General features: G+C 41.2%; 3 protein-coding genes across 5 annotated transcripts; 2 read left to right on the top strand and 1 right to left on the bottom strand.

The window, feature by feature from the left end:
* Positions 1-361: 361 nt before the first annotated feature.
* Positions 362-19,031, bottom strand: tctn3 (tectonic family member 3). The gene is made up of 14 exons (XM_008106496.3): positions 18,702-19,031; positions 16,277-16,409; positions 15,244-15,365; positions 13,075-13,205; positions 12,493-12,601; positions 11,505-11,623; positions 11,178-11,213; positions 10,540-10,614; positions 10,320-10,445; positions 9,745-9,837; positions 9,452-9,549; positions 8,856-9,021; positions 7,441-7,566; positions 362-2,248 (listed from the first exon to the last, which is right to left on the bottom strand). Exons 1-14 carry the CDS (start codon positions 18,979-18,981, stop codon positions 2,021-2,023), a joined length of 1,842 nt encoding a protein of 613 aa, XP_008104703.1. The 5' UTR covers positions 18,982-19,031; the 3' UTR covers positions 362-2,020.
* A 30,199-nt stretch (positions 19,032-49,230) lies between these two features.
* entpd1 (ectonucleoside triphosphate diphosphohydrolase 1) lies at positions 49,231-110,711 on the top strand. Of its 2 annotated transcripts, none has more exons than XM_008106497.3 (10): positions 49,231-49,422; positions 89,484-89,608; positions 90,326-90,443; positions 91,188-91,338; positions 93,850-94,009; positions 97,598-97,834; positions 99,202-99,462; positions 102,689-102,796; positions 103,613-103,750; positions 104,870-110,711. In XM_008106497.3, the coding sequence occupies exons 1-10, from the start codon at positions 49,407-49,409 to the stop codon at positions 105,074-105,076; spliced, it is 1,521 nt and encodes a 506-aa protein (XP_008104704.2). In that variant the 5' UTR covers positions 49,231-49,406; the 3' UTR covers positions 105,077-110,711. The 2 variants fall into 2 exon arrangements, with proteins under 2 accessions (XP_008104704.2, XP_062832453.1); XM_062976383.1 differs by lacking the exon at positions 49,231-49,422 and adding an exon at positions 77,720-77,909.
* A 6,150-nt stretch (positions 110,712-116,861) lies between these two features.
* Positions 116,862-140,191, top strand: cpn1 (carboxypeptidase N subunit 1). 2 transcript variants are annotated; one of them, XM_062976382.1, is made up of 9 exons: positions 116,862-117,356; positions 120,492-120,688; positions 122,641-122,796; positions 125,363-125,545; positions 127,201-127,312; positions 128,699-128,838; positions 129,410-129,509; positions 134,781-134,899; positions 136,100-136,274. In XM_062976382.1, exons 1-9 carry the CDS (start codon positions 117,134-117,136, stop codon positions 136,124-136,126), a joined length of 1,257 nt encoding a protein of 418 aa, XP_062832452.1. In that variant the 5' UTR covers positions 116,862-117,133; the 3' UTR covers positions 136,127-136,274. The 2 variants fall into 2 exon arrangements, with proteins under 2 accessions (XP_062832452.1, XP_062832451.1); XM_062976381.1 differs by lacking the exon at positions 136,100-136,274 and adding an exon at positions 139,188-140,191 and having other exon boundaries at positions 116,864-117,356.
* The last annotated feature ends 1,081 nt before the right edge of the window (positions 140,192-141,272 follow it).

Here is a 141,272-nt window from a genome sequence, read left to right as displayed (position 1 = left end):
ATAGCCATAACCTATTTTAAATTAATCTAGTCAAACATAAGTAGCAGTCTTGAACAGCATTGTAATAAAAAGGCTAGATTAAATATTTAAACAAGTTATAATATGTACAGACAGAAAAGCACAATAATTTCCGTAAATACCAATTACTCCAGCCATCCTAAATCAAGTTTTGATTCCAGTATAACACTTTGCAGGAATATTTACTCCTCCTTCCACTTTTCTATATTTTGTTGTTTTGTGTAATTGAAATTGATTTAATTAGCATTGTTGCCACCAGGTCCTCAACACTGTTAACATGAAACATATTTCCGTTTAGGCACAAAAGTTAAGTAAATTAATAAACAACCATGCAGACACTTAATAACTGTACACATATTCATACTTTATTGAGGCACCTTTGGCAGCAATTTTGAATGTCCTTTTGGGAACAGCTTTCATGGGTCTTCCACAAACAAATGCTTTCACAATGAAGATTGCGTCTTCATATGAAATAAGCCCCAAAAGTAAAATTCATGAAGAAAGGGTGGTATAGATATGTTCTGTAGTTCCTTGACACCTCCTCAGGTAGCCTGTTGTCCTCAGAAAACCATTCTGGCAACACTTTTTATCAAAGCCCCAGGTAATATGAGGACAGGAATTAAGTACTGGGCCAAGGCACTATCATATTTCTTTTGATAGCATACACAGACTGGGAAGCTGTAAATTAATAGCCCTAATTGAACTTTGAGGCTATTTTTTTCTGATGTGTCCTCATTTTATAGTTGACAGTGTATGAGGTCACTGTCTTGCTTACTTCAGGATTAAAGGTTATATTGAAACCATAGACTAAAAGCTTAAGAGAACTTTTTAGCATATACAACAGTGGAAGTATTACACAGCCCAACAAAAAAATTGATTTTTTTTTCATTTTTAGGCCTATTTCTGGGGTTATTTGGGGTGTCGATCTGGAAAATTGCATTGAATAGACTGAACTGAATACATTAACATTTCAGGATAATAATTTGTAAAATATATACAATTAAGGACTGTTTTTTACCAAATGCTTTATTATCATTGTATACATAATCCTCAAGATGGTGAGCTAAGTCTAGCCACGTAACAGAGTTTGCACTGAATAGCTTTTGCTGCACTCTCAGACTGCATGGGAAGATCCTTGCAAATAATCTTCATGTCCTAGGTTGACTCCTCTAGGCAAGACTGTATCCTGCCCTGGCTAGCAGTGTAAAAGCAAATTGGTACTATAAAAATGAGTCAAACAGGCATGATTATTGATCAGTTAACAGAGGAATTCTATCAGGTTTAATGATACACTATGAAGATAAGGTAATAATTTTAATCAGAGTTGTGTGATATCAATTTCAAGCTTGCTCCAAGGGAGACAGAAAGGAAAGCAGATTTAAAGTTACACAACTCTTTCCATTTTGTTATATTTCTTCATGAAAAATAAGATATGTGGAGTTCATGGTTAGGTTGTATTTTTCTTGACTGAAGATATAAAACAATCTGTTGATATTTCAAGCTAGAAAGGCATTTGAGGGTTTAAAAGCTATAGCACACCATGGCCGGTAGAATAAAGGCAAATAACTGGTGCTATAGAGAAGTGGGGGGGGGGGGGGGTCTAAGAAAGAACACAGAGAGATCTGTTGGATCCCAGCTCTTATTTTCACTATCCAAAGGGTCAGTATAAAGTATAGAAGCAGTATAGAAAATGACCAATGATATGGTATAACAGTTAAAGCTTACCATCACAGGCTGAATACCATTTTTTTGTGTACTGTGGTATGTGCATGTACCCATCTTATCATAGTCTGTTGGTTCTTCAACTGGCCATGTGTTCAGATTAACATGTAAAGAGGTTCTTAGACTGAACGGCAATCTTATCATTGGACACATAGCACCCACCATTAGCAGAGCAGGCTGTCTCATCAACATTCTTTCATCAAGGCAATGACAGTTTGGATGCTATATTACTTCCCAGCAAATAATACAAGTTTGGCATTTACAGGTCTCTTCCTTTAGTTCATGAGACGTGCAGTCCGTATGACATTAGGGAGGTGAGCAAACTACCAGCAAGATTACCCGAACTGCTCACAGCCCCACTGAATGCTACTTTAAAGGGGAAGAAGAAATCAAATGGAAGCTTCCAAGTAATTCTAGGCTGTCCACGTGCTGGTTCTGGCCATTTGGTAACATCTGTGAAGGTAGCTGCAGTCTTCAAAGATATCATGTTCATAGATAGGTCAAGGGACTGGAAGAAAAATGACAACACACTATTACCTTAAGGGAGAGGGCACAGAATGAAAAAAAAACTGTTTGGTATTCTTCATATCCTCACTTCATTATTTCATCATAATACAATATGGTAGTCAATAAAACATGAGCAGGAGTCCAAAGAATTTGTGTGAGTTTTTAAATAGAATATACCCACCTCTTCCTTCCTCCAAGAGATCAAACTAGCTGAATCCCCATGATGTGAAAGAGCAGTAGCTGCCCTCTCAAGATCTGACAGCAGGTTTTTAGATGGTGTTAATGGGCCCTTCTATGCCACATTCAAAAAAGGGGCTTACACACATACAAGTCATTAACAGGATCCCAACCAGTGTGACAAAATATACATCATTTTGCCTGGCAAAAAATAAGATAAATGTGTGTGGGTAGCACAAAGTGCAGACATTTGCATTCACTATTATGCTTCTGTAAAAACAAGTTTGTTACACTTTAAAATGTTGTAATTATACCTAATTATCGTACAATTCTGTATGTTAAATAGGTTTTGAATGAAGCATTTTATGTGGTTAACAATAAACATAATTTCAGTTTTTCTATTTTTCCAGAGAGAAAAAGCAAATAGACTTATTCTTCTCCAGATTTCAAAATTTCCCAGAACTATTGCTATTTTCATTGTATCATGAATGATATTCCTTTCTCACAATGGGAGACAAGGATTACTTCAACAACAACTAGTAGACCCATTGATTCGCCCCCTGGACATCAGGCGGAATCTTGGTAGACAAGATCCCCCAGGTTTAGGCCATGTCTATGTTACCTCTCAGTCCCGTTCTCAGACATCATTAGTGCCTAGCCCCCTTCCCACGCTAGATGATGATCTGTTAGATGACTCCTTTCCTCCTACACCAGCGGAGATAGGCCCCTCCTTTAAACAACCAAGTATTGCTGGTGATTTTCTATCTCAGGACAGCTGACTATCCCCTTCAATGGGCAACCTCAATCAGTCATCTCCCCAGGGGGGAGAGGGTTTCCACGGGCAGGGTCTCATTGAGGTGGTTTGGGGGAGAAGGAAGAACGGTCACTTTCGACCCAGGGAGAAGCGCAACAGAGTTTTTGCGACCCTGGAGAGGAATAGGTGTGGTAGTCTTAAGGACAGACCTCCCAGCCTTAAGGTCCTGCTTTTGAACGCCAGATCCGTCAACGGTAAAACAGCTGTTATCCAGGATTTGATCCTGGATGAGGGGGCGGATCTGGCATGCATCACCGAGACGTGGTTGGACGAGCAGGGTGGTGTGAATCTCACTCAGCTGTGCCCACCAGGTTTCGGGGTGCATCAGCAGGCCAGGGCTGGGGGGCGGGGAGGAGGAGTCGCGGTGATTGCTCGGCAGTCCATCGCCCTGATCAGATGCGCCGTTCCGCAGTCTTCGAGGTTTGAGTGTGTCTTCCTGAAGGTGGGAGCCCGAGACAGCTTGGGGATTCTGCTGGTGTACCGTCCATCCCGCGACCCAGCAGTCTCTCTGTCCGAGCTAGCAGAAGTGGTCTCCAATTCGGCCCTGGTCTCCCAACAACTCATAGTTTTGGGGGACTTTAATATTCATGCCGAGACCTCTTTGACAGGTGCAGCTCAGGATTTCATGGTTGCCATGACGACCATGGGGCTGACTCAAGTTATATCTGGGCCCACACATCAGGCGGGACACACGCTGGACCTCGTCTTCATTGTGGACGGTGGGACAGTCAGAGTGGAAGAGCAAAATATTCTTCCATTGTCATGGTCTGACCATCATCTGATCTGTTTGAGTTTCGCCGTGTCTTCTAACCTCCGCAGGGGTGGTGGACCCATTAAGATGGTCCGCCCCAGGAGGCTGATGGATCCGGATGGACTCCTGAGGTCTCTTGGGGATCTTCCTGTTCTGGAGACTGGCGATCCTGTCGATGTCCTGGCTGATCGCTATAATAGTGAGCTGACAAGGGCACTTGACACGATCGCTCCCGAACGTCCTCTTTCGCTGCGTAGAGTCATGTCGACTCCTTGGTTCACTGAGGAGCTGGCTGTGATGAAGCGTGCGAGGAGGGGACTAGAGTGCATCTGGAGGAAATCTCGGGATGTGTCTGACCAAGCACGGGCTAAAGCCGCTATTAAGGCTTACTCCGTGGCTCTGCGAGCAGTCAGGAAAGCTTTCACGACTGCCCGCATAGCGTCTGCGGCCAACAGGCCATCGGAGTTGTTCCGAGTTGTTGGGGAGCTCCTGCGGCCTCCTGAGACCCAGGGGCTCCCTGATGACTTGGCAACTAGGTGCAGCGATTTTGCGCGCCACTTTGCAGGCAAAGTTGCTCAGATACGCCATGAGTTGGACTCCAGCTTAATTGTAGTTCCAGCGGAGGTAACCAAGGCACCTGTCTGTCCAATTTTGTGGGATTCTTTCCGGCTTGTTCTTCCGGATGACGTGGAGGGGATCCTTGGGTCTGTGAGGGCGACCACTTGTGCTCTGGATCCTTGTCCCTCTTGGCTGGTTAAGCAGGCCAAAGAGGGGTTGTTGGATTGGTTTGTGGCTATAATAAATGCCTCCCTGGGTCAGGGGTCATTTCCATCTTGTTTTAAGCAAGCGGTGGTAAAACCGTTACTAAAAAAGACCTCGCTAGACCCATCTGTATGTAACAACTACAGACCAATTTCCAACCTCCCGTTTTTGGGCAAGGTTCTGGAGCGGGTGGTGGCCACGCAGCTCCAGGAGTTCCTCGATGACACTGATTTTCTGGACCGCTCGCAGTCTGGCTTCAGGCCTGGGCACAGCACTGAGACGGCTTTGGTCGCCTTGGTGGATGACCTCCGCAGGGAACTGGACAGGGGGAGTGTGACCCTGCTGGTTCTCCTGGACATCTCTGCGGCTTTCGATACCATCGACCATGGTATCCTTCTGGGGAGGCTCTCCGGGATGGGACTCGGTGGCACTGTTTTGCAGTGGCTCCAGTCCTTCCTGGAGGGCCGTTCCCAGATGGTGAAGCTGGGGGACACCTGCTCGGACCCCTGGCCTTTGACCTGTGGGGTCCCGCAAGGGTCTATTTTATCCCCCATGCTTTTTAACATCTACATGAAACCGCTGGGAGAGGTCATCCGGAGTTTTGGAGGGTGTTGCCATCTCTACGCAGATGACACACAAATCCACTACTCGTTCCCACCTGACTCCAAGGAAGCCCCTCGGGTGCTGAACCAGTGCCTGGCCGCTGTGGCGGACTGGATGAGGAGAAACAAGCTGAGGATCAATCCTGACAAGACAGAGGCCCTCCTGGTCAGTCGCTCGTCGGATCGGGGTATTGGGTGGCAACCTGTGCTGGACGGGGTTGCACTCCCCCTGAAATCACAGGTCCGCAGTTTGGGGGTCCTCCTGGATTCAGCGCTGACGCTTGAAGCGCAGGTGTCGGCGGTGGCCGGGAGGGCTTTTGCACAACTCAAACTTGTGCGCCAACTGCGACCATACCTCGTGAAGTCTGATTTGACCACGGTGGTGCATGCATTAGTTACCTCTAGACTGGACTACTGTAATGCGCTCTACGTGGGGCTTCCCTTGAAGACGGCCCGGAAGTTACAGCTGGTCCAACGTTCGGCCGCCAGACTAATAACGGGGGCGAGTTACAGGGAGAGATCTACTCCCCTGTTTAAGGAGCTCCACTGGCTGCCGTTCATCTTCCGGTCCCAATTCAAGGTGCAGACCATCATTTATAAAGCCCTAAACGGTTTGGGACCCGCCTACCTTCGTGACCGTATCTCCTATCATAAACCTGCCCGACCTCTCCGATCATCGGGGGAGGCCCTCCTGTCGCCACTACCTATATCTCAGGCTCGCCTTGTGGGAACAAGGGAGAGGGCCTTCTCTGCGGTGGCCCCTCGCTTGTGGAACTCGCTGCCCATTGAAATCAGGCAAGCCCCCACCCTTTTAGCCTTCAGGAAAGATTTAAAAACATGGCTCTTCCGGTGTGCTTTCGGAGAGTAAATGTTCTATGCTACTCCCCCCCGATATTTATCCTCTAGACTGGTTCACTATCTGATGTCCCGTCCCTCGAGGTTTTATTCTGATCCCTTTCTCACCCAGAGTTTTAATTTTTAATCTAGTTTTTAAATGTAGTATTCATGCGGCCCGCTCGTGTTATATTGCTGTTTTGATCTTATGTTGTACTGTTTATTTTATGTAATGTATTATTTAATTGTATTATGTTATGGTTTATTGTATTGTCTTGGGCATGGCCCCATGTAAGCCGCCCCGAGTCCCCGTTGGGGAGATGGTGGCGGGGTATAAATAAAGTTTTATTATTATTATTATTATTAACAACAAAGGGAAAAGAAAAGTGGTTTCCTTTCTAGTTCTCATCTATTTTACCTTGTGGAAGCAAAGAGAAAGGAAAGGAAGTTGTAGTCTATATAGCTTCCTTCTAACATGTGTGAATCATCAATGTCAAATTCTTCTGTCACCTGTTCTATCTCATGAATGTTGGAATACATCCCTTCTGATGGCACAGTGACAAAAACGGCACTGCACCGCCAGCCTCTTGAAGTGAAGTCCTTTTTGCCAGGACAGCAGATTAATTTATATATCACAGATACAGAGCAGCATCCAAATATATCACTTGCACCATCTTCCCTCAGATTCCCTCTGGTCTAGTTCACACTTCTCCATTAATCTCCCTGCTAATCTTCACAAAAATACTGCTAAAGCATCAGCATTTAGCTAGGATTTGCCATCATCTCTGTCATTTCTCATAAACAAATATTTTAATGTAGCGATTATGCTCAAAGACTAAAACATATTTTAGCATTATCTACAACATAATTCTAAAGGATTTTCACCTCACACACTCTTCTCATATGCATCAAAATAATGGTATAAATAATTCATTAAAAGGAATTTCCCATAATACTTGGGAAACTGTAGTTGCTTTAAATTTTATGCAAAGAAGCCATCATCACCGTAGTTGGAACCTAGCTTGTATGAACCAATAGGAGTCTAACCAAACCAGAACCACCTTGAGCTTCAACAAAGTAGTCTGGGTAGTTTGAACTGGAAGTGGTCTCCTCCTATGACACATGAAAGAGGAAAGGGTATGGACAAAACCTGAATCCAGTTATAATTTACATATGTAAAGTTAAATTCTGGTGCAAAGTGGTTCAATGAAACTGAAAAGGAAATAAACCTAAAATTATTATCTGTAACATACCGTAAGAGGCTTACAGTGATAATAATACCGTGCTCCCAATACTTGAGCTTGTGGATTAGACAGGAGGCCCACCTGAGCCCATATCACTTGTATCTCCAGAGAAACAGGAAGCATACAGTGTCCATTCTAAAAAGAAAAAGGGAAATGAAATAAAAGTAACTCTGAAAGGTAGTATACTCATCCTTCCATTTTTGTGGGGTTAAGGACACACACATCATCATCAAAAATGGAAAATCATGAATATCAGTGGGAGAGCGGGGAGGTATGGTCCTAGAGGTCAGAAAAGGAGTAGGCCTCATGCAATTCGGCCACTTCACTTACCCTCTGCACGACTCCTTTCCATCTCTTTGTGTTACACGTGTGTCAGTTTAACCCGAGTAAAGGAAGGAAGTTATCAGAAGAAACAGACATGTGGAACTGGCAGAGGAAGAGGGGCTGGCTCTGCATGCCACCACAACATTTACCCTACAGATCTTGACCCCTTTCCCTCTTCCTGTGTGCCTATTTCACCCATCACCTCCTTTCCTTTTCCCAAGCAAAATAGACACGCACATAGTATGTAGGAAAAGGAGCTGCAATCTGCAGGATAAACAAAGCAGTGTGCAGGCCCTATTCCTTCTCCTCCTCTTCCTGTGTGATATGTGTGTCTGTTTCACATAGGCAAGGGAAGTATCAAATGAAACACACATGCAGCACATCCAGTTCTCAAAGATGAGGCTGCCCTGTGAACATTCACAGAGCAGGTGAAATGGGCAGTCATCACCACCCACACAACACCCACCTTCCAAATAGCGCCCCCCCAAAAAAAACCCTCCTAAGGATAGGGCTGCCATGTGAATGTTCCATGTTAATTGCACTCAGCCATCAATATCTGCAAATTCACACTCTCAGTTCTGACTGTTTGCTAGCTCATACCGCAACCACTGCTTCCCAAAGTTGGGACTACTGTCTGATTCACGTGGTAGTCCCAACTTCAGGAGGCAGGGGTAGTGATACAAACTAATAAATAATCAAAACCGAGAGTGTGAAACCTGCAAAAGTGTAGGGCTGACTGTGATTTAGCAAAGTAATTAATAGATCAGTAGTAGATAATACCCAGAATAACTGCAACATCTATATCCAAGCAAAGAGCAAAATGTAAGGAACCAATTGGTACTGTATGGGAATGCAGGATATGAAACGTTTACAGTCACAATTCCCCTTTCAATGGCAGGAAGAAACAAAAGGATATTAAGTGTGGTTTTGTAAAGGGGCCATAGATTTTGGCAAAGCAGAGACTGCTCAGAGTGGTATATATGAAATGAAAAAAATCTCATATTGGGCATATGTTGTCTGCTCATCCTTCAGGTGATGTGATGCAGCTTAGAAGGGGAAACTAAATATGGACCTTGCTTCTCCATTTCTCTTTTTATTACCTGCATATTGCATCTTTTGGTGATTATACTGTTCCATTCTCCTAGATGCTCTGGGTTAGCATTTCCTATGATAGCCAAACTTCTTGGACCATGTCCCCCTTGAAAGGCTTCATATAACATCTCCTGCAAATTGCTACAGGTTTCTTCCTCCAGTGTAAAGGGTACACTAGAATTAAGAAAGAACATATTCTTGAAAAGGAATGTTCATTTCCATACAAAAAAGCAGAACAAGACAGCTGTCATATTTAAATGGCTGTGCCAGTTGAAATCAATCAATACAGTGACAAAAAATCTACAGCTTAACTTGTTTTTCCTTGAAAGAATGGTGATCAAAGGAATATGAAGATGCTTTTCTGTCAACTAAAGGTATTCCAACCATTTAGAACAGGAGTTTGAGAGACTAAACTGTAATCTTTATGGAACATTTATAAATAAGTCCTTCAATGAAGGTACAGTCTGTGACAGCACAAGCAAGAACAGACCTTTAACACATTGCAGTTTGCATGTCAAGCATGGAACAAATATCCTTGATTTGATCAATTTCCTTTGAAGTTTGCACAGGAAGTTGCAAGGTAATATATAGGGGAGGAAGTTACCTGAGTTGGCAACCTGTCCTTACATTTTCTCCAAACAGCACATTATACCTCTCAGTTGCTGAACACTGGCCATCAGCTTGATTTTTTAAAATGGTTATCTGAGGAAGGAGACATGTCAAGGAGCCCAACAAGAACATAAAATAACTAGAAAAACTCCTCAGTCCTGATGAATTTTTTTCCATACTGTGCTCCAGGAGAACAACACCAATATTTTTCTAACAAACAATAATCTGGAATGTCGAGCCACACCTAATAATGAATAGACTGGATCAAACACAGTGCTGGAAGGATACATACTGCTCAGTGCCATTATAGAGTGCTATTAGTGGGGCTCCAGTAATATAGCCAGGATTCCCACTTCTCTGTCTGGTGGAAGGGCTTCTATTCTGTAAGTGGACATAAAAAGTTAGAAAATATGGGCTAGCATGGAATTACCAAGAGAAATGTAGGACACCACACTGCCTTAACTACATTGTCGAAGCACCATCACCTTTCTTTCTTCAACTCCATATTCACCAGTGTAACAAGGTTGAGGACTGTTCCAGTCAAATATCAGATCTAGAAAAACTGTCAATTATCTTGAGTCGTTAACTCAACAGTAAATTCTAATAGGTCAACGGATACTGATGGGCTTGAATTGACTTCTGTATTCCAAGTACATAAGGGTAGAAAATTATGAGAGAACCACCCTCACAAGCCTACTGTATGTCAGGGAAGTAGTCACTGCTTCCACGGCATCAATATCATCAAGACTCACACCAACAGAACGTTTACATAGAATAGGATCCAGTTTAATGTAAGATTCCAGGTCCCATACTACTAATTTCGACCCTCCTCCTCAGAATGCGTGCAAACAACAGGCACTGACCCAAAAATGCAGAAAGAAGTGCTGCTGCACTGTAGCTCTTGGATTCCCAGATATATTAGCCACTTTGAACTGAACAGAAACCTCTTGAATCCCAAGGATCCCATTGAACTGCACCTCATAGGACACCTAGAAACATACATAACAGGTCAGCAGAAGACAAAACAATATTAAATAGGACTCAGTTCCCTTTCCCAACTCTAGTAATAAGTGTATGAAATACCTCAGTAACAACATTGTGGCAGATGCCATCAATCAGTGAAGGAGAAGGAGGCTCTGAGAGTGCAGTGATGTTAACCTAGAGATAAAACAATTTTCCAGTTTTAAAGATCAACATATCTTTAACCTACATAGTCTGTTCTATATACAATGTCTGAGTATTTCTCACAATTATTCTGCTTCCAACCTAAGGCCAGAATTCTTATTGCTGTATTTCACTGGCAGTTGTGCTTCTTCCCAGAAACCTGCAGAGGTGTTAAGTAAAGATGACCCCCTCTTCAGGAGTCAAGCATGGGGAGAATATCTTGGTCCCACCCACTTACTGAGGATGGAGCTGCCTTGTGAATATTTACAAGGCAACCTCATGTTTCCTGAGCTGGGTGGATCCCATACCCCCTGACCATCTCTTGAGGATAGGGGTACTGGGTAAATGACTAAGTGGAAAACCCAACTTTGGAAGGCAGGCATGGCAGTATAAGTTTGCAAATATTCAAAACTTAAAATGTAAAATCCATGAATGTGGAAACTGCAGTTTCCCTTCCTGTACTGTTTTGTTTCATGAATTCACAAAGAGTTACTGGTGATTCCAAGGGAGGGTTCCTTTAACTGAAGTAAAAAATACAACCACTAAGATTATTTCACCTGTACAGGTTGAAACACTGTATAGTTGACTGGGACCTGAAAAAGAGAAACCACAGATGCCTTATTATCTGCTTAAGAACTTTTTAAAAAACCTTTGATATTAGTTTTTCAGTTTCATCTTTTATACAATGAATACTTTGTTACTGGGAATATTTGGGAATTGCCAACTTTTCTATTCTCATCCATGTAACACATGGAAATTTTTAACACAGGATATCTAAACAGTTCAGAAATAAAAACTTATTTTTAAATTGGAGAAGTAACAATATGCAATATTACACCAGGATGGTGAAACAGCAGGGTGAATTGCAGGTCAGAGAATAATACCTTTAGCACAGTGAAATTACGGTAATATGAAGCTGCATCCAATACAGGATCAGTAGTGCAGCTTTTCAACAGGTCAGTAAAGATTCGTAAACAGTTTGTACTTTTACTCTCCAGAAAACCTGAGAAACAAATAAGCAACATTAGAAGAAAGACAACAAATTCAAAAGCTTCACAATAGTGTAATGTGGATGCATCCTACACGAGGGTTTCCATCTGTTAAGACTCCAGAATCTTACATCCTGGATCCATCATCAACATTATCTGTCAAACAGAAACTATGCAATCCAAGCTCTGTGCTTCAAAAGTACAGCTTATGCTAAAAATTTGGCCCTGTCATCTGAACACACACTTCAATTGATACAAAGACCAATCCTTACCATTAAGTTTTACAAAACCCTGGCTTCAGCTGAGTTCATACTATAACTATAAACAGGTTGCTATACCAAAGATTATCTTATCTAAACTCATCTTATTTCTGAAATCAAACTACATGTTTTTCACACTTTAAAACCTGCTTTGGGAACTTGGCCTCTTATTGTTCTAGCTTTTTGGCACTCAGCTACTGTCTCTGGCACAGGGTCTCATATCTCTGGCCACCCAGTCCCTCCAAATAATGACAGTCTCCTGGCAGACATGGAAAATTTACTTCTAGAAGACCAAGAGGGCTCAAACACAATCATAATTTTAGCTTTTCCACAATATAAGGCATTCCTGATTTTAAATGTGGCTAGCAAAAGTTGAGTGCAAAATAGTATTTATGGGATATATTATGCTTAGATATAGGCTGTTCCTATATCTCATAGATTTCTTCCATTAGCACCTTACTTGTCCAGGACTGAAAAAAAAGGGGGATTTGTTTATTTTGGCCACTTTGAGGAAAGAAATGAACTCTTTGGCTACTGGAAACAGTGAATGGCACATAGTACACACAAAATTTGTGAATTATTTATAAATGGTGTTAAATCTTTGTTCAGGTCAATATGCTCACCAGCAGAATTCTCATCTAGACAAAGCTGGCTGACTCCTATACCCACAGGTTGTTTGAGCACACTCAACATAGATGATGAAGCAAAGTATGTCTGAATTGGATCCCCCACCTGAAATGAAAAAAGAAGAGTTTAAAAGCAGCAACACACAGAGGACTATAGGCATCAGAAAAAGTGACATTACTGATGCCAAACTTTTTTTCTAATTCATTCTCTCATTCATTCAGTTTACACCCCACTTTCCTTAAATAACCCTAAAGGCAACCTACAATTGTGTACACTACATGAACACAATTGAAGCATGAAATGAATTAAAACATTAAAATGTAAAACACAAAACCATGCCAATATACTATCTGCTTATTCCTTCATCCTACTGTAAGAGAATGGATCTCTGGATAAGCTTGTGCTGTAATGTATGAGGTAGATTTCATCATAATAGTAAAAGAAGAAATTAGAAGGATGAAATTGAAAACAAAAACTGAACTTTACTATCATCCATCCAAAAACCATCAAACAGAAGCCCTTTTACCACTAAACTTCCTCAGAAAAAAACCTTTATGGATAGCTGAGAGTCAATTTACCTGGTAAAAGGAAGCAGGAGATGACTGAACTTGTTCTGGTAATATGAAGGATGACCCTCCATATTCTGCTGAAAGTGCTGGGAAGTTTTCTTTTGTAACCAGTTGTGGTTTCTGTAAGTAGTTCAGTTTTGCTATAAATACAAACGGGAGAGAGAAAAAATAAGCCATCAGTAGCATCGCAATGTTTCTGGCATCTTATTCTTTTTTGGCAAATCCATCCAATATGACCTCCAGTGAGAAATGAAAATGGTTTCATAGCAAACAATAAGTCCCTGCCTTTGTTAAAAGTTCATTCTTTACTATTAATGTAAGATTTTTATTTATTATAAAATCACATTACTGTGAAAAAGTTACTTTGCTATTAATAAGTATGTCTAATAATTAGCATTAGGAAATGTAGTTCTGGACAACACTGGGTACATAAACTAGTAATTAATAATTGGTTGTCTTGACTGGGTCACACTCTTTCACCCTTGAGTCACACACTCTGCTTCACAGAAAGGGGTATACAAACTTCTGTCAATAATATTGGCTGACACCAAGCTATAAAACAACTTCAATTCAATTGCTTTAATAGATATTCCAATCAGCCATTTTTTCTTCCCTATCAAATTTACAGTGTAAGCTTTGGACATATAGTATAGGCTTGATCTTTATATTGAAAATCTACAAGGAGACCTCATGGCTACAACAGCCAGCCTAATTTTTGAATTATGTATACGTTTTGCATCTCTCCTCTATCTCTGTTTTCTAATATGTATTTTAATGATGAACTCTGAAGAACTCATAACTCTGTATACTGCTTTGGTTGGTTCTTATGAGGAAGATGCAATGACTGGTTGAGATTAAAGACAGCTGAACTGTAATTTTTTATAGCTCAGTGTCAGTCAATAGAAAAAATTGTCTGCACCTTTCTCTGAGGAAGAGTGTGTGACTTAAGGCCGAGATAATGTGATTCAGTCAAGACAACCATTTACTGTATTAATAATTAGCTTATATACTCGGTGTTGTCTAGAAATGCATTTTCTAATATTAATCACAGTATTAGAAATATTCATTATTAGCATTATAATACATGATTGCTAAGTGGTAAAAGCATTTTCCAGGTTTTCTTACAGTTTAATGTTTAATTACTTAGCAAAGTATTTTTCACATTAATGTAATTTTATAATAAATCAGAATCTAACATAATATGTGTAATCAATTCATATTAATTAAAACTTATCTTTTTAATAGGTACCTTTTTTGCGTCTCCTTTGGGGGGATAAAGCGGGATATAAATAAATATAATAATAATATGGTTTATGTGCAAAATAAATGGGCTCGGGCTGTGGCGCAGGCTGGAGAGCAGATGCAATGAATCATTGCAATGAATCACTCTGACCAGGAGGCCCGCTCAGAGCCTATGTTTGTTTGTCTTTGTTCTATGTTAAAAGGCATTGAATGTTTGCCTATATGTGTAATGTGATCCGCCCTGAGTCCCCTTCGGGGTGAGAAGGGCGGAATATAAATGCTGTAAATAAATAAATAAATAGTTTAATCATTAAAGATACCTTTACTTGGAAAGTCACGTGCTAAAAACCTATGTGTCCTGAAGGCGTTTCGCCTATTTTACTACTGCCAAATTGTGCAGATTTCATCTATAGGATGTCAAACAGCACCCACTGCTTACCAAATTGAAACTTGACAGCAGCAAATCATTGTAGTCAGGTAGAAGCAAGTAAACTTCTCCCTGATTTCCACAGTCTTGGACTAAGTAACTCTAGATCTGCTAACTCTAGCTCAAATCACTAGCTAGGTATGATGAGAGCTCTATGCTAAAACATCGGAAGAGCCCCAAGTTGCCTACCTCTGCACTAATGAAATTGTGCACTGACTAGAGACAAGACTGTTGGCTCTGCATGACTCAGACCCCCATCATTTTGGTGACAGGACATAATCTGTATTATAACTGAAACTTTCCTCGGTAACTAATATTGTCTACTTCTTCTGGGGGTATTTTAAGAACGTCAAGGCTAATCATAACAAAATAACTGCATAAAGTTTCTATTGTATTTACTACATCTTCATCAATGGCCAAAAATTACATGTGCATTATAAACTTTAAATTTGCTTTTAGAAAAAAAAACTTGACCAAAAAGGAAAACCATAATATTAATTCAAACTTACAATCATTTAATTGTACACAGAAGAGCAATGTACAGCCATCAGGACTAGGGAGGATCTGAGTGTGGTAAGGAGTGCTATTTCGGAAAATAAGAGACTTGTCCAAACATATCTGACTCACAGCCCTAAGCAAAAAACATAAGCATACAAAAAATCAGAGAAGCTCTATTTGAGAAAACTTGCACCAACAATATATTCCACACAATTATTTCCAGTGGGTATGGTGAAACACAAGGCTTACTGAACAGGTTGGACAAATAATGAAATAAATATTCCAAGCCATTGAAGAGCTAGGCTTTTTTCTTCCTGTTTCTACTTTGTAGGAGGCAGGGATACCGAAATCATGTAAATCTGCCTCAAGGCCACTTTAAAGAATTCCATAGACTTGAAGCACACATGTTATTACCTTGAAAATATCAGTCTAAACAAATCTACAGTGTATGGAAAGCAGTCACTGTTTTATTTAGCACATGACTGTGTTCAGTCTAATTGGCAATTATTGAGCCCGCTACCTAGGATCATTTTAACTAAAGATGCCAGGATCTGAATCTGAGATCTTCTACATGGAAAGTCTGTGCAAGGAAGCAATTAACAGTAAGCAAGCAAGAAAGTAAGCAAGACAAAACTCTCGTCTGTCAACATACTGATGGGACTGCATATGTGAAGTGAAACTCTCAAAGAAATGGAACCTTTCCATGCATCTGTAAATATAATAGGTCTCCAAAATAGGCAGACATATTTGGGCTGTCTTTTTGTTGACCTTTAGAAGCCTTCAGGACAGAGCAGAAACAATCCCTTCATTGCTTTGGCCAGACTCCTTAATATAGGTTTTTATATTTTCCAAACACGGAAATTTTATACAATGGTTAGCATTTCAGCTCCTTTCCTAAAATACATCAGACACTTGGAATTGAAGCACACACAGATTCCCAAAGGGGAAAAGAATCTTGTTAGATAGCTTGTCAATTCTTATTGCCATAACATCCTTTCCTTACACACTGAATAGAGGTGATAGTCTCTATTAGGTTCATCTTACCTGGTGCTACCTGGAAGGCAGAAGGAGAAGGGGCAGTTGGAACTCCCCAGGGTGCATTGCAAGCCACAGTTTGAATCACAGCAGCAGTTAAGGTCACAGAAGCCTGGATGAAGGTCACAGGGGCAGAGTGAGTCTAGATGGAAAGAAGCAGAAAAGCAAAAAGATGAGGCAGTCAGGGTTCATCTAATGCCCCTTCCATACAGCTGAATAAAATGCCACATTATCTGCTCTGAACTGGAATCCATGGCAGTGTGGACTCAGATAACCCAGTCCAAAGCAGATATTGTGGCATTTTATGTCTTGATATTCTGGGTTATATGGCTGTGTGGAACGGTCCCAAGCCTCCTACCATTCAAGGGCATGAAGTGAGAAAGGAGCTCCACTACCTATTAATGATTGATGGGAAAGTTGCTGTTTTGGACTACATTACAATCACCAGAATCATCTTGAAAGTTACTTTTTTGGATGTCAACTCAAAACCATTATACGAACTATCATCCCAAATATTTTCAAGCTCTAGGCATATTATTTAGTGTACTGCTAATAAAACAGTAGGTTCCGACTCCAAATGGGGCCCCTTAGCTCAATGTTGGGGTCATAGAAAAACTGGCAGCAGTAAAGGGTTTTTGAATGCCACCCATTTACACAATTTATATCTGTAGGAATACCAAGGTGCTTGTTTATGAAACTATTGTCCTCTTAACCCTGTTATACGCCTGTGAAATGTGGACTGTCTACAGATGTCATACTCAGCTCCTGGAACGATTCCACCAGCGTTGCCTCTGAAAAATCCTGCAAATCTCTTCAGAAGACAGGCAGACAAATGTCAGCATGCTGTAAGAAGCAAAGGCCACCAGCACTGAAGCGATGCTCCTACATCAACTCCGCTGGACTGGCCACATTGTCCGAATGCCCGATCACTATCTCCCAGAGCCCCCAGATGGCGTAGTGGACTAAGTGACTTGAAGGTTGGGTTGCTGACCTGAAAGCTGCCAGGTTCGAATCCCACCTGGGGAGAGTGTGGATGAGCTCCCTCTATCAGCTCTAGCTCCATGCAGGGACATGAGAGAAGCCTCCCACAAGAATGGTAAAAACAGCAAAACATCCGGGCGTCCCCTGGGCAACGTCCTTGCAGACGGCCAATTCTCTCACTCCAGAAGCAACTCCGGTTGCTCCTGACACGAAAAAAAAAATATCTCCCAAAGCAGTTACTGTACTCCCAACTCAAAAACAGAATGTTGGTGGACAGAAAAGGAGATTTAAAGGTGGGCGTAAAGCTAACCTTAAAAACTGTCACCTAGACACCGAGAACTGGGAAGCCCTGGCCCTTGAGCGCTCTAGCTGGAGGTCAACTGTGACCAGCAGTGCTGTGGAATTTGAAGAGGCATGAATGGAGGGTGAAAGGACCAATATGTTTTATTGATTAGCCCATCGGCCATATCAAAACATTTAACAAACACATTTAATACACACACACAGAGCATACAATCCACACTACAAAATTAAAATAAACAAGCTGTTAACAAGATCAAGATCCTGATCCAGATCAAATATCTGCATCACCTCTACAATTTACCCCAATCAACTCCAAATATGCAGTTCTTGATTGAGTTGCTTTAAATAGGATGAAAGGAGAAATGTGCCAAGAGGAAGGTGCGTCAAGCCAACTCTGATCAGGACCGCCTTCCACTTGGAAACCAATGTCCTCACGGTGGAAGAACATGTGAGTCAAGAACAGGGCTCTACAGTCACCTACGTATCCACTGCCAGGACACTACCTTTGGATGGCCATCATACTCAGACAGCAAGGGATCGCCTAAGCAAGTTAGCAACAACATACAGTGTTTACAGTGGACTCCACAGAAGACACATTGGCTGTACTCCACAAAGAGGAAAATCAGCCTGTTTAAGCAAGCTTTGCAAATGCTGGTTTGTTATCAGTAAATGTTTGGTTTTTACACCTATTTTGCAGATCTATAATTGGGGTCACATTAAACAAATCTCAGGAAAAGGGGTTCCTGAGTTGAAAAGTTCAAGAAGCCCTGATGTAGAGTTTAGTTTGACACTTTTGACCCAATGCCATAGAATCCTAGGATCTGTAGATTTAAAGTGTCTCTCGCCTTCTCTTCCAAAGAGTGCTAGTGCCTCACCAAACTACAACTCCCAGGATTCCATAGCATTGAAATATGGCTGTTAAAGTAGTGTCAAACTGCATTAAATGCAACCTGCGTTAAAATTCATTCTCAGTTGAAAAGGTGGCACATCAATTATGCCAGGTATGGGCAAACTTGAGCCCTCCAGGTGTTTTGGGCTTCAACTCCCACAATTCCCAACAGCCTCAGGCCCGTTCCTTTTCCACTTCAGCCGCTTAAGCGGCCTGGAGGGCCAAAGTTGCCCATGCCTGGATTATCCCATACTCTCTCACCGCCTGGAGACTCAGGGCTTTCTTCTTCCCTCTGGACTCCGGGCGTCTCGCTGGGGCGCGCCGCTTCTGTGGGGGGCTCCTCGGCCTTCAGGGTACTGTTCTCCGCCCCCAAAGTACTGTTAATGTCCTCCGCCTTCAGAGTGCTGCTACTTTCTTCTGGCTTCGAAGTACTGCTTACTTCCTCGGCGTTCAGAGTAACGTTTTCCTCCTCCGTCTGGGCCTTCGACAAACCTGACACTGAGAGGAAGAGGAGGAGAAGCAACTGCAGCGTGAGTTCCATAGCTGCCGCATCGCTCCGTTGCTAGGAGACTCTGCCCAGTCGCACGCTCATGACGTAACGCGCAAAGGAAAAGTGTTGGCTTAAGCGCCCCCCCCCCGCAAGGCCCATAGAGCTAGGAAAGGGTTAGAGCTATCTAACAGACACTTAGCATACACTTTCGGCTATAAATTTCTCACCCCCCCCCCCCCCTCAGCTGGGCGATGAGAAAGACCTATAGAAAATGAAGGGGAACAGAAGTAAAAACTGTAAAACACAATCAAGGGGAAATAGAAGGGGATTTGAAATGCAATCTGTCCTCATGCAAGAATAGAGGCCCCATCTACACTACACTGATCACTTAATGAAGTTAGAAATAGCTTCAAATGGCTGTCAGATAACAAACTCTTATGAAAGCATGGAAAAGAAAAGCCTTAATATACACCAGTGCTTTGTAGTTTTGTGTTATCTCCATTTGAGCCTCAAAGTGGTTCTAGGATTTCCTGTGTAATCATCCACACTGCAAAACCACTTTCTTCAATGCTAGTTTGAAATTTAAAGCTTGAATTCATGATGTTGTTTGAGCTTATTCCGTGTGTCATCTAAACACTCTTATCGAGTTGCCTTCTATCCATATTAAGTAGTCAATGCAGCCGTGCCCTTAGACCAGTGGTTCTCAACCTGTGGGTCCCCAAATGTTTTGGTCTGCAACACTCAGAAATCCCAGCCAGTTTACCAGCTGTTAGGATTTCTGGGAGTTGAAGGCCAAAACATCAGGGGACCCACAGGTTGAGAACCACTGCCTTAGAAATTAGCAAAGGGGGGGGGGGTGCAAAAGTGTGGCTTGGTGAGAGTCAGTGGTTGATGTATTGAGTTTGAAAGGGTGGAAAGAAAATTCCAGCCAAGTGCCTCATGCGTCAGTTTCTTTTCAGGAAGAAAAGAGTTGAAATAGCAGGGAATCCCTCTTGGCAGAGGCAGCACAGGGGGAGGATTCAGTCCAATGTGTACTGATTTAAAAACAGAGTGAGGCTGAAAGTGAGGGAATTGGCAGACAAAACGTTGATCTGGGACATCGTTTGTATTCTGGAGCCATTCTCAGATGTGGGGCAGAAAATCACTTCACCCATCTTTTTTCTGGATCTGTGCCTGCAAAAGACGATTCCCTCTAGGTTTCTGCGCATTCTCAAGATAGTTGTTTTACAATTACTGGGTTTTATTCCATCCCAATGATTTTTGCTGTAAACCGCAGTGGATTCATGAGACATTTTAAAAATGCAACTGGAATGTTCAAAGCTATTTTCTGTTATACGTTAGAATTATACCTTAACCCTGTAGAAGGTTGCATCTATAGTATAAAATTAATGCAGTTTAACATCCCTATGTGCATTAATATGTTCTAAAACCTGGAAAAATCAGTTGAAAACTGCTGAAAATGAAACAAGAAGTGTGTCAAGCATGTTGAAAGATAACAAGGACGGAGGCGTCACCATTTGGAGACCACATGAGTTTACTTCTCCATTCTTAAAAATGTGGGACCAATATATCTTTAGAAATTCAAAAGAAGACGTTAAAATAATACTTTTCTGCAAGAGTGGCATAATAGTTTCATGTTGTGAAACAGTCAAAATTTATCAGAAGGATTCAACAGTTAATTTTTAGATTGCAGCATAAGGCTGTTTATTTTACTTAGACTCCAGCCTTATGATTAAAAAGAATACTTGTTTGGAGTTCAATGGGATTGTTCCTATTATAGGTTTATTTATTTATCGTATCAGAAGCAAACTGAGGGTACAGTTGTAATGTATTTAAGAACACAAACAAAGTTAAAAACTAGTCATTATACTAAATGTCCTTTGACCAGTAGCTGGCCACTTTCTGGGCTCCTTTTTTGGCTTGATGACACATAACAAAATAACCCTTATTGTGATCTAATTAAAATGGGATGCTGCCTTGAATGAACAATTGGCCCTATTATATATTCCTCAAAAGATACCAATACATGGCTAGTTGTTTAATTTGGCAAAGCTGGTATGTTTTGTGTGCCTCTGTCAACACCAGTAGGGGTCACCAAAACTCCAAGCCGTAACTCCAATCCAGTGGTTGCTCCATTCTATTCATGTGAAACTGGTGGGAGGGTTTAAAAAAATATTCCAGCAACAGGAACTGTTGGGCAAAAATACTTTGGTTTCATTGATCTCTTTAAAAGAGGAAACATACTTTTCTGTGTAAATGCAGAACTGAATGTAAAATAATATAAACCAAGCATTCGTTTGTGTCGTTTCTGTATGTTTTTCCCTTTTAAAGCCACATGTTGATATAAAGTTGATCCTGAAAGAGTGTTGCTCATATGAGTGATAGCTGGTGAACCACAGCGGCCGATAACTATAAACCGTAGAAACCATAGCTGGAATGTCACCTCTCATGAACTAACTGGGTGGCCTTAGATTATCTCAGCCGCCGAAGTGCATCTATTGTAGATCTACAATGCAAGAAATAGCACTATCTTACCATATACCTGTAAAAGTGCAATATAATATATTTTATTTAGGGTTTTTTTTACATTTATTTCTGTTTTCTATGGAGCATAAATGGCTTTTCTCCTTTTAATTATTCTCACAACAATCCTTTCAAGAAATATATTCAGGAATAGCCACATTGCCTACCTTTGAAGTAGGTCAGGCTGGGAGACTGTGACAAATTTCAGGTCACTAAGGGCCCTTCCACACAGCGATATACTTACTTACTTAGCCAATTCCTCATTGTCCGAGTATAATGGCCTTCCAAGTTCTTGGAAGACGCCTGTGTGTAATTTTTTTTTAATGAGTGGAGATTGGTCCACAGCCGATCAACACACAATCTTCACACAGTGAGGATACTAAATCAGTGACATGGTTAACACAACAGTGGCTTCTCAATCTGTTTCAGCCTTCTTCCGCCTTCACAGCCATTGTAATATGTACCATGTTATTTTCTGCCTGATCCGCCATTGAGATCTTCGGATTGTGCTTGGTCTGGAACCTCCCCTGTGGCCCCCCAGGAGTGGATGACTCCAGTGGTTACGCTTGTAGATTCACTGGAAAACCAAGCCCCCTCACCATGACAATATTACAGCCGAGAATATCAAGACAGATAATCCACAATATCTGCTTTGAACTGGGTTATCTGAGTCCACACTGCCATATAATCCAGTTCAGTTTGGATTTTATACAGCTGTGTGGATGTGCCATAGTGAGTTTCATAACACAGGGTTTTAAAAATATGAATAGACTACACTCACTTTTTTCAAAGATTATTAAGATAATTATGGGATATGCTTTGAATCCTCCAAAGTGAAGGATTATGTTGCTGTTGAAGTTATTAATTGTGACCTTGGTTGATGTGATGAAGGTAGAATAGGTGCCAAGAGCTGTTACCCAACTTTTTTTTTTTTTGCTTTTCATGCACACACAGTATCATTAACCCTCCAGAGCAGAAGTGGGAAGTTGTGTGGACTGTGGAGCTCATGGGGTCCAGTCAGTGGAAGGGGGGAGGGGTTCCTTAGAACACCCACTTATTCACCCAGGTCTCCAGCAGTTGTTTGTCCTCCTCCCATTTTCAACCAAAAAGCCTTACCAGGCTTAAAATGGTTAAGAGTATATGCAGCAGTTATGTTGACGACCGCGTTTCTAGGGGATCGGGCCCCTTAAGGAGAGAGCCGATCCGGTCCTGAGAGAACGGACCTTGGCGGAGCCAATAGGAGAATATGAGCCGCAATACAACCTGGAGCCGAAATGAAGAAGGTCCACCAAAGATGAAGGAAAATCCGCCAAGGAGTCTTTATTGAGCGATTCAGCTGAAAAGGACACTAGTAGCGATCATTCAGTCTACTAGCGTATCATATATTCAAAATAAAGCCATATTTATACAATGCTTCGGTCTGACAGCCCCTTGAATTTCCCGCCCCGCTCCCCCGCCCATCTGATCGCGGATAGGCTAGAAGGTTGAACGAGGCGGGTTTTCGTTTCCCGCCTTGCTCTGCTGGCCCAATAGGGAGCTGCTTTTTGTCCCCACTCGGGCCAATCAGAGAGGAGAAGGCGGGAGTTTATTGAAACAATGGAGTGACTAAGCAGGAAGGATCAGATTAATTTCTGCCCGGCCGGATTCTAAAGGGATTAATGACAGCCATCAGGGGTTCCTGTCATGTACACTGATTTCAGATATGCCTTGGGGTGTCAAGGGGGGAAGTAAGGATGGGTGGCAATGGGCTCAGCAGGGCGCCTTCCTGAGACGTCCTGGTTTTCCCTTTGGAGGAGATATGACAATGTTTGCCTTGAGGGCGAATCACCTTTTATTCGGCGACTCAAGCCCTATATTGTCCATGCAATCTGATTCTGATTAGGTTATGCGGCAGCGGATTAACCTTTTGTTTTGGGGAAGGTATACCTGGGTCATAGGAGCTGGGGTTCATGTTGGGGTCAAAATATTTCCCATTTGATTTCATGATTTGACAATTATATGAAATAAAATGAAAAATAAAATAAAGTTGGAGCATAAACCCAGCTGGGAAAAACACATATTTTCCGGGGATCCCAAAGAGTACAAATACATATAGGCAGATAGATAGATTTCAAGGAAGTAAGGGAGAATCCATAGAGGTGGGTTACATTGCATAGAGGGGAATCATGGATGATATAAACAATTGAAAACATTTGATAAGAACGAGGTTCACAACATCTGGGGAACCCAATATGGAAAGTCATAGAAGTGGAGTTCTAGCAGCATGATTTCGCAATTCATGAAGTTAACCCAACGATTAGAAATTCATACAACAGTGAGTCATGAGGGTGTCCAGGTACATAGAATATGAAAGTTCACAGATACATGAGGAAAAGAGTTCATCTGTGGTGGAAGGAGTTCATGGGGATGGCATGGGGAAGAGGCACATGTGGGTTGCAGTCTTTGGAAATATAGGATTTCATAAGTTCAGGGATAGGTCTGGGGAAGAGTGTTCTTCTCCTTCATAAAATTACGAAGGTATGAATGAAACGTGGAGGGCACCCGTCCAGGCAGCTGTAGAGAGGGTGAGGGTCCTTGGAGAACTATGTCTCCCAGCGGGAGAGCGATCCCCCCATCCCCAGTTCACAGGAAAGGGGCCAGGGATCTCTAAAATCATCCCGCGGGTCGCGGGGAGAGGAAAGTCCGGGATAAGGCAGCAGTCTGGCTTGAAAGGAGCAGTCGGTCCCGTTTGACAGTCAGCTGTTGAGGTGCCGAGAACTGGACCGATTTCGGTTCCGCTGGTGGTCCTTGAGTCAGGGGCCTTAGAAAGGGTTAGGACTAAAAGATGAGTGTGCTAGGGGTAATTTTGATAAAGATATGAGCCAATTTGTACCGTCCGCCGTATTAATCTATGGCGGAGAAGCCTCCGCCAGGGTTTTAAAGATCAGATGGGTTAGTGAGAGGGAGAGAGAGAGAGAAATTGCATGCAAAGGAAGGAGTCAGAGAATGACACAAAATAACCAGATAGAGAGTGTTACTGTTAAAATAAATGCTACTTTTATTGGGGGATTTGTTACATAGTTCAGGGAAGGGGAAAGTGAAAAAGAAAAAAGATCTTTTAATAATAGTCTGCTGCGGTCCCGCTCCGTTCCTTTTGGTGAGTGATCTGCGGAACTCTCCGCTGCGAGTTCAAATTAATTTAAAAGCCAGGGTTTCGGTCATCAGTTAGAGATCTTGATTTAAGGAGTAAATAACAACAACAACAACAACAACAACAACAACAACAACAAAACATTGCATGGAAAGTTCCTTGACAAAATTGAAGGAAAAGCTGATAAGGAGAAGACCTGGCTCTGGCTCACGAATGGGACCCTGAAGAAGGAGACAGAAGGCGTGATCCTTGCAGCCCAGGAGCAAGCCATCAGGACAAATGCAGTTAAGGCCAAGATCGAAAAATCAGCTGATGACCCAAAATGCAGACTGTGCAAGGAAACCGACGGAACCATTGATCATATCCTCAGCTGCTGTAAGAAAATCACACAGATAGACTACAAACAGAGGCACAACTATGTGGCCCAAATGATTCATTGGAACTTATGCCTCAAGTACCACCTCCTAGCAACAAAGATCTGGTGGGATCACAAACCTGCAAAAGTATTGGAAAATGAGCACGCAAAGATACTGTGGGACTTCCGAATCCAGACTGACAAAGTTCTGGATCACAACATACCAGACATCACAAATGTGGAAAAGAAAAAGGTTTGGATCATTGATGTCGCCATCCCAGGTGACAGTTGCATTGACGAAAAACAACAGGAAAAACTCAGCCGCTATCAGGACGTCAAGATTGAACTTCAAAGACTCTGGCAGAAACCAGTACAGGTGGTCCCGGTGGTGATTGGCACATTGGGTGCAGTGCCAAAAGATCTCAGCCGGCATTTAGAAACAATAGGCATTGACAAAATTATAATCTGCCAACTGCAAAAAGCCACCCTACTGGGATCTGCTCGCATCATCTGAAAATACATCACACAGTCCTAGACACTTGGGAAGTGTTCGATTTGTGATTTTGTGATACGAAATCCAGCATATCTATTCTGTTTGCTGTGTCATACAATAATAATAATAATAATAATAATAATAATAATAATAATAATAATAATAATAAGTGTTGATGAATTTCCAACAAAAATGCTGCTTTGGGGGCTTATCTTCCCCAAATAGCAACAAAAGAAACCCTACCACAGAATGACCCAAAATGTGAGCACAAGGGATGCAGTTTTACTTCTAATCAGCTGAAATGGGTGCCATCTGAGCTTTGGGGGAGGCAGAAACCAAGTGGTGCAGCCCCACAGGTGTTGTGGCCTGTCCATTCTTGAAGTGGCTGAGGTTACCCTAGCAAGGTGCTGTTTTGAATTGCTTATAACTTGGGCTTCAGTTTTAATAGTATGGATAAATCATTGTTAACATTGCAAAGATCAGCCAGTATTCAACTGTTAATAGGAAAAGTATTGGGGAACATTTTGCCTGAAGAGTTTGACTATTTTTGAGATGTTGTGCTGGTCTGTTTAAGAGGAGATACAGCTAAAAACATGTTTAAAAGAAAACCCACAAGAAAGAAAAGATTATTTTGGGTGCCAGATTATACAACGGAGAAGTACAGAATCTTCAAGGTGTGTAGGATAAACACAGTCTTGATCACATAGCAGACATCAAGAAAGAAATTAGATTAAATGGGACAGACTAAACAAACTTGCAGCCGGCAGTCCATAATGAGAAAGTATGTGTATCTTGTAAAGCTTTGTGTTTTGCAACCACACCAATGTTCCTGGAGCGACAAAGCCACAGATATTACACAAGTTCAGAATCCCTGGCTCTGAGGTTGTGGGATTCCTAAAAACCTTTCTGTATCTCTCTTTTGTTTCCAAAACTAATGACTACTGCTTACCATTCTTTGGACTTAGTACTTTGATGTTTTCTCATGCTTTCTAGTGTGTGAATGCCACCTTGACTCAACAAACCCATCTCTACAAATCTAAGAAACATTTCTTTATCGCATTCTCTCAGCATCAGTAGAAGGCAAAGAATAAATATTTCCAAGAAAACCCCAGTGATAGGTTCACTTTGGGGCAGTGGTTCTCAACCTGTGGATCTTCAGATGTTCTGGCCTTCAACTCCCAGAAATCCTAACAGCTGATAAATTGGCTGGGATTTCTGAGAGTTGTAGGCCAAAACACCTGGGGACCCACAGGCTGAGAATCACTGCTTTAGGGTCTCCATGAATTGGAAGCAACTTAAAGATACACTGCAATAAATCTCAAACCATATCTCTTATCATCCTCATTGCTCTTCTCTAAACCTGCTCTAATTATATATATACTTCTTACAATGAGGTGCCAAGAACTGAAATTAGTGTATTTTTCCCCTTTTCTTCTTTGAAGTGTATTTTGGGATTGTAAACCTGGAAAAAGAAATGCTCTTTAAAATGGGTTTGTTACTGTTCCATTACCCAGGACGACTCCAAAAGGGAGCCAAGGCAGAGAAGGATAGTCCATTTTATGGGGAGGGGGGAGCTGAAGGAGGAAAACCATATTCCCCATTTTCTCTGATTATCCCCCCCCCCCCATGTCATAAATTATAGTTGTTTCGGTAATATTCGTGGGGGGAATAAGAGAAAATCAGGAGGAAACAGTTTAATTCCTTCAATTCCCTTCCTCCCTAAAATGGATTATATTTTTCTGTCTAGCACTCCCTTGTGGCCTCCACCCGGATAATGGAACAGTGCCTTTGTTTTATCCTGAAAACTGGTGTTCTCATCGAGAGTTGGCCTTCCACAATTGTAAATTTCACTTTTGCATATTTTATTATTCACAGATTTAATTAATATGTCCTCTCTAGGAATCTCTAGGTCCTCCGGCACAACTCTGTGGTCTACTTCCAGCCGAGAGTCCTTACTCTGGTGGAGATTCACCTATTGACTTAGAGATTCCCATAGATCAGTGTTTCTCAACCTGGGGGTCACGAGGGGGAGGGGTTTCATGGGGGTTGCCAAAGACTATCAGGAAACACATATTTATGATGGTCTTAGGAAACCAAATCCCTCCAGTATTTCTGTTGGTCATGGGGGTTCTGTGTGGGAAGTTTGGCCCAATTCTATCAGTGGGGTTCAAGGAGCTCTTTGATTGAACATGAACTATAAATCCCAGCAACTACAACTCCCAAATGTCAAGGTCTGTTTTCCACAAACTCCACCGGTGTTCAAATTTGGGCATATTGAGTATTCGTGCCAAATTTTGTCCAGATCCATCATTATTTGGAATCCATAGTGCTCTCTAGTGAACTACAACTCCAAAACTCAAGGTCAATGCCCACCAAACCCTTCCAGAATTTTCTGTTGGTCGTGGGTGTTCTGTGTGCCAAGTTTGGTTCAATTCCATCACTGGTGGAGTTCAGAATGCTCTTTGATTGTAGGTTAACTATAAATCCCAGCAACTTTAACTCCCAAATGACAAAATCAACCTCCAACCCCACCAATATTCAGATTTGGGCATATTGGGTATTTGCGCCAAATTTGATCCAGTGAATGAAAATACATCCTGCATATCAGATGTGACGGCGCGAGTGGCGCCATCTATACGTCAAACTATAAGTTTCAAGATTTGAATTGTTGTATCATGTCTGATTTTTCCCTTACCCTGTAAATGTAGTTGGATTGGTTATTTATATCTGTCAATCAATGTTGTTTGTACCTGTTATATTGCTTACTCAGCTAAACTGTTTGGCTCCACCTCTTCCTGGAGTAGGACTGTGTTTCCTCCTTTTCATTCCATCAGCAAGTTCTCTATCGGATGGACGTGAAAGAGAGGCTTGGCTCAAAAAGCCCTTCAAAAGTTACCTCTCAGCACCAATTCTGAGGTTCTTACCCTTGGGACTCACACTTCATGTTCAGGGCCAACCTGAACAACGTTGAGGAGTCTCAAGCGCCTTCACATCAGTCCTTTGGCAACAGAGGAAGACTCTGTCTTCAGATATAGGTCATTGGACTAAAGCTGAGTTTGCTCCGGCATTCACAGCCAGAGAAAGAGGAATCTAGAAGGCTCCATGGACTTAAACAATCAAAGACTGTAATGTATATTTTCTTTTACCCCCTTTGTGAACAATAAACCCAGTTTTTGAGTTAACTACAGTGTTTTGGTCCTTGGGAGTTCCAGTTTCCCTAAAGGAGGGCAAGAAGCAATCCCCTGGGGAAAGATGTCACGTCCATGCCTCTTTCACTAAGAGTACAGCCCCAGGTGCGACGGCACATCAGATATTTATATTGCAATTCATAACAGTAACAAAATTACAGTTATGAAGTTAACAATGAAAATAATTTTATGGTTGGGGTCACCACAACATGAGGAACTGTATTAAGGGGTCTCAGTATTAGGAAGGTTGAGAACCACTGCTATAAAGAACATTTATCAAGGCATTTGAGCTCTTCCAGCATGAATCTAAGATCAACTTCTGTGCTGGAGGACCTAGAGATTCCTAGAGAGGTGTTTTCTCATGTAAACAATAGTGTTTTTTCCCTTCCTTTATGGAGTTTCGTGCACCTAACCCCAGCAAATGTGGAGGATGATGTAACATGATTTTTGTTCCTGGATTATAAATGTCATTTCCTAATTTGTTCTATCATAAAAACATGGCAAAAGTTTATTAGATTGCAAAAATTTTGTTTTTGCGGTCTGCTCAAAGGGTTAAAAATGGCAGCCACAAAAACTAATTTTCTGGAGTATAACAACTACTTTCAAAGAAAGTACCACACAAACAGGAAATAACACTTTCAAACCAGGAACAGAATTTCTTTCAAGTTTTGTTACATAATTTAATTGGTTCTGCATTGTGGAGGTTTTAAACCACTTGCCAGCTAGACCTTAAAGCAGATTTAAGCAAGTCAGATCTGACAGTACTCCTATTTAAACATATAAATGTCAAACATAAGCCAAACTTTCAGACAATGTGGCATTTCATATAAAATAGTAAGTCAGTTTCCTAAGGTAACAGAAAAAATGGCATTATAATTGCTAGAAACATCTTGATGTAACATCAGCAGCAACACTGATGCCGAAGATTTGCAAGGATAGGAAATTTCCCACTGCTAGATGTTTCTCTCACTACTGACCTTGCTCTTTAAGGCTTCAGGGAACTGAAGTCCAAAACATCTGGAAAACTTAGGTTCCCCACCTTTGGATCCCCATGATACTGTCAGGAAAGAAAACAAAAAACAAAACATTTCAGATTGGACTGCAATAGTATGTGTTAATTACGTCAATTATGTTGGGTGTCCTTGCCTAGCACCTTTTTTTCCTTCTAGTCTGATATGCTACAGATCAGTTTATTGTTGCCTTTCCAGTATTTGTAAACACTTGGATCATATTATTTTGTTGTCTTAGGAACTAGTGAATCACATCAGTTCGATCATAAGGGTTACATTATGGTCAAGAAACAGATGCTTTGAAGCCTTTCCATTCATCCTCAGCATAATATACCTTTCAATTGTTTGATTGGGACAGTCCAGAGTAACCCTCTGTCATTCCATTTTTTCAACTATGTTAATAATGTCCCAGCTTTTCTCTACTCCTACCACTTACCATACATTGTTCTTGGCTTACTTCTTTTGCAATAATTCCAAAGTGCAAAAGTATTTAATTCAGCTGTGGGGAGAGGAGCGGGTTCAATCTTTCCCTTCCCTGTGATCTCAGGCAAAATAAAATTGCTGCAACCCATTGGCTGGTGTGTTTTTCCTCATGAGTAACTTTTGCCTTTTTGGTCACACTGAGGCCTCTTCCATACAGTTGAATCAAATATCACATTATCTGCTTTGAACTGGAATATATGGCAGCGTGGACTCAGATAACCCCGTTCAAAGTTGATATTGTGGGTTTTTCTGCCTTGATATTACACAGGCCCTTCCACACAGCCATATAATTCAGAATCTCAAAGCAGATAATCCACAATATATGCTTTGAACTGGATTATCTGAGTCCACACTGCCATATAATCCAGTTCAATGTGCCTTTTTTTTTTTTTACAGATGTGTGGAAAGGGCCTGATTTTGCTTGGTTCCAATTGCCCCACTTCTCACCTCTGAAATGTTGGAGAGCAAAGCATAGCCAAAGTTGACAAATTATGGGTGCTGCCATTCAAAAACATCTGGAGGGTCACATTTGCTCACCCTGCATGTACAGGAAAACATTAAAATTTGGCAGTACAAAAATCTATATTTTAAATTAAAAAAGAGAACAAGAAAGCATAACTTTGTAATTTGGTTTATTAGGCTGAAATCTTTGACAGTTCTAGATCAGTGTTTTTCTTACATCCCATGGACAGCTAGTAGAAATTAAATATATTTCAGATATTTTCTCCTCTACGCCCCCTGTTCTCTCTCTTTTTACTTTTATTGCATACTTTTTAACATATATAAGCAATGAGAGCATGGTATGTACTGTTTGGCTTTTGGTGTTTGTGAAGGACAACAACATGCTTAAATAAGCAGATTTTAAAAAGCAGGAATTGGGGGTGTGGATGTAAAGCACTGACATCCAGCTTCCAGAATAGGCCCTTTTTGAATTTTCTGGATGATGTATTTGTAATCAGGAAGATATTCTTCATTATGTGTTGTTGTATTCTGTCTAGCAAAAGATAAGACACAAATATTTGTAGCATCCTCGTGTAAATACTGACCATTAGTCAAAGATTGGGAGGAATGCTGGAAAGTTTTGCCTAGTATGCTTCCATAATAGCAGATAATACATGGGAAAGGGCACGAGAATAAATTGCCTGTTCTCACTGAAAAATCAACATCACAACAATGTATCTGTGTCACATCTAAGCAGTCTCTTTAACACAAAGGTAAGGGACCTCCTGAGGTCTGGTCTGGGCTTCCCTAGATGGCTGTGCTCCTTTCCCTATGATGCTACTGGTTCATGGTCTCCTAGCGATTGTTTGGGTTTTCCCCGTTGCAAAGGCTTGAAATGCCTAAGGCTTAATGGCTGTAGGAGTTTTGGACTAAAATTCTCTTGGCATATTTGATCCTACTCTTTTGTTTTTGAATCTAGGTGTCTAATTCTAGATGAAGGGAAGTCACAGAATCACTCTATTTACCTTGATCAGACCTCACTTGGATTGCTGTGTCCACTTCTGGGCACTACAATCCAAGAAGGACTGGCAAGCTGAAAGAGGCTCTTTGCCAAAGAGGTTCTTTGCCTTTGCCATAGAGGCAAATCAGAATCACTTCTTATACATCTAGCTGCTATGAGTGGATTGGAAACACCTCACTTCTTATACTTTTTGGAGATTACTGAACTGTATCAGTGACCCATCCCTGCTGGACCTGAATCAAAAGTCACCTATGTCTAAGGATAACAGTCATCCAACCAGCCCCCTCAGATTCAGCAGAGTTCAAAAATAGTACTATTCTCTTGTTTCCCCTTTGTATTGGTAGCCCTAATCTTAATTAAATTTCATAATTTAAAACCAGGAATGTACTTACATACTTTTGACATATGAAGTTTTTCCCCTTAATAATAATAATAAACAACTTTATTTATACCCCGCCACCATCTCCCCAACGGGGACTCGGGGCGGCTTACATGGGGCCATGCCCAGAACGATACAATATAACAGAATATAAATAGAACAACAAATCATAACACATTAAACAATACAATAAATGATAATATACACTACATTAAGCAAAAATCAAAAGAACAATAAAACAAGGGCGGGCCACATGAACACTAAGATTAAAACTCGGGTGAGAAAGGAAATAAGAGTAACAACCACGGAGACCTTATGCCAAACTGGTTTCCTTCTCCATATATTTTGACCATGTAGAGATAAGTTTTAAAAAACAGGCCAGAAAGTTTCAGGTTTTGTCCCTGTTCTTACCGATTTGGTGGTGGTGGTTGGGGGGGGGGGGGGAGCAGAAATAATTAAACATTTTGATTATTCTGAAATATTTTCTGCCAGTTTCTGGTACTATTGCAAACTTTTTATATTCTAGGTTCTCAGATTCGTTTATTTAAACCCAGTTTGGATGTTAGCTTCCTCCTTCCCTGCCAGCTATTGTGACACCAGGACTCACCCTTCGCTCAGCTCTAAGCACACCCTCAATCTACAATCAAATTATTGTTGTTGCTTTGTTACTTTAAGTTGTATCCGAACTTTGGCAGGCCTAAACTAGGGTAAATATTCCTTATCCCAACTCTTTTAACTACATGAGAAATAATAATCCCCTTCATTTCAACCGAGTAGGAACAGCCCCTTTAAGGAACAGCCCCTTTAATTTTCAAGAACAGGTACTGAAGAGCATATATTGCATCCACAACCATAGAAAGAGACAAGACTCCACCTGATCATTCATGGTCTACGGTATATTTTATTCTTCAAAAAGCCTTGATGTATGTAAAAAGCCCAATGATTTTGACCTATACATGAATGGTCTTCTTCAGGGGCTAGTCTAGGAACAAGTATAAATGTGAACAATAAATTAAGATTCAAAACTTAGGACCTTATCACTCTCAAAGCGGGAAATTGATTGTATCTATATTGGCATGGGGGATATGAATTTATAAACACTATGGACACTACTCCCAGTCAAAAGTACACTAAAATATTCAGTTTTGGGTTGTTTTCTGTGAAACAGCTATCACTTAACAGGGAAGATTAGAAATTGGCTTCAAAGCATTTACTAGAAAGATAATTCTCTGAACTGTAAGAACATTTATCATTTTAATGATTGTTTTCACTGGCTTAAGAAAGAAAGAAGTACAGGGGAAGCCTAGTTTCCCACAGACTGCAAGGACAGAATAATGCCCTTATGTTTCACCTTATATCTTGGGTTCTATGTCAGTCAGTAATTTATCTTTATAAGATACCTCATAGCATATGCTTTATGGTTCATTCTCCCCATGGCACCCATAATTGTAAATAAAAAAATAAAAAATAATTTTTAAGATAATAAAAAATGCAATCAAATCAGCTTTGACTTATTGCAATCGTATGAGTGAGAGACCTCCAGATATTGTCATCAAAGGCCTTATTCAAGTCCTGCACCCATGCCTATGGAGCCCCTGATGGTGCAATGGGTTAAACTCCTGTGCCAGCAGGACTGCTGACCGAAAGGTCAGCAGTTCAAATCCAGGAAGCAGGGTGAGCTCCTGTCTGTCAGCTTTAGCTCCCCATGTGGGGACATGAGAAAAGTCTACCATAGGATGGTAAAACATCAAACATCTGGGCGTCCCCTGGGCAACGTCCTTGCAGACGGCCAATTCTCTCACACCAGAAGTGACTTGCAGTTTCTCAAGTCACCCCTGACATAAAAAACCCCCAATGCCTATAAACAGATAATGTTCATTAATTCATTTTCACAGAATGTGGGCTTGTGCCAGTAGTGGATCATAAGAAACTACAATATAAGAGAACTGAAGATGAGGAGCTTGAAGCTCAGGTGTATGGCATTGTAAGCATTTCCTCCATCTTGCAGTAAAACCGAGAGTCTGTTTAATTTTATTATCATCAGTTTATTTTTTATTTCTTGTTTATGAGGGGACATGATAGCCATGTTTAAATGTCTGAAAGGGTGTTAGTTGTGGAGGTGACAAGTTTGTTTCTGCTGGTCTGTTGAACAGGACACTGAGCAGTGGACTCAAATTGCAGAAAAAGTGATTCCACCTAAATATTAGGAAGAAATTTTTGTTTGGCAGTGGAATACGCTTCTGTCTTGGAGCATGGTAGAGTCTCCTTCTCTGGAGGGTTTTAAATGTAAGTGGATTGTCATCTGTCAGGAGTGCTTTGTGCATTCCTGCAAGACAGAGGTTTGGACTGGATGGCCCTTGAGGTCTCTTCCAACTATGATTATATATGTGCCTCATCATACCACTAATGTGCACTGTTTTCCCACACATACACGCCAACTGTAATGTCATGATGGCATAGTTAACAATTCATTTGCAAAACTCCTCTCTCTCCAATGTCCATCTGCCCAACATTGACATTAGTAAGATGACTTGTGGTCACCTTGTTGAAAGGGACTACAGCCATCATGGCAATGCATGTCCATTCAGACCATATTAGATTATGGACTACATGGACATACATGGACTCTAACTAACTGAACAGTGTATGCACAAAACTACTACATATATTAGATCACTTCAAAAAGCAGACACAGATGTGCAGGGACATCTGCCAGAGGGTGGCACCATATCTGTGTGCACTGGCTATAATTGGGCTCTTATTTCCAGAAAATTAATCAATCAAGTACCTAATGATTCAGGAAGCAGTACTCGTCCAAGAACCACCACCTTGAGAAGCTTTGTACTATAAAATGTGAAATAAATGTGTACTACATTCCAACTGTGCAACAAACCGCAAATCTTAAGAGATTCACTCATTGTACTCTGTCATGCCCACATCCTGGTACTTGATCAGGAAGAATAATCTGTATAGGCACGGGTACAGGACCCCCATGAAAGTGAAAAACTGTAAATAAAGAAATAGTTATTTTTCTACTTGAGAGAACATCTCTCAGAATTTTTATGCATTCTTTGTGATCAATTTTTGCTGGAACCTGATTATAGAATTGCATTGGAGGACCTAGAGATTCCCAGAAAGGTGTTATCTCTGGAAATCTCTACATCCTCCCACATGATTGGTGGAAATTAACCGAGTCCCTTCGGGGAGATGGGGTGGGGTATAAAAATAAAGTTATTATTATTATTATTATTATTATTATTATTATTATTATTATTATTATAACCACAGAGTCACTCTTGAAACCTTAGAGCTGTGGTTCTCAACCTGGGGTCCACAGATGTTTTTGGCCTACAACTCCCCAAAATCCCAGCCAATCTACCAGCTATTAGGATTTCTGGTAGTTGAAGGCCAAAAACATCTGGAGACCCAGGTTGAGAACCACTGCCTTAGAGATTCCTAAAGAGAAGATTTAAATCAATTATGTTGTCAGAACCCTGGCAGCAGAGCACCAGTAACCTTACACAGAGGCCAGTCTCTATCTAATATCTTTATTAAAGAAATATATAAAATCAATAAAAACAAGTGAAGAATATAGTTCAGAAGCAGACCTTTCAAATGAGGTCAAATATAGTCCAAAAATGTATAGTCCAATAAATGATATTAGAGTTCAAAGTTTTAATCCACTTGACCGAAACACACACTTTGCCAAGCAATAGTGTGGGGAAATAACAGAGTCTTTAAAGTCCAATGAAGCTTGACAACAAGGCTGGAAATAAACTTGATTCTTGGCTAGATCCGTGACTGGAGACAAGGCAAACATGAAGCATGAAACAGAGTCCGTGGTAAAACCGTGAGACAGGGCAAGGCTTGAAGCTTGATCCGGGAAGCAAGGAACTGGGATTACGAAGTCCACACACGATCTCTCTCCTCAAGCTGATCAATTGACACCGCAAAGAATCCCTCGCGCCAAACACCTATATTGGGTCTCGTTTTCCCGCCAACAGAACTCTTTCCCTAGAGAACGAGAAGCGAAACCCAACTCTGTCCAGATGCATGACTCCTTAGAATTTCCCAAGGGAAGCAGACCTAATCAGCCATTTGTTTGACAGCGATTCTTAGACTTCTCCGATTAGCTTCCCTGACTCCCCTTTCTCTAGAATAAATTTCCTTCCTGGGAAACGGAGGGGAGTTCTGCCTAAGGCCTGTTTGGCTGAATTCTTGTGGGCAAACATCAACATCCTGCAGGTGAAGAGACTCCAGTTCTTGTTGAACTGGCGAAAACCCCATGTTTTCATCTTCATCTGCCACAATAGTACTAGGAACAGGACTACAAGGCCCATGAGTCATCACATCTGTGAATACTCACATCTGTAAAAGTCAAAACCACAGATGTGGAGGGATTACAGCATTCTGCTTGGCAATGGGATGCTCCATCTGCTGGTGATGAGACACCACTGCTCCAAGTTTGCAAAGCATTATGATATCACACAGGGAGAAAAAGAAGGATAGATGTGACAAAATAAGACTAATCTAGCAATGCCTGGAGGGAAGGATATTAGAGGCAAAGATGAAGTATTTGGGCCACATAATGAGAAGACAGGAAAGCTTGGAAAAGATAATGATGCTGGGGAAAATGGAAGGAAAAAGGAAGAGAGGCCGACCAAGGGCAAGATGGATGGATGGTATCCTTGAAATGACTGGCTTGACCTTGAAGGAACTGGGGGCGGTGACGGCTGACAGGGAACTCTGGCGTGGGCTGGTCCATGAGGTCACAAAGAGTTAGAAATGACTGAGTGAATGGAGAAAAAGAGCAATGCTTACATTTTCCTAGACAACACCTCTTGGAAAGACAGGTGGACAAATGTCAGTGTGCTGAAAGAAGCAAAGACCACTAGCATTGAAGCAATGCTCCCACGCCATCAACTCCACTGGACTGGCTATGTTTTCCGAATGCCCAATCACCGTCTCCTAAAGCAGTTACTATACTCTCAACTCAAGATCTGAAAATGGAATGTTGGTGGACAGGAAAAGAGATTTAAGGGTGGACTTAAAGCTAACCTCAAAAACTGTGGCATAGACACAGAGAACTGGGAAGCCCTGGCCCTTGAGCGCTCTAACTGGAGGTCAGCTGTGACCAGCAGTGCTGTGGAATTCGAAGAGGCACAAATAGAGGGAGAAAGGGAGAAATGTGCCAAGAGAAAGGCATATCAAGACAATCCTGACCGGGACCACCTTTCACCTGGAAACCAATGTCTTCACTGTGGAAGAACATGCAGGTCAAGAATAGGGCTCTACAGTCACCTGTCACATTACACTTGGAAGGTCATTATACTTGACAACGAGGATCACCTAAGTAAGTGTTCCTAGACACTCCCAGTGTGAAAAAAACGGCATCAGTTAGACAATGTGAGATCAAACTATAGTGATTTATTGTTCATGGGAAGGTTACTTCACAGAATATAAGTAAGGGCAACTTAATACAAATGTATACAGCAGAAATGTATACAGCAGAAATGCGGAAGCATTTCAAAATTGTTCCTCGGGAAGAATTTCAGTTAGAGAATAAGACACAGTCCTCCCAGACCTGGAGCAATAGATTTAGTCACTAGAGTAGTCAGGAATTCAGAGGACACCCTGTAGTACCAAAGCCTCATGGCACAAGTGAAGAAATTTGTGAGTTTCTAGGGCTGTGCTGGCTCCCATTCACATGCAGTTTTGTAGGTTTACAGATAGTGACATTGTTAATTAGACAAAGTAAACTGACAAAGACCACTCAGTTGTTATGGGGTTGTGTAATTTACAGTAGCACTCCACAAATTGTCCCTGAACACCGATGCCTGTCTCTAAGCCATTGCCTATTGATCCCAATAGTTTCTAGGAAATGAAAAACAATTGGAATCTATGGGGAACAAATGTGGTGTTTATTCTTGGGAAAAACTTTGCTGATTCCCCACATCAAGTAGCCAGGGATGCACTGATTTATAGCATATATAATTATTTTTATAATGTATGACCCAAGTGTCCTAGCTCAATTTCCACTTTCTAATAATTGGTTACTTCTCTGAGATTCTGTTGGACATGTTTTTCATATTTGGAGCATGCAGGGATTTTGTTGAATGCGTACTTCTTTAGATGCCAAAGGCCCCTAATGCTAATGTTATGATATGTTGTTTTTATATTTTGCTATATTGTATTGTCCTGGGCATGGCCCCATGTAAGCCGCCCCGAGTCCCCGTTGGGGAGATGGAGGTAGGGAATAAATAAAGTTTTATTATTATTATATTATTATAATGCTAATTATACTGATAGAGCCTTGTTGTCACCTTGTCATCACCAATCTCCTGTGTTTTGTGGCTGGGAACAGGAAATGTACCATTTGACAGCTCTTATAGTCCTCTCTAAATTATTGTACCCCAGAGTGATTGATCTGGCATACATTTATTTTTATTTTTATTTTTATTTCCAGGTTTAATGCTTTGTCCAGACACAATTACATTTGTACCAACCAAACAGACCCAATCCACCCCCATTTCCTCTTTTTATTTTTATATTTTTAAACATTCTCAGTAGATTGTCTGAAATGTCCAACTGCTTTTCTATATTAATCTTTGAGAAAGGAAACTTTGAGAAAATGAATGGCTATACATTTTTCAAATGCTGACATTAACTGTTAGAATGCTGATCTTAGACAAATCTTTTCAAAGATGCAACCTTAGCAGCATGCTTGCAAAGCCAGTCTTGGAATTGCCTGTAGTTTAGTGCTACAAAGATGCCTTCCTTTCATGGTCAGAAAACAAACTCCTCTGCCTCTGAAATCATCCCATGGGGAAAGGATCCAGTTGTAAAAACAGAAGTACTTTTAACCAGCTCAGGGTGGTTAGATAACTCAGGAAGGCAGGCACAGATGATAAAAAATTGCCAGAAAATAACAACAAATATTGCAACTTTTTGACACATTTGTCCTGTCTGGAGAAGCCAATAACAATAAATTCACACTGTTTATGTATTACTTTTGTAACATTTTGTTGTCCTAATTAGAAGTATTATCCATTTATGATGTTTGGAATGAGGTCACTGAAAACATATAGGTGTGTTTAATTAAACAAAATAAGGATTGGATTGGTATCAATGGAGACAGAGCATTAAACATTTCCAAAGATGTTCCAAAGACCTCTATTCACTCATCAGATCTCTAAGGGAGGCAAGTTGCTCCTTAAAGATGTTTCCACAGCAAAAGTTTTGTTTTGTGTCTCTCCCTTGCTGCAACACACCTAAATCAGGAGCCCCCAGTGGAGTAGTGGATTAATGCCTCGTGACTTGAAGGTTGGGTTGCTGACCTGAAAGCTGCCAGGTTCAAATCCCACCTGGGGAGAGCGCGGATGAGCTCCCTCTATCAGCTCCAGCTCCATGCGGGGACACGAGAGAAGCCTCCCACAAGGATGGTAAAAACATCAAAACATCCGGGCGTCCCCTGGGCAACGTCCTTGCAGACGGCCAATTCTCTCACTCCAGAAGCAACTCCGGTTGCTCCTGACACGAAAAAAACCAAAACAAACCCTAAATCCATCCATGTAATTCTATGTAACTTGAATAACATCATATTCCAGCCTGGGGAAAGGGGAGGGAGAGGGAGATGGGGAAGGATATATCCTTTTTCTCAAGATGGCTTTCCCTTTCCAAAACAGCCTCTGGCCATTTCCTTGTTATTCAAAGAAAAATAGTCACACAATTTATTGTTGTGGCTGCCTATTGTTTACTTTTTTTGTGTCAGGAGTGACTTGAGAAAGCGCTAGTCGCTTCTGGTGTGAGAGAATTGGCCTTCTGCAAGGATATTGCCCAGGGGATGCCCAGATGTTTTGATGTTTTTACCATACTTATGGGAGGCTTCTTCCATGTCCCCGCATGGAGCTGGAGCTGATAGCGGGAGCTCATCCACGCTCTCCCCAGGTTGGATTCAAACTGGCAACCTTCAGGTCAGCAACTCAACCTTCAAGTCAGCAGTCCTGCCTGGCACAAGGGTTTAACCCACTGCACAACCAGTTAATTGTATTGTTTACTTAACAATACAATGTGCCTAGCCAGAGATATACCAAACAGTGCCTGCTAGGGTTGGGGTATACCTCCCATGTCTTAAGGATCAAAGAGAACTAGGACATGGGAAGGCCATCCACTCCAGTTCCCAACCTTATGACATAGTGGTTGTTGACTGCAATAGATCTATGAGTTAATTCCTATTTAGAGGATCCTGGAGACTGCTAAGAATGTTTCCCCAAAGGAAGTGGCCAGAAATCTCCTTCAGGTTTTGAAAATATTAAACAGTTGGGGGTAGGGGCAGTTCAGTTTTTTTAAAAGGCAAATTGCTGCTCTTGGAAGTTTCCAAGAGAGACATTTCACTCCCACATCATTTATTTGTATATTTGCTTTATACTCAGTATCCAAGGTGGCGTTTTGCCAGAAAAAGAGGAGTCTAAAGCTTCTGGAGTAGTTGTGACCACAAAAACAGCCTTAAGGGTCATATATAGGCCAAATTTTGGGCCATATGTTGTGACAGAATAACATAATAAGAGCCAAGAAGCACTGCTTAGATGGGAAGAATTCTAAAGAAAGCAGAGAATGGCATACTCTCCAGCATTTCACAGATGAAAACATGTACCCAGCAATATCAGAGAGTGGTCAAGGTGGAAACATTTTTAATGAGAAACAACACACAAGTCAGAGGATGTTGCAGGAATTTGCATTTCTCTGAACCTATTGGGAAAGAAAAGATTCTTCCCTTATTCTCTTCTCAGCTGGGTTGAGTGCAAACTACTTCTCCGTTTGAACTCAGTTTATAGCAGCCAAGGTAAGTTAAGGACAAACGAGGAAAGTGCAGAGAGGAGAGAGAAATTGTGATGTTTTAATAGCAACCATGGGCCCTTCCACACACTCTATATCCCAGAATATCAAGGCAGAAAGTCCTACAATATCTGCTTCAAATTGGGTTATCTGAGGCCCCTTCCACACAGCTATATAAAATCCCATGTTATCTACTTTGAGCTGGGTTGTATAGCAGTGTGGGCTCAGATAACCCAGTTCAAAACAGATTTTGTGGATTTTCTACCTTGATATTCTGGGTTATATGGCTGTGTGGAAAGGCCCTGGGTCCACACTGCAATATATTCCAGTCCAAAGCAGAAATTGTGGGATTTTATTCACCTGTTTGGAAGGGCCCTGAGAAAGTGGAACTTTACAGATGGGTCAGGACTGTCGCTGTCCAACTAGAGTTTCATCTACACTGTAAAATTAACACAGTTTGACATCACTTGAATGTTGTGGAATTGTTGTAGTAGTTTGGTGAGGCACCAGTGCTCTTTGGCAGAGAAGACTGAAGTTCTTGTATAACCACAACTCCCATGATTCCACAACATTCGGCCATAGCAGTTAAAGTGGTGTTAAACTGCATTAATTCTACAGTGTACTTGCAACCTAGGACAGTTGGAACACACCAAATGATGTTCTGTGTTTTTATTTTATATATACCTTAAGCAGATTTGGGAATCTCTCAAGGCATTGCTTTTAGCAAGACATGGTAACTTCCTTTGTAAGTTTAAACAATCCTTCTGTGGTCAGATAGAAGGAGAGCGACACAACAGCACAATCAGTGAAAAACCAGAGAGGAACTAAACCAAACATGAGCTGGTATTGCCACACACGTTTAGTGAATCATTATTATTTTTTTTTGCAAAGGAGTACACTTGAAGGGGGGAGGGTTGTTGCCATGGGAAGATCTAGTTACGTGGGTTTGTGGTAAGGAGAATATGCTATTTGACTTAGTAGACACTTTTTTTGGTAGGATTTGATTTGAGAAACTACAGGTTATGGAACAACTTTATGGAGGAATTGCTTGTACTGTACTTTCCAGGAAATGCTTGATGGTCTGATAGTTTGATTAAAAATAAAAGCTTCAATTTCCCTGTGGGGGAGATGGAATTCCAGTAAAAATGATATCCTTTAAGAAAAGTCACCACAAAGGGGAATGAGTTCATGGAAGTTAGGGGCAGTTAGAATAAAGGTCTTGAAGTTAAGTACACATTGTTTAAAATATAATGTGAAAATCTTTCCAAACAGTTAAGCAATTTAGTTTGAGGATTCTAGATTGACAAGAATCAAGCCATGTGAAAATACAAATATAAAAAAGTAAGAACAAAGTTTTGACCGGACACAATTTTGGCCAGATTTTGACAATTCATAATTAATAGTCCATTCTAACTTCTTGGGAAGTGACCTGTAAATGAATTGGACCATAACATTTTGATTTATCTCATGTCACCATGTCCTCCATAGACATACTATGCTTCAGCTATTTAATCCATAGGGAGAGACAGGTAAGAAGTTATCATCAACAGCAGAAGCATCTTTTCATGTGTCAGCAATTTCCTTCTTCTGGGTGCAGGAGGACATTTTAAGATACATGTGTTTCCATGAGGAAGTTTCCACAGGTTAGAAAAATATGTTTTAACTACACTTCCTCATTTTTGTCTTCTAGCCATGATATTTAAGGAACTGTACACAATGTTGCTTCCTCGTGATTGCGCAGCAGTGGAGGAATGAGAACTGGCATAGTATGCTACTCTGAATAGTTTCAGTTATGCCAAAAGCTCCCAGACAATAGACAACATATCTTACCGAGAAGGAAAATGAATGTTGTATTTTCTTGTAAATATTGGGAACACAAGGCAGCTGCCTTTGTAGGTTTGATGGAAAAGCACAGGATTTTACAAGGGGGATAAGAACGTGAGACGTACCTCAAAGGCCTGAGGTGCTGCTCCCAACAGTTACCCTAATCCACTCAGGGTGCAACTACTCTGTTGAATTAATGCAGTTTGGACCCACTTTCACTGCACTGGCTCAATGCTTTGGAATTGTGGGAGTTGTGGTTTTACAAGGTCTTTAGCCTTCTCTGCCAAAGAGTGCTGGTGCCTCACCAAACTGCAACTTCCAGAAATCCATAGCATTGAGCCATAACAGTTAATGTGGTGTCAAATTGCATTAATTATATAGTGTAAATGCACCCCTAGTTACAGCCACTGAAACCTTCCTTCCTCCTTATAGCAGTTATTTTTTTGCAGTCAACAAGAAAGGAGAAAGCAGTATCTGAGGATTGTCCAGAGAGAGAGAAGGCTCTCTGTTTCTCAGTGATAGCTGTGGCTTTCACATCAGTGAAGTGACGACTGTTCAAGAGTTTAATTCAAACTGGTGCTTCTATTTTTGTGTAGTTGGAAGGAGTGTGTGTATGTGTGTGCAATATTTCAGTACCTTGGATATCTCATTTAAATGACAAACTAAAACCAAGAGCCAAATCTGTGCTCCACTGATATGAAAACAACCAGCCATCAGTGTTGTCACTGTGTGTGTGAACATGTGTCGACATATGTTTTTGCATGCAACCCTTTACCCCATGGGTCAATATCACACATGGGCCCTCTCAAGTAAAAAAAAAAAAAGATTTTGCATCCCAGGCTAGTACTATTGACCTTAGATGAATTGTTAAATGTATTGCTCTGGTAGGATTCATAATCACTCCTTGCAAATGAATGAGGATTTTGTGATGTGAAGGAGCATCTATACAACACTTTGAACAGAAGTGATAAAAATAAATTACTTCAAAGAAGAGGTGACCATACTTAAGAGAGCTTCTCAGGGTGACTGGCAATTCGTTGTTATTGACTGCCTTCAAGTTGACTTCAATTGATGGCAACCCCATGAATGAGAAGCTTCCAACTCACTGTATCCTCAACAGGTCTTGCAGATCAAGAGCTGAGACCTCCCCTGTATCCGCAGAATTCTTCTCCAGCACCACATTTCAAATGAACTGATTCTCTTCCTATCCATTTTTTTCACTGTCCACTGTCCAACAACCATATACAGCAGTGGTTACCAACCTTTTTTTTTGACCAGGGACCACTTTGACCAGGGACCACTCTCCAACATTCGTACCAAAAGGGTTACAAATCAGTTTTTGGTCAACTTTAGATTCGGTTTGGTTATGTGGGGTGCTGATTCAGAAAATTACATTCGATATGCCATATCAGCTCTAGTTTCTGATACAGAACATATGCCATCCAGCAGTCACCATCTACTTGCCCACAGAAAATAATATTGAATAAGCCTCAGCACTATAAGAAGGTTTCGTGAAACCAGTCACTCTTGTTGCAACGGTATAGTAACACTGAGGCCGCGGACCATATTTTAGTTTTTGTGGACCACTGGTGGTCCACAGACCACAGGTTGGGAACCACTGATATACAGAAATGAGGAAAATAATGGTATGGATCATCCTATGATGAATTAATCTATATTTTTTAAAGAACCATGGTTGTGTGGGGAGGATTATCTTGAAGCTTTACGACAACAAGGTAAGAGTACATTATGGCTAGAAAACTCTTGGTTAATCCCAACTAAAGTAGAAATCTTTAGTCAATTGTTGAATATCTGAGTCAACACATGAGTAAATCCAGTTAACTCAATGACTATATTCTTACTGGAATGAACAATAGGATTTAAGCTCGCACCTCAAGTGTATCCTTGGGAAGCATTATACTGTCAAGCAACAATGAATTTCTGAAAGGGGATAAGAAAATTTTCCTGCCAGGAATGAAAAGAGGAAGAAACTATTCCCATTACATCTCTATTTCACTTTCATTTAGATAATGTTAGGACATTTGCGATTATTGCTGCTTTGTTGTTTTAGATTTTCATTTCTTAGCCAACCTTGGATGAAAATATTTTTAATAATATTTTTAATAATAATGTGTGCAGCTACACCCTCCCATGCAATTTTGTGGCAATAAGCATTGTAAATCAGGAAGGAGGCTCTGCATTTCTATCAGTTAAAAAACATACTATTCAATTGGAAAATTACATTTCTTGAAAACACCGTGAAAAGTTGTCTGGATTGTGCAGCACAAAATAATGTATTTGTGAGCAGACTAATTACAGGTTTTCTTTGTGGCGTGTGCTGTCAATATACACAAAATTGTAACCATGGAAAAAGGCCCTAATTAGCCTTCTCAAAATAAAAGCACACACACACAAGTTGGAAAAATAAGCAATTGATTGTGTTAAGTGTGGAGAAAGGAGTGTAGTTAATACTTTTTGTTTATAACACCTTTATAGTTTAATGTCACCCATTCGGTCTGAAGCAACAAAACAAGTTGAGCTGACCCTGTGTCATTCTCATTTGCCATCTTTCCTCTTCTTCCAGGATGGTCACAAGATCAGAGTTGTGATATGACCTAATTTGCAGGTAATTAAATTTTCACACTCTGTAGGTGGAAATGTTTTCCTTTTTTCCTTGTTCTGAACCTAAAATTGTGTGTAAAGTAAGACAGATAATATAATCATCAACCTTTATCAGCCTCCTCTTCCTCTTTATTCTCTTTTGTCAGAAAACTTCTATACCCAACAGAACTGTTTGTATTCTGGGAGTGGGCTTACCAAGCAGACAATTTTAAGAAGAAAAGGAGGACCTGAGACTGAAGCAAAAATAGTGACATTTATCTGTAGAGCAGAATTAGCCTATTTTTAGAAGTGGACAATAAGAAAACAATCAAATGTCAAACCACAGTTCAGACTCACCGTGCTTTGTTTGCCTTTGCATATCGAGTGTGAAACTGCAGTTCTCTGCAAATCTGATATCTCAGTTTAGATCTTGTGATCATTCTGGAAGGGAAGTACAAGAAAGGTGGGTGCCTTAGGCTCCCTCATAACATTCAAAGAGTAGTTTGGAAACATGTCAGGGTCCAGACAACATCTATTGTTAGTTTCGATTAGAGCAAACCATTAATTAATTGAAATTCCTTATGTGTTGATTCAGCATTCAACATAAAATATCAAATGTCCTCAGTAAGTAGCTTGGTAAGTAGCTCTTTCTTAGCAAGTGTTTAAAGCTACAGGCAATGCAGTTGCTGTTCCCTGCTTTTGGTTTAAAATTATTTAGCTGCTTGTGCTTCCTTTATTTTTATCAGTTGTAAATGTATTTATTTATACAATGCTTTTGACACAAAATAAATAACCATTCAACAATTGATTGAATGGGTCTACTCTAGTTGGGACTAATCAACAGGATGCCAACCAATGGGCTGCAGCACTAATCTTATTTCAAAGATGGAGTGCATAGGTGGCATATCTTGCCTTGTTTCAGTTTGACACCACTTTAACTGCTGTGACTCAATGCTATGAAATCCTCGGTAGTTTGTTGGGGTTCCAGCACTCTTTGAGGGGAGATGCTGTAAAACTACAACTTTCAGGATTCCATAGCAGTGACTATGGATTAACCTATCTAAATTATCTGACTGACTTTTTTTACACTTGTCACTCTACTGCTCCTGCTTTCATCTTGTAATTTAATCCCATTTTACCAAACGTATTATTTCATCAAGTTTTATGGTGTTTTAATTTATTTTAGTTACGGTAACTATTACAGGAGCTTTAGGATAGTGGTTAGTGTCTATTTGTCATGTATGTTTGCTTTTGTTTTTTTTATTGTTGACATGGTCAGTGGACTAATCAATAAACAGATCTATCACAGCAATGAAAAAGTTATGCCACACTGCATTAATTCTGCACCCTCAGACAGCCTATGCAATGAAGGGGCAAAGATTAACTTTAAAAGGATAAAAGCCGATTGGTATATTCAATAACCAGGTTCGATTAATCTAGGCTTCTTTACACAGCTTGTTTGGAACCTGGTTGTAGAACAGGCTCCCAAGCCTTTCACTATTAATTTGTTAATGTACATATTTGCTAACCTGTATTCTATGTGCATGTTGATTTGCCAGTTTGACTGTACCTCTTTGGTGGGGGAAGGGTTACATGTGATTTACTGAGCATGTTCAGACTCAGGACTCCATTTTGTATTCAGTTTGCTTCACACTTCAGTGGAAGTGGATGTGTGTGATTATGGACTTCAATGTGTTAAGTCTGTTCTACACCTCAGTGGAGGTGGATGCATGTTGCTGTTTTGGACTTCAATGCAGAAGTATGACTCATGGACTTCAGTGAGTACAACTGTACTTAAAGACTATGGAGTATTGATTAAGAATGGTACCCTGTGTACTCAACACAGAGAGAACTACATCCTATCTATAACTGAACCTTAATAAGAAATGTGCCTGTATGGTGAATTAATACAAGATGTTTATGAGTAAACAAGATACGTTAATTTTCAAAGAATATTTTTTTAAATCTCTGAGTGCATATTTTAAACTAGTGGTTCTCAACCTGTGGGTCCCCAGATGTTTTGGCCTTCAACTCCCAGAAATCCTAACAGCTGGTATAGTGACTTGGATTTCTGGGAGTTGTAGGCCAAAACACCTGGGGACCCACAGGTTGAGAACCACCGTTTTAAACTAAGAGGTTTCAAGGGAGTGTATATCTTTTGGGCAATTACAACTACAACTGCAATTTCAACTTCAAAGAAACAATATCCCCTGATAACCAAATGTATTTTTGTCCTTGGCAGTTCAAAGTCATGGTTCTTCAGTTTAACAGCTGAGTTACCTGTGTGCCATGACATGAATGCTTATGAATATCACTTGTTCAAAGAGTCAACAAGGTCATGCTTTCCTTGACTAGTGGTTTTCAAAATGTTTATTCCTTTTCAATAAGGTTATGATTGCTATTTCTAAAGGAATATGTGCCCAGAGACTGGGTGCAGTTATTTCCAATAGGTTAATGGCCAAGTAGCAAGAACAGACCATGGAACAACAGATTGGTTCAGGCTTGGAAAAGGAGTACGGCAGGGCTGTATCCTCTCACCCTACCAATTCAACTTGTATGCAGAATATATCATGTGACGTGTGGGGCTTGATGAATCCAAGGCTGGAGTTTAAATTGCTGGAAGAAACATTAGCAACTTTAGATATGCAGATGATACCTCTTTGATGGCTGAAAGTGAGGAGGAGCCGAGGAGCCTTATCACCAAGATGAAAGAAGAAAGTGCAAAAGCTCGGCTGTAGTTAAACATCAAGAAAACCAAGATCATGGCAACCACACCTATTGATAACTGGCAAATAGCGGGAGAAAATGTGGAGGCAGTGACAGACTTTGTATTTCTAGGCACAAAAATTACTGCAGATGCAGACTGCAGCCAGGAAATCAGAAGGAGAAGAGCAATGACCAACCTCGATAAAATAGTGAAGAGTAGAGACACCACACTGGCAACGAAGGTCTGTGTAGTTAAAGCAATGGTATTCCTCATAGTAATCTATGGATGCAAGAGCTGGACCATAAGGAAGGCTGAGCAAAGGAAGATAGACGCTTTTGAACTGTGGTGTTGGAGGAAAATTCTGAGAGTGCCTTGGACCGCAAGAAGATCCAACCAGTCCATACTCCAGGAAATAATGCCCAACTGCTCACTGGAGGGAAGGATATTAGAGGAAAAGAGGGAGTATTTTGGCCACATAATGAGATGGCAGGAAAGCTTGGAGAGACAATGATGCTGGGAAAACAGAAGGAAAAAGGAAGAGGGGCCGACCAAGAGCAAGATGTTGAATGTTTTTATGTTGAATGTTTTTATATTGTGGAATGATATTTTAAACTGTAAGTCGCTCGGAGCGCTCTGGTGAAGAGCAACTAATTAAGAAATAAAGTGAAGTGAAGTGAAGATGGATGGATGGTATCCTTGAAGTGACTGGCTTGACCTTGAAGGACCTGGGGATGGTGACGGCCTACAGGGAGGTCTGGCGTGGTCTGGTCCATGAGGTCATTAAGAGTCCGAAGCGACTGAACGAATAAACAACAACAAATGGGATTTCCAATACAGGCATGAGCAAACTTCGGCCCTCAAGGTGTTTTGGACTTTAGCTCCCGCAACTCCTGCCCATGACTCAGAATCCCATTCTGCTAAGTGTATTCTTGTCATCCGTTTGCAGCAGGCCATAGTTTATTCACAGCTGTGTTTCCTTGCTTCGCTAGGTTATATGCAAGCCTGACTCTTATGTTGACGGTGCAGGAGATCGGATACATTCATAACGGGACACACGCGGAAAGAAACAAGTTCTTAAAACATTGGAGATGGGACAGAAAGAGCGACAAGCCTAGAAGCCGGGGAGGATGGGGAAAGAAAGCGAGAAGGGGAGCGTGTGCGTCTTCGGAGAGAGCAACACCGGGCTGATCCAAGGGAGGGGTGGGCGACTTCATCTCTTTGGGAGGCCCCTCGGGGTAGGGGACACTGGCCGAGGAGGCTGCCGGCCGGAGATAACGTCCTCCCCAGGCTGCGAGAGAGAGAGAGAGAGAGAGAGAAAGAGAACTTGGAGGTTCCTTCTGAGTCATGCAGAGTTGAAGTAACCCCTCCCACAGCCCTGGACTGTTAAATAGCCCTGCTGCCTGCATGTGCCCCTCTCAGAGCCAGCAGGAGCTGAGCAAAAGGAGGCCGAGGGAAGGAGAAAGAGGGGGAGCTGGAGAGGGCACTGATGGACCAGCCAAAGGGTAAGAGGAGAGGGGCAAGGATCAAGGCGCTCTGAATGGGAAGCAGCCGAAACCAGGCATCTCCCCCTCCTTTCATTCCCAGGGCACCTTCCAACCCAGACCAAGAAGTGGAGGCGAGGAGTGGGGGGTGAGGGGGACTTGGAGGAGTTTGCTGGCTGTGATGTCAGCCTCCACACAGACAAAAGTTGGACGAGTTCATGAATATTCATCTCAAGTGTGGAAGCATTCAGCCTTGCCATTCAGGAGCGGGCTCATTCAGAGCCCCTTCTGCCGCCATCCAAATGCATCAGCACCCGCTTGCAGGAATGGACACGGTTATGTGTGTGTGTGTGTTGCTTCTGAGATGTTGAATTCGCTGTTAAGGAGATTTATTTTGGACTCAGGGACATGCAGATTTTCTGCATTCCTTCCTTTCTTTCTGTGAAACTGGCATGAGTTTCTGCTCCAAGTTTAGATTGTGCTGAAAGAGAGCAATAGAAATGTGCGCATATGTGAGAGGCTGTCCTGCCTCTGAAGGTCAGAGACCGATAAAAAGGGATTGCGGACATTGGTGTTTGGGACAGGTAAAAGTGACTTTATGGAAAAATATGCAGTACATATTTTTAAAAGATCTGAGTGTGTTGGAGTGGAGAGGATTTTAGATGTGTGCTTGAACATGGCTAATGTATTGGGGAGGAGATGACAACTTTCCTTCTGTAGTGTTTTCACTCAACAAGTTCTGTTTTGTGATTTTTAGCATGGTTGCTTTGTAGATTTGCAATGTCTTCAGCAATCCATACTGCGTTAATAACAATTGCATGTGACAGAGGCCCCCCACGTACACTGCTGTATAACGGCACTGAATTGCATCATATGAGTCTACAATGACCATATGGCAGAAGATGGGGCCACAAATTTGTGAGAGAGGCTCAAAGGTGAACATCATGTGAACAGTTTTTTGCAGCTTTTGATTCTTAGTGATCTAGCATCCAAAAAAAGAGCAGAAATATTAAGAATGGATACTGACAGGTGTATTGAAAAATACTTTGCTCAGTGGTATTGCTTGGTATGTAGATGGGTTCAGGGTCAGTCTTGGCCTTTGAAGTTACACAGGTTGGGTCATGGGCGAAGAAGGGAAAATCCTCTGTCCGAGACTGCTGTCACTACTTAGATAGATGGACAAATACTATGTCCTACTGGTAGTAAGGTAAAGGTAAAGGTTTTCCCCTGACATTAAGTCTAGTCGTCTCCGACACTGGGGGTTGGTGGTCATCTCCATTCCTCAGCTGAACAGCCAGTATTGTCTGTAGACACCTCCAAAGTCATGTGGCCAGCATTACTGCATGGAGCACTGTTACCTTCCTGCCAAAGCAGTACCTATTGATCTACTCACACTTGCATGCTTTCGAACTGCTAGGTTGGCAGATGCTGGGGCTAACAATGGGAGGTCACCCCTGCTCCTCGGACTTGAACTTACTGGTAGTAGTGATCCCATATTCACATACACAGGGTAATCCCAGCAGAGTATTTGAAGTGCATGGGGCATGAGAGTTTTCTGTGACTTAGATTTTTTTCCTATAAGGTGGACTTTTTCTTTCTTGGAGGTTTTTAAATTGAGGCTGGGTCTGTTGCATGGATGTTTAGGATCAAGTGCTTCTCTGGCATGGGGGGACCAACCTTTTTTCCTCAATGCATGAGATACTAAATTTGAGCCCATTGGGTACAAACAGTTTCGTGTAAACTAGTTAGGGACCAACAAGCAATGGTTCAGGAACCAGCATTTGTCCAGAAACCACCTCTTTGAGAAGCACTGTTTTAGGTGTGAATTCCTGAAAGATGTGGAGGTTTGACTAGATAGCTTTTGGAGTCTTTTATAAAAAAAACACTACAGTTCTATGACTTAAGAAGAACAAGAATGGGGAGAAAACTGTGGCAGCACCTTTAAGTCTAACTGATATTTATTTTTGAATTAGTTTGAATAGATATAAATCCACTTCTTCAGAAGCAAAACTGAGCTGTATTAGCATCTCAGATATAAAACATTATTTATACAGTGGAATAGGATGTAATGCAATTTGTCCTATTGCCACAACTATAAATATGCTTTATACCTGAGATCTGAATACTAAGAAATCTTGCCTCCAAAGAAAAGAATTTATATCCATGAAAACTCAAGCAAAAACAAAAACCCAATTATTCTTAAAGGTGCCTCCATTCTTCTCTTTCTCCTTGTTCATTGAAAGTTTTGTGTGTGTCTAAGATTCCTTCCTAAGATATAGCAGTGTCAAGGTTACTATCTTCAGCAAGTAACTGAAGTTGGGCTTTCACAAATTTTTCTGTTACCTTTCTCACATCTGATTGGCCACCCAGGAAATTGTGTCATTGAACTTGCCTGCCGCAGACACAGACAAAGCAGTAGCTCCTTTATTTTGTTGGGGGAAGCCTCTTTTTTTGTGGTAATCTAGTTTCCGGGCTTTGTGCAGGAAATGCAAAAGGAGAAGTTTTTCTGCAGACAGATAGGGTTACCCTTTTAAACCATTGTTAGTCACAAGTTTTGAATACAAGAGAAAATAAATTATGTTTGCCAGTGCTAAGTATCTTCTCTTGCTCCTCACAGAAATTACCTTGGAAAACAACAGAAGAGAGGGGACTCTCCTTTTCATAATACCTTACTCAATAGGATTTCCTTTTAATGGCAAACCAGAGCAGAAGTGTTAAGAAGGTTGGAAGAGACCACAAGGGCCATCCAGTCCAACCCATCCTGCCATGCAGGAACACACTGCTGACAGATGGCCATCCTGCCTTTGCTTTAAAAAACTTAGAAAAGGAGACTCCAGACAGCAAGTTCCACCATCGAACAGCTCTTACCATCAGGATTTTTTTCTTAATATTTAGGTGTCCGAATCTCTAGAGCAGGATGGGAGCAGTATGCCTGGTCTATTTGTTACTTGGTAACTAGAGATTAACTGAGCCCCTGATGGTGCAGCGGATTAAACTGCTGAGCTGTTGAACTTGCTGTCTGAAAGGTTGGCGGTTCGAATCCGAGAAGCGGGGTGAGCTCCCACTGTTAGCCCCAGCTTCTGCCAACCTAGCAGTCCAAAAACATGCAAATATGGGTAGATCAATAGGTACTGCTCTAGCGAGAAGGTAATAGCACTCCATGCAGTCATGCTGGCCACATGACCTTGCAGGCATTTATGGATAATACTGGCTCTTTGGTTTAGAAATGGAGATGAGCACCACATCCCAGAGTCTGACATGACTGGACTTAATGTCAGTGGGAAACCTTTATCTAGAGATTAACTACTATGTGGACAATGCAGGGCTGTGAGATGAGTATCAAAAACTGCTGACAATTGTGTCTTTTTCGCACTACCCAATTATAGTAAGTACATATTATGATTTCATCTTAGCTGCCATCATTCCATCCTCTGGAAGCCTTAGAATTCACAGCTGGAGACCTCTAACACCTTCCGAACTACACATCTCTGGCTTCCTTGGGATGTTGCCATTGCAGTTAAAATGGAATTGTGGTGCTATAATTGTGTAGTGTGAAAAAAGTCTTTGGTTGATGCAATTGCACTAACAGCATACCATCAATTTCATTAAAATCCTAGTGAGGTTTCTTCCAGTTCTGACTTATTCTCCTGTATCTCATTAACTTAAGAATTCTGTACTACATTAGGCACTTCAGTCAAACTGGATCTAAGCACCCAGTTTTGCTTTCCTCCTGACACTGAAATCTAGATTTGTTCATTTCTTTACATTTCTATTCAACCTCTCCACTAAAAATGGCACTTTGGATAATCCTACAAATATTAAATGCACAATAATGATGAAACCATTAACATCAGGAAAGTAACCAGTAGACATCAAAACAGTTTTAAAGGGCATTTTGAGGAAATATGTCATTATACCCTTCCAAAAGGTAGTAAAAGGAAGATCTGATTGTCAATGTTTGCAGAGTGCATTTCACAATTAGGGATTTCGTACAGTACTGCAGGCAGTGTGGTGTAATGGTTTGAGTGTTATTGGACTATGATTTGGAAAACAGAACTCAGTTCCTGACTTGACCAAGAAAACCCACTGAAAATCCACATTTTCTGCTTCAAACTGAAATATATGGCAGTGTGGACTCAGATAACCCAATTCAAAGCAGATATTGTGGGATTTTCTGCCTTGATATTCTGGGTTATATAGCTGTATGGAAGGGCCCTGGGTGACCTTGGACAAGTCACAAATTCTTAACCTCAGAAAACCCCATGTTAGGTTCACTTCAGGTCACCATAAATTGGCAGTAACTTGAAAGCAAACAACAAACAACAAAATACGAGTATTCTCTTGTCTGGATCTCTTCTCCGTATTGGTGATTGGGAATAATAGTGTCCAAATGATAGGTTGTGATATCAAATAAACTGCAGATCTTCTAGCTACAACATCTGACATTTTTGTTTCTTTCCCCATCTCGCCCTATTTGTTCCATGAGCCCAAATTCTTTAGAATGCAAGGCTTTAGCAACATTTGGGGTAGCCTTAAATAAAAGAATTTCCCAACTGTTTCTTTTGTCAACATGGTTATCTTGAATATTTTGTTTTGTGTATGTAACATTGTCTTTGAGACATCTCCCATTTGGTTTATGCAAGCTATTCACTGGAGATAATATTTACTCTAAACATAAGTGCTACTCTGTGATGGATTTAAGTACTCCTGGCATCTCCCCATATGGGCTGCTGAGAGAATAGCAATGTTTCTAGAGAGAATAAAATTTACCATAATACAAAACATGACAGACCTATGATAGGCTCATGTCTGGCAAAACAGCTCCCTAATTACTAGTTTCTTACCGGATTTGTATTCAGTTATCATGTTTACTGTATTATCTGTTCTGCAGGTTAGGCATCCCACAAAATGTTTAGAAGGCTCCATCATGTCCTCAACTAGAACTGAGACAGATTTGAGTTTGCCAGCGACTCAGAATGTTAAGATAATTCAGTATTATGTATTTATATGAGATAGTTCAGTCTTGTTCTGTTTGGAATAAATGGTAGAAAAATCTCCAAATCCTGTTTCAGAATGAGATATTTATCATTATCAAAATGATAGTGTGTCAGGTATCTCATACTGAAGCTGCTTTTGGAAAGGGAAGGAAAAGAAGGCTTGGGAAAAATGTAAGTGATGGGGTTTATAAAAATTTCTTTACTGTTTTCTTTTATTGTGTTAGAAGTGACTTGAGAATATACTGCAAGTCCTTCTGGTGTGAGAGAATTGGTTGTCTACAGAGATGTTGCCCAGATATGTTACTATCCTGCTGGGAGGCTTCTCTCATGTCCCCACAAGCTAGAGCTGACAGACGGGAGCTCACCCTGTTTCGCAGATTCAAACTGCCAACCTTCAGGTCAGCAACCCAAACTTCAGGTCAGCAATTCAGCTGGCACAAGAGTTTAACCCATTGCACCACTATGGCTCCTTTAACATTTTTTAGACTTATAAATCCACTGAATATAAGAAGTGGAAAGAATCTTATATCCTAAAAATTCTTCAACACAAGGCAAAGTATTGTTTTTCATATTATTGTCTGGTTCTGCAATTACCGTAGAATTCAGCTGGAGATTTATAGACTCCATTTGCCTTTTATGAGGAAAAAACCCTGAACGATTTTTCATGATTCTTAACAAGTTTTCATAACAACAGTAACATGTAATGGAAACCTTGGCCAGGAATCCTATAGGGCCGATGCTGTTCTGTGACATTCTGAAGCATGATATGGTTAAAATCAGCTAGCATTTGAGACACAGCCCTTTTAGGCTATTTCACATTCAGTATCAGACCAACTGAAAGGAACATTTCAGTGCAAAGTGACTCGGGAACCCTGTCTAGTTGGAAGCCTGAAATGAAAATGTCTAGATGCAGTGCACAAAACTGGAAAGATCTTTCCAGTACACTTAGTTCTTGAGACCAACTTCTCATTAGGAAAGAGAAGATTGCTTGTGTTGATAGAGCTTGAGAAAATAACTTCTTTAGATTAAAATTATCAGAATTCCCCAGCAGCTGCTATTTTCCCTAGCTCTGTCATCTACATATATATTTTGTATGAATAAGAAATCAGAAGAAAAATAGTTGTTCAAAAAAGGAAATATATTTTAATAGAAATTTAAGGTAAAGGTAAAAGTTTTCTCCTGACATTAAGTCTAGTCGTGTCCAACTCTGAGGGTTGGTGCTCATCTCAATTTCTAAGCTGAAGAGCCAGCATTGTCTGTAGACATCTCCAAGGTCATGTGGCCGGCATGACTGCATGGAGTGCCGTTACCTTCCCACCAGAGTGGTACCTATTGATCTACTCACATTTGCATGTTTTCAAACTGCTAGGTTGGCAGAAGCTGGGGCTAACAACGGGAGCTCACCCCACTCCCCAGATTCAAACTGCTGATCTTTTGGTCAGCAGGTTCAGCAGCTCAGCGCTTTAACACGCTGCACCATTGGGGGCCCCTAATAGAGATTTAGCTATTCATAAAACAGAAACTCTGGATTAACTATTAATCAAGGATACTAATAATATAGTTTGGGAAAATAAATGAATGAAAAGGTGACAACATAGGGAGTTAAAATAACATGTATAACATGTAACATGTACAGTTGCTGGAATGTGGTTTTGAAGATAATCCTATGCAATGGTTATCTAAGTATCTGTTATCTAGTTTGGATATATCTAACAGAGAGATGAATCTTTGTAATTCAATTAAATAGAAGGCCAATTGTGATAAGATAGATTTCCCCACCAACTTTCTACCACCTTGTAGTACTTCCTGTTCTAATTCATAAGAGCAATTTAATTCAGTCTTTCTGCAGTAATTCTTTTTCATTTTTGTTCTCAAAGATCAATAACAACAGCAAAGCTTCTGAATGGTGGACACTTTTATGTGATATTTGACTCAACGCATTTAAGACATTTCTCCAAAATCTTTTCACTTCAGGACAATAAATCCACATGTTGCAGTAAAATGCTAATTTCTTTATATCATGGCCAGCATTTTGGGAAGAATAGTTATTTATTTTGTTTAGTTTTTCTGTGCAAAAGTGTCATTTATCAATTAATTTTAAGGTGTTATGTCTGTATTGTTCTAATGCGGATCTAATAAGGTCAGGAATGCTAAATTCTCTTCCATAGCATTTCAGTGAATGATTTTGATAGCTGATTCCTATGCTGCCTTAAATCAGTTTGCATCTCTGTGTAAAAAGTGCATTAGAATCGTACATAGGTTAAATACTAGTTTCTTGGGACATCTACTGATATGACAGTGACTAGTGAGTATGGCTGGAAGCAAGTAATTATGTCCTTTGGCAGGCAACTGACAGTGATTTTTCAATGCTGCATTTCCCTGCAATTTCTAGAAGGACAACTGCTTTCAAATATAGGCCATTATTTGTATGCAGTTTATAAAATGTTCCAGGTGTGCATACATAAGGTCACAGCAAACCAACTTGAGAAGATATGAAAAATGCCATTTACTCCAGAATGCTATGTATTCCAAATCAGCTGTTGCACAATAATAAAACAAAACATGAGTGTTTGATTTTGCAGTCTCAACGACTTGAAGTTATTTTAAAATAAGAGAGATGCTTTCAACACAAAGGTCACTAAAGAAAACAACCCAGTATACTAGCAGATTAGGAAGAAAGCTCTGACTGAAAGTGAGGCATGCATCTTTTGATTTCTGTCTGAAAGTTGCACAGCAAATTCAGAACTTCAGGGCAGCCAATTGTTAGGCGATTAGTTTGCCGATCTTGTTCTTGTTATAATTTTACTGCCAGGTATCCTGGCAATATAATGTTCTTTCCCTCATGCACCAAATAAAAAGCCTGTGTTTGATTACTGTGCACTAGATCATGGGTTACAGTCCTTAGTATCCTTTAGTCAGTGGCACCCTCCAATTAGATGGATTGGGATGCCATTTATTCTTCTCCTCGGGCATTGAAAAATCCTGGGTTTAGCCTTTTTTGCATCATTATACGATAGTTCTACTTAGCAAGAGACAGGGTGTTATACCTTCAGTATTTACTGACTCCTTCATAGCAATATTCACCTTGGTTGCACTCAGAGTTTTCCTGTGTATTTTTAGCTACCATTGTTTGGTTTCTAATTGGTCCTCGCCTGTGGAATTATTACTAGCCTTTGTTCACTCACCTTTTTCCAGAGATGCCATTGTTGTCAAGACATTATAACCCAATGTTTTCTTTATTCTCTTCCAGTGCTCCCCATCCAACCTGAAGTTGAATTTATATTTGCCTGCATATATTTTGTATAATGCAGAGAGCGGTACTGATTCCAGAAAATGCTGGATTTGATAACAGTAATTTCTACCCCTCTTAAAAAGATAATGTATAAATCATTTAGAATTTCTATCTGTCTGTGTTATTTCTTACATAGGATTATTTTCTGAATTAAGACAATCACATTTTCAAAATATGTTACAGCATTTTAAGATTTAAATATGTATTACTTAGGTAAAGGTATTCCCCTGGCATTAAGTCTAGTTGTGTCCGACTCTGGGAGTTGGTGCTCATCTCCATTTTTAAGCCGAAGAGCTAGCGTTGTCCATTAACATGGAGCACCTTTACTCTCTCGCCAGAACGGTACCTATTGATCTACCCACATTTGCATGTTTTCAAACTGCTAGTTGGCAGAAGCTGGAGCTAATAGTGGGGGCTCACCCTGCTCCCTGGATTAGAACCGCTGACCTTTCAGTCAACAAGTTCAGCAGCTTAACAGTTTAAACCGCTGTGTCACCGGGAACTCCTGCTTACTTCTACCTAATGCCACTAATGCAGAAGAGAAGGCTGAGAGGAGACATGATAGCCATGTATAAATATGTGAGAGGAAGTTATAGGGAGGAGGGAGCAAGATTGTTTTCTACTGCCCTGGAGACTAGGATGCGGAACAATGGCTTCAAACTACAGGAAAGGAGATTCCACCTGAACAACAGGAAGAGCTTCCCCTGACATTAAGTCCAGTCATGTCTGACTCTGGGTGTTGGTGCGCATCTCCCTTCCTAAGCCAAAGAGCCAGCATTGTCCATAGACACCTCCAAGGTCATATGGTCGGCATGACTGCATGGAGCACCGTTACCTTCCTGCCGAAGCGGTACCTATTGATCTACTCACATTTGCATGTTTTCAAACTGCTAGGTTAGCAGAAGCTGGAGCTAACAGAGGGAGCTCACCTCACTCCCCGGATTCAAACAGGATTCAAACTGCTGACCTTTTGGTCAGCAAGTTCAGCGGCTCAGGGGTTTAACCTGCTATGCCATCAGGGGCTGTCTTTCTATAATTTGTAGCAATTCAAGAAATGACCTGCAACTCTTAAATGCTAGCAGCATACCACTGATAAAAATTTCCTTACAGAGCATTTTACACATATTAGTTAACAGATAGACAACAGCTGGTGTTGCCATGTCACTTCAGGTCAACTTTGACTCATAGTGACCCTATCCTAGGGTTTTGTTTTGTTTTGGGGGGGGGGGTTGCAAGAATTGTTTGGAGGAGGTTTGCCATTATCTTCCCCTAAGACCAGTGGTTCTCAACTTGTGGGTCGCCAGGTGTTTTGGGAGTTGAAGGACAAAACATATGGGGACCCCAAGTTGAGAACCACTGCCCTAAGACTGAGAGAGTGTGAGTTATCCAATATCACCTATAGGGTCTCCATGGCTCAATGGAGATTCAAAACCCAGTCTCTTGGAATTTTTGTCCAACACTATTATGTGCCTTCAACTTGACTTTGGTTGATTCCAACCCTAATAATAATAATAATAACAATAATAATAATAATAATAATAATAATAATAATAATAATAATAATTTTATTTGTTACCCGCCTCTCCTCATGGCTCAAGGCGAAGTACAACACAGTTAAAATACATTACTATAAAATACTTTAAGGCTGAGAAGATTCCTATAGTAATAGTCCAACACTGACCATTACTTTCCAGTGCTACTACATTAATATCGGCTACCATATTACAAAGTAAACATGTTTTTCATTCAAAGGAAATTAAACCTGGCAGTGCTATCCTCAGGATGTCTCACTATCTGGAAGTACTTGGAGCATATAACTGTTACACAATCTTAACTAAGTACCAATAAAATGTCTGTCATGTATTTAACCCCAATTTGGAAGGGAAAGTTTAGATTGCTCAGTCACACCACTTTTTCCAGTGCTTTAAAAATGTCTCATTTTCTCTCTGTGTGTCCAACTTTCCCCCTTTCTCTTCAGCTTGTTTACTCTGCAATTTGAGCTTAAAGGGGAAAAGTTGTTTGTACTCTATTCAGTAGTGTGAGAAAGGAGAGGAAGGTGCAAAATCTTGCTCTTCTCTGTAGTGTTTTGGTCTTCAACTCCCAAAAATCCCAGCCATCTTACCAGCTGTTAAGAATTGTGGGAGCTGAAGTCCAAAACACCTGGAGGTCAAAATGTTGGGAACCACTGCAGGAAAAAACAAACTACTGCAGACTCTTCTAGCTTGCGTGTGTTTTTCTCATTAATAACTTTTGCCATTTTGACCGCACTCAGATGTTGCTTAGCCAGATATTGGCCCAGTTTCCATATGTGAAATGTTGTTGTTTATTCATTCTGTCGCTTCCGACTCTTCGTAACCTCATGGAGCAGCCCACATCAGAGCCCCCTGTCAGCTGCCACCCCCAGCTCCTCCAAGGTCAAATCAGTCACGTCAAGGATAACATCCATCCATCTTGCCCTTGGTCGGCCCCTCTTCCTTTTTCCTTCTGTTTTTCCCAGCATCATTATCTTCTCCAATGTATCCTGTCTTCCCATTATGTGGCCAAAGTACTTCATCTTTGCCTGTAATATCCTTAAGAGTATAAAAGGATAATATAGCCTAGAAAAGAAAACCCAGAAGGAAAATGTTTTGCCACAGCATATCTGTTCTTTTCACAGAAATTCACTGAGGAATTTGTACCAGAACAAACTCAGTGTTGGTAGCACCAAACTGGAAGAGAGGAAGAAAGGCTTTTGGCAAGGAGGCACATATTAGCAAAGCAGTTTAGGTACTGGTCCACGGGTACATCCAAGAAAATCCAAAGGATATTTGTTTTTTATAAGTTGCAGCTGGGGAAATAGGGTCACATCTGTGCCACATACACAATGCTATCCATATCTTATATCCACTAGGGATTTTGGATGAATGTGTGTGTTTCTCTGTCTATGGATAATGGTTGTATTTATTCTAGTGGACTGGAATCCAGGTTCAAGTCTTCACAGAGCCATGAAAATCAATAGACGAAATTATGCCAGTTATTGTCTTTCAGACTGACCAAACTGAAGTGTTGTGAAGATATAGGTGTGGAGGAAGAGAACCACCTGTGCTGCCTAGAACCTATTTGAGTAAAGGCAAAATGCAAGCTGATCTGGAAATATAATTTTATACTTTCCCTATATTAAAGCCTTCAAATCACCTTCAAATCACCTGCCAGCCTCACTGAAGCAATTATCAGAAGCAGGCCTCTTGCAGGAAATAGTTTTGAGTGTTCAGGAGTTGCACCTGTCAATATTAGCATGTGGTGTACCTAACACAATGAGCCATATGCTATAATAATAATGTTTGGCAGAAATCAAACAAGTCCATGATATTGCAAACAGAGTCTATTTCAGACACCATAGACAAATAAAATCTAGTCTCCTGCGGGTAAATAATGCTGCTCATGAGATTGATCTTTCTCTGAATCTTTTGTTCTTGTCTTAACGGGAGCTTCTGAACAACATCATGATTGGCCAGGAGGTTAATGCAGGCAATCTGCAAGTTACAAACACGATAAGTTCTGTAGGTTTGTTCTTAAACTGAATTTGTATTTAAGTGGGAACAGGTACATTTTTAAAGTGTAACTCCAGCTATACAAACACACACACGCTTTGGATAATGTTAAAGTGGTGTCAAACTGCATTCATTCTACAGTGTAGATGCATCCTCAGAGTATATGGAAGCTAATAGTCTCAATTCCCATAAAACTACTTGCCCTCTTCAGACCCATTCCAGCAAAAGAACCAGGAAAGTCCTGCCCACTGGGTCTTTTTTTGTGTGAGAAACAAGCAGACATTGTGTAGATGTGAGGGAGAGAGGGCAATGATAGTTTTGAAAACACCGGCAGAACTTGATATAATGCTGCAGAAGTGACCAGTGAGGCCTGGACAATGCAGAACAAAGTGAAACAAAGACATTCTTTAGAAGAGTATCTTGCAGATTTTCTCAAGGCATAAAGGAGAAGCTGGGCCATGCTCAATTGCCTCAACTTTTTCTCCCTGTGTGCATAGTTTGAAATGTCTTCACGCAATACTGCGCCACAAATGAAGGCTTATTTACATTTGGGAACGTTGAGTGTGCAGAGTTCCCAAAGGTTTGTACAATCTTATGTGCATAGGATCCTTCTCTGTGTGACATCAAGGACAAGCTAGTCTGCAAAGCCCTGCTTCCTCTTCATACATTTGGGACTTGGAGGTGTATCTACATTGTAGAATCATTTGCATTTTGGCTCTACTTTGACAGCCCTGACTCACCATAGGAGTTACAGTTTTCTTTGCCAAATAGTGCTGTTGCCTTACCAAACGACAGCATCAAGGATTCCACAGCATTGAGTCATGGGATTTAAATTGGTGTGAAACAGCTTTAATTCTACAATATAGATCCTTCCTTGGAAACAGGACTTCATGATTTCTGCTGATCAGGGTTGTAGCCAAGGGGGGAGGGGGAGGGGTTCAACCCTCCCCCCAAATTTTTCAGAATAAAAAACCCCTGGTTTACTCATGAATTTTGACTGATTAACCAAATTCCCATGAGTGTCCACTGAAGTTTATCGATGGAGCCTGATTTATAAATTATTTTGTATTATGGAACTACTCTTCATGATTTGCTAAAAAAAAAAAGTTTCAACCCCCCCGCCCCCCCCCCCCCCAAATTTATTTTCTGGCTACAGACATGCTACTGATATCCACAGAATTAATATTTTGTGATCCATAAGCAGAACTTTAAAATATGCCTTTTTGGACCTCAGATATATCCCAACCAACATGAATCAATAATTCCACAGTCTGAATCTCTCCCTAAAGCATTTTTCCAAGCTTAACTCACAATTTTATGTAAAATCAGAATTTGTTTTAATGACAGGAAAAAAAACATGTTTTAATTTTGAAGTTCTAGGAACTAACTTGCACATTTATTACCACTGGTATTGACAGTTCATTTGAAGCGGATCCCGTCAGCAACTGGCTCCTTTTGAAAGAAGTATTATTGCTGTTGTTTTTGTTTCCTCCAAAACATCAGTCGTACTGACTCTGCCAAGTGGAAATGAATCAAACCCAACGGGTTAATGGTTTCATCTTCTGTCTGTGCGTAAGATGAAGCAGTTATTGTTAAAGGATGACATCCTTTAAGGGGACAATTGGAGGCGGATACGTGAAAGAAAGTGAATGAACTCAGATCACCCGTGTAGTGCAGACATGGTGATCACTTCCAGTCTTTTGTACTCCCATCCCAACAGCTGTAGCAGATTATGGCAAATCCCGTTTCCTCACCAGGCATGAACACAGTTACATAAGGCGGTTGCATAGGCAGCATCGCAATTGCCTTCATGTTCCTGTTAAGTTAAAGATGCTTGGTCAGACAAATGCGTGTTGCTGTTTTTGGCAACAGCAAATCTCAGCATTTATAAAGAACAATAAGTACATCCAAAGAAAGAGCTAGTGGAAAAACGTTGCTGCTTTTCATGCACAAAGTTTGGCTTTTTTTGTTGGTTTTTGCTTTTTGTTTAAAAGCACACTGTCTCTTGACCAAATATTGGTTTGTTAGATGGCCTTTGAGCATTTTCTGGGGCCCAAAGAAAGGTGAATTCTCTAGAGAGAGATGCCCTGTGTTATCGTATTTATAACAGTGGGAGCCTGCCAATCGCTGGAGCTTACTTTAGAAAAGTAAACAGAATTATAGCTCCATGGTAATAGCTGCAGGAGTTCCCTTTTTAAAAGTCCCTTTAATTTCTCATGCTACAAATGCTCTGTATTGGAGAAGTTAATTTAAAAAGGGCTAATACATCACCTCAAGCCACTGAGGGATATTGGTTTAAGTGCTGGACCAGGACTAGCATTCTGGTAGAGCAGGGTTCAAATCCCTGCTTGGCCATGGAAAATCACTGGCTAACTTTAGGCAAGTCACATTCTCACAGCCTCAGAGGAAGACAAAGGCAAACCCTCTTTGAACAAATCTCGCCAAGAAAAAAACCCATTATAAGTTTGCCTGAGAATGCAGTTCAACACCACTTTAATTGCTGTGGTTCAATGTTATGGAAAGGGGCTGCGGTGGCAGAGTGGGTTAAACCCTTGTGCTGGCTGAATTGCTGAACTGAAGGTTGCTGGTTCGAATCCACCTGAACATTAGGAAAAACCTGAACATTAAGAAGAACTTCCTCACTGTGAGAGCTGTTCGGCAATGGAACTCTCTGCCTTGGAGTGTGTTGGAGGCTTCTTCTTTGGAGGCTTTTAAGCAGAAGCTGGATGGACATCTGTTGGGGTGCTTTGAGTGTGATTGAATTTATTGAATTTTGTTATTGGCATTGAATTGTGCCAGTTTTTGTAAGCTGCCTTGAGTCCCCCTGGATGAGAAAGGTGGGGTAGAAATGCTGTAAATAAATAAATAAAATAAATAAATTTTCCTGCTTCTTGGCAGGGAATTAGACTGGGTGGCCCATGAGGTCTCTTACAACTCTATGATTCTATGAATCCGCGAGACGGGGTGAACTCCTGTCTGTCAGCCCTAGCTTCCTATGTGAGGAAATGAGAGAAGCCTCCCAGCAGGATGGTAACACATTGTCTCCTGGGCAATATCTTTGTAGACAGCCGATTCTCTCACACCAGAAGCGACTTGCGGTTACTCAATTTGCTTCTGACACGATAAAGAATGTTATGGAACTATGAAAGTTGTAGTTTTCCAAAGTCTTTAGACTTATCTGCCAAAGAGTGCTGGCACCTCCCTCAACTCCAACTCCCTGTATTCTATAGCATTAAGCCATGGCAATTAAATTGGTGTCGACCTGCATTCATTCTACAGTGTAGAGATACACCCTTAGAGTCACTATAAGTCAGAAACAACTTGAAGACACAAGCAACAAGCAACACTTCACCTCTGATCTTGTCACCTCTGTATTCTAAAAGGAAAACTAGGGTGAGTGCCTCAGTTCAGGCTGCTTTGGTTCCAAGGCAGTAAAAGGCAAGGCTGTAAGTAGGAGGAAAGTGACCATCTTTGGAGAACATGATGATGCCTGCTGCACTGCCAGTGCTGCCATTTCTTTCAGAGATTGCAACACATCAGGGACATTGAGCACTGTCCCTAAGACAGGGTCATTCTAGTTTCAGAGCAGAGCTCAGGACTGTTACTTTTAACCTGTTATAACTTCCAGAATGCCCTATTTGTGGTCTAATAAGTAATTTTCCGACACTCTGAAAGGGTATATCCAAAACTGAGAGTGGTGAGTGATGAATACTCAACTGCTAGAACTGTTAAAAATGCTCTAATCACACACACTTTTAAACCTAGCCTTACTGGATATGAAAACGCTGAGCTAGATGGCCATTATTCTTGTGCTGAAATAGTTTTTGACTCTGGAAACCGGAGGAAGACATGAGCTCCCTTGTGTTCCCTTTTCTCAGATTTTTGGAAGGCTTCCCACATGAATCAGATTTAATCCTTGTAGTGCTGGAATCTTACCTTATCAGTCCAGTGTAATCAAAGCTGCAAAGTGAATACTTTTTTTAAAGGCCCCAAAAAAGGGAATTGTACATCCTTGATCTCATTCCATTGTAACCAGATCAGGGTTTTATTGGGTCGTAAGTCTTCTGGAAATGCCCTGCTCCTGCTCCTGTGGAATTGTTTGTTTGAATGTCAGGCTTACTCAAAGAATAAGCAACAACATAAAAATAATGGTGGTATAAATGTTTGTGGTTTACGCATAGACATATTGACAGATGACAGAACAGTGAGAGAAAAAATGCTAATATAACCAGAGAGCAAGTGACAGATGTCTGAATTGGCTGGTGTATGGCTTTCTAAGGAAAAGGGGGTGATTGAGATGAATTCATGGAACAAATGTGGCTATAGCCAGAAAAAATTAAGAAATGTTGTTCTCAGAAAAATTATAGAATCATAGAATCATAGAGTTGGATGAGACCTCCTGGGCCATCCAGTCCAACCCCCTCCCAAGAAGCAGAAAAAATACATTCAAAGCACCCCCGACAGATGGCCATCTAGCCTCTGCTTAAAAGCCTCCAAAAAAGGAGCCTCCACCACACTCCGGGGCAGAGAGTTCCACTGCTGAACAGCTCTCACAGTTAGGAAGTTCTTCCTAATGTTCAGGTGGAATCTCCTTTCCTGTAGTTTGAAGCTGTTGTTCCGTGTTCTAGTCTCCAAGGCAGCAGAAAAGAAGCTTGCTCCCTCCTCCCTATGACTTCCCCTCACCTATTTATGCATGACTCTCATCATGTCTCCTCTCAGTCTTCCCTTCTTCAGGCTAAACATGCCCAGCTCTTTAAGCCTCTCCTCATAGGGCTTGTTCTCCAGACCCTTGATCATTTTAGTTGCCCTCCTCTGGACACATTCCAGTTTGTCAACATCTCCCTTCAACTGCGGTGCCCAGAATTGGACACAGTATTCCAGGTGTGGTCTGACCAAGACAGAAAAGGGGGGTAGTATGACTTCCCTGGATCTAGATCAGGGGTCCCCAAAGTACGGCCCGCGGGCCACATCCGGCCCATCGGAGCCATTTATCCGGCCCCCGCGGTGGTGGCTCCTTCCTCCTCCGCCAAGAAAGGTGCATGTAGTGTGGAGAAGGAGGAAAAGGCACATGCCTTTCTTATCTCCATCGCCCCACAGGCACTTTTCCCACTGCCACTGCTGAGGAAGGGCCGCACGGGGCGAGGAAAAGGTGTGCGGCTTTCCTCCCTCACCCCAGGGGCAGCTTTCCCACCATCGAGGAAGGGCTGCACGGGGGGAGGAAAAGGCATTCCTCCCCCGCTGCGTGGGGCGCTTTCCCGCTGCCGCTGCTGAGGGAGGCAGCGGGAAAGGTGAGCGCAGGGTGAGGGAGGAAAGGTGCATGGCTTTTCCTCGCCCTGCACTCACCTTTCCCGCTGCTGCCGCCGAGGAAGAGCTGCACGAGGCGAGGAAAAGGCATGTGACTTTCCTCCCTCACCTCGCAGGCAGCTTTCCCGCTGCTGCCGTCGAGGAAGGCAGTGGGAAAGGTGCGCGTGAGGTGAGAGAAGTGAGAAAGGTGCACGCCATTTCCTCGTCACGCACGCAACTTTCCCGCTGTCGAGGAAGGGCCTCACGGGGCGAGGAAAAGGCGTGGGCCTTTCCTCCTTTCCTCCTCGCTACCGCTGAGGAAGGCCTGCACAGAACGAGAGAGGAGGGAAAGATGCGTGCCTTTCCTGCCTCCTCGCTCACCTCGCACACTCCTTTTCCTCCTCCTCCCTCACCTGGTATGCGCCTTCCTGCAATGGAGGAGGCGAAACAACAATAGAGGCATGCCCAGGGCCGGCCGGAGATATTTTTTAATGGGAAGCGGGGGTGCTGAAAAGCGCCCCCGCCACCGGCCCAGCCTCCCGCGCCCTGGCCCCGCCCAGCGTGCCCTTGCCCCGCCTCCCACGCTGCGTGGGAGGCGGGGCAAGGGCGATTAGTGAGGGGGGCGGGGCCAGAGTTGGCCCCGCCCCCCGCCCAGCGTGCCCTGGCCCCGCCTCCCACGCAGCGTGGGAGGCGGGGCCAGGGCACGCTGGGCGGGGGGGGCGGCGCCAGAGCTGGCCCCGCCTCCCACGCTACTCCCGCTCGCCCGTCTGGCCTTTTCTAGCAGGCCAGAAAGCAGCGGAGGTCCCTGTAGGCCGCGATTGCGGCCTGGAGGGACCTCTGCTGCTTTCTGGCCAGCTAGAAAAGGCCAGACGGGCCAGGGCGCACTGGGCGGGAGGCGGGGCACCGTCAGGGCGGTGCCCCGCCTCCCGCCCAGCCTGACGGCGCCCCCCCGGGCCTGCGCCCGAGGCGGCGGCGTCAGGTGCCTCAATAGTGGGGCCGGCCCTGGGCATGCCTGTGGTAAAAGGTAGAGGGCTCCCGTTTTATCTTGCCACACAGACTCCCTCCTTTGCAGCCCTGTCGTGGATTCATTTTTCTTGAAGGCTAGCAATTTCTTCCAACCCTGATTTTTAGTGTATTATTATTGTTGTTGTTGTTGTTGTTGGTCAGGGGTGCTTTATGTTTTGGTTCACAAAGGGAGAAAGGGGTTGGACTCTATGGCCCAAGGGGTCTCTTCCAACCATGTTTATTATGGTGTTGTTGTTGTTGTTGTTGTTGTTGTTGTTGTTATTGGGTGGCTATCTGTCAGGGGTGCTTTGATTATGATGTGATGCACAAAAGCAAAAGGGGGAGGGAGTAGTTGTCCCAAGGGGTCTCTTCCAACCCTCTTTATTATTTTGATGATAATGATGATGATGATGATTATTATTATTATTAACATTGAGACTGTATTTGTTCCTTTTTTGTTTTTGTTTTTACTTCAAAATAAGATATGTGCAGTACGCATAGGAATTTGTTCATAGCTTTTTTTTAAAAAAACTATAATCCGGCCCTCCAATGGTCTGAGGGACCGTGAACTGGCCCCCTGTTAAAAAAGTTTGGGGACCCCTGATCTAGATGCTATACTCCTATTTATGTAGGCCAAAATCCCATTGGCATTTTTTGCCGCCGCTTACTTACTTACTTACTTAGGCGATCCCTCGTCGTTCGAGGACGATGGTCTTCCAACCTTGGTATCTTGGGCGTGTGTTCTTAGGTGACTGAAGAGACCGATTCTTGACCCGCATATTCTCCCGCAGTGAGGACATCGGTTTCCAAGTGGAAGGCGGTCCCGGTCGGGGTTAGCTTGACGCTCCTTCCTCTTGGCACGTTTCTCCCTTAAGCCCTCCGTTCGTGCCTCTTCAAACTCCGCAGCACTGCTGGTCACAGCTGACCTCCAATTAGAGCGCTCAAGGGCCAGGGCTTCCCAGTTCTCAGTGTCTATGCCACAGTTTTTAAGGTTGGCTTTGAGTCCATCTTTAAATCTCTTTTCCTGCCCTCCAACATTCCGTTTCCCATTCTTGAGTTCAGAGTAGAGGAGCTGCTTTGGGAGACGGTGATCGGGCATTCGGACAACGTGGCCAGTCCAACGGAGTTGATGGCGTAAGAGCATCGCTTCAATGCTGGTGGTCTTTGCTTCCTCAAGCACGCTGACATTTGTCCGCCTGTCTTCCCAAGAGATTTGCAGGATTTTCCTGAGACAACGCTGATGGAAACGCTCCAGGAGTTTGGTGTGACGTCTGTACACAGTCCACGTTTCGCAGGCATAGAGCAGGGTTGGGAGGACAATGGCTTTGTAAACAAGCACCTTGGTCTCTCTACGGATGTCCCGGTCATCAAACACTCTCTGCTTCATACGGAAAAATGCTGCACTCGCAGAGCTCAGGCGGTGTTGTATTTCAGTGTCGATGTTGACTTTTGTGGAGAGGTGGCTACCAAGGTAGCGGAAATGGTCAACATTTTCTAATGTTGCACCGTTAAGCTGTATTCCTGGCTTTGCAGAGGGATTAGCTGGTGCCTGTTGGAAGAGCACTTTGGTTTTCTCGATGTTCAGTGAGAGGCCGAGCTTCTCGTATGCTTCTGCGAAGGTGTTTAGAGTGGCTTGTAGGTCTTCTTCTGAACGCGCACAGACTACGTTGTCATCAGCATATTGGAGTTCTATAACAGATGTTGTGGTGACCTTGGTTTTGGCTCTCAGTCTGCTGAGGTTAAATAGCTTGCCATCTGTCCGATAGATGATTTCCACTCCGGTGGGAAGCTTCCCATCAACAAGGTGAAGTATCATAGCGATGAAGATGGAAAATAAGGTGGGGGCAATAACACATCCCTGCTTGACACCTGATTCAACCTTAAATGGGTCACTTTGGGAGCCGTTGCTGTCCAAGACTGTTGCCGCCGCATTGCATTGTTGGCTCATGTTTAAGTTGTTGTCCACAAGGACTCCAAGATCTTTTTCACATGTACTGCTATTGAGCCAGGCGTCCCCCATTCTGTATCTTTGCATTTCATTTTTTCTGCCTAAGCAGAGTATCTTGCATTTGTCTCCATTGAACTTCATTTTATTTATTAGCCCATTTCTCTTATCTGTTAAGATTGTGTTGGATTTTGCTCATGTCTTCTGGAGTATTAGCTATTACTTCCCATTTGGTGTCATCTGCAAACTTGATGATCATGCCTTCTAGCCCTTCATAAGTCATTAATAAAGATGTTGAACAGAACTGGGCCCAGGAGGGAACCCTGCCGCACTCCACTCGTCACTTCTTTCCAGGATGAAGAGGAAGCACCCCTAAGCATCCTTTGGCTTCGTTCGCTTAACCAATTACAGATCCACCTAACCTTAGTTTGCCTAGCCCACATTTGACTTGTTTGCTTGCCAGAAGGTCATGGGGGATCTTGTTGAAGGCCTTACTGAAATCCAGATATGATACATCAGCAGCGTTCCCTGCATCTACCCAGCAGGAAATGGTCTTAAGAGAATAAAGCCATCCTCTTGATCCCCATGACTTGTCGTGAACAATGACTTATCCATAAATGCCCTTTAGGGCATGGATAGGCAACTATGGAGAAATCCAGGGAATAGGTTTTGCGTTTGTGACTTCTCCTGCCCCGTAGGCCCTATAAACACATTAGTAATGCACTAAAAGTGATATCATATGACTTCTGGCTGCAAATTTCAGCTGAAAGAGGCCTACTGGAGGGTGACCTCAGAGACAAGCAAGTAAAGGTGCTTTTCTTGCATTTGTGGTCCTTTGGTAATAATAAATTGCCAAAAAAATCACCTTTGGAAAACAAATTTGATTGAGATAGGTCCAGGTAAAAGTGGAATTTAGGGTTGGGTCTAATTGGTACATTCTCCACCCCCACCCCACCCCCCATCTATCATAGGTGGCTTGATAATTCAACTTTGGAGACCTATACATATCTTTGGACCATGCTGTCTGAGTAATTCTGGAAAGTATAGTTTAGAAAAGCAATGTTCGCAAACTGGATTTACAGTATCCTGGATTTCCCCTCATTTCAGGTGCTGACACAAGAGGCATAGCAATTATTATAATTATTGGATTCTTCCTATGCTAATTACCAAATATAAATCTGTGTGTGATACTCATCCCAAGTAATTTGTTCTTGCCATATGCTGCTTTCCCCACCGTCTCAAGCAATAACTTCGACTGCATTTTCCAATGAGCGGCTGACAGTTTGTTGATTGTTTTATTTCTTATTTTCCTCGTAAAACAGCTCTTCTAGCTATTTTAGAGGTTCACATATGTTATCGACGTCATAAAAACTGTGTTAAAAATTGGAAAGTCAGAATAAAAATAAAAGTCAGATGAAGGGAAGAGAGACACAGTAGCACTTTCCATTTCCACCATTCAGATCGTCCTGTCTTGCCATTCTGGACAGTTTCTCATTCATATTTTTGGATATCAGCTGCAGTTCATTAAACTGGCCTGTGGAACCAAGTAGCATGCTCTGGATAAGTGCTGATCAGAGCTTGGGACATTAGCTTCTGAAAGGACCGTGTCGTTGAATTTGCTACAATACAAACTGCTCTAAGTAAATTCAGCGTTGCTAATTTTGTGTTATCCATATGGGAAGAGTCATCTCTGAGATTTTCTATCTCATTTGTCAAAACAATCTGATTGGTTTCTGAATTTAAGTACCTTGATCTGGGTGAGTGGTTGGGTACTATCATTTGTGGCTCCATTTTAGGCAGAAAAGAGCCTTCAGTTGGCTGCTTACATGGCATTCATCCCAATGCTAAAATTGTAGCTGCCTTTAATCATTAAGACTAAATATTGATATTTCAAAGATAAAATTAAAGATATTATCATTATAACCATGTGAATCACTGTAATATTGCTCTTATAATTGAATATGCTTTATTTCAGCCAATGTTTGTTTTCTGAGCACCAAGATAGTGTAGTAGTTTAAGTATTGAACCAGGATTCAATACTTTGAATTCTTGTTTAGTCATGGAACCCACTAAGTGGTTGTTTACACAGCAAAATGATCACAGAGTATTTAGAGCTGCCCCAGATTTCTCCCTTCATAATACATCGCATTGACTTATTATTAATGGTCACAGATTTTCCCTGTCCAAATTCACATTTGGACTGCTTTCCCCCCTCCTTCTCCTTGGGGTCACTATCTGCTTCCCAGCTGAGTCCAACCATGAATGAAACCAACTGTGAAGATATATAATATCTACACACTTTTAAACAGGCAATACTTGCTTTTTACCAATTTGTCCAGTTCCTGATGCCAACTCAATATGAACACACAAGAAAAGCAACACTTTTCCCTGGAAGCTTTCAAAGACACTCATTAAAGTCTAAAAAATCCAGATTCCCACCCAAAACAGTCGTACATCAAATTTTCCCACAGCACAGAACCAAAGTGGGCACAGATTTATTTGGACCTTAGAAATATCACACTCTCTCAGCCTCAGAGGAAGGCAATGGCAAACCCTCCTTTGAACAAATCTTGTAAGAAAAAAAAATAGGTTCGCTTTCAAATGTCACTGTGAGATAGAAAGGGCTGGAAGGCGCACAACAGCAATAAATGTTGTTAAATCCCTTTTAAATGGCTTTGTATGTTTGCTCCCTTCTGGTGTTTGATGCTGCTTGTTATACAGATTGACACTTTCATGGTTATGTTTGTTATAAATTGTTAATCATTGAAATCCCCTATAAATAAAATCCAGAGTTTAATAATAATTAAAATAAATGAGGGTATGTTAATGAGCCTTTGTATTATATCTTCATCATCAGTAGCCAGTGGAACTGTCTTGTGGATTTTGGATTATGTGTACTGTAAACCCATTTTGTGTAAAGTTACATGAATTTGTTTTCGTATGGCTAAGAGGAAGGTTTGCAGTAGTATCTTTAAAATTATTGAAGTCCCAACAGTTATGCTCAGACAATATTTAAAAACGCTTCACATGTTGTTTGGAAAGCCTAAATGTATTCACTACTCCACGACGATTTATCAGCCTTTGTTCCAATACGATATCCATGGAATTTAGCCTGAAGCTGTTTTGTGGCTGATCTCATTGGGAAATAATCACTTAAGCCCCTTTCACACAGCTGTATAAAATCCACATTGAACTGGGTTATATGGCAGCGTGGATTCAGATAACCCAGTTCAAAGCAGATTGAGGATTATCTGCCTTGATATTCTGGGTTATATGTCTGTGTGGAAAGTCCCTTAGTTTATATTTCTCAACCTTATATTTGTAAAAAAAAAATACATTTTGAACTAGAACTTTCAGAATTCTTCAGCTGGCATGGTCTGGGAGTTGTAGTTCATTTTTTCCAAGCCTTTCACTCCCATTAGAAGCAGTTTGAAGCAATTTGGAGTGCATTCTCTGACCATTGGCTGTACTGCATCTTGTGGATATAGTTATGCTCTTGATTGCAGATATTGAAAGTTCTTTTGAACAGAATTAATAACCTATGAAGGAGATCAAAACAGGAAATTGGAGGCAGATGTTTTGTTTCATACAGAACCAGCTAGGCTTTTGACAGACACAGCTTGGCAGGAATCATGTGTGGGAATTCTGTGGGAAGCACACTGACTTCTTTTTTGCTGGAAAAGGTGTTGAGGACACTTAGGTCTTGTCCTCATGCTCAAAGGAGTGAAGTGACAGGATACCTAAAGAAATCCTATTCTTTTAGTTCTTAGCACACATGTCAATTTTCTGAGCCATTATTGTACTTGGAAAGATTACACTTTGAATTCGAGTTCCCAGTATCCATCGCTGGCACGATCAGCTTCAGTTAGAGAATCTCAGAGTTTTAGTAAAGGAAGTCAGAAGAGATTCAGCCCATACTGATCTAGCACATGGAAGAATGCCTCTTAGATGTTGAAAATACACATTCAAACATGGGAAAGGAACTTTATTAAGATCAGAGTTAAGGAGAACTCATACAAGTTGCAGTGAAAAGAAGCAACACAAATGTTCTCTAAATAATCATCTTTGGAATAAATTTACAGAATATAAGCATTTAGCATTATCAAGGTGTAAGCATGTCTCTAGTTGTTTAATGATAGATAACATCACAGGAAAACAACTCCACTTGGATTGTGTAGTAAAAGGAGTGGAAAGTAGCATGGACTCCTTCAATCACATTTGGGTCAGGTGATCTTGCCAGCTCCATGAATAGTGATCAAGAAGCATCAAGACTAGAGCTTAGAAAAGTTGTTTTTTTAGACTTTAAGTCCCAGTATTGTAAAGGTATTTTTAGAGTTATAGTAAAAAAAAAAAAAAGTATTCGAAGCTCTGTTCCAAAGAAAGCTTTTATCTTGCTAAAGTTGATTTAATCATGTGATGATGGTGATGGTGATGATGATGATAAATACAAACTTTATTCGTATTCTACCCTATCTTCCCGAAGAAACTCAGGGTAGATCCAATAATTAAAGGCATACATTCAATGTCTGCTCATAACAAGCTATAAACCCATAGATTATAAAAGTTGACAAATCAACATATATGAGCAAATTGTAACTTAACAACTAAAATTTAATTAGGAAATGCAACCTATTATATCAAACATGAAACAAACAAAATATCAAACAGAAGCATCAGTTTATCAGAACTAGCAGAGTTCTTTAGGGGTAAAGATTGGTCATTGCTCAAGATGTCTACTGAGCTAATGGGGGATATGGATACAAGATATTAATCAGAGGTATAATGGCAGTACTACCATCTATTCCTCCTCCTCATAAGCCAGTGAGCAAAAGTATGTTTTCAGCTGTTTCTTAAAGGCAGGGAGAGAGTGGGCCATCTTTAGTTCCTTAGGAAGAGAATTCCAGAGGTAGGAGGAGACCATGGAGAAGGCCCTTTCTCTTGTTCAAACCAGCCGCACTTGAGATGGGGGTGGGACTGAGAGCAGGGCCTCCTCTGATGACCACAGTGTTCAAGTTGGTCTGTAGCGGGAGATGCAGTTCATCAAATAGCCTGGACCCGAGCTGTTTAGGGCTTTAAAGGTAATGACCAGCACTTTGTATTTAGCCCGGAAGCAGTCTGGCATCCAGTGGAGCTGCAACAACATGGGAATGGTTCTCTCCCCGAGCGGTGCTCCAGTTAGTATCTGTTAGTATCTGTTGATCTCTGGACCAGTCGAAGCTTCCAAACTATCTTCAAAGGCAGCCCCTTGTAGAGAGTGTTGCAGTAGTCCAAATGGGATGTGACTAAGATGTGGATTACCATGGCCAGATCTGGTGTCTCAAAGAATCGGTGCAACTGGCGCACAAGTTTTAATTGTCAAAGGCACTCCTGGCCACCATCAACACCTGAGGCTCCAGGGTCAGCGATAAGTCCTGGAGCACCCTGGACTCATAGCATCTTTTGCTCATAGCCATTTTCATCTGTCTTTTTTATTAACAGAAAAAACTGGTAAAGCAAAAAAGATGTCTTTTTGGTGGCTCCCCCAGGCTCTAAAATCCCGTTCCCAGGAAGGCCAGAATGCTCCTCTTATTGTTGTCCTTCCAGTTTTAACCCAACAGTCTGTTAGAACTGAAATTTTAAAAATAAAGTTTACTTTAATAGTTTAATTTAATTTTATTGTCAGTTTTTGTATATTTTTAATCATGCTGTATTTTTTTAAACTTGTAAATTGCCTTGAGTCCATATTTCGGAAAAAAGATGGGCACAAATAGTTAACAAGAACAACAGAAACATGGAATAGCTGCATAATGTCCTATTTATAGCTCTAGGAAGCCTTCCGGAAGCATTCCTGTTATCAACACATTTTTGTTTAAAGCAGTACAATTCAAAGGTGTCAATTGATGGAGAGTTTACCATTCTTCCTGGTAGACAGAGCTTGTGTATTCTGGAGAATGCTTAGGAAGAGATCAGTCATGGGGAAAGAGAATAGTTTATTTGTTGGCAGATATAAAGATTCACAAAGAGACAGCCCCCCCTTGGGTTTATATGCCATTCCTTACACCACTTGGGGGTGGGGAGGGTCCTTTGAAGAAACATATATCATTAGGTAGGAATTCTAAGGGTTATTTGTCCTGAATTTTCAGTACTAACAAATATTCTCATGACAGTGTACAGTCTGTTTAAAATATAAAACAATTTAGTGTTATACTAGAGCTGGAAAATGTTGTGGGCTCCTAGCTTCAGGCATTCTTGAATTGAGTGGATGCATTTCAATCTGGCTTCAGCTTTGCTATGGGACAGAGGCAATTTTGGTTACTGATTGAAGTGGAACTGGAGCTGGGACTGGAAAGAGGTATGTGTTCTGCTGGACCTTTCAGTGGCTTTTGATGCTATTGACCAGGGGTCCCCAAACTTTTTATGCAGAGGGCCATTCCACAATCCTTCAAACTGTTGAGGGGCCAAATTATCATTTGAAAAAAAAAATACAAACAAATTTTGATGTACACAACACATGTCTTATTTGTAGTGCAAAAACAACAACAAGAACAATGAAATAACAATGAAAGAGCAATACAATATTTAAAAATAAAAACAATTTTAACCAACATACATTTATCAGGATTTCAATGGGAAGTGAGGGCCTGCTTATGGCCAATGAGATAGTCAAGTTAATTAGGATTGTTGTTGTTGTTGTTGTTGTGTGCCTTCAAGTCATTTCAGACTTTGGGCGAGCCTAAGTCTAAAATTTATTTATTTATTTACTATATTTATTTATGACATTTGTATCACACCCTTCTCGCCCCAAAGGGGACTCAGAGTGGCTTACAAATTATATGTACATACAATGTTATATTACAGTAGAGTCTCACTTATCCAACACTCGCTTATCCAACGTTCTGGATTATCCAATGCATTTTTGTAGTCAATGTTTTCAATATAACGTTATATTTTGGTGCTAATTTTGTAAATACAGTAATTACAACATAACATTACTGCGTATTGAACTACTTTTTCTGTTAAATTTGTTGTATAACATGATGTTTTGGTGCTTAATTTGTAAAATCATAACCTATTTTGATGTTTAATAGGCTTTTTCTTAATCTCTCCTTATTATCCAACATATTCGCTTATCCAACGTTCTGCCGGCCCGTTTATGTTGGATAAGTGAGACTCTACTGTATTAGTATAGCACACTATTAGCATTATATATTACTATATTGGACTGTACCACTATACTGTAATATTATTAGTAATATTATTAGTAATATATAATTAATACTATTGAATGGTATTATTATTATTATTAGTGTTGTATTACATTATAATATTATTATCAATATTATATGTATATACGATATATTATATTATAAAACTGAGGGCGGAGGCCAGGTAAATGACCTTGGAGGGCCGCATCCGGGCCCCGGGCCTTAGTTTGGGGACCCCTGCTATTGACCATGGTATCCTTCTGAGTAACCTCTCAGGAATAGGAATTGGGGGTCATTGTTCAACAATGGTTCCTGTCCTTCTTGAAGGGTTGAACTCAGAAGATGATGGTGAGGGGGTTCCTGCTTGACCCATGGTTTCTTCTGTTTTCTTCTCCACACTATTCAATAGGAAACTACTGGGAGACGTTATCTAGAGTTGTGAAGTTAGATGTCACCAGAATGCTGATAACACCAAATTCTATCCCTCCTTTCCATTACTTCCAAGAAAAGTGTCCCAGTACTAACCCAATGTCTGCTATCAATAATTGGCTGAATGAAGGTAAACAAAATGAAATTCAATTCAGATAGTCATAAGATAGATCAGGAAAAAGGATTCAGTCTGATCAAAAATAATGCCCCCACAATACCTGTGGTGTTCTGGCCTCCTTTTCAAAGTGCCATGATCACACCTGCTGGGATCATGGACAAAAAGTGAGATTCTATCTAGGACAGTGGTTCTCAATCTGTGGGTCCCCAGATGTTTTGGTCTTCAACTCCCAGAAATCCTAACAGCTGGCAAATTGACTGGGATTTCAGGCAAACACCTGGGGACCCACAAGTTGAGAACCACTGATCTAGGAGCTCATTAACAAAGAAGGGGAAATCTTCCGACTTTGTTTGGCAGCTTTTTCTCAAGATCTGCTTCCCTCCCCACTTTCTTACACTGCTTCCATCTGGAGCTTTGCTGTGATGTGCATGACTGTGATGTGGGGCTAACTGTGATGTGGAGCTAACTGCATTGCTGTGATGTAGGGCTAATTGTGACTTTTGTTGGAGCAAAGGTCACAATTAGGGATGTATCAGGATATAAGTGCAGTGGAAAGTGGGGACCATGGAATCATACTACCGTACAGTTGGAAAGGGGCCCATAGGCCAACCCCCCTACCACTCAATGCAGAAACTCCAGCAACAACATGCCCATCAGATAACCATCCTGCTTCAATTTGAAGACTGTGCAGAGAAAGAGGAACAAAGTCATGAATTGTTTTGAAGGTAATTACTAGAAATTCATGCTGAATCCAGGATTCTGCAGGAAGTCAGTGCGGGAATTTAAGGAGAGGCATAACATGATTAAAATCATAGAATCATAGAGTTGAAAGAGACCTCGTGGGCCATCCAGTCCAACCCCCTGCCAAGAAGCAGGAAAATCTCATTCAAAGCACCCCTGACAGATGGTCCCTAAAGAAGGACTCTCCACTACACTCCGGGGCAGAGAGTTCCATTGCCAAACAGCTCTCACAATTAGGAAGTTAGAGCAACAGGAAAGGCTAAACTTTCTGATAGCAAAGTATAAAGCCATTACTTGTACCACTTTGGGGGGGGGGTGTATCTTGGTGGGAATCTTAAAGCCATTTGTCTTAATTTCCAGTCCAGAGTTAAAATACAGAATAATTTAATATTATAGTAGAACTGGAGCATGTGGTGGCCTTTGAAGGTTCTTGGATGAAATGGATTGTCCAGATCCATTTTAATCTTGCTTTTGGCCTTGCTGTGGGACTTTGGGCACATTTACACTGTTGAATTAATGCAGTTTGACATCACTTTAACTGCCATGGCTCAGTGCTATGCAATTATGGGAGTGGTTGACAAGGCACCAGCAGTCTTTGTCAGAAAAGGCTAAAGACCTTGTAATACTGCATGAATTTCACAATGTAGATGCACCCTGAGACACTTTTAGTTATTACGATGGTTGACCTACACAGGGGGAATACGTCCCTGTTGGTTCTGCTAGACTAGTGGTTCTCAACCTGTGTGTCCCCAGGTGTTTTGGCCAGTTTACCAGCTGTTAGGATTTCTGGGAGTTGAATTGGGAGTCTGATTTGGCCACGGTGGCCACGGTGGTCCATGCCTTAGTTACATCCAGACTGGATTACTGCAATGCTCTCTACGTGGGGCTGCCCCTGAAGACGGCCCGGAAACTCCAACTGGTTCAAAGATCAGCAGCCAGATTTCTAACGGGAGCCGGCTATAGGGAGCACACAATGCCCCTATTAAAGCAGCTCCACTGGCTGCCGATAAACTGCCGGGCCCAATTCAAGGTGCAGGTTTTGACCTATAAAGCCCTACACGGCTTGGGCCCTACCTATCTCCGTGATCGCATCTCCTCCTATGAGCCAGTGCGGACCTTGAGATCTTCCGGGGAGGCTCTTCTCGCGCTCCTACCACCGTCTCAAGTGCGGCTGGTGGGGACGAGGGAACGAGCCTTCTCGGCAGTGGCCCCCCGGCTCTGGAATGCATTGCCAAAAGAGATCAGGCAATCCCCTACATTATCCAATTTCTGTAAGGAACTGAAGACTTGGTGGTGTCGGCAGGTTTTTGAGTAATTATATTGGACTACCGCCGACTTCTGAGCCTGAATATATTGCATTAGATTTCCCTTTATGGTTCCCGTCCCCTTGATCTGGTCATGTAAGTGTGATTTATTGTTATAATTGTATTATTTTACTTTGTTTAATAATGTGTATTATGTTGTTATGTAATGTTTGTGTTGCTTTTATGACTGTAAACCGCCCTGAGTCCCATCCGGGAGATAGGGCGGTATATAAATAAAGTTTTATTATTATTATTATTATTATCTGGGGACCCCAGGTTGAGAACCACTATGCTAGATTTTTCAGTGGCTTTCGATACCATTAACGATGGTATCCTTCTGAGTCACCACTCTACGATGGATTTGGGGACACAGTGGCTCCAGTCTGTCTTAGAGGTACAAATAGAGGGGAAGAAGAAAAGACTTGTGGTCTTTTCGCCTTCCTTTAAGTGCCATCATTGCACCTGCTACTTGTGAACAACAAATGAGGCTTTGTCAAAGAATTCATTAGCAAAGAAGGGAAAATATTCCCACTTCACTTGGCAACCTTTTTTCAAGATCTGTTTTTATCCCCACTCTTCAAGCTGTGATGTGGGGCTTTATTGCACAGATGTATGAAGACTTTCATCTATCCTACAATAAGCCCTTGTCCTTGTCGGATGTGTGTTTTCCTGCTTCTTGTTTAAAAATATTTCAGGACTTCTTGTTCATCATCTTTGGGAATGGAAATACAAGCAATACGAAGGACGAGGCAGGATATTCATGAGGAGCCATACATGCTAATCTTAGCAAACTCCATTATGGAGAATGGCTCCTAGGAGACCACATCTAGGCTTTCAAAAATAAAGGACACGAGAAAGAAGGGCAGGCTGAGATACTGCCTTTAGTATGCCTTGGGGAGCCAATATTTTGAAAGCCTGTTAGAAATGATAGATTTGTATTGGGCTTAGGTTTGGCCTTCACAAGTCTATACATTAGAACAGGCATGGGCAAACTTCGGCCCTCCAGGTGTTTTGGACTTCAGCTCCCACAATTCCTAACAGACGGTAGGCTGTTAGGAATTGTGGGAGTTGAAGTCCAAAACACCTGGAGGGCTGAAGTTTGTCCATTCCTGCACTAGAATAACCTCTGTGAGTAACATCAACTCTAATTTTATACATTTATCAACAGAGGAAGGGAGGGAAATTTATCAACAGAGGAAGGGAGGTAAATGGAGGCAAGGTTATCAGGGAAACAGTGTATATTTGTTTCTCTTCCACTTGTTTGGGTTTTCAGCAAACAACTATTCTGTTAATGTGGGATTTGTGTATTGGTAGTGTTTAAATGAAATCTGTGTCTTGTCTGTATTGCATATTGATTGCATCATCCAGAGTGTACTATAGTCTGGAAAGAGTTAATTACTAAGAAGCTGTAATGACCTTGATGTGTGGCTGGAACTGGGGAGTGTCCAGACACAAGTGTGTGTGCATTACTGATTGCATCAGTTCTGTTCAGTTCTGAGTTGAGTGCTGTCTGCTTAGAGTAAGAGACAAGTCCTGTGTTCGTCTGCAAGTCTGTTTGTCTTGATTATTACTGCTTACAGTAAAACTTGTATATAGTTTTACCGTCGTCTCTGATGTCTCTTCGTTCTGCGTTCCACTGATTCCATCCAATTACTGCTGCGCTGCAATTACTCTGACATATTCCTCATTCAAATGCATTGTCCAAACGTACTAGATTTAATGTGGTAAGCAAAAGGCAGAGCTTGGGAAAAGACATGCAAAATCTAATTAGTTACAGATTCAATCCCATTGAAAAGAATATAATTACTGCCATATTTGCCATTTTAAAAAGTAAACATTTTCTATTTCATTATTCATATATATATTTTTGATCTAACTGGAAAAAAAATGGATGAATCAGCTGGGATTTATTAACAGGATGAATCAGAAGCTATATACTGTATTTCATCGATGCTAAGACACTCTTTTTCCACATATAAACATCTCAAAAGATGAGGTGCATCTTAGAATCATGCATACTACAGTAGAGTAGTATGCACTTATCCAACATTCACTTATCCAATGTTCTGGATTATCCAACACATTTTTGTAGTCAATGTTTTCAATACATCGTGATATTTTGATGCTAAATTCGTAAATACAGTAATTACTACATAGCATTACTGCATATTGAACTACCTTTTCTGTCAAATTTGTTGTCTAACATGATGTTTTGGTGCTTAATTTGTAAAATCATAATCTAACTTGATGTTTAGTAGGCTTTTCCTTAATCCCTCCTTATTATCCAACATATTCGCTTATTCTGCCGGCCCGTTTATCTTGGATAAGTGAGACTCTACTGTATATATATTAAGCTTTATTTGTTGATGGTATGGAAGTTAGTGTGCCTCTTAGATTCAATGGCATCTTAGAAATAAGGTATACAGTATACCTAGTACGTCAACTTTAGTTGGGACTAAACAACAGAATTCAGACTATTGTTACACGCACACTCATACATTTTTGGTTTTCCCTGACATTAAGTCTAGTTGTGTCCGACTCTAGGCATATGGGTACTTCTTTATCTACACACACATTACAACCACATAAAAAATCACAACAACACTCTCAAAACAAGGAATTTCAAGACAAAAAGCTATCATGACCACCTAACACCTCCCAAAAAAAAACATTCCCCCAGGCAGGAAACACCCAGGCTTTCAACCAACAACCTCTTCAAATATTAATCAGTATACCTAATTACACCATTCATACTTCCTGCACCAACACTATTAATTCCTATTCAACCTGGCCAACCAACAATACCACAAGCCACCCAGGCTTCCAACCAGCAAGGCTCTTCACTACTATTCAACCAGACCAACCAACAATTCCCCTACATAAAAAACCCACATACAAAACAACTACCCTTTAAAACAGCAAAGCTATTCACTCTAATTCCAATTCCCACAGCAACGCGTGGCAGGCCACAGCTAGTGTGTGTGTGTGTGTGTGTGTACATATATATATATATATATATATATATATATATATATATATATATATATATATCTCAGACTGATGTGTGGTACAAAATCACGTAAGTAATGATGTCACATTCCGTAACTATAAAGGTAACCAATATACAGTTATAGTTGCATCATAAAACAGGAGTAGTTCCTTGTTGAGCTAGAATATTATGGTAACTTAGCATGCCTCTATACTGTCGAATGAATGCAGTTTGTCATGGCTCAATGCTGTGGAATTATGGGAGCTTTCCTTTGGTGTGGTATCACGCCCTTTGGCAGAAAAGGGTAAAGACCTTCTAAAACTACAACTTCCATGATACCACATATTGAGCCATGACAGTAAAATGAGGGCAAGCCACATTTATTCTACAGTGTAGATGCACCCTTAGTGAACCCCAAATACTAGAGTACAGGCAGGAGGAGCATTTAGAAAAGATAGGAGGACTGCAAATGATTTGTGGCAGTGTCTGGCCTTACAATAACTTTCTATCAATGAGTCAAGATGATTACAGAATGAGACAATCACCTGGAAGCACTCTTCATGACAAGTTGAGCTATAGTAAGGCACAAGGAATTAGCAAGTTGTGCCAAAGGGTTCCTGGAAAAGGAAGTTTGTGAAAAGGGGGTTTTGCAAAACAGAAAGATGACATTGCATTGGTTTTTAAGGAGGCAATGCCAAAGAAATCTTGGGAAAGTTGTTTTATGGGTAATAACTTGCAAAATACTGACTGTAAGATTCTGGGAGCTAGGTTTCAAAACATGAAGATTACAAACTCTGCATTTGGGGCAATAAGGATGAAATTTTCAGAGCCCACAGGACCATCGGACAGCTAGGGTTGGGAAGCTGAGGAAGCAAAAGTCATAGGCAGGACTGTATCATGTTATAAGTATAAAAGGAAAAGGATGACCATAAAATCATACTATTGTAGAGTTGGAGAGGGATCCATAGGCCAATCCCCTACCACTTAGTGAAGAAACTCCAGCTACAATATCCCCATCAGGTAGCTGTCCACCCGCAGTTTGCAAACTGTTCAGGGAACGGGGACCAAAGCCATGAAAGGTTTTGAAAGTAACTGCTAGGAGCCAGCATGGTATAGTGGTGTGAGTATTAGACTATGACTCTGGAGACAAGAGTTTGAATTGTTGCTTGTCCATGAACCCCATTCAGTGACTTTGGGCAAGCCACACTTTGTCAGGTGCAGAGGAGGGCAACACCAAGCTACTTCTGAACTAATCTTATTAAGAAAACACAATGATAGGTCAATCTTAGGGTCATCACAGGCTTGAAATGACTTGGATGTACACAACAACAACAACCTATGCCTTCATGTTGCCTGTTGACTTACTGTCTCCCATGACATTTGCCCATTTCTGCAAGTATTGGGGTTTTTTTTTTAAAGCGCTGAACAGACTTTACCCTGCTTTGGCAAGGTTTGGTATCTCTAGAGCTTGCTGGAGTATTGAGTATCTAGGAAGCTAGTGTGGAAATTCAAGGAAGAGTGCTACATGATAAGATCAACAAGAGAGATTAAACTTTCTGAAAGCAGTGTTGGATAGAGGTGAAGAGATCAAGCTGAGACAATGGAAGGCCAGATAGGAGAAAATTGTATCATCTAAGTAAGAGTTGATCATGAACCTTGCAGATTAAGGCTTGTGGGATCCACTCTGTGAGGTTAATTAAGGAAGATCTATCAACTGGGAATGGATAACAAAACACTTTAATTAAAGAATACTGAGCTCCGGAATTTGTTTTGAACTAAACAGAGCTTTAGGAGCCCCGGTGGCGAAGTGTGTTAAAGCACTGAGCTGCTGAACTTGCAGACCGAAAGGTCCCAGGTTCAAACCCCGGGAGTGGCGTGAGTGGCTGCTGTTAGCTCCAGCTTCTGCCAACCTAGCAGGTCGAAAACATGCCAATGTGAGTAGATCAATAGGTACCACTCCGGCGGGAAGGTAACAGCACTCCATGCAGTCATGCCGGCCACATGACCTTGGAGGTGTCTACAGACGACGCCGGCTCTTCAGCTTAGAAATGGAGATGAGCACCAACCCACAGAGTCAGATATGAGTGGACTTAACGTCAGGGGAAACCTTTACCCTTTACTTAAACAGAGCTTTACCATTCTTCCACACACAAATGCACTCCTGGTTATCACAAACCCTTTTCATCTCTGTAGCATACTTCAATATGAATCAGCATAGGAGTCATTGTGTCACTGGAGTGCTTGAAACAACTGAGCATCAAAAATCCTAGTCAGTCTATGCCATTGCAAAACACCCGAAGATCTATCAGATGATCCATATCTAACTTCTGCTCACCTCTTTTATAGACAGAAAAGCATTCCACACTGGTTGGCTTCAGACTGAATTTGGTAATCAAGTGCAACGAGGAACCAAAGATAAAAACAAGGATTGCCTGTTTAATAGGAGAAGGGAGATATTGTCAATAGATAAGGAAAACATGAGAGAAGGGCTTGGAAGAGAAGATAAAAAAGTTGCTCTTGGAGATATAGGGTTTGGGATAATGATGAAGAATCCTGGAAGAGGCTGGAGACAGTTGAAGAGTCTTAGGGACCATCAACACTGACCATTTAATGCTGTTTCAAACTGGTATTGAAGATAGTGATTTTGATGTCCAAATTATTACATAGGAAATCCTGGAACTAGTTTGAGGCCTGGATGATAATTACACAAACCAGTGAGCACTGATGTGCATAAAAGTCTTTCATGAGTTTTTGTGGGTGTTTGTTGTTTTGCTGCCACAGTTTGAAGCTAGCTAGCTTCAAACTGTAGTAAATGGATCAGTGTAGAAGGAGCCCGAGACTGTACAGTTGGATGTCATTTCTATATAATTAATATTATAAAGAGCCAACATGATGGTTTGAGGGTTGGACTGTGACTGGAGACCAATCCACCCCAATTCAAACAAATATGGACAATTTAGGGTCACCATAAGTCAGAAATGACTTGAAGGCATAGTAAAGATAAAGATTTTCCCCTGACATTAAGTCTAGCCATGTCCGACTCTGAGCCATGTCTGACTCCATGCTCATCTCCATTTCTAAGCTGAAGAGCCGGCATTGTCCATAGATGTCTCCTAGGTCATGTGACTGGCATGACTGCATGGAACGGCGTTACCTTCTCGTAGGAGTGGTACCTATTGATCTACTCACGTTAGCATGTTTTCGAACTGCTAGGCTGGCAGAAGTTGAGTATAAAGCAGAGTAATAATAATAATAATAATAATAATAATAATAATAATAATAATAATTTCCCCAGTTTTTTACATAAAGATTTTTTTCTTAGACACCCCTAACCCCAAGAGTGACTATTAGTCATGCAGAAGTAATTACTCGAATTTTTCTTTGAAAAATCAATTCATATCGCTATTGTTTGCTTGTGTGTGTATGTGTGGAGTACAGCTGAAAGATTTTCTGCAGAGGTCACTGTGAACACTGAATTTTGTTGCTAACAGATGTATGTAAATGTCTAGGTAGCATCCAGGAACCTTTTACTATAGCCAATTTTTTCATGACCCCAACATTAAGCTAAGGGGACCCCATATGGGGTCGGGACCCACAGTTTAAGAAGCAGTGCCTTTGAGGATGTAGTGCAGCTGGGAGCTGATCTTTGCATTGTTGAAACAGGCACCGAGTTTAGTGGGATTGTCTCCAGATGGAAGGAATGTGCTTGGTGTTGATGTGGGTGAATGGGGGAATTGTCAGGCCGAGCTGGCTAGGTCGCTGGGAATTCCTGTCTGTAACCTCCCTGACGACATTTTGCCAGAAATAAACCACCCGGCTCACTGCCAAAACAAATAGAAAAGCTGGGATTCCGCAGTCTGCGCACAGAGCCTCTTTGTGCTCACTTCCGGGGTGTGTGGGAAAGGGGGGTGCAAGGACTCAGCTCCTGGAGGGGCAGCTCCTTCACCGCAGGAACATTTGCAGTCTCAGGGCATGAAACAGCTGGATTGTCACACACACTATACTCCAAGGGAGGCAAATGCATTTATTTGCGATTCCAGTCTTATTAGGCCTCTCAGGTCTTTGCCAATGTTCTAAAACTGTTGCTCAAGATGTCCTATCAAGAGAAGAAGATGAGTTTACATCTTTGGCTTATTTATTCCTCTTATACAGGGTGTTTGAAAAATAACTTCCTATTTACCATTTAAATTAAATGGTGAATAGGGAGTTCTTTTTCAAACACCCTCTACTCTGGATCGTTTCATGTTCCCCACCTGACTTAAGGAAGAGTATTTAAGGTCAGTGTGTAATCAGAGCAAATTGGCACATGAACCCCAAGGTGTGGGTTTTTTTGTAACACCCGCAGAGGAAAAAACAACACAAAAATCATTGTGGGGACCTTGAGCCAAAAAATGTCCAAGCTCTGCAAATAAGCTCTGTGGGGAGTGCACCCACTTGGCAGCATGGCTCAGATGTGATGAAGTGGGTATCAGAATCATGAAAATGCATTCAAATGTCACATGATGATCGTAACACGGTTTATGGTTTTTCTGCCGTACATTTATTCTTATTCAGGTAGTTCTTTCCAAATTTGGGCTGTCATCCTGTTAGTAGCATGCACAATGCAGCATATGTCTATGTTTGGTCATTGCAGAGGTTGGTATTCTTTGCTCCACATCAGACTCTGCAAAGACTCCCCAAAGCCAGGCATGGAGTGATTAAATACAGCTGAGACCTCCAGGGGATTTGGCAGATTAACCCTCCATGTTTCCTGGAGCTAGGGGTGAATAAAAAAACATTGAGGTATACCATAGGGATGCACTGGAGAGCCTAAAGATTCCTAGGAATAACATTTGCAAATAATCAAACCTGCAAACGTGAGGGGCCGACTGTAATCTCTTTGTGGGGACATGACAACATGCTTCTGCGATTTCCCCCTGGTTTCATCCAGACATGAGTAATGCTGTGGAAACAGCTTCAGCCATGGGCAGGGGGCTTCAGTGATAGGTTCCTGGAGCTGATATGTAATGTAGTTCTTCATACAGAACTATGCAGTCCTGAACCATGCAGGATTGTAACTTTAAAGTACAAACCTAAGCTCTGTTGATAATGTTAAGAGCCATGATGGTGATAATTTGCATTCGTGATCTACCTTGTAATGGTTATGCTTAGGTCTTGAAATCTATTTTTAAAAGTATTAGAAGAAGAATATTATTTTAGAAGGTATTCATTTGGCTGAGCTGGTTGGGGAACTCTAGGACTTCTGGTTCAAAAAGTAACTCTAAGCTGCACTTAACTAATTGTAAGAAATAGTTAAGCCTTGAGTGGCAACACACCATTAGTGTCAACCAATAGCTAGAAATAAATTAGACAGTGACACACACCCCCATCCAAAAATCCCATCATGGATCTAGTCTGCTCAGTAGTGAATGGATTCAGTTTGAGCCAGCTGGACACAGCAGGAGAGGGGCTGTTGATGTGAAGCTACAATGCTCTTCCTCCTCCTAGGCTTCATGCCCATTTGCCTCCTACTTTGTTGAGCAGCCATGGAGGGGGTGGCTCTCTGCCATTCCGGGATTTCCCTTTGCTCAAGAGTCCTGATTTCATTCAGTTGTCCCATTTCGGGGCCTTTCTAGGCACACTGTTAATTGCCATTTTCTGCCAGTAATGTTCTGTTTCCAGAACAAAAATAGATTCCAGTTCTCTTCCCAGATGATGATGGCGATGATGGCAATGGAGGGAAAGGCTATAAAGCAGGCATGGGCAAACTTCAGCCCTCCAGGGATTTTGGACTTCAACTCCCACAATTCCTAACAGCTGGTAGGCTGTTAGGAGTTGTGGGAGTTGAAGTTCATAACCCCTGGAGGGCCGAAGTTTGCCCATGCCTGGTATAAAGACATTGCCCATTCCTTTTAGAATCCTTAGGATTAAATGCTACAGAAATTGTTCTATTTTTTAGATGGCGACGCCCAGAATCTCCTAGACATCATGAGAGTTACCATTCAGAAGTTTTATTTTATAAGCTCTGATTTGGTGCTACAAATTCCTTTAGCCAGTAGCTTCACATGTTGTGCAGGATGACACTACAGTGTTTGATTTAAACAAAAACAAAGATATTTGGAGTGAAACCCATCTGGAAGTCGGGCCATATGTCCTGCAAGTCCTTTTCCCCATTCTTCATGTTCTAGACCCATTAAGATTATTTTATAGCTATTCAGGGTGGCAGAAAGAAGCACTTAGATTACATCCAAAGGCTCTCTCTTCATCTTTTATTGCTTAACACTGGCTAATGCTGAACGAGAGAACAACAGTCTTTACATCAGAGATGTTGGCATGGGAGAGAAGCAAGAAAAGGAAACAATTCTTTACATTTTTAGAACAGAGCACAAAGGATGCTGCTAATGTGTGCTGGTTGTTTCTATTGACGTCTACACTATGAAAATAATAAAGCAGGCAACATAGCTAGAGTTAACCTACTATGAATTTCTTTAACTAAAACACACCACAGCTTTATAGCCCTGTTATTGTTGAACGCTTTTCGACCCTTCAAAGTCCTTTTGGCAGAACTACGCAATTCATCTCCAAATGCTGGCAACAGTATAATCAGGCTGAAGCTGGGGTCAGAACTGGTTTGTTGTGAAACTTAAGAATTCCATCTGTATCAGTCCAGGAATAGCCCCTCCAAATAGACCAAAAATAAATGCAGAGAGAGAGAGAGAGAGAGAGAGAGAGAGAGAGAGAGAGAGAGAGAGAGAGAGAGAGAGAGGGGAGTTGGTTGGACAGCTGCGCTGAGATTTAACATCTGAACAAAAGCAGAGTGATGAGTAGCAACTGATCCCTGGCAGTTTTGTTGGGCCAGGCTTTAGCATCAAAGGGATATTGCTTTACTGAAGCCTTGCATCTTTTCTGTGGAATAGCCCCTTGAGATTGTTTTTTTCTGTGAAAGGAGCAACTTGGGAAACTGCAAGTCGCTTCTGGTGTGAGAGAATTGGCCATCTGCAAGGACGTTGCCCAGGGGACGCCTAGCTGTTTGATGTTTTTGCCATCTTTGTGGGAGGCTTCTCTTATGTCCCTGCATGGGGAACTAGAGCTGACAGTCAGCAGTCCTGCCAGCACAAGGGTTTAACCCTTAAGATTCTATGCTAGAAAATCAAGTCTTGATAGTCAAATTTATGGAATAATCAGGGAAAGCAACTCTAAGCATGGACTCACAGGTTTTGTATTTTTCATTTGCTATGCTATTTGGGTTTTGTTCTAATACCATCTCGTCTTTGCTGTACTTGCAGGTAGCAAGCTGTGGAAGGGTTCCCGCCCCAAATACGTCATCATAGGATTTCTCTTGGTGGGAGCTGTGATTGGTTTAATTGCCGTGGCTGTTTCACAGTACCATCCTTCGACAAGGAACCATAAAGTAGGTTATAGAGGGATCTCCTGCTGGAATTGAGTGGTTGCACCCTGAAATCATCCTTCTCTTTGTCTGCAGTGTTCATGCACAAGCGAAGCCTAGAAAGGTCTTAATGTTGATGCTGTTCGTTCCCTCACTGCCTTCAAAAGCAACTTAGCTATTTCCAATGGAGGCAGAGGTTCAAAAACGCTAAAATTCAAACACTCTCATATCAAAGCTACTTCTCTAATAAGCCTTGAATTGGAAGGTATTGCATTCGGAAAGGGTCAAATGAGCCTTCTCTCTATGTTAACAGGAGGGTGTGTTTCAAAAACCAATCATTGTTTCTCAATGTAGATGTGAGGTTTTATGTCCTATGCATATGAATCCAAGTTTGGAATAAAAAATATATATAAATGGATAGGAAATCCTAGCATTTAAAAGTTCCCAGTTTGGAGTGGGAGCCATATTTGCTAGGCTGATTAAGGATTATGACTCCAACCTTAACAACTTAGTAGTTAAATATAAAAGGATACCATTAATATCTTCCAAGATTCAACATTGGTTGCATGAAGTGAAAAATAGTCTGGTTTTAAAAGGGGGAAACCCAGCCAAGCTGGATCGTGCTGAAGCTCCATGAATTAATTAATGAATATTTCCCTAAATAGAAGTACCTCTCCCATCTCATAAGCCTGAATAAGGATGAATTTTTAGAGTGAAACAGCGAATTTGTTTCTTTTGCAGTATGGGATTGTGCTGGATGCTGGTTCTTCTCATACCAATATGTACATATACAAATGGCCAGCAGAGAAAGAAAATGACACCGGAGTGGTTCAGCAGATAGATGTGTGTGAAGTAGAAGGTAAGAAAATGCGTCTTTTTGAAGCTGATTCTGGTGTGAGAAAGATGATGTGATAGTACAACTGAGGGGAAAAACAAACACAAGAGTTATTCCCTATCTACAGTGAAAGCAATGGTCTCACATCTCAGTAGTGACCCCCCACAATACTTCATTAGTGTTGTAAAAATAATAAATAACAAATAAGTTCAAATTAGTTCAAATATTGTCATTGGTCTATATATATTTTCTTATTGATTGTACGCTGTAGCATTCTGTTTGGTTCTGAATACAGTATATGCCTGTTCTTTCGTTATCCATAGTAACTCTGAACATTACCTTCATTTGTTTTATTATTCTAGTTTTAAAATATTCTTTGTGGTTTTGTTACACTATATAGGATAACTACTCAAAGTGGTGGTCCCTGAACTGGTACCAGTCCCTGAGCTAGTTCATGGCAAGTTTCCAGGAAAGAAATCTAATGGGCAGAAATACAGATACCAGTCCCTGGATCATTAGAAAAAAAATCTGTTCCCTCACAAGTAGTCTGAAATGCACTGCCCTATAGAACCCAAGAAGCCCAATTTTCAATTAAAAACAAAATAATGGATTTTGAACTTCATGACTGATGGAAAACCTTCATAATTAATCAGATCTGAGATGAATTATGGCTGATTAAATACTGATTAAGAATTTGGATATTTATAATGCTTAACATATTGAGCTCTGGGCTGAAACCGGTCATCACAGTTAAGTTTTTCTCCCCAGGTCCAGGAATTTCGGGATATGCCAGTGATGTGGGAAATGCTGGTCCTTCCCTAAAGCACTGCATGGATAAGGCAAAGGAGGTAGTGCCAGAGAGAAAGTATCGTGACACACCTGTTTACCTGGGCGCAACAGCTGGCATGCGGTTGCTGAGGTACCAAAGTAGAGTACAATCTGTGCTTTCTTTGAAAAACCATGCTCACAGGGGTTGAGGTCATAGGTGGAGGTTTGGAAAGGATGTTTGGAGGCTGACAGTGATGGTAATTCTGTGTCTCTTGTGATACCTCACAACCTCTGAGGATGCCTGCCATAAATGTGGGCGAAATGTCAGGAGAGAATTATTCTAGCCATGAAAGCCTTCAACAACACAATTCTGTGTCTGTGACCAGTATAGAAATGGAAAGGATGTTTACAAATATTCAAAAAATTGTCAAAAATGATGTTTCTTAAATGTCAGTAAACCCTGATGAAGAGAATCCTGAAATGACATGGATTGTGGCAGTTTCAAAATTTATTCTGCAAAACATTCAAAGGAATGTTTCAAAGGAAACTACATTGTCTATGTAGGAAAGTGCATTTCTGCACAAAAAGAATAATGTTTTCTGTCAAAATAATGTACCATGGGTGCATTCAGTGTTGAAGCACTGATCTGCTGAACTTGCGGACTGAAAGGTGCCAGGTTCAAATCTCAGGAGCAGAATGAGCACCCACTGTTAGCCCTAGCTCCTGCCAACCTAGCAGTTTGAAAACATGCAAATGTGAGTAGATCAATAGGTACCACTCCGGCGGAAAGGTAATGGCGCTCCATGCAGTCATGTCGGCCACATGACCTTGGAGGTGTCTATGGACAACGCTGGCTCTTCGGCTTAGAAATGGAGATGAGCACCAACCTCCAGAGTCTGGACGACTGGACTTAATGTCAGAGGAAACCTTTACCTTTACCTTCAACTATAGATGGGAGTCTGGACAGGAACAGCCATCTTTTCCTGGCATAGTGATATGGAACCATTTTCCCATAAGTTCTTCCAAAGTTTTTGGCTTTGAAGACTAGGGAAGGGTGGACTGAAGGAAACTGATAGTAACTTGGTAAGGGTCATTGATTTTGGATTGTCTAACAGTAATGTAAAAGGTTTTCTCTCTCCCACAATTCCAGGCATAAGTATGTGCTCAGAGGCCACCTGTTTCTTCATTCTTCGTACATATTCACCTGCCTGGGTATTTGTTTTGCATTTGATTTTGGTTGGTGGGTCTCAACATTTTAGTAAAATACCAAGGGGATCTGCTCCACAACCACCCCTTTGCAGTAGTTTACAAACCAAGCAGAGTAGCAGGAAACACATTTCTTCATTTCCCCCATCTCCTGTTCATGCCCTGTTCAGGCTGTCCTGCATGGAGATGTTGACATATATTGAGATGGGGAGCTTTAAGCCTACAGATGTTTTGGACTTCAGCTCCAGAAACCAACTTCCAAAAGCCCCTGCTAATTTTGTGTGTGTGTGTCAGGAGTGACTTGAGAAACTGGTGTTAGAGAATTGGCTGTCTGCAAGGACATTACCCAGCGGATGTCCTGATGTTTGATGTTTTACCATCCTTGTGGGAGGCTTCTCTCATGTCCCCGCATGGGGAGCTGGAGCTGACAGAGGGAGCTCCCCTGCACTCCCCGGATTTGAACTGCTGACCTGTTGGTCAGCAGTCCTGCCAGCACAAGAGTTTAACCCATTGTACCACTGGGGGCTCCTTGCCCCTGCTAATGATAAGAACCTATGGAAACCGTAGTACAAAATACTTGGAAGGCTAAAGATCTAACCACATGCCTTTGTTCATTGAGGACCCCTTAGTAGTCACCATTCTCTTAAGCAGCTGTTATGCTGACTGTCTCCTTTCATTCTTTGCCAGTATGGTAAAACTCAACAAGCCCCTGAAAGTGAAACTTTGGTTGAAGATTCCTCATATACTGTATATCACATGCCCCTGGCCAGGAAAAATATATGTATGATGCCATAAAGGATGCTTCTATTGTCACATTTCTGTGATATTATTATGAAAGATGCGTGCATAAAAGCACCCTCACAAAGAGTTGTATGAGCATGTCATTCCCTGTGGCACACTCAAGAGGCCCAGGTAGCAGTATGAACTGCACTTTGCAAGGTTTTTGTAGACCTTCCTCATCGATCTGTGAGGTCATCACATGATTGATTTATCCACTCTTGACAGATCATATATCAGTGGTTCTCAACTTGTGGGTCCCCAGATGTTTCGGCCTTCAACTCCCAGAAATCCTAACAGCTGGTAAACTGGCTGGGATTTCTGGGAATTATAGGCCAAAACACCTGGGGATCCACAGGTTGAGAACCACTGTCATATATCATTTTCTGTCCAATTTCCAATTTAGAAAAGCAAAAGAGAAAAATTTCCTGGCAGGAAGAGCTGTTGAACAGTGCAGTATGCTGCCTCTGTATGTTTTAAAGCAGAGGATGGATGACCATCTGTTGGAATGCTTTCATTGTGTGTTCCTGCATGGCAGGGGATTGGACTGGATGGGCCTTGTAGTCTCTTCTAAATCTATGATATTGTGATTTTATGAAAAAAGGAAATGATAGTCTGAAGTAGCCCTTAAATAGTTGGGCATTCTATGTAATTTCCCATCCATCTTTTCAACATGCAGGATGGAGAATGCAAGTACTGCTAAAAGTGTCCTCTCTGGGGTAGAGGCAACATTACGCTCATACCCCTTCAACTTCCGGGGGGCCAGGATCTTAAGTGGCGAGGAAGAAGGTGCCTATGGCTGGATCACCCTAAATTACCTGCTGGGAAATTTGAGAGAGGTAATGTGCCATTTTGGGGGAAAAAAATGCTGTGCTTGGAAACCTAGCAGTGCCATGGTTTTTGTGCTCTTTGTTGTTAAAAATGTAGAACTTGGGAAAGTTTTTGGACTGGCTGACTATGCATGTTGGGGGATTTTGGGAACTATCACTCAAAAATAACTTTCTGAGCTCTGTGCAAATGTAATATATGCTAACATGTTCTGAAAAGATTGCCATGTTAGTGTGCTGCATAAAAAAACAAGTCTTGTAACATTTCAAAGGTTCACAGAGGCTCTGTGGAACCGCAGTTATGAAACATTGCCCTGGTTGTTAATGGATAATCAACTAATCCAATGAAGATGTGTGCAGTATTGTAGAATACAGTACAATAGGCACTAAATATGCTTTGAATATTGTTATATTCTTGCCACTGGAGACCCCGGTGGCACAACGAGTTAGACCACTGAGCTGCTGAACTTGCTGACCAAAAAGTTGGCAGTTCAAATCCAGAGAGCAGGGTGAGCTCCCGCTGTTAGCCCCAGCTTCTGCCAACCTAGCAATTCGAAAACATTCAAACGTGAGCAGATCAATAGGTACTGCTCTGGCAGGAAGGTAACAGCGCTCCATGAAGCCATGCCGGCCACATGACCTATGTGTCTATGGACAACGCTGGCTCTTCTGCTTAGAAATGGAGATGAGCACCAACTCCCAGAGTCGGACACAACTAGACTTGATGTCAGGGGAAAACCTTTACTTTTTTATTCTTTGAATACTCAGTGAATACAGCTTACATCAACACTATCACTATCACAAGTAAAAGTGAACACCACTTACACCTAGATGGAAATTAGCTCCCTTGCTAAGTCAGTTATATCTACTATCTTGTTATCTATTCTGTGGACTATTGCAGACTATTTATTCTGTGTATGGAGAATGCAATCTATATTATTGTGGAATACCCACATATCTTTCTTTTTTCCTGTCATGCCAATTGTTGGGGTATCACGCGTGTCCCATGCTGGGTGAAAGGTAGAGTATAAATAACAGTTGGCACCTGTATTGCAGTTACAGATTTGTAACCTTGTGTTATGGATCTGAAGCTGCTCCATATTCCATAATACAGTAGAGTCTCACTTATCCAACACTCACTTATCCAACGTTCTGGATTATCCAATGCATTTTTGTAGTCAATGTTTTCAATACATCGTGATATTTTGGTGCTAAATTCATAAATACAGTAATTACTACATAGCATTACTGCATATTGAGCTACTTTTTCTGACACATTTGTTGTATAACATGATATTTTGGTGCTTAATTTGTAAAATCATAACCTAATTTGATGTTTAATAGGCTTTTCCTTAATCTCTCCTTATTATCCAACATATTCACTTATCCAATGTTCTGTCGGCCCGTTTACGTTGGATAAGCGAGACTCTACTGTATTATGTATTCACAGCCATGGCACTATTGGTGCAAATATAAATTCTCTTCCAAACCTACCCCGACATTCAGCAGTTGCATCAAGTGCTGAAGATCTGTTCAGCTGGTGATCAGAGTACAGCAGAAAATGCTATCAGTCATCTCCTGCCACCAAGTCTGTGACAATCAGAAGAGCAGGCATCTATCGCTCAGTGTGACTGCTGGATGTTAAGATAGGTTTGAGGGGCCAGGCTGGGAGATGTTACTTAGTTACTCATTTATAACTATTTACCCAAAACAGGATCTTGGCAAACATAAATAAAAAAAAACCACTGCAACTATTTAAAGTACTAATTGCGGTGACTGGCAAATAAAATGTCCTTGCCAACTAGCTTTTGTCTTTAGACAAAGATACACTAAAACATTCCCTCTGATATCCAACTTTATAGAAAATGGTGCAGTAGAGAAACAGTCAGCCCGACACACTCGGTTAAAATCTTTCAGCAGGTCTTGGCTTTTGCGATGTGCCTTTAAAAGCTACACTGTTCCTGACATCATGAACTTTTCTCATGGTCAATGTCATTATCAGAATGGCAGCCCTTTCAGACTGTTTACCTTGCTCCTTTTTCCCCTAAGCTTGTAAAAGAAAAAGCCAGCAGCGGCAGCTGGTCATGATGGAAAGCAACATCACATTGCAAGGGACAAAAGTAGGATTTGAATCTAAGAGTGCTTGCAGAGGAGGCTTTTATTGTGTAGCCGACCTGCGTTGTTCTCTGAAATTTATGAGTTTGTGTGGTCCAAATGACATTTTCCACTTGTAACTCTTATTGTGGGGTTTCCTTTGTCTCTTTGCTTAGTATAAAATATTGGGGAGAAGGGGAAAGGATGGGAGCTAGAGATGGAACGGCTGCATATTGTCTTTTCAATTGATAGTGCTCAGAACTGCCCATTTGAATTACCTCCAGTCTCTGACTTCTTATCAACCATTAGATTGTCAGTCCAATACCACATCCCACAATGATCCCTCCTCCATCCTCAGCCTGATAAGACATGTATGCAAATAGCAGTGTTTGGGGAAGTTACCTTTTCAGAATGCAATGCCCAGAAATTCCTTAAAGCATGCTGAAATGTGTGGTGCACAAACTTTTTTTTTCAGGCTTTGACCAATGTAGTGTCATTCTGGCTCAGAAGAAATGTATATCACTAAACAAGAGTCAGTGTAGAACATCATGCAAAGTGCAGCTATTTTTTCAATACATTCTTTCTAAAGATAATCCCTGGCAAGTCATGGTTCACATTGTATTGCCTTTTATTTTTCTCTACTCTGTTGCCCATTTCTAAAGTTCTCATGAATACTGTCACTTCAGATTTAAATGGTCCTCATTTTCCCTCAACATAGTACTCCTTCCTATCTCATACCTTCAGGCCTGTAGCGAGGGGGGGGGGTAGGGATTCACACACCCCCCCCCCCAAATTTTCAAAACCCCTTCCGAATTTTTTTTCTGGCTACGGCCCTGCATACCTTGCCTGTACTGACATCTCTCTAACCCTCTGATTTCTCTGGCTTCATTTCCCCATAGCAAGTCTCCACTGTGGCTCTAAAAACTGAGTCTTCTGTTGTTTTACAAAAGCAAGTGAAAGGTTCCAGAAACTAGCTAATGAGACAAACAAAGAGACAAATGAATTACAAAGGCAATGAGTGGGGAAACCATAAATGTTTGTCTCAAATTAAATCAAAGTCAAACATATACAAACTGTGTGGGAAAATCACAATTAGAGGCTGTCATCTAGTTGGGAAGTTATGCTGTCACAAACTGACCTACAATTGTGTAGAGTTAAATTGTACCATTGTGTAAAGGTCATGTTCTCGGAGGAAGAGTGGAGATGGAGTTACCCCACTGGGCCATTGTGCATTATGTAGCTCAAGGATAGTCAAAAAGGTGATTTATGATAGAAATATTAGTCTTGCATTGCCATTTCACAACCTTGCTAGACACACACACACACACAATATATACTGCTTGAGAAATCTGAGGAAATAGAGGCTCAAGTCTATGTAACACGATTTCACACACTTGCATCAGTGTTAGAAATGTTACAAGTGTGATGTGGTTCTTCATACCTGACTGTTCCATCCAATGCTCTGGCCTTGATGTTTTTTTCCTGTCTCATGTGTTCTATTTGCAGGCTATCTGGCCTAGTTTTCTGCCCCGTCTCTTTGCCAGGCCTGGGACAATAGGGGCTCTGGATCTTGGGGGAGCTTCAACACAGATCACCTTTGAGCCAAACCAGGACACCAGTGGGTCATCCGAGTATATGTTGAATTTCCATCTGTATGGAAAGACCTACAGTGTGTATACACACAGTTACCTCTGTTATGGAAAGGACCAGGCACTCCGACTCAAGATACTCAATAATGTCAAGGTAAGTTTGAGATGCCAGCACATGTCTTAAGGCATGGGAGAGATGAGGTTTGGGATTTAACCCAATTGACTCTGGCACTGAATCCAAACACATATAATAAAGGTAGTCTTCTGTTTTCTACCACATGCTATATGAGCAAATATCAGAACTTACTGTGAACTTCATGGCTCTATTTCAATGACACTTCCACATGTAGAAAAAAAAGAATTCCTTGTTACATGAAATGGGTAGAAGGGTTACTGAAATTTTTCTGGTTACTCCTAGACTGGGAGTTCAGGCTTTCATCTCAGTCTAATGACATTTTGGATGTCCATTTCCAATATTTTACAATTTTAGTACATATATATTTGTCTTCCAAGGGGCTCAGACATGATATACATGATTCTCTCTTTCCACTTCCTATCCACACAATTTTATCTTCATGACATCTATCTATGGAAGGTTATGCTGATAGAGTGATATTCCATGGCTGAGGAGGATTTGAAGTTGGTTTTCCAAGCAGCCCCTAGACCTCTTTTTCTGGTTCAGAAAGCCCACAAACATACAAGTCAACCAAAGTCCCCCATCCTCTCACATCATTCAACAATTTTTGCCCCAAAACCACACAGAATCTCTCCAAAGTGTGAAAACATGCAGAGGAGGAAAAGGACTGCAGAACAAAACAAAAGTATTTTGGCTTTCTATGAAAGGAAAATTGGCTTCCAGTACCCACAGGACTGCCCATTCGTACCCTGGACAAAAGCACTCTAACTTTTAAACAAGGTGACATGCAAGGTTTCTTTAAGGTTTTCTTTAAAAAATATTTTTCATCACTGAATAACATGTATTCTTAGGGGGAAAAAAGATAGCAGTGATGCTGCAGATTAAACTACTGAGCAGCTGAACTTGCTGACTGAAAGGTCGCAGTTCAAATCCATGGAGCGGGGTGAGCTCCCACTGTTAGCCCCAGCTTCTGCCAACCTAACAGTTAGAAAACATGCAAATGTGAGTAGATCGATAGGTATCGCTTTGGCTGGAAGGTAACAGCGCTCCGTGTAGTCATGCCGGCCATGTGACCTTGGAAGCATCTACGGACAATGTTGGCTCTTCGGCTTTGAAATGGAGATGAGCACCAACTCCCAGAGTCGGACACAACTAGACTTAATGTCAGGAGACAACCTTTACCTTTTTAGAACTAAAGTAGTTAATGATTGACCAAATAGTTTGGGTTCTGTTTAACATGTTATCACATGTTAATAATTCAGTACAGACATACATATATTCATATGTACTGCATTAATCCAGCCTACATCCAAGTCTTGCCACATCTTGTTCCTCACCTGGCTGTTGTTAATGGCTTTCCCCCATCATTATTATTGACCATGCAGGGCTCATCTACTGCCAGAATCCAAGATCCGTGTTTCCTAAAAGGCTATGAGAGGACTATGAATATGATCGACCTGAGCAAAAACCCTTGCACAGCAAGAAGTTTCCACCCTAAATCCTTCTCCATTCTCCACATTGAGGGTACTGGGGATTATGAACAGTGCCTGGCTGGCATTGAGGACATCTTCAATAGTTCTGGCTGCCCTTCTTCCAGCTGCTCATTCAATGCCTCTTTCATGCCTCCATTGTCTGGCCAATTTGGGGTAAGTTTCTATATGTCCTTTTTTGTCTTGTAAAATCTCATAGTTTGACACTGAAGGAAGGAGCTCTTATGCCGTTTCCATTTGTTACACATGCTAACGGCCTGTCTTAATTTCCATGCTGGCAGTCTTTAAGCAGAGCTGGCATTTTGTATCATATACTCGATGAAAGACAAGAAGATCTCACTGGTAAGTCTAAGCCTCTTTGGCTGCATGTTCATTCTGAGTAAATTTTGCAAAATAAAATTCTCAAATTCCAAGTCAAGTCCAGTGTGAAGCAAGGCACCCATGGTTACAAAGGTTCTATCTGAATGACTATGTCATCCTCATTCAAAGGTTACTTGGCCCTTTAGTTAAGCTTTGTGGCACAGAACAATAGAAAACTAGAAAATAACCCTGGCATAGATTTTCAAAGATACCAAAATAGGTCTTCAGAGCTGAGTTTCATAGGCAATAACTAGAAATTCCAGCTGAATATAATAGATTAAGGTTAGGGTAGGGGGACCTCTGGTGGACTAAGAGACACATTGGACTCCTAGGAAACCACTAAAAGCCGCATCCCACCATGCACGTGAACTTGCTTGCATGCACAAATGAATTACATGCAAAACAGGTACACTTTGTTGCCGATCATCCTTGGGACAGGTGCCAGGCTTTATATTTGCTCTTATCTCAATGATATTGATTAGAATAAATAATTAGGAACTTGAGGTTAAAGCATTATTCAAACCAACAACTGATTGATAGGTTCAGGAGGTTTTAATATGATCCTCACTGCATCATCACAGTTTTGCTTGATGCTGCTGTTGCTCAGTACCCAGAGAGGTTCTACAAGGGTACTGAGCAGAACGAGAGACAAGGGAGATTTTCTTAATATACATGGTGAGGGCAATGGTAGCAAGTCCACAGTACCCCAAAGCACTCTACACAGGGCCGTAGCCAGAAAAAAAATTCGGGAGGGGTTTTGAAAATTTCGGGGGGGGGGGGGTTGAACCCCTAGTACATACCCCTCCCCGCTACAAACCTGTCAATATTTGCTTGAGATAGTGCCTGGAGGGACTCTTAATGTTTTGCATCTCATAGACTTAGCATGGGGATTTGGTTAACCAGTTAAAATTCATGAGTAAACGAGATTTTTTTTATAACTTGAAAAATTTCGGGGGGGGGGGGTGTTGAACCCCTAACCCCCCCCCCCTCGCTACAGGCCTGACTCTACAGCATCTCATGCATGCTGCCCCATCCCTGCACTAAGCTTGGGCTTTTGGGAAGCAGGAAGCAGCCAGGCTTTGAAGCTACAAGGCCAAACAATGCTAATCAAGATAGCCAGTTGCAACATTCACACTTGCCTCCATCAGACAAAAGGTCTTTCTCCCACCCTGGACATCATTCCACATATATATAAACCTCACTTGCCTAGTATCCAACAGATCTCTCAATCTCTGAGGATGCCTGCTGTAGATGTGGGCAGAATGTCAGAAGAGAATGCTTCTGAAACATGGCCATACAACCTGGAAAACTCACAGCAACCCATATAAAAACATAGATTTTGAGGAGATAGGACAATATTGGGTTGCTGTGAGTTTTCTCAGCTCTGTGGTCATGTTCCAGAAGCATTCTTTCCTGACGTTTCACCTGCATCTTTGGCAGGCATCCTCAGAAGTTGTGAGGTCTCACAACCTCTGAGGATGCCTGCTATAGATGCAGGCAAAATGTCAGGAAAGAATGCTTCTGGAACATGGCCATACAGCCCAGAAAACTTACAGCAACCCAGTGATTCCGGCCATGAAAGCCTTCGACAACACATAGGACAATATTGTTTTGAGGGTGTTTAGTAGGACCTTATACTTGGGATATCAGTTGCACACTTTTGGGTAGTAGCACAAAGCTCAAGGCTAGTTGTCACAAAGCAGTAGAGGTATGTGTAGAGTGAATTTAATAATACTGTGTTTGGGGTGCTCACCAGGAACCTCAATTAGATATGTCAGTTTACACTTATGAACAGTAATGGAAAACCTATGGTTTGCAAGGAAAAATTACAGCTATGATACAGCTTTTGAGATTATATTAAACTTGTGGATTCATAGTTAAAACTACTAAAATTCAAACATTATTTCAGGCTGGTTGAAAGTCTTTCAGGCATTTCACACAGTTGTATTATTTCACCTTACCACATATTTAACATTCAGATGGGTAAAATTGATATTTTATAACATCCATTTGTGAAGCCTGTGTCATTATATGTCTAGATTGTGTAGCAAGATATCAAGCAAGGGAGGCTTATGTGGATTTGAGCCAGAGCCTCTGAGAGACCTGCAATTAGTATTGTTAGAAGAAAAGGAGAGGAGAGCTATACTAATCCAATATTGTTATTTTACCTGAGATACCAAACGCCAATTAAGAGCTCTGTTGATGGAGGAAGCTACATCTGGCCTGGAGGCCTGGTTATATTCATGGAAAGCTCCTAGGTTGTTGATGGTATTTCTGCTGATGGTGGATCTTAAAATAAAGAGTTCTGCAAAAGATGATTAGAGCTTTGGTACAACATTCTTTCATCCCCAGTGGGCTCTTAAGCTACTCCAGCCTGGAACTAACCCAGCCAATTCTTTTCCTAATGGGTTTAAGGAGGCAATTTGGGGAAGAGGGGGACTCTGCTCATCCACCAGCTGCCCAGGTGAACCTGTAAGAGATGAAGCATCACAACATTCTTAATCCCCCTTTCCTGCCCTTACATCTTTTCAAATGGTTTCACCTATCATTTTCTTATAAGCCATCTGGCTGTCTGCTTAAAGATAAGTGGTATACCAAAAATTAAGAACATGAACATTGTTATAATTGTTTTGAGAAAGCGATTAGTTCTGTGTTCATAAAAAACAATGCAGTAAAAAAAATAAGTTGAGCACTTAGAAACAGAATTTAGGTGTCTAAAGAAAAGGACCAAATTACTACCGGTAAGTAAATGTGAACATAATACATACAAGAATTCTAGTGTGAATGATTTTAATTATCTCGCTTTCTGTAATGCTAGACATTTGAAACCTACAGGAGAAAAGTCATTGGAGGACTATTTGGATAGGCTGTGTCCTCATCCTGCTTCAACTAAAGCTGTGAGCCAGGTACTGGCAATACTCTCTCCCTGTCTGAGAAGAGAGTATTGGATTACTGAGGACTGATGCAGAGAGTGTCCTGGACTCTCTTTTATTTGTATTTTCTTTTTATTCATGCTCTTTAGGCATTTTCTGCTTTCTACTATGTAATGAGCTTTCTGAACGTAACAGAACAACCTATGGATGAAGTGATAAAGGCACTGAAGGCCTTCTGCTCCAAATCCTGGGCCAAGGTATGACATTTCTTCAGAAGAGCATCCTGACCCTTATTTTGTAGTCTTTGGAGTGTGTGACTTCCATCTGGTCCTAGTGTTGCATCATTGGGAGTAGATTTAGTACCACTGCCTCCAACTCAAAGTCTATTATGCATATATAATGTCTTCCTGACTTGTGAAAGACATCTTCCTAGGGTCGTAGTTCCCAACTTGTGGTCTGTAGACCACAGTGATCCCCAAGAACTAAAATATGGTTCATGGCCTCACCGTTAATACACGGTTGCAATGAGAGCAACTGGTCTCATGAAACCCACTTATAGTGCTGAGGCAATGGGGATGTCAAGAGGGGAGAGGCTGACTACCCACGAAAGGCATGACAAGCCTCCTGACTGCTACTGCTTCACCTCCTCCTTCCCCCTGCACAGAGCCATTCCATGTGGCAAGCCTTCAGAAAATTGCATTGGATAGACCACATCAGCTCTAGTTTATTAAATATGGTTTTCTGTGGGCAAGCAGATGTCGACTACTGGATGGCATATGTTGTGTATCAGAAACTAGAGCTGATGTGGTCTATCCAATGAAATTTTCTGAATCAGACCCCATTCAACCAAATTGAATCTAAAGTTGACCAAAAACAGATTCATAACCCTTTTGGTACTAATGTTGGAGAGTGGTCCCTGGTCAAAAAAAGGTTGGGAACCACTGTCATAGGGGAAGCACAAGGATGGATTATTTTCACTCCTAAACTTAATATTAAATACAAGGATGGAATGCTGCTCTCCTGGTGAAGAAAGATTCATGTAGAGAAATAAACATTCCTTGTCCTCTTTCTAGGTAAAGGCTGACTATCCTAAGATAAAAGAGAAGTACTTGAGTGAGTACTGCTTTGCAGGAACGTATGTAATCTCACTGCTTGGCAAGAGATATAACTTCACTAAGGAGAAATGGTCGGACATTCGTTTTTTGGGAAAGGTATGTTTACATGGGACTGGGGAATGGTTCTGGCATTTGGCAGAACATTTCTGTCCTGCCTTTCTAATGTGTACACAACACTTAGATTGATTCACAATCATATAAAAGTCATAATAAAATAAAATCATACATTCAGTTACAAATACAATTAAAATACCAAGGCAAAAGAGACTAACCCAGTGTTTGCATGAAATGATCAGCAAGAAAAAGTCTCAATGAATAGACAAACATTCAGTCTTGCTCTTCAACACACTATTCAGGCAGGACTGAGAAAGCATTATCTTTGTTCACTAATAACTATGTCTCCTCCATTTAGAGAAGGGCATTTCCTTCTGCTTCTGACATGCCAGGAAGTTATATGGAAGGAGACAGAATGACAGGTACTCTGAGCAAAAGTCATACAGAGCTCTAAAAGTCATGATCAAAAACTTAACACAGTTTTCTCACTTCCTGTGTTTTGACGTTGCAGAATTGATTAGTCACAAATTTGATTAAAATGTTCTATATAGGAATTTTTAGGTCCTTCAGTGTGACTCTATGCCCAACTTTCTGTAGAAGCGTGTCAGAACCCTGCTACTAGAGCCTGTATGTGGCTCTGAGTTTCAGGGTCACTGACATTGATAAGACACCTGCGTCTCAGGACTCGGAGAAGAAACGGCTGCTGGACTTGGCGGGGAATTTGCGCGGGGTTTTACTGAGCGGGAAGAGACTTTTCAAATGAGGGGGAGGGTATATAAAGGATGGTTGGCCGGAGTCTCCCATTCTTGGCTTTTCTGATGTTTATGTTTCCTGCAGTAAAGTTTCTGGTGATATCACGGAGAGTCTCGTGTGTTCATTCAGGAGCGGCTGTGGTGAGCTGACAGAAGCGCACCATAGTGTCATTCTGGAGAATCTAAAGATTCCTAGAGAAAACACCTCTCTTGGAATCTCTAGGTTCTCACTTGTTCTTCATAGAGAAATCATCTATCAGGTAAAATAAGAAATAGAATTGTTAAAATTTGCATTTCCCCCCACTTCCATGGAGGCTTCTGTGCCTCGAGAGAATGTGGAGGACTGACTATATCTCATATCTTTCCTGTAGTGATTAACTGGTCTCCCTTCCTTTCCCATTTATTTCAGGTTCGTGACAGTGATGCTGGATGGACTCTGGGCTACATGCTTAACCTGACAAACATGATCAATGCAGAGCAGTCCTTTCTACGTCCACTTTCCTACATTTGCCATATTTGTCTCATGGTCGTCTTCTCCGTTATGGTAGTGCTTCTGGTCGTCGTAGGGTACGTGATTTATCGCAAACCGAAGTGCTTGAAAAAGGAAGCAATTTAGAGTGGTAAAGTCCACAGCAAAATTTCTGTGAGCTTCAGGACTTAGTGTTCTTCTTCTGAAGCAAATGACTTTGTATGAAGACTTCCTTGGCCACCTCCACTGGCACTCATAGATGCCAAAAACAGCATTCTGCCATCTTTCTGCCATCTTCCTTATTTTGGATAGGGGATTGATGATGGAGACCTTGTGTGCTGTATTAAAACACCAACTTCTCTCAGGTCCGTCCCTTCGTGTATTGCCTTGGTCCCAAAATGCAACACAGGGGGCACCCTGTTGGGAACAACTGACTGAACAATGGAAAGACTGTGCCTGGCAGGTCCAGGTGGTCTCAGGGTTGTATATCTTTTGCACCTCTGGAAAGGTCAATAGCTATTCAGAAATGCTGCCTGTGGATCTCCCCCATTCATGGTGATCTATCTCAGTCACCATCCAGTCATAATTGATTTACATGGACATCTGCTGTGTGAAGACTTATGGAGACTTTTTATCAAAAAACTGTCTATGTGACCAAACATTAGCTGGGAGAAGGGGAAGGAACCTTAAATGTTCCCTTTCACAAGACTTTTGTGGAGAGAATATCCAACTGACACTTGCCTGGAACCACTGAACTGATCCACTGAAGGACCAACGAACTTCCAGGCAATGAACTATCCGCTTTCTATAGGTTGTGTAGACTCCAGAATCTTGAGGTGAGATGTTGCAGCCGCCTAATGTTTCCATGAGCAACATGATCAGTCAAAAATGGTGGGGTGGCTCTAGGGGTGGGGAGGTGGGATACACTCCTTGCAACTTCATTTACATACTTTCAGTGGAGGAGCTATACACAACAAGGGGCCTTTCTCCCATATTCCTAGAAAAAAATCTTGTGTATCACTAAACATTTCACAGAGGTTAATTGATTTGCACTTTGATGTTCAGGGAAATAAGGGACTCAAGCAGTGAAGGACTTTCCATTCTTCTTATGATAAACATGTCAGGGTTTTTCTCCCCACTGAATTGTAATGATCGACCAAATGGAGCCAAATAATTTGATTAGTGTCTCCATAGGGCACATATACCATATATTTAAGGAACAATAGGTGGTACCTCTTCATCCTTTGAATTTGCTTCCCTTATCAAGACTGAGTCTTTGCTTCCCTTATCAAAACTTCAGTCTTTTCACGCAGAAATATCATTCCAGTTTTCCCTTCAGTTTTTTTTAATTTAGCACCTTTTGAAGGGCATTTGGTTATTTTACCAATTAATTGTTGATCTACCAGGTCAACATGATCTTTATTTTGACCATTCCTGATGGGGCGCTGATTGGCAAACATAACAATCTTTCACATTCCAGTAACAATGTTGACCCCAAAGATTTAACCAAGTAAGAGAATTTTATGTGGAGTGGAAGAGTTGCCTGTTAACTCCCATATACATTCTTAGGCTATCAACTATCCGTGTCACATTTAAAAGGGGCACACTTTATTTTCAGATTGTTCTTCCACTTTTGGTGTGATTCCTGTGCATGAGATTTGGGGTGAGAGTGGAATAGGGGTCAGACAACACACAATGGGAATAGTATTGATGGGGGAGACTTCTGTTCTGTTTGCATTTTGATAAAACTATGTTCATCATACCTGTTAAATCTTGTCTTTCTATATTCACAGTTCTCAAAATTTTGTAGTGTAGTTCTCCCACCAAAAAAATGCACCTTAGAAGGAAGTACATTCATGAAAAATGCACACATCAAAATCATGTTAACACGGGATGCAAGAATTAATATATTAGGGGAAAGTCACAAAATCCATGTTAATTTTTATGTGAATCTCTTAAAAAAGCATGATGAGCACACAGAATGTCTTTCCAGGAGGATTCTGAATGTTGTAATCTTAAATGTAACTTCTCTGAAGTTCCCCACTCAAGTTTTCCAGAAACTGGTTTTTGCAGGTATACTGTCTTTGATAGTGCAGATAACACACTGTATAACCATCATGACAAGAATCTGTTGATAGCCTTGTCCTCCCAGAATTTGGCAAGCTGGATTCCCAGCGTCCTCTCTCTTTCTGTTTTCCATACTGCTTCTCTTATCAAAGCAGAACTCTATTGTCTTTTCTAGGATAAGTAGTTCATCCAGGCATAGATAGTACTTTTACAAGTAAGTTGGGTTTTCAACTGCCGAGACGTTTTGATTACATCTAAAATGAACAATGGATTCAAGATACAACAAATGCTACAGATTTCCCAAGCAAAACGCAATTATATGCAAAATGAAAACCTTGTGAAAGTCATTGCGTTTGACAATGGTATATTGCAGCATTTCACCTAAGGTTTTTGGTTTTGAGTACATCTACAGTTTCAAGGAGATAAGGCATAGGCCATTGTCAAGTACAGTAGAGTCGCACTTATCCAACATAAATTGGCCGGCAGAACGTTGGATAAGCGAAAATATTGGATAATAAGGAGGAATAAAGGAAAAGCCTATTAAACATCAAATTACATTATGATTTTACAAATTAAGCACCAAAACATCATGTTTTACAACAAATCGACAGAAAAAGCAGTTCAATACATGGTAATATTATGTAGTAATTACTGTATTTACAAATTTAGCCCCAAAATATCGCAATGTATTGAAAACATTGACTATCCAAAAACTGACTACAAATAAAGATAGCATTGCATAAAATCAACTTACAGTAACAACATTGTCGTAAGTTACATCCATAAAAAGTTCAATCTTTGCTGCCTAGAGAAACAGCTGTGGATCTGGGTGGAGGCCGACTGCGTTGGATAATCCAGAACATTGGATAAGCGAGACTCTACTGTATTCCGTTTACCAATTGATTTTCCTGTATGCAACTGTTTTTTCACAAGGCATCCATATATGCAGGTTTTTTCACATATGGTTCTATTGTTTTGACCATTATTCAGTGGTCATATCCAGATCATGACCGCATAGCTAGACCTCTACAAGTGTAACCATTTCATATGGACCTAAATCTTATTGTCAGTCCTGACTAGAACAGAACCATTGATTCATTGGATTGAATGAGTCAGCTGTAGTCGGGCCTAACTATACACTTGTGCATCCTTGAATGGTGCATAACGATTAATCAGTGCCTTCAGTATATCCCATTAATTCATGGGATTTCAGACACAGACATTGTACATTCTCCATTGCACAATGAGACTAGAAGTAGGTACATAATTGGTTGCACAAAGTCAATATTCAGAAGGGTTGTGTAGCTGAACCATTGTGTAACTCACACTATTTAAGGAAGGTGCAGAAGTTCAGCTATATTTTTTTCATAGCAAGCTCATGCTTTTACTTTAATTTCCTGTTACAACACTGTAATCACTTGTTTTGCACTAATACCTTGTGCCCTTAATGACAGACAAAGAGCAAGCCTGCATGTTTGTTATTCACTCATAACCTGCCAAGGATGGGCAATCCCATGACTCAGAAGTGACATTGACCCAAGTTTTGTTGGAGGAAGAACTTCAATTTTTCCTTTCCTGTTGTTTCCTAGCTTGTTTAATTTGCTGCCTTGAATTTAAATAGCACAGAATTTGCAAGAAAGCCTTCAGTGAGAACATAACCAGACTAATAGTTTGACACCACCCTACTTAGAAAACCAGCATTGTTTAGTGGATTGAGTATTGGATTAGGACTCTGAGAGACCACGTTTTGAATCCTGCTCAGTCCTGGAAACCTATTGAGTGACCTCAATCAAATGACACTCTCTCAGCCAGAAAATCCTTTGAGTTGCTATGAATCAGAGTTGACTTTGTGGAACATAACAAACAACCACTACTACTCTAATGCTATAGAACCATCCCTAGGAATCCTGGGATTTGTAGTTTAGTGAGGTACTTCCATCCTATATTAAGGTAAGAGATTCAGGAGCTGATAACTGGTGCGTGTTTAATAAACCAGCACTTCCTTGAATTTACTTTACACTTTGCTGTTTTTGACCATTCAAAAACTCCTTTGGTATAAGGCGTGGTGACACCTGAGTTACAAAGTCCAGCATATTATCATACTACAGTGCAGGTATGGGCAAACTTGGGTCCTCCAAGTGTTTTGGACTTCAGCTCACACCATTCCTAACAGCCTCAGGCCCCTTCCTTTTCCCCCTCAGCTACCCCAAGTGTTTTGAAGTCCAAAACACTTGGAGGACCCAAGTTTGCCCATACCTGCTATAGTGTGTGCATGGGATGGGGGAATTAGTATGTTCCCTTTCTCTTTCACAGGTGTTTACAACCATCCATCACCATCTCGCTTTATAGTGCATCATACTACTATACCTGCAAGTATTTCTTTTCCTCTTTCTGAAGGAAAGAGATGGGTTTTTTTTCTTCACATTGGTAGTACTGTTGTAAACTTTTGGCAGTGCAGATTGACAGTCATAATAATTTGGAGGCAGCAGGGGCTACAAAAATGTAGTGTGCATAAAGCCTACAACACCACATGCTACCCACTTCTGATCTGCAACTACCTGCTGACCTTATTTCTGGGTCTATATCCTTTCATCTTCTATCAGCCAATTTGTTCTGTCCACAAATGACAGAGTATTCTGTTCAACTGGTGTTAGGTTGAAGCCCATTAACATGTTGATGTGCAAGAATTCTGACAGTGAAAAATTGTGACAGAAGAGACAAGTGGATGTTAAAGCTTTTGACGGTGTCCCCACGTTATTGCTGGGAAGTGTAAAATAAACAAGTTGAGCATTCCCGGCTATAGACCTGGGCAGAGGGAGATACAGTTCATATAGGGGTTTTTGAAATCATGAACCCAGTTTCAAAGCAGTATATTTGACAACTGAGTCCATCTTTTTATGTACTCCTGGCTTACTATCTTTTAAGGGAAATTTATGCCCTTCCTTGACTTTTCAGTCCAAAAAAATAAAACAATTCACTCATGCACACCTCGGTATTTGTGTAATATATTAAAGATATTATGAATTATGCCAATTGTGTTTGTTCATTATTTCCTAAAGAAGAGAGTGGGAAGTGTAGTAGAGCAAGAGGAAAAAAGTCTGATCCTCAGAAAAGGGAAAGGATGCCCTCAAGGTAGGATTTCGGCACTCTCCCACCTACCATAAGAAACCAAAGTCTGATGGCACCAAGCTCATTTGCTAGAGTTCTTTCTCCATTTCCTTAAGACAAAGAACCTGAAGTGACAAATTATTACTACCCAATAAAAAATAGGAAAGGAAAGCCTAGTCTGTATGGGCAGGAGACTTTAGCAGTGCGGAGGTGATAGAATGCATAGTTTCATTTCAAACTGTGGTATTTATCTTTATAGCACAATCTTCTGTATCAGTAGGAAAATGAGTACAGCATAGACTAGAATAGGCATTTATCACAGTAGGTTGATTAATTTTTTTTAATGCCCCCAACTCCAGTCTTTGATTTGTTACTGCAGATAACCCGCTTTATTCGCAGGTTTTAGGATTTTAAAATAATTTTTACAATTCTTACCATTTATTAGTTGGGATTTATGTGTGTTGTTGTTTTTATACTTATGACACTGTTTATATGCTTATGTACTGTTGTTTATATGTGGCATATGAAGTGCTTCTGTGAGCCACCCCAAGTCTCTTCAGGGAGATGATGGCGGAGTATAAATAAAGATGATGATGATGATGATGATGATGATGATGATGATTGATTGATTATTATTATTATTATTATTATTATTATTATATACAGTTCTTGATTCTACAAACCTAGCTCCTATTACATGAGACCTTTTACTTATCACTTAAGCAGGCGAGAAGCTTGGGGAACTGTAGAGATTCTTACACATAGAAAATAAATACAAATACTGCATTTGCTCTTTTATTCCTGAGGTTGTTCAGCTTTTCTCTTGCTCCCCCTCATTTATAATAGTTTACCTTGATCATGACCGTTGAGAGGAATCATTGCATCCAAAGCAAGTCAGCCACTTTTCAATTGTTGCTTGCTTTCTTATTTCAATATGGGAACTGTCCCTAATGAACGAGGCTGTGAGGACCAGCCTACTTCTTTATAAAGGAGATACCAAATGGTACTTTGCCAAGGGCTCCCTCAACTCTGAAGCCACCTTTGATGGATAATACGTTAAAGGAGTCTTGAATTGTTTTCTGTAAAGGGCAAGGCAGTGTATTAATGCCAAGGAATCAGTCAAATTGGCCCATCTGTCTTGCCTTCTGCCCTGCTAGAATATCTTGTAGATGAGGAAAGTGGGTTCTGGTGCTCCACAATACTATCATGATAGTCAAACTGAGAGATAGTCTACAGCATCATTTCCCAACCTGGGGGCCAGGAACCGGGGGGGGGGGGTCGCGAGGGGGATGTCAGAGGGGTTGCCAAAGACCAGTATTTTCTGTTGGTCATGGGGGTTCTGTGTAGGAAGTTTGTTCCAGTTCTATCATTGGTGGGATTCAAGGGGTCTTTGTAGGTGAACTATAAATCCCAGCAACTACAACTCCAAAATGCCAAGGTCTATTTTCCCCAAACTCCACCAGTGTTCAAATTTGGGCATATTGAGTATTTCTGCCAAGTTTGGTCCAGATCCATCATTGTTTGAGTCCACAGTGCTCTCTGGATGTAGGTGAACTACAACTCCCAAACTCAAGGTCAATGCCCACCAAACCCTTGCAGTATTTTCTGTTGGTCATGGGAGTTCTGTGTGCCAAGTTTGGTTCAGTTCCATCATTGGTGGAGTTCCAAATGCTCTTTGATTGTAGGTGAACTATAAATCCCAGCAACTACAACTCCCATATGACAAAATCAATCTGCTCCCCAACCCCACCAGTATTCAAATTTGGGCATAACGGGTATTTCTGCCAAATGTGGTCCAGTGAATGAAAATACATCCTGCATATCAAATATTTACATTACAATTCATAACAGTAGCAAAATTACAGTTATGAAGTAGCAATGAAAATAATTTTATGGTTGGGGTCACAAAATGAGGAATTGGTATTAAGGGGTCACGGCATTGGGAAGGTTGAGAACCACTGGTCTACAGCTTGTCATCAAGAACCCTGCGGAATCAGGTGCCCTACTGATCATATACTGTTTAAGATATTTGCAACTAAGTAAAGCAATTGGGTATGAACTGCCTTCTATAACACAACAATTTTATCAGACTGTTCCATCGAGCCTCATGTTTTTGTTTTTAGACCTGTCCTCTGTTTTAGACCTGATTGAGCCTAATCTACTGCCTCTGATCCAGCTAAAATCGAAGACTTATTGAATCTATTTTAGGGACTCATGCTATAGGATGAACTTGAAGTGTTATCTGTCAATTGTAACATACATCATGTCCTACTCTTTTTCTTAGGTTGAATTCCATTTATAGCAACTACCCAAAGACAATGTACAATGTATCAAACCAAAATTGCAATTAGACTAGAGGTGGCTGCCTGTAACCTTCCAGGTGATTTTGGCTTATGCCACTCCCACTAGCCGTGACCCACAAAGTCTACCACGAAGGACTCTCCCCACTTAAAAGTATTAAACTTTCATTATCTTAGGAAAGTTTGTCTTAGAAAGCTGACTATCAGAACTACTGAAGAGTGGATAAGACTTCCTTGCAGGATGGATAGTTCTCCTTTTTTAAAGGCCTTTAAACAGAAGTTGGATGGACATCTCTCAGGGATGCTTCAGTTGTGAATTCCTGCACGACAGGAGGTTGGGCAACACTTGCTATTCCTTCCAGCTCTATGAGTTTATGATTCATTGCAATTAAATTTGAAGCTGCAAATAAATTAATCAGAAAGGAAACATTTTACAGCAAAGAGGGAAAATTATGTAGTCCAACTGGGCACCACAGTTGAAGGGAGATGTTGACAAGCTGGAAAGCGTCCAGAGGAGGGCGACTAAAATGATTAAGGGTCTGAAGAACAAGCCCTATGAGGAGCGGCTTAAAGAGCTGGGCATGTTTAGCCTGCAGAAGAGAAGGCTGAGAGGAGACATGATAGCCATGTACAAATATGTGAAGGGAAGTCATAGGGAAGAGGGAGCAAGCTTGTTTTCTGCTGCCCTGCAGACTAGGACGCAGAACAATGGCTTCAAACTACAGGAAAGGAGATTCCACTTGAACATCAGGAAGAACTTCCTCACTGTGAGAGCTGTTCGACAGTGGAACTCTCTCCCCGGGGCCGTGGTGGAGGCTCCTTCCTTGGAGGCTTTTAAGCAGAGGCTGGATGGCCATCTGTCGGGGGTGCTTTGAATGCGATTTCCTGCTTCTTAGCAGGGGGTTGGACTAGATGGCCCATGTGGTCTCTTCCAACTCTACTATTCTATGATTCTATGATTCTATGATTCTAGTCCATGCACCCAAGGCCGTGCTGCAAGTGAGATGTATTCCAGTGTGGAACACATCTCACCGTGTTAAAACAGTGGATGTGGCTCTTAATGAGACATGCTGCATTATCACAGGATGTCTACGCCCCATGTCACTGGAGAAATTATACTGTTTAGCCAGTATTGCACCACCTAACATCCATCGGGAAGTAGCAGCCAATAATGACAGGACCAAGGCAGTGACATCTCCGCCCATCCTCTGTTTGGATATCAGCCAGCAAGCCAACACCTTAAATCAAAAAATAGTTTTCTAAGATCTACAGAGATAGTCTCAGGAACACCTCAGCAAGTGAGAGTCCAAAAGTGGCAGGCTAAAACCCAGAACCTCACTCCATGGCTGATATCGGATGAAAGACTCCCCCCTGGGCACATAGAAGATTGAGCAACTTGGAAGGCACTGAACAGACTGTTCTCTGGCACTACGAGGTCCAGATCCAATCTTCAGAAATAGGGCCACAAAGTGGAGTCCACAACATGTGAGTATGGGGAAGCACAAACCACAGACCATTTACTACAATCCAGCCTGACCCCTGCCATATGCACAATGGGGGACCTTCATACAGTGACACCAGAGGCACTCCAAGTGGCCAGCTTCAGGTCAAAAGACATTTAGTATAATGCCAAGTTTTTAACTTTGTTTTTTAAAACACATTATACATGTACTCTCAATTTGCTTTTGACATGATAAATAAATAAATAAATAAATAACCCCAAGGCCATTATTTAAAATGGAAAATCATATATTTAGAGTGGCATGATTCTCCTCTAAAATAAGTATCCCTATTTATTTCAGCTGAATATACAAAGGGAAAGTGTTTGAAAAAGTACTATATGTTGAATTTCTGCTTTTTCATTATCACCAATTTCAAGCATATTTTGTTGAGTTTCTCTTCACTTCTTTAAGGCAAAATTATGCTTTGACAAAACTGTGTTTCCAAAAGTGTTTACTTAGTGTGTGATATTTTGTCTTGTACTTCAAATGTCCCTAAAACCCTTATGATGCTATTTTTTCCTCGGACGATAGTTCCTTTTGGGATTATTTATTAGCTGGTTCATGCTAATAAATTGTTTCTTATAAAGCAATTTTGTATAGTGTTTTAGCTATGTACAGTATATTAATCTATTGCTATACATTGTCAAGGTATCATTGGGCGCCTAGAGCTATCTTTTAGTTATTATAATGTATTTTTAAAATGAGACTCTAATTGGTAGTATAGTCCTTCAAGCCGTTGTGCTAAATTTAACTTTATTTTTCTGCATTAAATTTTCCAATTGGTGATGACCTTTGGTTTTAGCAAATAAAGTACTGAGTGGCTGAATGACTGATTGACTGAGCTCTACTTGAATGTGACTGAGAACTATTGATTATTTCCAGAAAATCTAATCAGTTTACCAAGTATGAGTAATAGCAATTGGAAATCAGCATTTCTGCAGATCCATCTCCGCCCCCAATTCCTGCCCCTTTAGGTTTGCTTAAAGGTGAAAGAAAAAAATCTTTCATTCCAGACAAATAGCTAATAGTACAAAAATATTCATAGCAACATCCTAAGCAGACATATACAGCTGACACATTGTGGTGGGTCTCATTCCCTACCTCGAAGAATGCATACTCACAGAATATTTCACTTGGACATTAAAGTTCTTCACTTCAATTCACTTTATTTCTTAATTAGTCGCTCTCCACCAGAGTGCCCCGAGCGACTTACAATTTAAAATATCATTCCACAATATAAAAACATTCGAAATAAAAACCATTCGGATCTTCTGGGTTTTTGTCTTCGGAAGGCCAGCATATAAGGAGTTACAATAATCCAACCTAGTGGTGACTGTTGCATGGATTATTGTTGCCAATGCTTCTGTCAAAACGTAGGATGCCAATTTCCTTGCCTGGCCAAGATGAAAAAGGCCTGCTTACTTATGGCAGTAATTTGGGCCTCCATTGTCAGCCATGAGTCCAACACAACCCCAAGGCTTTTAACAGTAGCAGACAGAACCAGAACTTCCCCATCAAAATCAGGCAGTGACTAGATTAACTCTGGTGGCTGGCCGGGCCAGAGTATCTCAGTTTTTGCGGGATTCACTTTTAGTCTACTCGCTCGCAGCCAACTCATCACTGCTTCCAAACACAGCTTAAAGTTCTCAGGAATCGTGGTTGTCCCAGGTTCGAGACACAAGAGTAGCTGGGTATCATCTGCATACTGGTAGCACTCTATGCCGAAGCTCCGCACTAGTCCAGCAAGTGGTCTGACGTAGATGTTAAATAACAGGGGCGAAAGGACAGCAAAGGCAGGAGCTGTCAGAGCTTTGGCCTAACCATTCCACCCTCTGTCTCCGGTCCCGGAGACACAAATTGAACCATTTAAGAGCTAAACCTCCTACACCAGACATAGCCAATCGATGGATCAGCAAGTCATGGTCCATGGAATTCCTTTCAGGGTGAGAAGGGTGAAATGTAAATACTGTAAATAAATAAAATAAATAACACCACATGTAGGGAACCTAAGGACATGGGTCCCATCCAGCACTTGGATATTTTTTATTGTGTCAAAGGCAAATTGAGACCCTATTGCAAGTCGCTTCTGGTGTGAGAGAATTGGCCGTCTACAGAGATGTTGCCAAGGGGACGGCAGGATGTGTTACCATCCTATGGAAGGCTTCTCTCATGACCCAGCATGGAAGCTGGGGCTGACAAACAGGAGCTCACCCTGTTTCGTGGAATTGAATCACTGACCTTCAAATCTTCAGGTCAGCACTTCAGACGGAGACGGTACAAGGGTTTAATCCATTATGCCACCACAGCTCACTTGGATGTATGAGCTAGAAAAGCTGGGCAATGGGATCCCCAGCTGAGATGAGTTCGATATTGGAAACTGAGCCACTGTGCTGATTTCCTTAGGAGAATCCTGTCTCTACTTGGTGAGAAGGAATTAAACATGGACAGGAGAGTTTCTGTCCCAGACTATAACTCATTTCTGCTTTTTTTTTTTTTGGGCACATCAGTAGCCTATGGGTGTGTCGTGTTTCAAACCAGTTCCATTGCCAGTACACTACTTCTAGAAACAAAGCTACTAGTGCTCATGTCTGCTGTGGCGCCATGAAGTATGGTCTGAAAGTCCAAGATCATACTCCTCAATAAGTTGAAGTACTTCATTAGAAAGGAAGAGGCACTCTGTTAATTCTTAGCGGTGTTTTATTCATACATCCCAGAACTTGAACCTGGAGCTGAAAATGGATGGAAGGCTGAACCTTAGCACAAATCAAATGCACAGCTGAAGATACCACAACTCCAAGTTCCCCTTCATTTTTGTGAGATTTTGGTTGTGTTTCTAGTCAGCAGCGAGAGTCAGGCTGCTGCAGACCCCTGTTTATCCTTCAGTTAATAAATGAACAGGAATCAGCACAACTTTCCAAATGCACAAAAGCTTTGAGTGAGTCTGGCTACAGGAACTCAAACGGGGAGGGGGGATGTGCATGTATGTGTGTGCCTATATATATTTAGAGAGCCAAGCCAAAGCTCAGCATTAGACTTCCTTCCTGAGCTACGCGGGGCATTTGTGGAGATACCCCTCCCACCCCTATCACCACAGGTAAAGAGTGGGCTGGCACTTAGCTGTGAAACTGGAGAGAGCTGGCTCAGGGCTGCACTTGAATTCCTGATAGGAAGGGAGCTCAGGAGTGTTTCTTCTCTTCATCAAGAGCTCCTTGCCCACCTACAAGAGGATGTCTCGGTGGCTTTGGCTCCTTGGCAGAGTCCTGCTCTTGCTGAATGTGACTGCCTCTGTGAACTTCCTCCATCACCGCTATGAGGAGCTGGTGCAAGCCATGTACGATGTGAAGGGCTCGTGCCCGTATATTACCCGGCTGTACAGCATTGGACGCAGCGCCCAGGGCCGCCACCTCTATGTGCTGGAGTTCAGCGACTACCCTGGTATCCATGAACCCAGTAAGTGTCCTTGGGGGTAAAACTTCCCTACAGCTTTTTACATTTCCAGATTAGTGCCAGATTCAGAATTTATGGGAGTTAATGTAATCCCTGTGCTTGTCAAATTTTGTCTAGCCCCCATGTACTTCAAGCAAGAAAGGCATTCTCTTTTTTTTTTTTTAAACTGAGGAAAGGCAGGTCTGTGCAAGTCGCAATCCTTCTGCTGATCGCAACTTCCCACAATTATTTAGCAAGTGTTTTTTTTTTAATTTTGAACATGTTTCATGCATTTTACCTCCTTGGTCCTCTTCTGCATTTGCAAGCTTGCAGTGGGGTACAATCTTGTTTTATCTGCACTTGTTTTATCTACCCACTGGGCAGGCAACAATTTCCCACAAAAGTGCATGAAAGAAAACCTTTAATGGACATTAATGTTCTGTGATTTGTGTAATTACTGAATTCCAGGAGATAATTCTGAAATTTGTGTAATTTGTGTAATCATAATCCGGGCCTCAGTACAGGTCCCAGAATTTCCTATGTAATCATCTCTATGGCCAAACCACTTTTTTCATTTCCAGTTTCCAACTCCATTCAATGGTCAGTGTAGATGGGGGATTGGAGAACTGAGACTAGATCTACAAAGCCATATAATCCAGATAATCAAAGCAAATAATCCACATTATCTACTTTGAACTGGCTGATATGAGTCTACACTGCCATATAATCCAGTTCAAAGCAGATAATTGGGATTTTATTTGCCAGTGTAGAAGAGGCTTGAATTATACAGCCAAGACCAGTTGTTGGCAAAATTTAAATTCAGGGTTCAAGTCCAGCCCTTCTTCTGCTTCATTGCGCTGGTTCTAAAAAGAACAGTGTCACAGCTAATAAAACAGAATGTAGTTTATGGCTAACTTTGGTGAGCTTTGGGAGGTGCTCCTTTGTACAGGGTGCATCATAGTTTTTCTGCTGCAGTGGCAAACTGGTGTTCTGGCAAACCTTTGCTGTATCAGTTAAAAATTGATGACAAAAAGTTAGGAGAGTATAGGCATCAGCATTGTAATTACGAAGAAACAATTCAAAGATCAACTGCTGAGGCCATTTTCTATGAATCTCTTCCACATGTGGAAAGAAAGTTATCTACAGGAGAGGGGTTTGGCACTCAAGAAGCATTCCCCCTGAAAAGATCTACTTGGTAAAATCCTGATACCATTAGGTGTCAAATTTAGGTCCAAAATTCACTTGTTTAATAACACAGGTACAGCCTCAGTGGCGCAAAGGGTTAAACCCTTGTGCCAGCTGGACTGCTCACGTAAAGGTTGGGTTGCTGACCTGAAGGTTGCCGGTTCAAATCCGCGAGACAGGGTGAGATCCCGTCTGTCAGCTCTAGCTTGTGGGGAGATGAGAGAAGCCTCTCAGTAACACACCCGGGTGTCCCCTGGGCAACGTCTCTGTAGACAGCCAATTATCTCACACCAGAAGTGACTTGTAGTATGTTCTCAAGTTGCTTCTGACACAATAAAAAACAAACAAACACAGGTATCCTAATATATGCTAACTGATCCTGGAGTGTAATGTGGTTTTATTTTTACCTCTTTGTGCTTCATTAGATGTGTACTTTTCAAATCCGATATTATAAAGGGAAGCATCCTTCTGTTCAAAATAATTAATTACAGACCATTTCCTCACGTAGCTTAGAGCAGCATCTTACCTGCACATCAAGCCTACAGGATAGATTATGCCAAGAGGAAGTAAGCTTCTTACTGAACCTATGGGCATGTACACTGTCAAATTAATGAGGCTGAATGCCACTTTGACTGTCAGGGTTCAATGCTTTGGAATCCTGGGGTTGAGACACCAGTACTCTTTGACAGAGAAGGCTAAATGTAAAATCCCATTATTCTATAGCATAGAGCAAAGTAGTAAAACTAGAATAAACTGAATTAATTCCACTGTGTAGAGTTAAACCTGCCCTTCTTCTATAATGCTGCAACAGCCCTACAAGGTATATGTAAAGAAGTAGCAAATTTCTGAATGAACATGAGTTTGAAATAGTGTATTTCCTGCTTCCAAGCTCAACATTTTAGCCATTGTACCATATCATTTCATATAGACATTCACTCGTGACTCTGTATGATTGTCTTCCAGAGATAGAGTCTATATAGACTATTGCCTGCAGGCACCATCCCATTGGATAGTTGTTACAAAAATGAAAAGAGGAACCTGGATTTGAGCAAGAAAAGATAGGGAAGCATAAGGGCTGACTCGTATCTGGAGTCAGATTATTCCTTTCCTATCATTCCTAGATTTCATCAGTCTCGATCCTGTTTAATCTCAAATTTACACTTGAGCAAGAGGTTTCTGAATGAATTGGGGCTGCCTTTGACCTTACATCTGTTTGATTTGGGATTCCAATGCACACACATGCTGTTGTGCATAATTTAATGTGATTTTCCCCTTAGATTGCCATCTTTGAGAGAGTGAAAGCAAATAGTACTTTTGGAGTCCGGGAGAGTTTTCCTGCACCCTGGCTGCTTGCAGAGTTAAAGGGGCCACCTTCTGGGGGAAGCAATTTTATAGAAAAAAGAATTTGGGTCTAGGCCAAGCTGAAGGATTGGTTTGATTTAGCAGTTTAGTTAAACTCCTTTGGGGCCTTTGAAGTCAGGAATGTGACACAGCAACGAGAGGGGCTGAAAGAACGGGCACAGGGAAAGTCCCCCCTGGCTGTAATCAAATAAGGCAACAGAGATCCTGAATTGGCCTTCTCATCAACTCTGTGCTACAGAAAATACTGCTCCCCGCCCTCACTGAATTCCTATCACTTCACATAAATCCATATTTTTTGCAAATCCAAATGCACATGCGTTGCCCTACTCTTCCTCCTGAATTATCTGCTAAAATTCAGCAAGACTTAGGTGTTCGCTTGCATCACTGTGGTGCATTCAGTGATGGATTAAATGTGCCATCTACAAGGGAACATGGCCTCACAGTGAGATGCTATTCCAAACAGCATGGAAAAGACACAGCAGTAGTTGAATAACCATGAGGAACATTGCTGTTTGCCCTCCTCTCCTGATTTCTGTGTTTTCAGAAGGCCACCCCACTGTGTGGTATTCTACCATCTATGTTCCAATGTCAGCAAATCTCTCATTTTCTCAGTGGAGCCGGAGTTCAAGTATGTGGCAAACATGCATGGCAATGAAGTACTGGGCCGAGAACTGCTGATCCAGCTTGCCGAGTTCCTGTGTGAAGAGTATCGACATGGCAATCAACGCATTACGCAGCTTATCCATGACACGCGTATTCACCTCATGCCTACAATGAACCCTGACGGATATGAGGTGGCAGCTGCCCAGGTACCAGGCAAGCATCTCTCTCATATCTAAGTAGTTATGGTAACAGAAGGTGTTTGCACAAAGAGACAAAAGGAGAATCCTCGAAGAAGAAGAAAATAATTTAGTTCTCCAAACTTCTAGTCTTCACGTTCTATGGACCCCAATCAGAGTGATCAATTATCTAGCACAGTTTAGACCAGGCATGGGCAAACTTTAGCCCTCCAGATGTTTTGGACTTTAACTCCCACAATTCCTAACAGCCGGTCCAAAACACCTGGAGGGCGAAGTTTGCCCATGCCTAGTTTAGACGACCAAGTCCAAAGTACCAAAAGGACCAAGACATGGAATACACAGACAGTCCCCAAGTTACAAACAATATAATTTGAATTTGTTTGGAAGTTGGAACAGGTACATGTTTTGAATGTAACTCCAGCCAAAAATGTATATATATTAACTTTGAATAGCATAGGGAAGGTTTAACACCCCAGTGGTATTTGTTTTGCTGTCTGTGCCCCTGTTCAGAAGATTTCACCTGATTTTCTGTCCCTGTGATAATTTGATTTTGACAAATTTCACTTTCTGAGGAAACAAGGATTGGTGATAGAGCTTCCGTGGAGACACCTTTTCCCCAGGATAACTCTCAGAAGTGAATTTCCCTTCCTAGGGATAGATTTCTCTCACTTCCTGTTGTCTCACCCTCATTCTTAACTATGAGTCATTTATAAGATTGATATTTGTAACTTGGGGACTGTCTGCATATCTATGCAGATATGGAATATAAATCTATAACAATGATGGGAAATGAGAGTTGTTTTTGTCCAACAACTTCCTTATGGTTGTCTACGCTGACTAAAAATAATAGACATTGCAATCAAAGAACATTCGAAAGTCTATGTATTTCCTTATCCCTCATTTAAGGCCCTTTCTACACTGCCAGATAATCCAGGTTATCAAAGTAGAAAATCCACATTATCTGATTTCAACTGGATTATCTTAGGCTACACTACCATATAATCCAGTTCAAAGCAGATGATGTGGATTTTATATGGCAGTGCAGAAGGGGCCTATATCAACTTGATTAACCAGGGTATCTGAATTCAACTTACTGTGTAGGAGACAGGAAATCTCTTAGTACCAAATGCTAGCATCCCAAATAGTGAAAGGAAGCATTACCGCCATTGCTTGTTTGTGATTATTTCTGCAAGCATCTGCGCTGCTACCATTAAAAAACTGAATAGTGGATCTTGGTTTGACTTAGCAAGAAAATTATTGCTGTCATCGTCATTGTCATTATCATCATATTTATTTTTAATAATAATAATAATAATAATAATAATAATAATAATAATAATAACTTTATTTTTATTCCCCCTCCTCTATCTCCCCAAAGGAGACTCAGGGCGGCTTACATGGGGCCAAGCCCGAATAAAAACAGTAGCAATATAAAACACAACAATAGACAAAAAACATGCACAATTATAAAAATTTAAACATTAACCAATAAAAACAAATGACAAGAACTAATAAAAACATGGATTAAAACGGAGAGGTTGTAAAAGTAGACTGGGTAAGGTGCACCATATAAATATTGTAAACATGAGGTGACTGATAAAGTGCTGCAAATTCTTGGAAGTGCAAATTGGGATGGGAATAGACCCTGTGTCTATATCAAGTTGACAAAAAAGTGCAAACTGGTACAAGAATGGTCACAGATACAGATTGCTATGGGGATGAGCAATCTTTATCTAAAGGCCTGAGTAAAGAGCCAGATTTTCAAGCTCTTTTCTGAATGCTACCAGGGTGGGGGCTTTCCTGATTTCCCTGGGGAGCGAGTTCCAGAGCCGGGGGGCCTACTTTTGTCCTACTTTTCTCCGAGCTTGGAATTCAAAGCTGGGGACTCATTCAAGACTGTTTTTGGTGAGTGCTCATTCATCCCTAAAGCTCTCACAGAAATTCATTCTTTCTCTAACTAGACCCAACACAGTTTAAGAGATTTCACTGGAAGAAACAATGCCAATGCAGTTGACCTTAACCGTAACTTTCCTGACCTCAATTCTATTATGTACCACAATGAAAAACATGGCGGACCCAACCATCACCTTCCTTTGCCAGACAACTGGAGAAATCAGGTAATACATTATTCTGTAAGACTCTCTGACTGGATGGTCTGGACAGAAGTTTTGTTCACTATGCTTTTTGTAGGATTCTGTCAGATTAGTTACTGGTGGTTTGTATGTAGTTTATATGTGTGTGCAGAGAGGGTTATCTCGCAATGGTAAAATGAAACTCTTTCAGGTCTCTTCTACACTGCCATATAATCTGAATGATCAAAGCAGATACTCCACAGCAGGCCTGTAGCGAGGGGGGGGGGTTAGAGGTTCAACCCCCCCCCCCCCCCGAAATTTTTCAAGTTATAAAAAAAATCTCGTTTACTCATGAATTTTAACTGGTTAACCAAATCCCCATGCTAAGTCTATGAGATGCAAAACATTAAGAGTCCCTCCAGGCACTATCTCAAGCAGATATTGACAGGTTTGTAGCGGGGAGGGGTATGTGCTAGGGGTTCAACCCCCCCCCCCCCCCCCCGAAATTTTCAAAACCCCTCCCGAAATTTTTTTCTGGCTACGGCCCTGCTCCACAGTATCTTCTTTGAACTGGATTCTATGAGTTTACAATGCCATATAATCCAGTTCAAAGCAGATAATCTGTATGTTATATGGCAGTCTAGATAGGATCTTAGTTGATCTGTTGGGTGGCTTCTATCCCCTGTGCAGCAATACCAGTAGTTCAGTCTTCCCTTTTTCAGACCATTTTCTTATTCTGTCTCCATAACTGTTAAGTTTAAGATAATCAATGCTAGGTTTTAGTATATTTGATTCATGTTCACAGAAATCCATGGAGGCTTTAACTTGTGTTTCACTTGATCTTTCTGTCCTGCCTACATAGCTTGTGGGGTACAGAAAGGGTTGTGCATTCCCAATGGCATTCATCTTGCAATGATCCAGAAGCAAATATTTTCCCTCCCTTTTCAGGACATGTCTCATGCTCATGGCTGCTAACTAAAAGCTAGCCTACATACTGAAAGATAAGTGGTTTCTCACTCTCAAAACTATGCAGGTCAGAGAAAATGGGGGGGGGGGAGGAAAGCAAAGATGATTGAAGTGCTAACATGAAAATCTCATACTGATGGTCCAATGGAAAGCCAGGGATCCCACAAGCTATGTAGACAGGATAGAAAGATCAAGTAAAACACACTACACAATTATAGGTCTATGTATCTATTTCAACTGCCATGATTATATTGAATGAAATGATAGAATTTACCATTTGGAGATGTCTACTTAGAATTCTGAGCCAAAGGACTCAAGTGTCCTACCAAGCAACAAGCTCCATGATTTCATAGGATGCAGCTGTGACTGCTAAAGTGGAATCTTAGGGTCCTTCCATACAGGGCCAAAACCCGTAATGCATTCTGGATTGGCTTGAGGAGTCCAAATGACACCTCAGGTTAATACATATTAATCCAGAGTAAACCTGAATTTCCATTTTTATTCCAGATATTAAAAACACCTGGAAAGATCCGGACCTTTCAATAAGGTCTTCTGCGAACCTGAGGGTCAATCCCCATTGCCATCCTGGTTTTTTGTGGCATCAAAACTACGCAAAATGACTGCTCCGTTGAACAGGCCTGCTTCTGTTTGCAGGCCTGTCCAGTAAGTTTTGAAGGGAAACTGGGGGTTGGGGGCTTGCTAGATACCCTCCCAGGTTGATCTCTATCAACCCTGGAGGGCATCTAGCCACCCCTCCCCACACCAAAATCCAAATCCTGGGAGGAATCGGGATTTTAAATTCTGGTTCCTCTCGGGATTTTGGCCTGTCTAGAAAGGCCCTTAGTGCAGTTATTGTGAAAGGGTATCCCACTGATATAAAGGGGCATGCCCTCTGGCATCATATGTTCCACAGAAGATAGCATATATACTTGGCTTACCAATTTGAAATAATTGCCCATCCCATATTGGAAAGTTAAAGATGATCACCAGTTTTTGAATTGTGCCAGCTATGCATTGGTAGGTGGATGCAACCAGAGCTGGCCCTAGGTATTTTTCAAGTGTAGGCAAACAGAATTTTGGTCCCCCCCCCCCCCCCTCGCAAACCAATCACTGAAAAATAAAAGCGTTGGATAAGCGGAAATGTTTGATTATAAGGAGGAATTAAGGAAAAGCCTATTAAACATCAAATTACATTAAGATTTTACAAATTAAGCACTAAAACATCATGTTTTACAACAAATCAACAGAAAAAGCAGTTCAATACCTTGCGGAGGCATGCCGCAGGAGACAGGAGTTGCCTCGATGGCGCCCCCAACATGATGGCGCCATAGGCAACTGCCTAGTTAACCTGGTGGTTGAACCGCCTCTGGATGCAACTCAGGGCTAGAAAAAGTTTGGGCTTCAACTTCCAGAATCTTGTGGGTCATGGCTGGAAGTTGTAATTGAAATAAACTTTTCCAAACATTGAAGTTGATCCAATACGTCTGTACCAGCTGACAGGCATAGTAACATCTTGAGATGAGACTCATTCAGCTCTGCCTCTGATATCTCTGAAGTGATGCCATCCCAGTTTGTCTCCAAGTGGAAATCCTGGAAATCAGGATGTCCTTCTGCCCTGGTTTTATCTGTTTCTCTCTCTTCACAGGTGGAGCCAGAGACTTTGGCAGTGATTGAGTGGCTGAAAAGTTACAATTTTGTCCTCTCAGCCAATCTCCATGGCGGAGCAGTAGTAGCCAATTATCCCTATGACAAAACCCAAGAGCAGAGAACGCGGGGTGTCTGGCGTCCAACCAACAGTCCTACACCTGATGACAATCTCTTCAAAAAGGTGAAACGTGGCAAATTTAAAAGTAAAATGAGATGCACAAGATGGGTACTAAGATGGATTAGACTTGAACAAACTCAGTGAACACATGAATATAGGGAGAGACAGAATTGGAAGAAGCTTGTCAGTAGCTTTTAGGGCGCTTTCAGACAGTGTCAAAATCCATGCCAAAGCAGGTTAAAAACCCCCCACTTTGGCACAGATTCCCATTCCTACTCTCCCCCAAAACCCAGGATTTCCAGGGGGTGGCTACATACCATCCCCCCAATTTATCCCTAAAAATTAAGGAAAACTTTACCTGGTGACCATCATTTTCCCCCTCACACCCTCCTGGCACGAGAAAATGACATGCCGGGAGATGGGAGGAGGAGAAGAGATTTTTCCTCCCCACCCCCCTCCTTCCCCCTGTCTCTTGGTGTGTCATTTTCTTGCTCCAGGAGGGCTTGAGGAGGAAAGTTATGTCAGCCAGGTAAGTTTTCCTTAATTTTAGGGGTAAATTAAGGGCAGGGGGGGAGGGGGGAGGCACCATCCCAGACCTTTGGGCTCCAGTAGCTCAAACTATTTGGGATGACAATGGAGACTCCCAGGGCTATCCCGAAGTGAGTCCCCATAGGCCCAATACCCCATTAGACCAGGATCTTTCAGGAAATCCTGTATCTAATGGGTTATCTAATTAATTCATAATAACTTAGGTTATTCCGAATTAATTCATTTTTACAGGAGACATCGATTGGACACCTCTGATAAAAACCCAGACCGGTCCCAGGATATGGGCCTATCTGGATGGGCCCATAGTCATCCCAACTGAGCTAAAGGTTAAATTGAAATAATAGTAGCGATATGAGAGAGTTCAGGAGGCTTGAGGTTGGCTGGCATAACATTATTTATGTTTCACTCCTACTCCCTAAGGATCTAATAGAAAAATACATCAAAAATGAGAGCATGGAAACATTCCATTTTAGTGCTATGTTCAACCTTTATTTAACATTTTCCCAAACTACAGAAAATAGAACATTAAAACATTGTAACAGGGAGAGGGGGAAGCAAGAGGAAAAGAAAAGAAATAGAAATTCAAGAAAAGAAAGAAAGTGTTGGAAAGAAAAAAGGTAGAAAAAAAGAAAGCAACTTCTAATTAATATCAATAGGTATTAAAATATATAAAGCTACCCCAGCTCAACTCTCATAATATGTTTTCTTTCTGTCTATCATATATGCTTACTAAATAATCCACACTGAAGCTTATCAAAATATATTTTTGCAGAAGGTCAATACAAGACTACATCCACTATTGCAGTTTGTCTTTCCCTCACCAAATTATAACTCCCATGATCCCATATCATTGAACCATGTCAGTTAATATGATGTAAAGCTGCTTTATTCTATGGAAGCCTATGCTACCTACTTTGTTGCCCCACTCAGTGCCTAAGGCCCCTTTATTTTCACTACATGTTAGATTTTTTTCTTTATTGCCCCATTCTACATTAACGTAGATTTTCACAATGGAAGGCAAAAAACTATGACGCTACAAAGAATTACTAGGTAAGAGTATTTTTCTTGCTCATCATTGAAGGAATTTAGATCTTCATTTTGCCTACACTGTGGAACAAACTGGGCGGGTAGGATTGTTTGACCAGCATATTCTTTTTTCTTTGTGACAGCTAGCCAAGGGCTACTCCTATGCACATGGAAGGATGCACCGGGGCACAAACTGCGGGGACTTCTTTCCTGAAGGCATCACCAATGGAGCCTCTTGGTACTCCCTCAGCAAAGGTACAGTCAAGGGAGTGAGAGCACAAGACAGGAAATGTAGAAGGAGGCATAATTTGGAGGCAAGGATAGCCTAGGCATAGAATTATGCTGTATATACTCACACAAACTCTAGAAATGCCCCTCCCATGGGTCAACTTATCTGTAGTTAACTGTTATATATATAAAAAAGGAACCATCCCCTTCTTTGAGTAGAGTGGCAAAAGGCAAGAGCTTGGTTCATCCCAAAAGAACCTAAAAGAAACACCAGTCCTCTCTACTCTTGTTGCCATGGTTCTGCTTCTGGTCTTTTTGAATGCCTGGGTGAAAACATTGTGGTGATGACTCTTTGCCGCTTCCCTTTGAAGAAGCACCAAGAGAGAATAAAGGGTCAGGCTTCTTTTGGGTTCTCCTGGGATGGACTACGGTCTTGCCTTTTGCCACTCTGTTCAGAGAAAGGGACAGTTTCTGTTTTGATAGGAGTTAATACTACACCATATCTATCTATCTATCTCCATCCCTTCCTCTGAGTAGAGCGGTGAAAGGACTTTGTGAATGGGTAGGGAAATGCTGGTGTCAATATCTAGAGATGACTGGCCATCTGACGTGGCGCTGACCCTTTCTCCACTCGTCTTACTCATGAGTCATATCAAGACCCATAATTTTAGCCCCCAATTCTGCCCTCAATTTATACATGAGGTTACCTCATACACATACATAATTCACTAAGTTTCTTCTGGAGAGAAACAATAAGTAATATTAGCAATGTTCTTCTTGCTGAGAGAAAATCTTCAAAAAACTGTTTTCGAAGCCTGATGGTGATTTGGATCTATACAAAATCCTTAGGTGATTGTTTTGCACAGGAAACAGCCATTTCTATGTAGGAAGCATCATTTTCTGTACAGAAAATGGTATCTCTGTACAAAAATACTGTATCGCGTATACCTCCAGGACATTATTGTAGTAGTCAATCCACTCAAATTTTATGAGGTGAACAATTATCTCATCCTTAATGTACCTGCTCAGATGTCAGGATCATTAGGCGGGGTCTGTTCTATGTCCCCAGTACCTGTTGAAGCATGGTTGAAAGGAAGACACACGAGGACCACCTTGTTAGCAAAGCAACCTTGACTACAGAGTTCACTAACCCGGGAAGTTTGGCTCTTTTCATCTTAGAGTTTAGATAACCGCAGATGAGAACGGCTTCATTTGAACACACTTTTTCTGGCCCTGCCTAATGTTTTCCGTTGACCTGTTGTTTTTTTGACCTGTTGTTTTGTGCCAGTGATGTTTGCCTGGATTTGTTTAATCATTTCATTGCTACTGTTGACTCACAAGCTAAGATGTGGTTAGGCTAGAAATGGTTTTATGTAATTAACCAATAAACATTCTCAACTGTCTGGCTTACAGGGATGCAGGACTTCAATTATCTGTTCACCAACTGCTTTGAGATTACTCTTGAACTGAGCTGCAACAAATTCCCACCACAGGAAGATCTGGAGTTTGAGTGGCTAGCAAATCGTGAAGCACTGATTGCCTACATAGAGGAGGTAATGAACTGACAAGATGCCACTCTCTCTCATCTTCCTGCTGCTCTTTAACAAGTGTCTTAACTTGGGACTCATCTCTGACTGATACCTATAGGAAATCTATCTCATACCAAGTAGCTTGTATGAAGGCAGTGGTTTTTCTTTCCAAACCCTTTCTAGTCATGCCAGACATTTGAGCTGAGACTGTCTATATGCAAAGCTCTGTCTTGTAATGGTGTATTTGTGAAGAAAACTGCCATTTTAATTCTTCCTCTCTTCTTTTAAAAAATTGTGGATTTTGAGAAATTCTGGCCAAAACCAAATTTCTCACAGAATATTGTACTGTATTTTATATTGTATTTATATTATATTTAAGAATCTGGTTTCATGTATTTGTTTGTTTGCCTTGCATGTGAAAGACCTGTGGTCTAAGCATCAAATAAATTTGCAGTAGTAAGGATTCACTGGTTCCTAGTAGGGATTGAGGTTGGTTAGGCTGAGCTTAGTAAATACACTCTGTGCTGGCTGCTATTTTTCCTCCTGCATGTTTCAACTTCCAGTCTTAGGACAGTTCACTCTTTCTGTTCTTCAGGTTCATCATGGCATCAAAGGCATGGTGACAGATGAGGATAACAACAAAGTTGCTGGTGCTGTCATTTCGGTGGAAGGAATTGGCCATGATGTCACTGCAGGTTAGTATTCAACTTGATGTTGTCCAGATTGATTTTCTTAAGTGATATTTAAATCACTTTTCTTCTAGTTACATTTCTCCATATTTGCAATTCAAATGAAAACTAGATAAATTTTGGTTTTGAAAACAGCAAAAGTGAAAAAAAAATCTAATGAAAGAGAAGGATAGAAAATTGGTATACAGTTTTGAAACAAGGGAAATAGAAAAGTTGAGAAATGGAAAATAGAAAGCCCCAACTAATGCTTCCTATCTTGTCTTTGCTGTTCTCTTTATATTCAAAAAATCTATTCTTTTTGTCATAAAACTTCTTATCTATGGTAGATTAACTTTCCAGGATCACTTGAATATCATTGGGGATCCTGTTATTCTTGTCATTAACTTTTCTATTTTTTCTTTTCGTGTTATTCCTACATCCCTTTACTAATAATTTTCTCTTAGTGCTCTAGAAAAGGCAATATTTTCATTTCCTTTTCTTCTTTTAAATAATCAGTAAAAGACTGCCATTCTTCTTCCAATTTAGAAGGATCTGGTGATTGTATAAGCCTAGTCAAATTGGTCCATTACTGCCAGATCCATCATTTTTGTAATCCATAAATCTTGAGTAGGAATTTCTTTTTCTTTCTGGCACAGTGTTCCCTCACTTTTTGCACAGGTTAGGTTCCAGGCCTGCCCGTGAAAAGTGAAAAACTGCGAAGTAGCGGCACTATATTTATTTTAATATGTAAACATTATTTTAATAGTCAGGTGGCCTTTCTCCCCTTGCAAACCCTGGAGGGAGTGAAGCCTTTCTTACCAGCATCGGCGGGCCCCTTGCTTTGTGACTGCCATGTTGCCCTAGCTGCCTCTGCTCCTGAAGCCAGGGAAGAAGGAAGACCACTCCACCCAGTAAGCGAGCGAGCAAGCAAAGGAGAGAGGGTGTGAGAGAGAGGGGGGCGAGCAGCAGCAGAGGAGCTACACTCTCAGGTTCACTACGCCTGTTTTCCGGTTCCTGTGCATGAGACACGATTCATCTGAGTGCTCGCGCTTGCTCTATCTTTTTGTGCCACCCCCAGCACCACCTCAGACCGAGGCACAAGCACTTTGCGATGCGCAGGAGGCTCCTACCCTCACTTCCGAGTTCGCCCTGGCAGTGGCCATTTTTGAGTGTGCAATTTCATAGTCTCGAGAGAGTGCCCCATGCACAAGCCACACCTCCGAGGCACGGGTGTCAGACCCAAGGCAGCGGGGCACCAAGAACCATACACGGAGGCCAATCTCTATCTAATATCTTTATTAAGTAAATATATAAAAGCAATAAAAACAAGTGAAGAATATAGTTCAGAGGCAGACCTTTCAAATAAGGTCAAATATAGTCCAAAAATGTATTGTCCAATAAATGATATTAGAGTTCAAAGTTTTAATCCAATAACCGAAACACACACTATTGCCAAGCAATAGTGTGGGGAAATGCCAGAGTCTTAGGAGTCCAAGGTAGCTTGACAACAAGGCTGGATACAATCTTGATTCTTTAACAAGGTCCGTGGTTAAAACAAGGCAAGGCAAATCTTGAATACTTGATCCGGGAAGCAAGGAACTGGGGTTGCGAAGTCCACACACGATCTTACTCCTGAAGCTGCTCTGTTGACTCTGCAAAGATTCTCCCGTGTCAGGCACCTATATTGGGGTCTTGTTTTCCCGCCAACAACCTCTTTCCCTAGAGAACGGGAAGCGAAACCCAACTTTGTCCAGATGCAAGACTCCTTAGAATTTCCCAAGGGAAGCAGGTCTAATCAGCCTGTTGTTTGGCTGCAGTCCGTAAACTCCTGCGATTCTGTTCCCTCACTCCTCTGTCTGCAGAATAGGACTGTCTCCTAGGGAACGGGGGCGAGGAATGCCCAAGGTCTGTTTTACTGAGTTCTTGGGTACAAACATCAACATCCGGCAGGTGAAAAGATTCCGGCTCTTGTTGAACCGGCGAAAACCCCATGTTTTCGTCTTCATCTGCCACGATGGCACTAGGAACAGGACTACAAGGCCCATGAGGCATCACAACGGGGCACTCTCATGAGACTCTGAAATCGCGTGCTCAAAAATGGCCGCCTCTGGGGTGAACCCGGAAGTGAGGGTAGGAGCTCCCCCACCACTTAACTATTAAAAGCAGCAATGGGTAAACAAACAAACAAATGAATAAAAAATTCCGTGATAGAGCAAATCCGCGGAAAGCGAACCGCGAGATTGCGAGAGAACACTGTAATCACAAATAATGAAAAGCTCTTCTTTTTTGTTTGGCAAATCCAGTCCATATATATTTAAAGAAAGTATCCTCAGGGTTCTAGTTCTTGAAATAGTAGATGATAATCCGATTCTTCTTCATCATATGGAGTGGCCTGCCACTGTAGTTGAATGTCTTCTTTATCTAGGATCTATTGAGGTTGCCTTCTGCTTCTGCCCTCCCAGGTGTTCCCTTTCTCCATTGCCCTCTGATTTTTCCTCTGAATCTAGGTCTTTTCTGAACCTCCCATAGGAATTCTGGGCTTTCATGACTGATATTAACCTTTATCCTTGAGATACCATCAGTCCTTTTGGGTTTTCCTGTTTGATTCTTAAATTTATTTCTCAGGAAAAGGGAATATCTTATTTTCTTTATAGTCTGAGATGGAAGTTCTCTTAATACTGCAATCCTGGTATTTCCTAATTCAAGCAGAATTCAAGTTTATTCCTTATTGTATGTTGGGATTTGACCCTAAAGGTCCTGTCAGTTTGAGTCTCAACCACTTGCCCTGGTCTGCCAAATATCCCAGCCACAACTTTTATTGCCATATCAAATTTCTGCACAGATTCCGGTATTCCTCTCAACCTCAAAGAGGTTTTTTTTTTGGCATGTATTATAATCTTGGAGTTAGATTGAATCTCTTTGGAAATCCATTTGTGTCTTTTTTTGTGCCTCTTCAATTACACAAGCCAACAAATATTTTTCATCAGATATAATTTTAGGTCATTCTTACAGAGTTTTTTGCACTGAATTCAGATCTGTGTTAATTTCTATCTCTATCATGTGTAGTTTTAGCAATTAGGTTAATTGAATAATTAATGTATTTATGCACTGATATCAATTAAATTCTATTATTCTAGTGCGTAAATGCATTAATTATTCAGTTAGCCTTATTGCAAAAATTACATGTGATAGAGAAAAATAAACACAGATCTGAATTTAGCGCAAAAAACTCTATAAAAATGACCTAAAATTATATTTGATGAAAAATACTTGTTGGCTTGTGTTACACTAATATGATGCAAAATGTGCAGACTTTACAGTAGTCCACTGTAATGTACTATTGTCATATTTTAAAAAGTTGCTGCTGCTGCTCAGTCGCCCAGTCGATTCCGACTCTTCGTGATCTCATGGACTAATTGTGTCAGCCATCTGTAGCATATCTTTCTTCATCTCTTGTTTCCCTTTCTGTAAATAATATTCAACCTGTGTAATTCTCTTGCTAATCCTGGCCTCCAAATGTTTCATTCTGTCTGTAATTGTTTTTAATTGGGTCAAGATTTCCCTCATTGGATATTCCTCTTATGATATTTCTGATCCTTGAATCTTGGTCTTGTTGACATTACAGTCTGTAATCAGGCTATCTTTTAAAAAAACAGATGACGAATTTTCAAATATTTGTTGTAGTGCCTCCTTTGACCACTTTCACTTTTAGTATGCTGTTGTTTATAGCCCTTTTAATTATTTCCGTTTTCTGTATTTCAAGCAGTATTTTATGCTCTATGGATCTCTCTATTCTTTTTCTCTATGGTTTTATCTCTATTGTTCATCTCTATGATCACATTCTATTTTATTTGCTGTTTGGAATCAGTCCAGAGTTTCCATGTGGTCCCAGGATGTTATGGCTATAAAGTTCTTAGGCATGCTAAATAATTTTAACTCCCACGGTTCTTATAGCATAAACTTTAACAAATTAGTTCACTTACACAATTTAAAAGGTCTCATCAGATAGTTTTATCAAGCAGAATTAGAAAATTCTTGAAGAATAGTTCCACAAAATAGATTTTTAAAGTCCTTTTGAAAAGTCTGTACAATTTCCAATGGGGGGGGGGTGTTACTTTTCAGAAATGTTTTTTTTCTGTGAAGTTGGTAAACTTACTGCAAATTTAAGGGTATATTTTAGTTCATTTTTTCAGCCTTGTGTTAATATAGTATTTTAAGTGTTGAATCGGTAGTGCATACAATGTCACTGTGGTACGTGATGTCTCCCCCTCCTCTCACCCCTTATCATGTTTCAGTGGGGAAGCTGAGATCATTTTGAGTCTTGGGGGCTTGTATCTGTTCTTTTTCTTTCTGAAAAAGTATTTCTGAACTCCATAGAGTTGATAAAACCACAAGGACATCCCAGTGTTCAGTCAGCTCACTGAGACACTGCTCACAGGTCTATTTTGTCACCAAAACACAGGATATTTTGCTTCTTGAGGTGAAAGATAAGATGTCTCTTTCTCCCTCTTTGTAAAAGTTTATGGGACTATAGTGATGGAATAGCATCTTCCCTAACACTTGAGGGCAACAAACTAGTTTAGGAGAATAGTTCAAGTTCACTTTATTACAGTCAATGGCCAGCTCATATGGGATAATAGGAAAGCTGAGCTGGCAAACTCAACTCTGTCCTCTTATAGAGAGGGATACATATGAACAGGGCCATAGCCTGAGGGGGTGTGTGTTAAGCGTTCAACCCCCCCCCCCCAAAAAAAGGTTTCAAACGCCCCCCGAAACTTGGTTTACTCATGAATTTTAACTAGTTAACAAATTTCTGAGTAAACCAGGTTTATTTTAACCTGGTTTTGAATGGCAGAGTTTCCAGCACATAATGGGAATAAAGGGAGAGCATTGGGTCAGATATGTTGTTTGTACCCTCTCCCTACACACAGTGATCTTGAATTTAATTATGCTCAATACCTGAATCCTCATCTTTTGCCATTCTCTCCCTTAATCTAGAAAGGCTGCTTAACAGAGAGGTAAATGCTTTAGTTCAAGGTCTTGGTCTAATTGGATCGTTCTTTAAACATCCTCAAAGCTTCCATTCTGATGTACCTGTTTTCTATCTAGACATAGAGTTGTGAGTCTGAGCTGTTCATGGTAGATGAGTGTCAATGGGTTGATCTATAAATTCAGGGAAAGCAAGAACCAGGGCCAAATGAATGTGGTAGACCTCCTAGTTGTGCAACCAAGATTAGCCATGAGAGGCCCACAAGGTACTTATTTGCTGTGTTATTCTTGTCTTTCTTCTTCTTACAGGTGAACAGGGTGACTATTTCCGGCTGCTTTTGCCTGGCACTTACACAGTTACTGCATCAGCAGATGGCTACCAGCCCCAGACAGAGAAAGTTGTGGTGGGTCCTGCTGGGCCTTCTGTGGTGAGTAATCAAGTAAAGCTGAAGGCACCAATGTTTTAAAAGTCAGACATGAATACGTGACTTAATTTGGAAGAATTACTGTTTTGAAGTACTAGGGCAATGATGGGCAACCTTTTGCACTTGGTGTGTCAAAATTCACCAAAAAACCTAGCATGACTTGGGTGGTGTGTCACTTCGAGAAAAAAACCGTAATTTCACAATATATAGAGTTTAAATAACAAAAATATATAATTGTAATATATAACTGTATTTAATAAATCAAAAACTATTTACTACTATTATTTCCATGTACAACAATCTATGGTACCTCTTGCAGTTTCCACGCTGATTTCTCTCGGTTGTAGTTTCAATGTAATCATGAATAATGAATAATATAATAATAATATAATAGTAATAATATAATAATATACTACAATTATATATATATATATATATATATACACACACACACACACACACACACACACACACACACACACACTCCATGTTTACTCTATGGGAATTATGCACATTACATTTATATATATATATATATATATATATATATATATATATATATATATATATATAAATGAAATGTGCATAATTCCCATGGAGTAAACAACAAAACCACTGGACCAGATCACACCAAATTTGGCCACAAAAGACATTAGTCATCCAATCAATCTGCATGCGGCAGCATGTCAGCAAAAATGGCTATGCGTGTCAGTGCTGACACGTGTGTCATAGGTTGGCCATCACTGTACTAGGGACTTGACAGCTCTCCATCTCAGCTTCATTGCATTTCTGCAAACCCCACATGCATTCTCATTCCAACCTTTGTACAAGTTAAGTTGCAGATTGTTTAAGTTGCACGTTTAACACACTTTTCTTCCCAATATAGATTTATTTGTATATATTTTATATATATTTGTATACATAAGAGCAAAACATATTTGTGTGTCTTTTTCAGTTGTCCATATTTTAAACTGTATGCATGATCTGTGTATATTTTATTTCCCTCAAATATACTTTAACTTCACAAATACAGTTTATCCTTCATATCCATGGATTCAACCAACCATGGCTCAAAAATATTTGAAAAAAAATTCAAAGCAAAACTGCACTGAGTACTATGTTGATTTGTAGTCATACCTACTATAGCCTCCAATTTCACAGCTCCCCTGGCACTCATTTGACTTTTTTGTTATTTTATATAAGGGATGCCATTTTGCTACACCACTCTAGGACTTGAGCATCCGCAGATGTTGGTATCCACAGAGGCCCTGGAACCAAACTCCAGTGGATACCAAGGACCCATTGCATGCAAATTTTCCAGTAAATGTCATGAGATGCAACACGTGCTAAATACTCCAATAAAGATTCTAATCTCCAACTATATTTGTTTCAATTCCTACACAGTACCTTCTCAAAGCTGAAGCCGGCTAGAGTTGCCTGCCCAAAAATATAAAACAGGTGGCATATCATTTCTTGTTAGGTGGATCTGTAATTGGCTAAGCAAACGAACCTAAAGGGTGCTCACCAATGCGTCGTCTTCATCTTGGAAAGAAGTCACGAGTGGAGTGCCACAGGGTTCCGTCCTGGGCCCGGTTCTCTTTAACATCTTTATTAATGACTTAGACAAAGGGTTAGAAGGCATGATCATCATGTTTGCAGATGACACCACACTGATAGGGATAGCCAACACTCCAGAAGACAGGAGCAGAATTCAAAACGATCTTAACAGACTAGAGAGATGGGCCAAAACTAACAAAATGAAGTTCAACAGGGACAAATGCAAGATACTTCACTTGGGCAGAAAAAATGGAATGCAAAGATACAGAATGGGGGACGCCTGGCTAGACAGCAGTACGTGTGAAAAAGATCTCGGAGTCCTCGTGGACAACAAGTTAAACATGAGCCAGCAATCTGATGCGGCTGCTAAGAAAGCCAATGGGATTCTGGCCTGCATCAATAGGGGAATAGAGTCTAGATCCAGGGAAGTCATGCTACCCCTCTATTCTGCCTTGGTCAGACCACACCTGGAATACTGTGTCCAATTCTGGGCACCGCAGTTGAAGGAAGATGTTGACAAGCTGGAAAGCATCCAGAGGAGGGCAACTAAAATGATCAAGGGTCTGGAGAACAAGCCCTACGAGGAGCGGCTTAAAGAACTAGGCATGTTTAGCTTGCAGAAGAGAAGGCGGAGAGGAGACATGATAGCCATGTGCAAATATGTGAGGGGAAGTCATAGGGAGGAGGGAGCAAGCTTGTTTTCTGCTGCCCTGCAGACTAGGATGCGGAACAATGGCTTCAAACTACAGGAAAGGAGATTCCACCTGAACATCAGGAAGAACTTCCTCACTGTGAGGGCTGTTCAGCAGTGGAACTCTCTCCCCCTGGCTGTGGTGGAGACTCCTTCTTTGGAGACTTTTAAACAGAGGCTGGATGGCCATCTGTCGGGGGTGCTTTGAATGCGATTTCCTGCTTCTTGGCAGGGGGTTGGACTGGATGGCCTATGAGGTCTCTCCCAACTCTACTATTCTATGATTCTATGATTCTTGCATTTTTTAAATTAAGGATTGTGTAGACTTTTTGTTTACATTGAATACTTAATTCCCACTCTGAAGCCAGAATTATGTATGTATGTATACAAACACATGCCTATACATGTGTGCATTGTGCAAGAAGGAATCCAGTACCCTGGGGAGTTGTGTGGTTTTTTAGCTGCATGGCCATGATCTAGCAGCATTTTCTCCTGACATTTCATCTGCATCTGTTGCTGGCATTTTCAGAGGACCCTCTGAAAATATAGCTGGGAAACCACACAACACTTCAGTGATTTTGGCTGTGAAAGTCTTTGACAATACATTATCCAGTACCTAACTTCAGTGTGGTTTTTCCCCACCTGTGCCAGATGGCACTGTAGTACAGCTCAACAGTCCTTACTCCAAAGATCCACTGGTTGGCCATGGGGATTCACCATAATGGTTCCATCACCTGGCTGGCAGATGTTACTCTCCTCAGTCACTACATAAGTATGCTGCTGGAGCATTATGCTCTGCTAGGGATCAATAAGACATAAGCCAGTCCAGGTAAATATCCCTGTCTGTAGTCCATCAAGCTGACTGAAAATAATATATTTGAAGGGTGAGGTATACATCTATACAGTGTACTAGCTCATGTGATTAAATGATGACTCAAGAGGAGTTAAATCATTATGTTACCAGAGCCAGATCAGTCTGGACTGCAAAGCCATAGGTATAGCCTGTGGCCTCCTGTGGCTCTTTGGCTATGGCTTCCTGAGCTTTCCTAACTTTCTGCATGGACCTGTCTCATTTCATTTTACTCTCAAAGGCCGGGGAAGCTGCCAGGTTTTCTGGAGTGTTTTTAAATATACTTTGAAGATTTACTGAGAGGTTTTACTACCAGGGAAACCCTCTCTCACACAGAAGAAGGAGATGTGTTGGGAGGGAGCCTAGAGGTGGTGCTATGACTTAGAACTCAACTATCTGCTGGAGAAAGAAGGGTCATTTTGTTGTCAAAGGCTTTCATGTCCGGAATCACTGGGTTGTTGTGAGTTTTCTAGGCTGCATGGCCATGTTCCAGAAGCATTCTCTCCTCACGTCTCGCTCACATCTATGGCAGGCATCCTCAGAGGTTGTGAGGTCTGTTGGAAACTAGGCAAGTGGAGGTTTTGTATATCTGCGGAATGTCCAGGCTGGGAGACAGAACTGTTGTCTGTTGGAGGCCAGTGTGAATGTTGTAATTAATCACCTTGATTATCATTAATGGTCTTGCCAGCTTCAAGGCCTGGCTTCTTCCTGCCTGGGAGAATCCTTTGCTGGGAAGTGTTATCTGGCCCTGATTGATTCATGTTTGGAATTCCTCAGTTTTCAGAATGTTGTTCTGAAATTTATTTTGTCTGATGTATTCTTTTACTTCTTGGTTATTGTTGTGTGCCTCAGGTCATTTCCAGCCTCCTCTCAATATCTTGCTGTGTTGTCATCAGTCAGCTGCATGCTCTGTGTGCAGCTATGCCTCCATAATACACAGCTGCTTTGATCAGGGAGTTGCGGTATCACTGTAGAGCTGTTCCACCTTAAACTGGCAAATTCTATCATAGAATTATAGAATCATAGAATTGGAAGAGACCACACGGGCCATCTAGTCCAACCCCCTGCCATACAAGAAAACACATTCAAAGTAACCTTATCATAATAGGGTTTATTTTACAGTACAGTATTTCTGGATGATGTAACATGTATTTCTGCATTGGATGGCATTTCAACAATCTTCTCTTTTCCAGGTACACTTCCAGCTCAGGCAGGGTGCTTTGGACAACCGTCCTGCACAGAAAAACTTTGACAAACACCACACAAACAAAGCTCTGCACAAAAAGGTTGTTCCACGTGCTGCCCAGCGGGAGATGCCTCGGTGAAGGCAGAAAGGTGGAAGCAGATGGAATGGAGCCATTGATACTATAAGAAGTCAATAATGCTGGCAGATGAACTTTCTAAAGGCCACTCACAACCTTTCTTGTCTCCTGCAAACATGAAATGAGCTGAAACTTTGTTTATTAAATGTCTAATATTTAACTTTGGTGCAGACTCTTTCAGAAGGAGGGCAGTCATTAGACCTTTCCATTCTATGATCTTCTAATCCAGTGTTTCTCTGGATGTGCTCCTCCAGATGTTTTGGATTCGGCTCCCACAATTCCTAACGGCTGGTTAAATGGCTGGGATTTCTGGGAGCTGAAGTCCAAAACACCTGGAGGATCACAGTTTGAGAAACACTGACAGTCACAGAGTTTAAAACTTCTTAACCAATTCATTGGCTTAGTATCACCTGCAGCCTGTGCTATTGCCCCCATTTATGGCCATAAATAGTTTATAGAACACACGGGAAATATCAGACATTAAAATAGTGTGTGTGTGTGTCTGTCTATCTATCTGTCTGAGAGGCTATCCACACTGCAGAACTATAGCAGTTTAACAATACTTCAACTGCCATAGCTCCATCCTATGGAATCCTGAGATTTGTAGTTTGTTTTGGCACCAAAGCTCTCTGACAGAAAAAGATAAATATCTCAAAACTACAAATCCTAGAATTCCATGAGAGTTGATGTGGTGCCAAACTGCTATAATCCTGCAGTGTTGATGCAGCCCATACTGCGATGTTAAAAAGCACACAGACTGCAATGTTAAAAAGAAATTGCTTCCATTATTCATTACAATTTGTAAATGTAGACTTTTGCCTTTATTCATTTCATGTGTTCAAAAAGGTAACGTATTAAAATTGATCGTTGTCTTACTTGTTACTTCCATTATTTTTTTAAAATCTAAAACAAAAAGAAAATGGCCACAAACTTGGTAGAAATGCAGTTGAAATGACCCACAAGAGTTTTTAATTCCCACACCCCGTTGTATTAACAGGAGCCCCCGGTGATGCAATGGGTTAAACTCTTGCACCAGAACTGCTGACTGAAAGGTTGGTGATTTGAATCTGGGAAGCTGGATGAGCTCCCGTCTGTTAGCTCCAGCTTATCATATAGAGACATGAGAGAAGCCTCCCACAGGATGGTAAAACATCTGGGCATCCCCCTGGCAACTTCCTTGCAGATGGCCAATTCTTTCACACAAGAAGTGATTTGCCGTTTCTCAAGTCGCTTATTACACACAAAAAAATCATACTAACAATTGCTTAATATAGGAGGAAGGAATAGTAACATTACCAGTCACTATGTTACTTTCAAAAAGTTGATCATTACCTTGTTACTGACAAAGTAAATTTTGCAAGTAACACTGTTACTTGTAAGGTATTACTTCCACATTTTATGAGTGTGTGTGTGTAAGAGAGAGTGAGTGAGAGAGAAATAGATTGAGAGTTTGAAAGATATTTTTGGTATCAATGAAATCTGGTTATGTACTTTCAAGTCAATTTCAACTTACTCTGATGGTACCATAGAGTTTCTTGATGAGATTGATTCAAAGGATATTTGCAACTGTCTTTGTTTGGGGCCAAGAGTTTGATGTGCCCAAGATCCCCAAGTGAGCTTCCATGACTGAGCAGAGATTTGAACTATGATCTCCAACACTTAAAGCATTACATCGTTCTAGCTCTTACTGGATCTACATTGCCCTATATCCCAGTAACTGATCACAGATTATCTGCTTTGAACTGGATTTTATTAGTCCACACTGCCAGATAATCTGGGATAAAAAAATAATCTGGGATGAGATCCTAGGATATAGGGCAATGTAGATCTAGCCTCACACACTTCCCAAGTAAGGAGGTTAGGTTATCAAAACATGCTTTTTTCATCTCTTTGCTATAAGCTAGTGTTCCTCAATCTGGGGGTGACAAGGGGGTGTCAGAAGGGTCACCAAGGTCC

The sequence above is a fragment of the Anolis carolinensis genome, chromosome 3, assembly GCF_035594765.1.
Source record: "Anolis carolinensis isolate JA03-04 chromosome 3, rAnoCar3.1.pri, whole genome shotgun sequence".
In the NCBI taxonomy this organism is placed as follows: Eukaryota; Metazoa; Chordata; class Lepidosauria; order Squamata; family Dactyloidae; genus Anolis; species Anolis carolinensis.
This window is presented reverse-complemented; position numbering and strand designations above follow the sequence as displayed.

What these genes read in the sequence shown, in the direction of transcription:
- tctn3 (XM_008106496.3), bottom strand. Translation starts at nt 18,981, where the DNA reads ATGGAACTCACGCTGCAGTTGCTTCTCCTCCTCTTCCTCTCAGTGTCA. An exon ending in AAGCCCTGAGTCTCCAGGCG is followed by an intron (nt 16,410 to 18,701) that starts GTGAGAGAGTAT and finishes CTTTCCATCTAG; the next exon opens with ACTCACTCTGCCCCTGTGAC. An exon ending in ACTTCTTTCTGCATTTTTGG is followed by an intron (nt 9,838 to 10,319) that starts GTCAGTGCCTGT and finishes GTCCACTTACAG; the next exon opens with AATAGAAGCCCTTCCACCAG.
- entpd1 (XM_008106497.3), top strand. An exon ending in TGCTGGGAAATTTGAGAGAG is followed by an intron (nt 94,010 to 97,597) that starts GTAATGTGCCAT and finishes TTCTATTTGCAG; the next exon opens with GCTATCTGGCCTAGTTTTCT. An exon ending in ACATTCGTTTTTTGGGAAAG is followed by an intron (nt 103,751 to 104,869) that starts GTATGTTTACAT and finishes CATTTATTTCAG; the next exon opens with GTTCGTGACAGTGATGCTGG.
- cpn1 (XM_062976381.1), top strand. Translation starts at nt 117,134, where the DNA reads ATGTCTCGGTGGCTTTGGCTCCTTGGCAGAGTCCTGCTCTTGCTGAAT. An exon ending in ATGAGGTGGCAGCTGCCCAG is followed by an intron (nt 120,689 to 122,640) that starts GTACCAGGCAAG and finishes TTCTCTAACTAG; the next exon opens with ACCCAACACAGTTTAAGAGA. An exon ending in TGGCCATGATGTCACTGCAG is followed by an intron (nt 129,510 to 134,780) that starts GTTAGTATTCAA and finishes TTCTTCTTACAG; the next exon opens with GTGAACAGGGTGACTATTTC.